General features: G+C 37.4%; 8 protein-coding genes, 1 long non-coding RNA gene and 1 pseudogene across 21 annotated transcripts in view; 6 read left to right on the top strand and 4 right to left on the bottom strand.

Annotated features, from left to right (window-relative positions):
• Positions 1–3,954, top strand: part of LOC105048195 (uncharacterized) — a 5,569-nt gene extending 1,615 nt beyond the window's left edge. The window contains exons 4-6 of the mRNA XM_010927418.4: positions 119–236; positions 367–425; positions 3,596–3,954. Coding sequence (XP_010925720.1) covers positions 119–236; positions 367–425; positions 3,596–3,674 — 256 coding nt within the window. The 3' untranslated portion in view covers positions 3,675–3,954. The remainder of the gene's footprint in view (positions 1–118; positions 237–366; positions 426–3,595) is intronic.
• Positions 3,955–32,089: 28,135 nt separating this feature from the next.
• LOC105048196 (uncharacterized) lies at positions 32,090–32,401 on the bottom strand. The gene has a single exon (XM_019851699.1). The coding sequence runs from the start codon at positions 32,399–32,401 to the stop codon at positions 32,090–32,092; it is 312 nt and encodes a 103-aa protein (XP_019707258.1).
• A 6,120-nt stretch (positions 32,402–38,521) lies between these two features.
• Positions 38,522–46,791, bottom strand: LOC105048197 (uncharacterized). The gene is made up of 5 exons (XM_010927420.3): positions 46,342–46,791; positions 46,060–46,218; positions 40,701–40,961; positions 39,757–40,443; positions 38,522–38,988 (listed from the first exon to the last, which is right to left on the bottom strand). The coding sequence occupies exons 1-5, from the start codon at positions 46,774–46,776 to the stop codon at positions 38,896–38,898; spliced, it is 1,635 nt and encodes a 544-aa protein (XP_010925722.2). The 5' UTR covers positions 46,777–46,791; the 3' UTR covers positions 38,522–38,895.
• Positions 43,338–43,823, top strand: LOC140859137 (uncharacterized; annotated as a pseudogene).
• A 9,665-nt stretch (positions 46,792–56,456) lies between the features above and the next one.
• Positions 56,457–57,105, top strand: LOC140859157 (uncharacterized). Its single transcript, XR_012142631.1, has 3 exons — positions 56,457–56,588; positions 56,719–56,813; positions 56,968–57,105. It is a non-coding gene; the product is annotated as an uncharacterized lncRNA (long non-coding RNA).
• A 1,742-nt stretch (positions 57,106–58,847) lies between these two features.
• LOC105048199 (long chain acyl-CoA synthetase 4) lies at positions 58,848–76,329 on the top strand. The gene is made up of 19 exons (XM_010927422.4): positions 58,848–59,295; positions 59,594–59,657; positions 59,743–59,832; positions 62,113–62,169; positions 62,454–62,502; positions 63,044–63,120; positions 64,794–64,833; positions 64,918–65,012; positions 70,368–70,535; positions 70,706–70,816; positions 70,888–70,975; positions 71,656–71,722; positions 72,086–72,161; positions 72,268–72,385; positions 72,760–73,005; positions 73,393–73,532; positions 75,352–75,534; positions 75,669–75,788; positions 76,003–76,329. The coding sequence occupies exons 1-19, from the start codon at positions 59,153–59,155 to the stop codon at positions 76,036–76,038; spliced, it is 1,968 nt and encodes a 655-aa protein (XP_010925724.1). The 5' UTR covers positions 58,848–59,152; the 3' UTR covers positions 76,039–76,329.
• A 2,231-nt stretch (positions 76,330–78,560) lies between these two features.
• Positions 78,561–86,547, top strand: LOC105048201 (plastidial pyruvate kinase 4, chloroplastic). 4 transcript variants are annotated; one of them, XM_029265492.2, is made up of 5 exons: positions 78,561–78,708; positions 80,537–80,630; positions 82,792–83,163; positions 83,328–84,974; positions 86,153–86,547. In XM_029265492.2, exons 2-5 carry the CDS (start codon positions 80,611–80,613, stop codon positions 86,277–86,279), a joined length of 2,166 nt encoding a protein of 721 aa, XP_029121325.1. In that variant the 5' UTR covers positions 78,561–78,708; positions 80,537–80,610; the 3' UTR covers positions 86,280–86,547. The 4 variants fall into 4 exon arrangements, with proteins under 4 accessions (XP_029121325.1, XP_010925726.1, XP_029121326.1 ...); XM_010927424.4 differs by having other exon boundaries at positions 82,703–83,163; XM_029265493.2 differs by having other exon boundaries at positions 78,650–78,819.
• A 1,600-nt stretch (positions 86,548–88,147) lies between these two features.
• LOC105048202 (cyclic nucleotide-gated ion channel 1) lies at positions 88,148–104,345 on the bottom strand. 5 transcript variants are annotated; one of them, XM_010927430.4, is made up of 9 exons: positions 103,980–104,345; positions 102,169–102,254; positions 101,697–101,847; positions 100,575–101,103; positions 98,365–98,577; positions 95,033–95,310; positions 91,801–91,912; positions 90,970–91,206; positions 88,148–89,049 (listed from the first exon to the last, which is right to left on the bottom strand). In XM_010927430.4, exons 3-9 carry the CDS (start codon positions 101,723–101,725, stop codon positions 88,351–88,353), a joined length of 2,097 nt encoding a protein of 698 aa, XP_010925732.1. In that variant the 5' UTR covers positions 101,726–101,847; positions 102,169–102,254; positions 103,980–104,345; the 3' UTR covers positions 88,148–88,350. The 5 variants fall into 5 exon arrangements, with proteins under 5 accessions (XP_010925732.1, XP_029121327.1, XP_010925731.1 ...); XM_029265494.2 differs by having other exon boundaries at positions 102,169–102,250; XM_010927429.4 differs by lacking the exon at positions 102,169–102,254.
• Positions 104,346–110,547: 6,202 nt separating this feature from the next.
• LOC105048203 (probable protein phosphatase 2C 52) lies at positions 110,548–127,000 on the top strand. 2 transcript variants are annotated; one of them, XR_012142507.1, is made up of 9 exons: positions 110,548–111,664; positions 117,603–117,730; positions 117,810–117,908; positions 118,027–118,185; positions 119,046–119,132; positions 119,608–119,699; positions 124,929–125,067; positions 125,460–125,534; positions 126,533–127,000. XR_012142507.1 is itself a non-coding variant. In XM_010927432.4 (8 exons), the coding sequence occupies exons 1-8, from the start codon at positions 111,390–111,392 to the stop codon at positions 126,701–126,703; spliced, it is 1,086 nt and encodes a 361-aa protein (XP_010925734.1). In that variant the 5' UTR covers positions 110,555–111,389; the 3' UTR covers positions 126,704–127,000. The 2 variants fall into 2 exon arrangements, 1 of the variants encoding a protein (XP_010925734.1); XM_010927432.4 differs by lacking the exon at positions 124,929–125,067 and having other exon boundaries at positions 110,555–111,664.
• Positions 127,001–128,435: 1,435 nt separating this feature from the next.
• LOC105048205 (uncharacterized) lies at positions 128,436–140,050 on the bottom strand. 5 transcript variants are annotated; one of them, XM_073260418.1, is made up of 8 exons: positions 139,857–140,050; positions 135,062–135,226; positions 134,870–134,975; positions 134,373–134,555; positions 132,595–132,760; positions 129,349–129,656; positions 128,950–129,038; positions 128,436–128,748 (listed from the first exon to the last, which is right to left on the bottom strand). In XM_073260418.1, the coding sequence occupies exons 1-8, from the start codon at positions 139,857–139,859 to the stop codon at positions 128,632–128,634; spliced, it is 1,137 nt and encodes a 378-aa protein (XP_073116519.1). In that variant the 5' UTR covers positions 139,860–140,050; the 3' UTR covers positions 128,436–128,631. The 5 variants fall into 5 exon arrangements, with proteins under 5 accessions (XP_073116519.1, XP_073116522.1, XP_073116518.1 ...); XM_073260421.1 differs by having other exon boundaries at positions 128,946–129,038; positions 129,349–129,671; positions 139,857–140,049; XM_073260417.1 differs by having other exon boundaries at positions 129,349–129,671; positions 139,857–140,049.
• Positions 140,051–144,179: the final 4,129 nt, after the last annotated feature.

The following is a 144,179-nucleotide window of genomic DNA, read 5'->3' as shown; positions in this document are numbered from 1 at the left end:
TCTTTTTCCTGGTGTTTTTCATTTCTGCTCTTTCTTCTCCTACTCTCAGTCTTCCTCCTTTCATCATGATTCAATTTTCTGAAAATCTCATATGGTAAATTGATGCTTAATGTGGCAGCACAGCCTTCCTGATTGGACCAGGACGACAGGTAAGAATGATGCTTGATCCAGTTCGTGTTTACGCAACAGTGATTTACATTGGATGTGTCATTCTAGCCCTTGTTTGTGCTCTTTGGGTAAGTATGATGCTACAAATTAACTAAAACATTATATCTTTATCCTTTAGCTGTTTCAGCAAAAGCATATGGACTGCAACTTAATGCATCCTCTGATTTTGTTTTCATTACTTATTGTTATGTTGTGCAGATTCATAACAAGTTGTTGGCACTTCTTGCAATTATAAGTGAAACTTGTGCTCTTATTTGGTAAGCCTGCTTTTCCCATCACGGTTTCTGTATATTACTTTAGTATCAATTTATTTGGATGCTGTGTCATCAATTTTACAAAGAGAATGTACAGAGACAGGAAAGAAGAATGTCAGATGTATAAGAAACTAAGCATTCCCATAGCCATTCGGGACTAAGCATTACCGATGGATGGAAAACTGTGGTCTATCTTAATAACAGGACATAGAATTTCTGTTGGATGTCAGATGATATTGCCATCATTGTTAACCATTAGTGATATATCATGATTACCCCTTCTCTCAACCCTTCCATCTTGCAAATCTTGTCGAGTCTAAAGAAAAAGGGACATAGGTTCAGTTCTTTTGGTTTTTAAAACAAGTCATTCTATAGAATATGTCAATTTTGTCTGATAAGTTATGGTTGTTGTATAGCTTTAGTGGTTTACCTAACCATGAGTTGTCTTGAAAAACATTTTTATGTGATTTTGTCTTCCAATAAATGTCGCTGGATCCTTATTTGGTTTTTTTTCAAGCTAACGAACTTAACATCACAGTCAGAACTCAGTTTCTCTCTTTATGTCATTGAATGGCATTGTTACCAAACCTAAGTATTTCCAAAGATGCTTGCTTGTTTTTCTATTCTAAGTTGCTTATATCATTATCCAGAGTCCTTGAAGCCAATGGCTTGCACCATAGATGGGAAATAATGAAGGAATCATCATTGAACTGCAGTCTACCACTCCCTGCAAGCAATTGAGGTGTTAATTGATCACTTTAAGATATACGATGCTCTTCATGAGCAAAGGGAGAAATTTGTTTAATTCATTGACAAGATCATAGAAAATGTTGTCTGAAGATCTAAACTTAGATAGGATTTTAGTTAGAATAGTTTTTTATCATCTTTGGCAAGAATGCTCAATTCTTATTGTATTTTTCGGGCTGTTATCCTGGAGTGACTTATTCAATATTAACAACTGTTCTGAAATTTGCTTATTGATGTGCTGTTTGATATTATACTTAAATTGTTATGAGTTATGGCCAGCTCATCAATTTATATTGAATACATGTTAAAAGTTTATCTGCAGATGCATAATATGATGACATCTGCACAACCGTCTAACCTAAAAAGTAAAAGAGCTATTGTTTCTACTATTTATTTAAATCTCCAAGACTCTTTCCTTACTGACATTGCATTAAGATTTCCAAGTATTTCGAGGTAAAACAAATATTCTTATGTTTTAGCAAGTGATACATCAAATGACTCACTTAATCTGACTCACTTAATCTAATAGAGAAAGCATCTATTAGAGTAATGATGATGGAATTAGCTAAACTTGTTTGTCAAAAAAGTGTAACACGTGGTCATCATTAAGTCAGTAGTCATGCACCTAAGACAGATACATGTGGACTGAGACATGCCTCCTAAAAGGCAGCGGACATATTTTAACTTAGGATAGAATCTTGTCAATAGGGGTTTGCCCCAACGGTAACGCCTCTTTGCTTGGCAACCAAACATTCTGTGTTCAAGTCTTGGGTGGTGCAATCCCAAGTATTTGTGCCAAGGTAATTATAGTGAAGGTAGGTCACCCTCCATTTCTCTGATATGTCTGTGTGTGAGAGAGAGAGAGAGAGAGAGAGAGAGAGAGTCTTGAATCATATTAAGCACTCACATAAGACTTCTAATTGCTAAAAAGAAGAAAAGGAAAAAAAAAATCTCATTTTCCTCTGTTAGGCCATCTTCTTTATTATATAAATTTGCTTCTTTATTGCTTTCCTCTCCGCAAGCTCATGATTTTCTTTGCCCAACATTGCTTGTTCTTCACTGCTAGAGATCTTTTTTATATGCTGCTGATAAATGATTAGCTTGGTGCCTTTGCATCTTTTGGGGATTGGGTGGCGGGGATTTGTTTTGTTTCTCATGACCTGGCAATATCTGATGATAGTATGATATTTGTGGTCTCGTCAAGGTTTTTGTCTTCAAGTTCTTCTTTTTGAACCTTCAGGTTGTCATCTTGGATGTTAGAACTACCACCTGCTTCCTAGGAATCCCAGGTTCATGCAGGATGTTCTTAACTACTGTACCTTTTAGAATCAAGTCATCAACATAAAGTTTTCTAATAATTTTTCACTGCAGAGCTCATTATCCAAGTCTTTTGTTTGCTGTTTGAGCCCTCAATATGTTTGGATGGATTTATTTTCCTCTTCACTGATGTGGAAGTTTTTTCTTCTAGAACATACTAAGAAGATAGCATTTGAGATTGCCTCTCATTGGAACATGAACTCCTGTTGGGTCATACTAGTAGATTGCATGTCATGCTAATCATCGTGTTGTTAACTTGTGGTACAAGTTCCTGCTGATCTGCTGAACTCTAAAGAAAAAGAACTCCCATATGGTGATGTTATCAGTTTAGATGACTACATCTAAACGGACTGCTAATGACTTGTGCTCTACTTTAGGTTTCTTTTGCTTTCAATGGTTTCATGGACAGGTTTAAAATAAACCTTTCTTGACCTCTCTAACAGTTACAATGATGTCTAGTGTGCTCAATATTGCTAATCAGCTTGGTGGTGCGCATGCATCTGAGTGTCAGATCTCTACATTATTCAAGTAGCGTAGGTTGCTTTGGTGGTGAGATGCCTCACTTGCATGGGTTCTGGCCCATGTCACAATAACTTTGACAGCAAGAGCACATCTTTATTCAAAAAGGGAAAACCCAAAGTTACATAAAGTTTTCACAGGTTTAAGTGCTTGTATTGTTTCTTGAGGAACTTGCCAGCTCTATGAGCTTAATTATGATGTTTGTTCACATGCATATGACCAGCTAGGCATGATAAAGCAACATAATGTATTGCTAATGACTGTCTAATTTAAGCATCATTTTAACAGAGTTGTTTAGCTTTTTCCCCCTGCCTGCCAGTTGTGTGGCACAGCAATTGAGATTATGAAACATCATTGTTAGAGTTTGGATTTGGTATTTGCTTTGATCATCTGTACAATCATAGTAAGACAAGCCATCAGGCATTGGCTGTTGTTCAGTAACTATGCCATATAATAATTTGCTCAATGAGAGATCTCTTCCTCATGCGGGGTATAGTCTGGATGTATTGAGTTATTTTCAAAGTTCAATTTTTGGATATATTGTTGGATGGATGTTCACCAGTTTGGGCACGTCATTGTGGCTTTTTCAGGTACAGCTTGTCTTATGTGCCATTTGCTCGGAGAATGGTCTCAGAATTGCTTATAAGTTGCTGTGACACTGAGATATAGGCTGATGCTGAGTCAGTGATGGTTGGCAACTCCTGTATTCTTATGATGGTAATACACATTCCTCTAATGATTGCTGATTATGGAAACCTTGAGTGACACCACATTTTCCTCCTGTTCTTTTTCCTTTTCATTTGTTGTGCATGAGAATGCCCGTTTGTCTTGTACCTTTTAGGGGGCTTTAGGAGATTCTTTTGAGGTTCCACAAGGGTGTTGACATCTCTCTCTCTCTCTCTGTGTGACATATTACAGTTTGATTTTAACTGATGATTGGTTTGTTTTCTTTTGGATTGTTATGGTTCACATTACATAGTGGCTAAGAGGCATCCGCATCTGCCTGCTTTTTACTGGTCTTCCTGATAATTGGGATAACATGGCAAGCTCTAGCCAATCAGCAACTAGTTTTGGAGTCTATTTTGAAAAATTGGAGAATCTTTGTTTTGGAAATAATTTGACAGTGCAATTGTCGGCAGCAGTTGATTGGGTCCGTCTGCCGTATAACCTGCATGCTGGTATTCGGGTTGTTGAATCACACCTCGTGCATTGGTGGGACCCACAAATATACAAATATATGGACTGCAGTAGGTGAAGTTGACCATTTAGTTGACCTCGAGTAGGAGAGCATGCAAATATTCGAGTGCACCTACCAAGCTAAGACGATTAGCAGCGAAGTAGGTCAAGCATGGGCTCGCGCCATCAGAAAATATTTTAGTAGCGCCTGCCTCTACCTTTCACTCTCTACGAAGCAGATACTAACATGACCGTTCAGTTACGTATTTTGATTTGGACAAGAGAGAGAGCTGGTAAATTCGATTCTTAATCAATTTATCATAAATAAATTTAAATTTAGGTTAAATAAATTTAAATTATAAATAGATCAATTTATTTAATCTATTTAATATTTAGATTAGATTTAAATTTTAGATATCTAATCTGTTTAATATTCAGATTGGATGGAGTCAGATAATTTATTTAATTTATTAAAGATATATTTAAAATTTATTTAATTTTTTTTGATCCATTTAATTTGATGTATTTAATTAATTTAATATTTAATAAATTTATTAAAAATTTATTTAATTTATTTTTGATCTATTTAATTTGATCTATTTAATACGTTTAGTCTGTTTAATCTAATTTGATCTGGTTAATAGACAGACTATAAACAGATTAATAGATTGGATCGAATTATCTGTTTAATTAATATGTTGAATTCAAATATAAATTTTTGATCTGTTTAAAAATATATCGGATTTAGATTGATAATTTTTTGATCTGATCCATATTGATTTGATTCGATCCGATTTAATTGCCGGCCCTTATAAGAGATTATGTGCTTCCAACATATCTTAAGCTGTCATTAAAGATATCTAACTATCGGCGAGAAATCTTCTACCATCCTAAAGACTACGTATCGTGTATGGTTAGCCTGCGTAATTAGGAGTTTGAATAATGCTTGACGTACCTCTTAGCGCACCCGGAATGAGAGCCGGACCGGACGTTTGTGTGCCATGCATGATGGTTTATGAAGGGCTCCATTGCTTTATTTTACTTCTAGCGGTTCGCAAAAATAGGGTCAGGTGTATTGAGGGTGGACAAAGCATTCTGGTATGGAGTAAGACCAAGTGGATTATGAATATTTGAACATTCCAAGAGGATCCCATCATCCCATGTGATGGACCATAGATCAATTGAGAGTGAAAGGAAAGGAAAATTCTTTGTACACTACATGTGGTATACAAAAAATGCACCATCTTATCTAATTGGACCACTTAGTCACCGCTTTCCAACATGTATTTAGGATCATTTGATTCACGAAAAAAAAAATTTTTTTTTCAAAAAATAATTCTTAAGAAATTACTTTCTGAGAAGTCATTTCATGAGAATAGGATTTTAGTATATTTGATTGACCATGAAAAAATAATTTATTGCAGATTAGCTTATTTTTGGTTGAGCATATATTTTTCTGAAAAAATTATATAAAATATCTATTATACCTATAGTAGATATAAAATCATATTTTTTTACTCCTAAATTTTATACAAATATTAATATTATATTAATATAAATATAAATATAATATTAATATATTACAATATATATTAGACTATAATAATTTATTGTGTTAATATAATACTAATATATATTAATATAATATTAATATTTTAATACAATAAATTTATTAATATAGATATAAATATAATATAATATTAATAAAAATATTATATTAGTATAAATATTTAAATAATATTAAAAATATAATAAATATAATAATATTAATATTATATTTATATAAATATTAAGATAATATTAATATAATATTATATCACTATTCAGTATTTATCCTAACCATCCATTGATATTTTGTAAAATTTTAGCCGTAGATCTAAAAAGATATTTTGAGAAAAAAAATAGTACAACTTTCTATCTCATGGGAAGTGTCAAAACCCACCTCCTTCATTGATTTTCATTTTTCATGAAATGTGGGAAGTGACTTCTTATGAAATTTTTTTTTTCACTTTTTCTTCTCTTAAAACTCCAACTAAACAAGAAGCCTTCTACTCACTTCTCAGAAAGTGTCTCTTCCTATCTCCACTTTTTGTCAACCACACGAGTCCTTAATGTATGCAGCTTCGCTTTTTCATTTGAAACTTTCAATAATGAAAATGTCCTTCTCATTCTAAAAAAATTATGATATTCTATGGTCAAATTATGACTTTCTATACGAAATGTCATAATTTTTTTACAGAATATCATAAAGAGGAAAGGATGTTTTCGTCATTGAAAAATTTATGAAATTTTTAAGTGATGAAAATATCCCTACCAAAATTATGATATTCTATAAGAAAAATTATGACATCCTTTGCAAGAAGTCATAATTTCACCGCAGGATATTATAATATCGCCACATGATGTTATAATTTTTTTCAAAAGGATAAAGATATTTTCGTCATTCAAAATTTTAAATAAAAAATGGAACTACGAGCATTAAATGTGCGTTGGAAAATGATGGTTATATCGCTTAATCAGACGGGATGATGTATTTTTTCTACATCGCATGCGGTATATAAAAAATTTCTCGGGAGTAAAAAAGTGAACTTGGTAGGCAAACTTATCACTGTCGACGATAGGGCTGAGCATAAGTCGGATTGGGTCAGGTTGAGAGAAAATTTTGATCAAACCAAACCGAATCAGGTTGAAGAAAATTCAATCCACTACCGACCGTTTATCATATATAAACCGTTTGAAACTGAAGTTAACGTTTTATAATGAGTTCGGATGGATTGTGTCGGTTTGGACTTCAATATTGATTTTAAATATCATAAACTAATACATCATTCAATTCATATAAAAATTAAGATATAATAATTTTATAATATTCATAAGTGAATACATAACATGTCATAATTACCAACTTTTAATTTTTTAATTAGTTTAAGTATTGAAAATACTATATCGATTGGTCGGCTTCAGTTTTATATAGGATAAAAATATAGAAATCGAAATCGATTGTAATTAATCAAATTTTTTATGAATCATAATCCGTTTCAAGTTCAATTTTATATGGGTTCAATTTTATACTGATCGAATTGGATGAATTTCTTTAAATTTTGATTATTTGCTCAGTCTTAGATGGGTTGCTTCTGCTATCTCCTGGGGCTGGCAAGCAGCATCCAAGGTGGATAAATACTTTATTATGAAAGAATGTACCACAAACAGTCTGAACCAAGACAGCAAACACAGAGTAGCTGCATGGAGAGGAAATTTCTGTCATCAAAGATCTCACCAAACATCAGGAAACTATGTATTGTCGAGCTAACTTCCAAAATCTACGTACATAGTTGTATTTTTTTTCCTCTTAAATTGCAGGGTTGGTGTGCTGAAAATGGAAGCTCGAGGGTGTTAGTTTTTAGCGTTGGAGGTTTGGAATTTGTTTTAGCGATTTGTGGCAGTTTGATGTCTTCATTTTTATGGTCGCTTTTCTCCATAGTTGTACTTTTTTTTTTTTAATAATTTCTATAGGGTTGAATCGTTGTATCTGGGCTTAAGAAGCTATGCGTACAGCGCCGTTTCACCTGCATATAAAAACAAGCAGCTGGTGGTGATGATACTTTGTAACTTCTGTTGCACTAATCATGGTTGTAGTGGACATATTTCTGCAATTTATTTCTTTAGTAGTAATTAGTAAACGCCAGACTTAGTAAAATAAAAAGAATAATAATATAGCTTAGTGATTATTGTCAGATTATATTTTGGACCCTGCATACCAAGGCAACCGTAATCTGACACGCTCAAAAGGACCATTCTATAAATACCCCGAAACAATCTATAAATTACTCCAACCTTCTGGATTAATTTATTTTAAATTTTGAAATCGTGTCTCTCCCGCGCCTATAAATGAAGAAGGTGATTGGTCTCTGGCTATCTCCTCACTGGCTTCTCCGCGGGCGCCAGAGAGCTCTGAGGAGAGAAAGGATCGGAGGAAAATAGAGGGGCAAGAAGAAGAGGGCGAGGAGATGCACCCATCGAGGAAGAGAGAGAAGGGAGGCGGCAGGCCGATCCAGAGACCGAGGAAGAGAGAGCGAATGATCTCGTCTTGCACCTCTCCTCGTTCCACCTTCCTCGCTCGCCACTCCAGCTTCAACTGGCTCTCTCTCTCTCTCTCCGTGTGTGTGTTTGTGTGTGTGACATCCGGATCCAGCTAACCAGAGAACGCTGGGAGTCTCCGATCATGGAGTTCTCTAGCAGAAATTCCACTGGATCCATGATCAGATTACTGATTTCGTTCCTATTAACTTAATTTCTAGCAGTGTATGATAATCTGTGTATCACAAAGTTTCTATTTTATGTTTTGATTTCAATCATATGTATCACGCCCCGAACTCAGGAGTTGGCCACGTGACACGGTCACATAAATCCTAAAACAACACCCTAAAGATCATGTAAGGCCTAAATAATTAACACTTCAAAATTTTAAATAATCAAATAAATATCAAATAAATCAACTGAATTACAACTTCAAATCAAAAGTAAACTTTGTTCAAAACAATTATTCAAATATTCATTGGTATCAAAAAATTTAAATTAACTGAACTATTAAAGGCTTCAGTTCTTATTTGCTCTCGTCTAAACCATCCAAACTAAGCATCCTGTGAGTCTGAAAAAAAATAAGAAGAAAATATGAGCTTCTCCAGCTCAATAAGAATCACTGTACATATACATTAAGTCAATAGATAAAATTAATATTTTTAAAACAATACAATTTTGTGAAGACTCATAGGTATATAATAATTCGAATATTGACATAAACATGTATTTAATAAATATGGATCATCACATATCATCAAGTGAAGTCTTCATTCATTCTTGAATTACATGTTATATGTTTCATCTTTTCACATTTTCGGTTTGACAATCTTTTATCCTTTTTGGCTTTGAACTAACCTAGACCATACCTCAATCTTTTTCCAATCCATTTTTTTTTCTTTCTTTTCATATAAGCCTTTCAAGACTGTCCCAAGATGAGCTCCTGGCCGGCTGTCCCACGTACGAAAGCCCGTGAGAGGCTGTCCCAGGCATAAGCTTCTGGCAGGCTGTCCCAGGCATGAGTTTCTGGCCGACTGATCCACCTATAAGTCAGTAGGGGCTGTCCCAAGTATAAGCTCCTGACAGACTGTCCCAGACATGAGCTCATGACCGGCTGATCCATATGTCGAGGCTAGTCCAAACCATATCTTTTTCATTTAATTATTAATTTCATCGAATTAATTTCAAATTATCGGATGATCAAATTGATAAGTCATATCTAAAAGGCTCGTACCATCAATCATAGAAATCTTTTTATAACATACTCATGTTTAAAAAGAATCATATAAGCCATATATCGGTGTCTCAAGTATAGAAAATTCATCGATCATAAATTCAGTAATGCAAAATCAACATTATAAAACTAACGAATAAATAACATATATGGTGATGATTATGTACAGGATTCTTACCTCGATCAATGAGAAATTAAACTCACAGCCTTACAGTCTGAATATCAAAACCCTACTCGTTGTCCTTCAGTTTGTTGGACTGTTCTCCTATCAAACAAATCAATTTAATCAAATTAATTTTTAAAAAAAAATCATATATTGAGGTTTATCAGAACCCTTACCTGTGTCCCAATTTTTTATTTTATTTTATTTAGAGAAGAGAAAAGAGATCTCTTCTCCTCTTCCCAACGATCAAAACAGGGGATCCAACCCCCATCCCGAACGCCTCCCCTTCCCACGGCCAGGGTAGGCCATCTCCGGCCACCCTCCTCGGCAACCTCGAGGTGACGAGGCTACCATCCCGGTGGCAGCCCCACTCGTTCTTGCTGCCGGCGACGGAAGGAGAGAAACAACACAAACAAGGGTGCCCTATTTGAGCCCGAATCGGCATCTTGCCGGCTTCCAAGCACGCCGATGGTCGGAAAGATCAATCCAAAAAGAAGGAAGAAGAAATATACCTTGTTCCGACGGTCAAAAATAGCTCCAACGACCCCTCTCTTCTGATCAACCGTTCACGGCTCTCTTTTGAAAATATCTCTCAAATTCCTTTAATTTTTTCGAAATTTTGTTGTAAGGTCCTAAGGGAGGAAAAGGGATCTTTATAGGAAAGGTCTTCTACCCTAGTCGGACTCTTCGAGTCCGATTTCATCGAAAATGGAGAGGAAGAAGACTCCGATTAGGAGTCTTCTTCCTTCTATTAATTTTTTATTCTTTTTTTTTCTCGTTGGGCCGTTAAGGGTTTACAGGCCCAAGAACCTGGGTTGTTACAATCTCCTCCCTTTAAAATAATTTCATTCTCAAAATTTGCATCCCTGAGTTTTCGAAGAGTTGTGGATACTTGACCTTCATTTTTGTCTCGAGTTCCCATGTAGCCTGTCTCTCACTATGATTGCTCCATTGGATCTTCATATAAAGAATATTTTGATGTTGTAACACCTGATCCTTCTTGTCAACAATCCATACTGGATATTCTTCATAAGTCAGATCCTTCTGAAGATGCAAAGGTTTATAACTCACCACATGACTTGGATTTGGAATATACTTTCTCAATATTGATACATGAAACACATTATGTACACTAGATAAAGCCGGTGGCAACGCTAACCGATATGCAACCTCTCCAATCCTGTCTAAAATTTTAAAAGAGCCAATATACTTTGAACTCAACTTACCACGAACTCTAAATCTCATGATACCTTTAGTGGGAGAAACTCTCAGAAAAACATGATCACCTACTTGAAATTTCAGCTCCCATCTTCTATTATTAGTATAACTCTTTTGCCTGCTCTGAGCTATACGAAGCAGTTCCTGGATCATGTGTACTTTTTTCACCGTCTGTTGCACTATTTCTGGTCCCAACAGTTTTCTTTCTCCCATCTCATCCTAACAAATGGATGATCTACACTTCCTTCCATATAATGCCTCGAAAGGAGCCATCTGAATGCTTGCTTGGTAACTATTATTATAAGCGAACTCAACCAACGATAAGTGATTATCCCATGCACTGCCCAAGTCCATGACACAAGCCCTTAACATATCCTCTAGGATCTATATGGTTTGTTTAGTTTGACGATGAAAAGTCGTACTGAAATTTAACTTGGTACCAAGGGCTTTATGAAGGCTCTTTCAAAACTGAGAAACAAATCTACTATCTTGATCTGACACAATAGTAACTGGTACTCCATGCAGTCGTACTATCTGCTCTATATACAAGCCTGCCAATTTTTCTAAGAAAAGACCAATTCGAAAGGGTAAGAAATGTGTTGATTTCGTCAATCGGTTAACAATTACCCATACAACATTATTATTCTGAAGTGTTTTAGGTAATATAGTTACAAAATTCATAGTAATATGCTCTCATTTCCACTGAGGAATAAGAAGAGACTGCAGTGGTCCTGCTGGTCTTTGATGTTCGGCTTTTACTTATTGACATACCAAATATTGGGCTACAAATTGTGCAATATCCCTTTTCATACCAGACCACCAAAAGTTTCTTTTCAAATCTTGATACATTTTTATTCTTTCAGGATGCATGGTGTAAGCCGAACAGTGAGCCTCCTCTAGGATCTCATCCCTTACTCCTGGAATCTTGGGAACATATAGTATGTTATCAAACCTCAATGATCCATCCTCATGTGTCCAAAATTCTATCTGTATACCAGATTTCACTGCTTCTACGACCTTTTGTAACTTCGAATCCTCCTTTTGAGCTGCCTTAATCTTTTCAATCAAAGTAGGCTATAGTACAAGATTTGCAAGTTAAACTTGAGGATCATGTAGTCGTATTTTAATTCCTGATTTCTCCAAAAGTAGGCTTTTGTGAGGTAATTAGAGCAGCCAATTCACCAAAGAATTTTTTACTTAGAGCATCGGCTACAACATTCGCCTTCTCGGGATGATAATTGATTGTCAAGTCATAGTCCTTCAATAGCTCCAACCACCTTCTTTGTCTCAAATTTAACTTCTTCTGAGTAAAGATATATTTTAAACTTTTATGATCCATGAAAATCTCGCAATGCTCTCCATATAAATAATGCCTCCATATTTTTAAAGTAAAAACCACAGCTGCTAATTCTAAGTCATGAGTAGGATAATTTCGCTCATATGACTTCAACTGTCGAGAGGCATAAGCTATCACCTTTCTCTTTTGCATTAGAATACAACCAAGATCCTTATGAGAAGCATTACTGTAGATAGTGAAACCTTCTGTTCCAGATGGAATAGTTAAAATCGGTGCAGTCACTAATCATCTTTTTAACTCTTGAAAGCTTTGCTCACATTCATCTATCCATTCAAACTTTACTTGTTTCTGTGTTAGACGAGATAGGGGCATAGCAATACAAGAGAAACCATTCACAAATCTTCGATAGTAGCCAGCCAATCCCAATAAGCTACGCACCTCTGATACATTAGTAGGTCGACTCCAGTCGACTACAGCCTCTACTTTCTTTGGATCAACTGAAACACCATCTTTGGAGATGACATGCCCGAGGAAAGTAACACAATTCAACCAAAATTCATATTTTTGTAATTTTACATATAGCTTCTTTCTACTCAGAGTTTGTAATACAATCCTCAAATGCTCTTCATACTTAAGTGAGCTTTTTGAGTAAATCCAAATATCATCAATAAATACAACTACAAATCAATCCAAGTATGATGCAAACACTCGATTCATAAGATCCATGAAGGCTGTCGGTGTATTGGTCAAACCAAAAGGCATGACCAAAAACTCATAATGCCCATATTTAGTTCAAAAGGCTATTTTTGATATATCTTCAGACTGTATCTTCAACTGATGGTAGCCAGAACGAAGAATAATTTTTGAGAAGACCTGTGTCCCTTGCAACTGATCAAACAAATCATCGATTCGTAGTAAAGGATATTTATTTCGTACTGTTATCTTATTTAATTCTCGATAGTCTATGCAAAGTCGAAGGCTACTGTCTTTCTTCTTCACAAAAAGTACTGGAGCTCCTCAAGGTGATACACTAGGTCTATTGAATTCTTTGTCCAACAACTCTTGTAATTGCTTTTGTAACTCCTTCAATTCTGCTGGAGCCATTCGATAAGAGGCTTTAGAAACTGGACTCGTACCAAGGATTAAGTCAATAGAAAACTTAATCTCTCGATCAGGAGGTAATTCAGGCAGGTCATCTGAAAAAATATTAGAAAATTCTTCCATAATAGAGATATCTTCTAACTTGAGTTTCTTATTCTGAGTATCTAATATAGTAGCAAGAAATCTTTCACATCTTTTCACCAAGAGCCTCTTAGCATGAATAACTAAGATAAAGAAGGGTTTATTACTCATAAAACTAAACTCTGACTGATCCAAAATTTGAAACCTTATTGTCTTTTTGAAGCAATCAACTGTAGCATGATATGCTGCTAACCAATCCATCTCCAGGATTAGATCAAAGTCCTTCATCTCTAAGACTAATAAGTCTGCTTTCATCTCCCTATCTTTAATACTCAGTATACAATCTTTGCAAATTGAATTAACCAAGATTACCTCTCCACTTGGCGTGCAGATACAAAGATCATTTTCTAAAGGTGCAGGAGACATCTCATTGGTCCTCTTAATAAAACTAGTTGCTATAAAAGAGTGGGTAGCTCCAGGGTCAAATAGAGCATAGACATCGTTGGATGCTATTTTAATCATACCTGTCAGATATTTACATAATATTCATTTATCATCCAAGGCTATATATCCATATATATCTAAGCATATAATATTTCATGATATATATATAAAAAAATTTAGGAGATCGATTCAGTACCTATCACCACTGAGTTAGAAGCATTAGCATCCTGTTGTGTAAGTGCATAGACTCGTCCTTGGATTCTTGGTTTTTATTGTTCCCCATCTTGTCTTTGTACATCTTGGGATGTCCGATTTGTGGGGGTATTCTAAAAATTTTGAGGCATCTGCTGTCTCTGTGATTCTTCTCCACTACAGTATACAATTACTTTATGACCATCTCATCCATATTTGTAACATTATCCTTCGGCCCATGTGCAATCTCGTTTAAGATGGGATCCTCTACATCTGTAACATATAATGCTCCCTTGAGATTGTACTTTACTTTCAGTGACAGTCTGGCTTAGTTTTGGGGTCTTTGGTTTGAAGGCTTTGATATTTTGACCTTGAGAATAAATTGCTCTATCCCTTTTCTTCATACTTTTCTCTCTTACTGCTTGAGCATCATTAAGTCTTTTTTCTATTATTAAGTATTTATTAACAACTTCTTTATAAGTGGGCAGCTCAAATACAATCACTAATTATTGGATTCTATCCCTTAGTCCATTCTCAAATTTTTTGGCTCGAACATTTTCCTCAGCTATCAATGCAGGAGCATATCTCGATAATTCTTCAAATTTGACGGCATATTGAGCAACTATCATATGACCCTGTATCAGTCGATCGAACTCTTGAAATTTCTGAAGTCGGATACTCTGAGAAAAATATTTCTCATAGAAGATCTTTCTAAATTCTTCCTATATAAAAGGTACATCATTTGGCCCCATCTTTTCAATTTTTATCTTCCACCAATCGGCTGCCCACCTTGTAACATAAAAGTAGCAAAAGTAACCTTATCCTCAGCAGGACATCTCAAAGCATAAAAAATTTTCTCTATTGCTTTCAGCCAGCTTTCAGCTTTCATAGGATCTGAGATCCCTGAGAATGCCGATGGTGCATAATTTTTAAAATCTAATAAATTGATTTGATATTCATACTGATTTTCAGCTCTTTATTGCTGCTGGGACTGTTGCTCTTGAAATATTTGTTGTATGATCTGCTGTTGTTGTCCCTGCTGCACCTCCAATATCCTCCTTATATCTTTCCTCGTAGAAATTTATTGTTAAACTAGTACTTGCATTAACTAAGCTGCAGTAACTTGTTCCTCAGATTGAATTTCAGGTTGTCCTGGAGTTTCTTCCCCGAGAGTGACCTCTGCAGACTCAGTAGGATATTCTTGTTGTGGTGCATTATCAATCGGTGATGGTGGAGTATTTTTTTGTTGCATAGCTGGCTCCCAAGTATTAGAGCCATCCGCAAATCGAGTAGGTCTCCGATTACGCCCACGCTCAGTCCCTCGTGCCATGTCAACCTACACAGTTTCACTTAGTTAGAAAAATTAAGAAAATATCTCATATTAGTTAATTTTCATCTAAAGATCTACCTATATACTCTCTCTCTGAAATGAATCTTAGGATTTCTAAACCTAGGCTCTGATACCACTCTGTCACGCCTCGAACCCAACATTTGAGTTGGCCACGTGACGCGGCCACACAAACCTTTGAGCAGCGCTCTAAGGATCTTGTAAGGCCTAAATAATTAACACTTCAAAATTTTAAATAACCAAATAAATTTTAAATAAATCAATCGAGTCACAACTTCAAATCAAAAGTAAACTTTGTTCAATACAATTTTTCAAATATTCATTGGTATTAGAGAATTTAAACTAACTAAACTACTAAAGGCTTCAGTTCTTATTTGCTCTCATCCAAACCATCCAAACTAAGCATTCTGTGAGTCTGCAAAAAAATAAGAAGAAAATATGAGCTTCTCTAGCTCAGTAAGAATCACTGCATATGTATATCAAGTCAATAGATAAAATTAATATTTTTAAAACTAAGACGCAAAAAAGAAGGGTAAAATTTTGATTCATGTGATAAGGTAGTTACCCTCGTTTGGCTGGAGGTTGGTGTTGACAGCGATCGCGTGAAGAGAAACCCTGGCCTTGGGCTGCCAGTCGTCAGGTTGCCCGATCCACGACTTCACATCCAATACCCCTGAAACCACCACCACCACCCCCACCACCAGCAACGGCTCGATTTACTTCGTCGCCATTGGAAAAATATAGGAAGGAGGTAAAAAAGAACGGGCGGGTGATGCTTACCGGTAGTGCAGGGAGCGTTTAGGTTGTTGACGTTGAATATTCCCCCGGCGGCCGAGTTGGAGGGCTTGTCGATCCGGCGGACCCCGATGTCCTCGTACTCCCAGGTCCCGCTCTTGTACCCTTCCTCCAAGAACAGCTCCACGTGTCTCGCGTCCAGTACCTGCATCGTTCCTGCATTTAAAATAAAATAGGGTCATCTCAGCCGTCCGCGACCATAGGGGAAGGCTCCTCCGAGACGTTCGATATCTGGGATCATATATATCTACGCGGCTGACCTCTCCTTGTTACAGGGAGAACAGTACTCAGTCTATCCGGGGGTGCTTTCGTAAATACACGTATTTCTTGGCTTTGTCTCGTACGTTCACAGGTGTTGAGGTTGCAGACGGCGCATCGGACGAGCTGTAGATCTGAAACGTCCATTGAGATCAAACGGTCCGGATAGGTGGTCCTTTTGAGATGGAAAAGGACACAGAGCGGGGATATGGTGTACCGGCGAGCCAAATGCCGGTTCTGACGTTGCTTAAGACGCATGTGCCGGAGGTCTGGATGGTACAACCCGGGTCCTCTTCAGGCTCGGGCAGCTTCTTGGGCAGCACAAGCTTCTCTGTCAGCAGCACAGACGGCGAGTCGAAGAAGAACGCGCCAATCCTCATCCAATCTAACAGTCCGTCAAAACGACGTCAATATTAACATCAACGGTAGAGAGAACGAGATTACAAGACGACGTTAAACAACGATTCACCGATGTGCTTCTCCTGTTGACGGAAGCAGTACGAGTGGCTGCGATCTGCAAATAAACGGATACGTGTCAGTTGGAAGGTTGGGATGTAGGAGAGATGGAAAATTTGGTTCGTTGGGTACCGAAAGCAGAGGTGTATAGCTGCTTCCAGGTAAAGGACACCTGTCGAGGAGGAGGGACCTCGAGGTCGCGGAGGAAGGCATACTTCCAAATACTGTCCTCCATGATCAGGCGGTGGAACCACCGATTGGCCATCCCGAGCCTCACCAGATCCATCCCCTCCAAGTACTTGGCCACCTCCGTCCAAATATCCACCTCGTACCTTATATTTTACCCCAGCAGAACAAAAGAGAAAATGGCAGATCAATTCATTCGCTTTTTTATCTATTTAATCGAAGACAATATTAACTCCTTCCACCCAGAAAAAATAAATGAAATAAAATAAAATAAAGCTAACGGCGATTTGCTAACGGCATTCCGCCGACATCCGCGTGGTTTTCAGTTCACACGAAGCTGATGACGAGGGCAATTTCGAGAGAGACCTGGGTTGGTTGAGTTTTATAATTTTTTGAATTTTGGGTTTCCCGCTGCCAGGGATGGAGGAAGGATATAGTAGTATACAGTGATCGACCACGACTTGCATAGATCAGAAGGCAAGGATTAATGAAGCGGATAAATCGAAGGCAGTGATCAGCCTACCAAGATAATGTGGCTCATAGACGGTCCAGATCTCTTTGTGTCAGACCATAAATGTCTTTGGAGCATAGATCTCCCGTGGTACATGTATGGCACTGCAGAGTGTGGTGCACCGTGGATGCCATCCACCGCAAGATGGATGGCCACGCACGAGGCTTTGTAAACGAAGGAATTAAAAACTCCACAAATGTGAAATGACAAAGACGAGAAGTTAAAATGATGTAAAAATATCAGAAATTTTATCAAAGTTTCCGGATCAGATCTTAAGCTCTAGAAATCTCTTTAGATCTACCTAAGCTAGGTTTGAGATGAGAAGAAAACATGCTCAAATTTAAAAAAATAAAAAATCGAAGCAAATTCTCCCTTATGAAAAGAAAAAGGACAGATCGGGAGGAAACTAAGTTCAGGAAGTCTCCATTTTCCAACTGGCATTTGTTCACGGATCTCAGATCATTCGTAGCAGGTGCTGCACTGATCCCGAACTGAGAATATTTCATGGCGATTTTCCTTTGGAAGAATTCGGATCACAAAACAGAAGCTGGAACAACTTGAATCGATTATATTTCCGTTCTCCAGATCTGATGTAGCTTTATACATACTGTAACGGCCCAGGTTCTTGGGCCCGTAAACCCTTGATGGCCCAACGAGAAAAAAAAAAAGAATGAAAAATTAATGGAAGGAAGAAGACTCCTAATCGGAGTCTTCTTCCTCTCCGTTTTCGATGAAATCGAACTCAAAGAGTCCGGCTAGGGTAGAAGACCTTCCCTATAAAGATCCCGTTCCCTCTCTTAGGACCTTACAACAAAATTTCGAAGAAATTAAAGGGATTTGAGAGATATTTTCAAAAGAAAGCCATGAGCGGTTGATCGGAAGAGAGGGGCCGTTGGAGCTGTTTTTGACCGTCGGAACAAGGTATGTTTCTTCTCCTTTCTTTTCAGATTGATCTTTCCGACCATCGACGTACTTGGAAGCCGGCAAGATGCCGGTTCGGACTCAAACAGGACACCCTTGTTTGTGTTGTTTCTCTCCTTCCATCGTCGGCAGCAAGGACGGGTGGGGCTGCCACCGGGATGGTAGCCTCGCCGCCATCGGGGTTGCCGAGGAAGGTGGCCGGAGATGGCCTACCCTGGTCGTGGGAAGGGGAGGCATTCGGGATGGGGGTCAGGTCCCCTATTTTGATCGTTGGAAGGAGGAGAAGAAATCTCTTCTCTCTTCTCTAAATAAAATAAAAAAAAATTGAGACACAGGTCAGGGTTCCGATAAACCTCAATATACCATTTTTTTTAAAAATTAATTTGATTAAATTGATTTATTTGATAGGAGAATAGTCCAACGAACAGGAGGACAATGAGTAAGGTTTTGATATTCAGACTGTAAGGCTGTGAGTTTGATTTCTCATTGATTGATGTAAGAATCCTGTATATGATCATCACCATATATGTTATTTGTTCGTTAGTTTTATAATGTTGATTTTGCATTACTGGATTTATGATCGATGAATTTTCTGTGCTTGAGACACCGATATATGGCTTATATGATTCTTTTTAAACATAAGCATGTTATGAAAAGATTTCTATGATTGATGGTATGAGCCTTATGGATATGACTTATCAATTTGATCATCCGATAATTTAAAATTAATTTGATAAAATTAATAATTAAATAAAAAAGATATAGTTTGGACTAGCCTCGACATATGGATCAGCTGGTCAGGAGCTCATGCCTGGGATAGTCCGTCAGGAGCTTATACCTAGGACAGCCCCCACTGGCTTATAGGTGGATCAGCCGGTCAGGAGCTTATGTCTGGGACAGTCCATCAGGAGCTTATACCTGGGACAGCCTCTCACGGACTTTCGTACGTGGGACAGCCGGTCAGGAGCTCATCCTGAGACAGTCTTGAAAGGCTTATATGAAAAGAAAGAAAAAAAAATTATATTGGAAAGAGATTGAGGTATGGTCTGTGTTAGTCCCAAGTCAAAAAGGATAAAAGATTGTCAAACCGAAGATGTGAAAAGATGAAATATATAACATGTAATTCAAGAATGAATGAAGACTTCACTTGATGATATGTGATGATCCATATTTATTAAATACATGTCAATATTCGAGTTATTATATACATATAAGCCTTCACAAAATTATATAGCATGAGGTGGTGTAAGCAAGGGCTTCAAGTGAGGTTCCAAGCGATGAGGAGCAGAGCAGTGGATGAAGAAGTGGTTTCCATAAGAATCTCCCAGCAGCTCATTTAGCTTCTTTTATCATTTTACATAGAACTGGCGTTCCTCGGTATGTGGTGCTCTTTTTAGGACGCGGCGTTCTCCGCCAAAAACTATAAGAAATCCATTTGGCGGAAATTTTGGGGTGAAGACATCGCCTGCCGCAGTGCTGAACATGATATGTTCGTTCCTCCTTTGCCTATTGTTTGTGATGTTTTAGTGCTGTAGACAGTAAGTAGATGCATCTGGCACTTTAAAACAGAGCAAGTAAATAAGAATTCCGAGTTCTCTCTCGCTCTCCTGAACAAAGTGACAGAAGTTCGCTACTTAACGGCCAAGCTTGAGATAAATTGTTTTAGGGACAGCGTAATGTTACAGATAGCCTCCATGCAACTTCGAAGATTTCTTGCAAAGTGTTGATGGGGCTGATAGATTGGAAATACGGCCATGTTCATCATAAAAACCACTCACTACAGCTTTTACAGTTTTTAAGTAGATTATTCTTCTAAGCATTTACTTCAAGATAGCCTCCATACAACTAGCTTTAAGCACGTATAAATATATAAAAAGAGTTATTTCATAGTTAACATCTGACAATTTATTATTATTATTTTCTAAATGATGAATGGTGTGAGGACTTTGTGTAGATGTGTTTAATTCTACAATCTACAATGGCCATGCACTATATAGATATTGCATATTTGTATAAGATCAAAGAATTCAACCAACATCTATCAACTAGCTTTCAGGATAAGATCTTTGGTTGTTATAAATAATATTAGAGTGAGCTCGGTTCATGACTCATGTGGGCTAAAAAATACTGCAACATAGGATCATTTAGATTGATTATAGGCTGATTATGATGTTCGTGATTGAATTTAGATAGTTAGTCTAGCAAAGATGTTATTGCTTAATAATAGAAGAAGTATGTGGGGATTTCTTGCGAATGTATATTTAGTCCCATAATAGTTATGCATTAGTTAAATCCAAAGTATTTATATAAAGCTAAAGAATTGAAGTAATTTTTTTTGGCTAATTTTGGATAAAAAATTTTAGATTGTTACAAATGGATTCATTAGGATTCCATAGGAGAGTTTGGATGCTTGGGGCAAATGCAAAGTGTTTTTGCTACCAATGAGAAATGAGAAACAACAAGATATTAGCATATTAAGAAAAGTCGGGACTAATATGTTGCCATTGTCTGCAAGGGCATATCAATTTTAGTATGCTCTAATTATTCGTTTCATAGAGCTTTTTTGTAACGTGATCAAACTTGGCTGGCACAAAATCAGGTAGTAGTTTAGGGATTGTCAAATATGGAAGAGTTCACAACTCCCATGATATGAAAAGAGGCATCTTGGTCATTAATAATTGGATGATGCTTTATACAACTTCATAAAAGATGGGCCCTACACCAAGTTGGAATATTATATAAGTTACTTTGAAGATCTATGTAAGCATATATTAAGTCTCACATTAACTATGCATTGGAGAGATTTTTGGTATTTATACAAAGGAATTTAAACAACACTTTCCAACCACCTTTTGAATGAGGTCTTGATTGTTAGAAATGGTATTAGAGATACACTTGGCCTATAGTTAATATGGACTAGAGGACATTGTATCATAAGCTTATTTTATGCCGACCACAGGCTAATTGCGAGAATCTTGGACTTCAATTGAGTAGTATATGAAGACTCATGCTAGCATACGTTTAATCCGATCTTGGGGATTTATATATAGTCGAGAAAACCTAAAAAATACATTGTATCTAGCCTTTTTCAATGAGATCGTGGATTGTGACTGCGATAATGTTCATAAAACATAAAGAGTAGCACACTAAATCTTGCATAGCGAAAAAATGATAAAACCCAATTTATCAATTGACTAATATGCAATTAGAATTTGCCTCATTGGATGAGAATCAACCAAGAAGTGCACAATTGATAGATTGGACTAGAGGGTGAAGGAGGAAGAGTGGGAGATGTTGGCGATTCTCTAGTTTTAATGATTTTTGAGATGCTATATAATGTATTTAGGTTGTTTGTAGTATTGATTTTGAGAATCAAAGAGTGGAGGGACCAAAAGTTGTCGGGTCCTTCATTCGTTCCCTCGTTTAATCTTCCCAGCCTAGTCTCAAAGCATGTCAGGCCTTCATGTCCCAACATCTACGCATCCTGTTCATGGCACCGCTTTCAGTAGATTTTCTTATGTATGGCGCCTACCTATGGTAATTAAGAAGGTCTAGCAATGTTTTCAGGCATATATACAATTGAGTTTCATGCAAAAAAAAAAAAAAAAGAAAAAAAAAAGAAAGAAAGCACTGAAGTGGTTTATAGTTCACATTTTTATGTGGCACACTTGATCACAAGGTCAATCCAAAGTGCAATAGTTTAACAATTAACCAGATGAGCGACTTTTTTCTTTCAGTAAGAGTTATGAATACTTAAAATATTAACCTAACATTTTAACCTATTCAATTCGATCATAGAATACATAAATAACACCTTGTATATGTTTATTCTAATCAATAATTGTTGGGGAAGTATCTCACTTCGTCAAATTCCTCTCAAAAAAAAAAAAAAAAAAACCCATAAATAACACAATTTTTTCGTAGATTTTTCACCCTACTCCTCATCAGTTCGCTTGGAGAGAGATCGCGGCATCAAATTCAAGTTGGAGCCGGCATTCTGTTCTCCCACGGAATTCATCAAGCTGACCAAACTGGTCCATGCCCATTCTGGATGGCAGTCCAAAAGCCCATCGTTATACCGCATCTATATGATGCCTATTCTATGACCAACCTTCATCCCGTTAGAGACATTGACTCCCTCCTATCATCTTCATCTCCTGACATCTGTTGCCTTCGCATGAGATTTTTCTCTCGTTCTTATCCTTGTGCTCATGATAAAGACGCCATAAAGCTTTGATATGCGTACCAAACGGAAAAGGAAGAAAAAATTTCGATTCAGACCAAATCTTTCACGATCAGCGGGAGAGAGGGACAATTCCGCGTTCTTATCCCTGAGACCGGAGATACCAACAACCATCTAACAGATGGAAAATTTATGTCCTGCATTGTGTGCACCATTAGTATGGCCGTGCACGCACCAATTACGGATATAAGTTCCTGATGAATGAAAGTATAGTAATGCATCTTGGTAATTGATGGCGTGTACAGCCACGCTTATCTGTGCACCATATCCAGGATATAATTCTCCAATGGATTAGTCCAAGTGGGCCAAATTTATTTGGACCGACGAGACATAAGTCAGCACGCGAGCTTTAAGACAATCAACAAAAAGAGATAGCATGGTAAAACATCACATTTCATCCCAAAATGGGACATTATTAAAATTGCTATCATCATTTTTCTTTTTTTTTCTTCTTTTTTAAAAATCCATAGCGATATCCTGTTCAATACAAAAAAAAAAAAAAAAAGAAAAAAGGAAAAAGAAAAAAGCAAATACCAGGGAAAAGGCTTGAGCCTTCAGGTTTATTCTCATGGTTGAGAGTTGGACGATCTATCTCATTAAGCTGCCTAGGTACATGGTGAAATGCGGGAACAAAACTGCACACAAAAACAAAATATAGAAGTACAGAGAAAAACATGGATGGACAAAACTTTTTCAATGAACAATTATGTTTGGGAGGGTTGTGATCCTCTCATGAAACATGGAACGCCAGCTATGGAAAAAGAATTTCAGGTAAGGGAATTAATGACGACTTGTAGTATTATCCTATTCGCCTATTGTTTGGCCACAAAAGAAGAGTAAGATGTACATGAAAATAGGTGAAAAGTGGAAATTATATAGCTCGGAGCGAAAATGCAAAAATCTTTTATGTCAATATCTTCTTGGAAGATGGGGGCGACTCATTTTGAGACTTTTACCGTTAAGCTATGAGAAGTCAAGAAAGGCTACTGTTTTAGTCTTTTATTAGCTGCGTTTTTGTTGTTATCCTATGCGCTTGACCGTTTCTTTTTATATTTCAAAGATAACGTTTGGTCTTTGAAAGCAATCTAGGAGAAAAAAATCCAATCCACGAGAGAAATATGTATGACATAGTATGATCAATGTGCAGTCCTTTAAATATCATATTTGTCACACATCCAATGTGTAGTACTCTTTTCACACGAAGGATGCATTTGGTCATTTGTACTTGAAAAATGTATGCAGTTTCGATTATACTGATGCATTTGCAACCGCAATTTCAGTACTTGGTTTAGTAGATTTCGTAGCTCTAGTAAAATAAAATCTCATATTTATTTATCTGTAAATGCATTTGATTGTACTCCGAAACAAATATTATTTATATCTCCACCAACGATGCCACTATCCTTGTTGGGACTTAAATCCATCATAAAAATGCCTCTAGCCTTGTCTTAGGGCAAATTAAGCCATAAAATAGAATATTGCAAAAAGGTCCCCGAAGGCAGTTTGACTTGCAAGATTTTAGTGAACTTACAGATTTTCAATTGCTGAAATAGGATCATATCTTACAATTGTAGTCCACTTGCAACCAGTAATAAGGATCTAAACACTATCTAAATAATTTACATCTATGATATGATTAAGGAGCTAATCAACTTAGGACTTTGTAGTCTACATCATTGTATTCAATGTGGGCATCACGGATATCTAAGAATAAAGTAATTAATTGCTAGGTTTTTGTGAGACCAGTTAGGCTTAATTTTTAGGATAGCTTGGTTCCTAGAGACAAATTTCCATGCTCTTCAATAGATGGTAGAGTGAAAGGGAGCTACCAAAGGTTCAAAATAAGCTATCCCCTAAGAATGTGAAAACATGCAGAGAAGTGATGTTGAACTAGGGATATTGTACAAATACTTTGTTTGTATTTTTTTTTTTTAATGGTCTAAAGTGTTTTTGAAAGTTTCTAGAAATAAAGAATCCCGTCTTGCCTGTCATTCATTTAGAAGGTTTATACCCTTGATAATGTAAGGCTTGTTATGAAAGATCTAAAATATACTTTAGTTACCACTTACATTGTTACTTGCATATATAACGACCGTGTTATACTATGAATCATCTTAATACATAATATTTTCTTTTATTGAGAGAAAGAAATAGTGGGAGACCATCCATACTATAATTATCTACATTCAACTACTTGGAATGCATCATCGGATATTTTGAACCAAAAGTCTTTGATTGCTAATTGAAGGAATGTAAGCATTGAAGATAAGCACCAATTCCCTAAGTATTTTTGAAGGTTGAAAGAGATTTGTAGGTGCTAAATTTGGCATAAAATTTGAGCCATTCATCAACTATTGCATATCCATTTATGATCAAAATAATATTATATTCATTGAGAAGTGGTAACATGATGGTGCTACATGGGTGGCATATTACCTGTTTTACACTAGCAACCAAAAATGTTGAGTCTGGCTAGGTGATCAAGGCACGTACCAGGCACAAAAAGAAATAATAAGGCCTACTAATTCAATCTACAATAGTTATTGCATCATACGCAGATAAGCTTATTGATTAGAAAATAACACATAAGCTATATATGTGGCAGGATATCTTGTCAAGGAGTTGCAAAAACTTGAAGATCTATAATGCACTCCTTAATGTGGGTTATGAAGTAGAACAATTGTATAGCTTATAAGTTATAACCAACTTTCAGATGGAACTTTGTTACAGCCGTATAATAATTAATAACCAGGCCTCAATTGTCATCATCTTCCTCTTGTACAGTTGTATACCGCTCCAATCCCTGTCCACAATCTAGGATCCATGAACCTTAGGATGGATTAGGTGGAGAGACTGATGCCAACTATTGGAGATGTCATAAGCACACACGGCAGCAAGCCGGGAGACCCAATGGCTGTACGTATGCGTGATTTGCGGTAGCTACGGTCCGTGGCGCTTCCTTAAAAGTACCCAGAGGCCGGAACTGGTACTAAACCTCACCTCCCCCATTTTTTATATTTTAAAGCAAGACCCAAGAGTAGGTGTTACTGGCAACAACAGCCAGAGTGAGTCCAACCACATGTATGAGCTCGGCCTCTCGCTTTCACGCCGCTCTTCCGATTACTAACACCAGCAACCAACCCTGGCGGGCCATGCTCCCCCTCCCTTGTGGTTCATCTTTTCTGACCGTCAAAAGCCTCGTGTTTGACAGTCTTTCTTTTCTTTTTTTTATAAAATGTACCTCTGGGGGACACCTTGAACCAACTCCTACACGCCTCTCATTATATATTTGTTTCCTTGCACAGAGGCGCTTGCCACATCTCTCTCTCTCTCTCTCTCTATACTCCATGGGCAACTTCTTACCTTGCTTGGCTCATGGAGCCAATAGACGTCCCATGAATTCTAAGGCCACCAAACAAAAGCTCAATTGTTTTGATGACCCCATGAAGTTGCTTCACAAGTGGAAGAAGGCTAAGAAGAGCAGGGGTCACACAACAAACACGAGTGACGCTGCTAAACCCGTCTCAGAGGATCATTTGGAGAAGGGTGATCAGAAGGGAGTCATCAGAGTAAAGGTTGTGCTGACAAAGGAGGAGGCAGCTCGGTTGCTATCTATGTGCATCCGAGGTGAAGAGAAGACATTGGTGCAGTTAATGAGCCAGCTCGAGAGTCGCCACGCAAGTGCGGGCACCCTCGGATCAAGCCACGGTGGGTGGAGACCGGTGCTTGAGAGCATTCCTGAGGATTGTTGAGATGATGCCATGAAGAGTATATACAGTTGTCCTGCTCATGTACAACCCGTTCGGTCTTTAGCTGTCTCTTCTTCTTTTCTTTTCTTTTTTCCTTCAGCAAAGTGGTGTTTAGCCATTGCTGGGGGCATAGCAGGGACATAAGTGAGAGAAAATGAGACGAGAGGAGTTGTACACATTCTAACCCATCTCATTGCACGTATATTAATCTCCCTGAACTTAATTCCTTGGAAGATAGTCTTCAAGGATTTATTCCCACCCTTGTAATATATGGAAATGATCATAGACTTTTACCTAACCTGATGGATCTTTTCTTTTTTGGTAGTTTATTTACATAAATGCTAAATCTCTCCTCTTATGAAACAAATTAGGCTTTCCACGAGTTTTGCTAGAAAAGAAAACAAATCGCCCTGTTAGTCTAATTCTTAATCAGCAACAACCACCATTCTTTGGCTTTAACAACGGATGCACATCCAATCCCTTTGGACCGTAGTCCATGGCTCCATGCAAGACATGATCCATAGATACCCATGTGCTTTCTCTCTCTCTCTCGTGGGGCAAGTGGGTTAGGCGAATCCAATGCATAGCAACTCTTACAAAATAATACAGGTCATAGGAGCACTAAGGACACGTAGTTATTTGCTTAATTAATTGTAGGGTTGACGCCGTGGAATTTCGTCTGCCGCAATAGACAACAAGAAAAAGGGCACTTCGTGGTTGGTGGGCACACATGTTAATAATTCTGCTAGCTGAACCATAGCATTAGCATGTGATGCTTCCGTTCCCCCTCCCCACAATTGGGATCTCGTGTGAACTATTGTAGTAGGCTGTTTTGACCCTCCAGTGTAGTAAAGATGCATGCTTACCGTCGCTGTATATATATTATAAAATGGTTACACTTGGTCCACAGGAACTTTAGGTCAAGGACTTTGCAAGGGAATCTCTTTAGGCTTTGGCGAGGTCTCGGTTGCTGATGGGGCACCAGATCCATTTCCTATGGACATTTCGCCTCTCTTACTTGCTTGAGTAATGATTGCATCTTCGTCACCTGATACATCATGGTTGGGCTTTTCTCTCTCAAGATGAATGCTGCTGGCCATGGGGAAATTATTAGGTTGGTGTACCGCGGACCTAGGAAATCCCTTTTCCCTTCCTGTTTTTTGACCTTTTATGTGTGATAGCAATAGGTGCTAGGATCCACCATGGATCCGGTTCACCGAATAACTTCTCCAAACAGTGATGAATACCTCTCAATAAAGCCATACTTTTACCAGGAGGAATGATATTTGTAGATGTGGTTCCCTCAGAAAAAAAAAAAAAAAAAAAAGGGGATGTACATTTGTATCGTAGAAGTCAATCACCATGGCCAGGAACGCTGAGACTCTTGATGATGGTTTAAAGCACATGATGGTTTTGGCAGTGATGGTGTAGTGACAATTTTCATTAAAAAGAAAGACCAGGATTAAGAAGTATAACAACGATGAATATGGTTTTGGCACGTAGTGTGAGGACTGCTCTAGGTCACATACCATGCATTGTTAAGTTGCAAACTTTTGCTCCCGGAAACAACAAAAGAAAGAGGCAAGAAAAACCTATAAGAATTATAGTGGAGAAATTATTTCCTTATATTAGATATATGATGTAGCTTTGCACGCCATCAGTTACAACCGCTTATTCTTATAGGATCTATTCATCAAGCGTAATCTCCTAATATGGTTACAAAAATGAGTGGCTGTGATCAATGGTGTGCACATCCACATGATGCATGCAGTATAACGAACAATTTTTTCGGCAGATAGTGATGTGTAATTAAGGACATGCTTGATTTTCTAACAATATATATTTTTTTAGTTGAGTCTAATAATATTTTTTATATATAATTATCAATTATTAAAAGTGGAAGTATGCCAAAAAAAAAAAAGGGCTAAGGATGGAAGACTTCAACAATATGTTTTTAAAGATGTCCATGGAGATTTCAAAAAGTTATTTTCATAGCTAGTTGTGAAAGATAAATTTTTTTTTTCTTCTTTTTTAAAAAAAATAAAAATTAGGAGAGCTTATCGATGTATGGTATGAATTAGTCCTAGACTACATGCCACAAAACTGACTTACATTAATCAATGGAAATGTGCCCCCATTCCCACTATTTTCCCTTCCCTAGTATTGGGGCTGGAGAGGGAGCTATTAACATTAATCAACATAAGCATGTAAAAAGGCAACATGAGGATATAAAATCCAAGCATGGATCCTCTATGGCGCATATGTTATAATATAGAGTATAATACACTAATTGATGGTTGTCATCGGCCATCAAAAAATATGTGCTGTATGTATCACACAACCTATATTTGTGCGCATTGTTTGATGATTATTCAATCTCTGATGGTGGTCATACATAGGTGCATCGGATTATACAATGCTCCATACATACTGTGGAGGATCCAAGCTCATAAAATCCTTCCTCCTATTCCACCATCTCCTGTGGAATAGAAAATGGCATAATATTCTATCATCAATGTTCTTCCAATTTTGATAGAAGCAAAAGCTCAATAACTTGAATATAAAGCTACAGCACATCAAAGAACCAGTACAGGGAAGTAGAAATTTCGTCTTTTCCTATATGATGCAAAAGCTTCATTCCCATTACCCATTCATCAAGAAAATGAAGAGGTACATGAAAACTGAGTTTTGAGTAAATTTCGCTTGAAAAGTGGAAAACGAGCCCTAAAGAGCCCGGCTTGGGTATTCAAGGAAAATTACAAGTATTAATTATATTAACTTCTCTTGTGCCAAGACAACTCTACCTCACAATGTTGTTACGATTGTCAACCATGAGAATCTTTATGATTACAATCATGTGCAGTGCGTACAGAGTCCCACGCTAACGCTAGCCACAGATTCTTCCAAGAAATGTTATAAGGAGCTTCTGAAGAATCCCTATAAACTTTTGTATAATTAAAATTAAAAAAATTGGACAGGGAAAAAAAAAAAAAAAAAAACACTGTAAACAGGATCATCTCTTGGAGACAAGCCCCTTCTATGTTCAATAAGGTGGGACCATGAGACATTGAGTGGTTGTATGAAAGGGTGCCAAAGTAGGTGGCATTTCCAATCCATTAAGAAATTCCACATGTAAATCCAACCATGCAGAAGGGAACGAGGTCCCTATCCTGTACCTAAAGGCAGAAGGTTAGGAGGTCTAAATCTCCTTAGTGGCTGACTATTAGCTACAAAGAAACTTGTTCCAAAGAAAGTCGGAACGCATCAAATGGGAGGCCCCCATGTACCTCCCTAACCATAAAGTTTAGGGCAAAAAGAGCCGAAAGCATGGTTGAAAGTGGTCCAATCACCTTCAAAAGCCCTTTGCATCTGGGACCAATTTCAACATAAAAAAGCATTGAACTTGGAAACTTAGTAAGGAATTTCTTGCCCAATTGGAGTAACCAATCCCTTAAACATCTCATGGTCCATCACTCCACCTACCACGTGAGAAGTTTAATGTATCTTAATGGGCAGAAAATAGCCAATACCTATAACCCTATCAGTATCCAACAGTTGAATGTGTCTCTTTTTCCAGGCTTCCTTTAAGATATATAGGCAGTTGAAATTTGGATTTGTGGACGAACGTTCTCTTGCTTTCTGAAGCACAGGCTACACTACATCAAAGTCCAAATTTACAACTTCTGATCGACAGGGTTTTGCAGCTGGCTTGAACATTCTAAATTAATATAGCTGTTATAACACAAAATTACTCCAGAATTGTATAGAAAAGGTTTTTGTGGGAGAAAAAGGTACAACGTTGCAGCATTTCTGCAGCTCACTTAAAACCAAGTATGACGGTCTATACTAGCTCTCGTTCTCAACAAACAAAAAAAAAAAAAAAGGTTTATACTAAAGCTGTAGCAGTACACAAGGTCATCCAAAATCCTTGATATTAGGCATTTTCAAAGCTTCCATCATATTTCTTGCATTTTTTATCATCTAGTAATTATTATATCTTATTGCAATGACCATTCTACCTTCTGATAATCCATGCCCTTGACCAATGATATCCAGTCATCTTATTATTATTCTCCCATTTCGGCTATACCCCAGTTTCGACTCCATTTTTCCGATGTCACTGTTCCAGACTATTTCCAAGTCATTATAGTAATGAAGCATTATATTGTTAGTGGCTATATGACTAGTTATTTGAAAAGTCAATATTAAAAATTAGAAAGACTCGTCAAAAAGGTAGTAGCTTTATAAATCATTGAAAAGTAGCACGTACAAACACTGGAATAGATACAGCCTAACTAGCATGGTATACTAGACGCATATTGACCAAATAACAATCCTAAATGGATTGCTGGTAGGCTTCTTTGGCATAAAACCACTACAAAAAATGGATAAATGTTTTAGGGGTTTTTCTATAGTACTCCAAAGGATAAAAACGTTTTTGAATAAAATCAAGATTTTGATCATTTAATCCAATATGAATGATCAAGATTAATTCATTTGTAACTGCCTATAACTAGTCCTGTGCAATAATTTTTTTAAAATCTAGGATTACTTCTATAGTAAGATGAGCAATGGAGGAGCATAATTTTATCAAAGTTAAAGGCCTCTTTTTGAATAATGTTCTCCCCTTTAAGTCAATCCTTAAATCTTTACCATGAAATTTGGAGGAGGAGGAGGAAGAGGAGGAGTGGGTTGAAGATGGAGAGCAGAGGGAGGAGGAAGAAGGATAAATTGAAGACATAGAAGAAGAGGAGGAGGAAGGACGAGTTAAAGATGGAGGAGGAGAAGCGATGGGTCAAATATTTTTAGAAAAAAAATTTAAAAAAAAATGATGATTGATTTCTTAATCTATTAAAAGAAATTACTCTATATGGATTATCAAATTTTTTTTTTAATAAAATAATAAAAAAAATATCATAGAAAAATCATATTTTAGAATAGTGTAACATCTTCCAGAACCTTGCAGTGGAAGTCTATCAGTTCCGGTTGGAAGCGTCCGAACAGCTTTAAAAAAAATAAAAGGATGTCACATCCGATGAAATATTCTACGGGATTTATCAGGAAGATCTGCACCATCCTACTTACCTATGGATATGTATTTTTGTGCCTGTTCAATTATGCGCGAGTCCATGTGACACGCAGCCCCAAGAAAATAGCCACCGAGGCATAATTGCGCGAGCATTTGCCAATTAAAAAAGAAGAGAAACAGTGTTAGCCGGAAAAATTTACATCTCACAACGCAAGGTGCTTATCATGCATACTAGAGATCAGAACCATATGCAAAAGGCTTAATTAGCATCTCGGACGCTAATTAATGATGAACAAAAGCAAGATAAATTGCAGTTACAAGTCCGAATCAGAGATCTCATCAGAGAAAAGATGAGCCACAGTTTTCCGTCTCACTCTTATCAGAGAATAGAAAACGAAAAAGATGTTGCAGCCACAAGACTATACATTCAGCGACCATGACATCAAAACATCAACATCTCCGGCCACTTCAATCATGGAGCTTCAAAAAACGAGAAAACCTAGCACTTACAAGTTTAATTAGACTAAGCAAAGTAGGAAGTCGACCAGATAGATCTCACGAGACTTGAAAATGAGACAACTACAACAGAAGAGAGAGCAGGAATCTCATTCACCCATATCAGAACTCTGGACCTCCGGGACCTCCATTATGCTCTCCAAAGAGGGTTTCCAACCTTGGGCTCTCCCAGCTCCCTCTCTCCTCCTCCTTTCCCTATCCATCTCCATCAACACATCCTCCAGCCTCTTCTCCTCCTCCTCCAGCTGAAGCATCAACCACTGGAGCTCCCCTCTTGTCAACAGGACCTTAACCTTCAAACCACCTTCCTTTCCACCACCCACACCACTTTCTCCTGCTCCTCTTGGTTTCACCTCTCCCTCATCTACCCTTGGCGAACAGGTCTCCATGCAGTTGCCCATGCCTCCTTGGCTCTAAGCGGAACTAGAGAGAAACTTCCTTGTGATATGGTTAGTGGTGTCTGCAAAAGGCCAACCATGGGGTGAGTCACGTGTGGCCCTAATATGGTAAGATTAGGATCAGTGAATGTTGGATTTTAATGGAAAGAATCTTGGGCCAGGGTTTTCCCATGCGGCCCCGAACAACCAGTCGACAAGTTTGAAGGGATCGAGGCCGTTAATCCACCCGGCACGACTAGGCCACCGGGGCACGCTCGACTTGAAACCGCGGCCCACAGAAAGATCCGCCGTCCAGAGCTTCCGCCGAAAATCTCGGGGATGATGGCGAAGTAAAAGGCCGGTGATGGCGTCTCTTAACCCTTCACTCTCGTTGAACCTTCGGCCATAGAAAGCGACGGCTACTACTTTTCTTCCTGCGGGCGCTCCTACAGGCTACAGGCTCTCACCAAGCTTCCCGGGCGCTCCTACAGCCTTGGAGAATTCCGCCACCCACTCCGCTTCAGCCAATAATTGGCATCCACGCGGCATGTATCACGTGCTACTCACACGCTAAGTTAGAACAGTAAAAAGATAAGAAAACGGATGTGAAATTCTAACGCTCAATTACGGCACATCACTATGCGGTTGCACCACCCCTCCCTCCTCCTCCTCCTTCTTCTTCTTTATTTTTGAGTTGTGAATTAGGAAGCAAAATGCCATTTAGAATTTATTACTGCAAGAAGGAAGTATTTACAAGAGGGGGGTGAAACCTATATACAAGAAGCTAAAGACAAGAAACAAACTAACAAGAGACCGAACTGCAAGATGATGCAAGAAGTCAAGATCCAGCAACCTCACAGGGCGACTAACTCTCTCTAAATCCAGGAGATCTCATCAACATTTCAAATAAGAATAGAGCATCTCGATTGGCCAGGCAAACTCTGCAATTTAGATCAAAGATTAGATGAACCTCCCGTAGAAGTAGTAATATGCAAAAACTTTAGCTCATTCCAGATTTTTGCATGACTTTTTTTGGTTTTGTCTGAACCCAGCTACTCCCAAAGCTCGAACGAACACAAAGATTTTTGAAACACCGATAACATCGAGCAACGCTTGTTAGTGGATGGTCTTCTGTTCCTTTCAATCCAGACATTCCAACACGTGCACTAACCGATTGATCCCAAGCTCGTCATGTCGATCCATGAATTCTCTTCTTCCTCCAGGTGGTCCTAAGAGCCTGAAAATTATTGGATCTACCTACCAGCTCGAGGCGAGTAAAAATGGTGATCCAAATGCCTGTTACAAAACGGTACCTTAAAAAAAAAGGAGAAATATTCTCCATATTTCCTCTGCAAAAAGAATAATCTTGGTTCAACAACCAACTTTTCTTTCTGAAGAAGCCCTATACTATGCAACTTATTTTTGACATCCAACTAGAGGAAGATCTTAATTTTCTCAGTTTTCCAAATTGATTTGTAGAAGCGGCATAACAGACCACCTTTATTTATTCCAAATTGATTTGGCCACTCTACTAAATTCCACTTTTATATAAAAATAAAATAAAGAAAGTGAGCATTGCTTTGGGAGGGTGGCGGCCGCCACAAGCATTCTGGCAAGCAAGTATTGTTCTTTCAATTATGGAAAGCAGCAGCATTTGGTAAACGGGGCGAAGGACTTCTGGTTCAGGAGATGGGCTGGAAATAGTCTACATTTTTATGAAGCGAAATCCAGATAAAAGTAGAAATAAGAAAAAAGAGGGGTATCCTTCGGTAGCAAAGTATGAGCATCCTATGCCGACAGGCCAAGGATGGCATAGGGAAGTTAGGCTAGAGATGTTCCAGATTCTGAGGGCAGCAGTCATTATAACTCATAATATAGTATTTAAGACCTCACCTGCTCTCACCATCTTAATTTAAAATTTTTTTCTTATGTTAAAGTTGAGTAATGTCCCTTTCCAACTAATGTTTCAACATGACGCTACCAAAAGTTCATTGTAGTAGAAGTTCACTACCCAGGACCTTCAAATGGATGGTTCCACTCTGACGCCTAGCCCTGTAGAACTCTTATTTTCCTCTTCGATCCTTTGATTTCTATAAAGCAGTGATGGCTATTTACACATAGGAACGTTCGCATGATCTATATCATCTCCAGAGATTGAAATTGAAGCAATCACCCATCTTAAAGCAATATATTTGTCCCACAATTAGGCATATACTCTGGGATTCTTCATCGATCCTAAAGCCTCCTTGTTTTTGGGATAAGCATGAGAGGGGAAAACAGTGCAAGGGCAACAGAAGCAAATGGGGGAAAAAAGTCTAAGAAAAATAATAGAATTGCTATTCAATAAGTAAAATAATAATAAACTACTATTATGAGATCTATGAAGTCCAAGAACAAAACAAATGGAGAAAGATTTACAAATTTTGGGGCCATATTGATCATCCCTTACTAATTTGACTTTCCGGCAGATACTAGTCAACTGTAGGCTACCTAATCACACTGTTAGTCATTTCCGCTAGCAGAACCCAGCACACTGTCATATTAGTGTATATCTATCAAGCATCTTAGCGTAACATCTAATATCCTGGTGCAGAAATTTGATCATACCAAAACCATCCCACCTAAACCGCAATGAATTGAAGAAGACAAGAAGCCATCCCCATGAAATACGAGTGGCTAAAAGACTAACATTTTATCTATGATGATGATGAACACAGGCTGCATGCTGAACTGGGTAAAGAGGAAGGCTATTGGGTGAATTAAAACTTAGAACAGAACCCAGAACTTATTGATATGTCCCTATCCGATCTAAGCTATTGGAGTACATCAACTGTATGACCAAACGCATTTTCACAGAGTTCTTTCACGTATTCACTGGTTTTTTTCCATTATATTAACAGAATCTAGACATGATGAAGCAAATTTTTCTATCAGTTCTCTCCTCAACAGAATCCAAGACCCATAAGTATCCTTGCCAGCCAAAACAAAGTTCAGATAGAAATGTTAGATATGGTGGTGAAAGCAAGGCAATAGGAAGCAATCGCAATAATTGTACAGCCATCTCAAATGGAGAGCTCCAGAATCCCGTCTATATCTATCAATAAACAAAGTAATAGAATAAACCATCCTCTATTCCCATTAAGGATATGAGAAGCCTGTAGCAATTCAGCAAATTTCACATAACACCATATTTGAGAGTCAAAGGCCTTGAGTTCCATAGATGGCGAAGTTTTAGGGTGGAATGTTAAACTTCAGCGTCCTGCAGGACTATCAACTCATTCCACTGATACAATTGGCAACCAAACAAAATCCATGTTGACTTTAACTCAGGGATAATGACTAGTGTTAGTGTAAACATATGGGGAGAAAAAAATGAAAAGCACTATCCAATAGGACGTAAGAGATTATACCAACATCACATTATTAGGTAGACGTTGAAAACCACCGAATAGGGATGAGGAATGGCGAGCAGAATTCAAACAGCATCAATGAAATTGGCATTTTGTGGTGCATCCTTATATTGCACAGAAGCAAAAAACAAGGTAGCATGTAGACGCAAGTCAAGGGAGAGCTAGAGAGAAGGAAAAAAAAAAAAAAGGAAATCATAGCTCGATCTTTATTCACCAACTAAAATTTATATAGGTAGATAAAATCTCATTTCAGGTCAATTCCCACGTCCCGTGGTCATGATGTACACCACTGATCCACCCTAATTAATTCACCAAGGGAATAATGTATTGACAAAATGGCAGAGACAACATGTCACCACTGCCATAAAAATAGTACAGTAAATAAATTCTGACAATTAGACAACGATATGGTCAATACTTGCTTTTCTGACGTCAATATAAGTTAAAGTGATGTAATCTTAGAGATTCAGCCATCTCGGGTCATGGTGAGTTGAAACATATGATCACACCAATATCATGATCTTAATGGCAATTGTGACTGCTCAACTATGATTGAATGATCCAAGCGGTTATAATCATGATGCAACATGCGAACCCCCTGCCAAGTGATTATCATATGATGGAGGTTGTCATTAGACAGTTGATCTAACCTCCATATTTCTTGATAATGATCGTCTCTCTCTCCCTACAAATAGAAAAAAAAAAAAAGAGATCAAATCTCATTCGCCTACTCTTACCACTCACTCTCTATACTCTTGTTCTTCTATTGTTTCTTGGATTCCGACTGACTTGAATATGAAAAGATACCCTATTGAAAAAATTCCGGCAAAAGGATTTCTTTTTAAAATTAACTTTGTTGCTGAGGAGCTCCAATATCTATATCTCTAGATCCCACCTTCCGTGCTGTGCTTTGGAACGAAACCGACCACATCACAACCTCAGGCATCTACCGACTTCGGATCCCAGCGATGATCAACAACCAAGTGAAATTACTAACTTGTCGTCCAAAAGAGTAGACTGATTTCCTAAAATGGCACAAGATATGGATTTCTCCAGACAAACTCCAAATGCAAGTGAAGCTGGGTAAGTCATGGCTTACGGATCTACCATGATCTCAGTTGTCTTCTTGGAATTAAAGTGAATATCGCCACCTGTAGACATACTTCAATCTAATAATCGTGTTGTATGTCAGTCATAACAAGAAATGGCGTAATAAATAATCATGACTGAAGAGTCAAGAAGTCGCATTTGCTTACGTGTCACCAGTGAGTAGTTCTGTTTTCCTGTAACATGCGGGAAAATAATTTCTCCAGAGAAGACACATGAAGTGGGTGGGTGGGTGGGCGGTTAGTGCTGGACCTGCAACGACTCAATAATGCTCGTACTGAAGGAATCGACAGGTATAACCTTGTTAATATACTGTTTCTATGTGCTTCCATGTGTTTGCCGTGCATTTATCTTCTCTCACTGTGGGGAAGCACCATATACACAAGCAAAGTTGAGGTACCAAGAAAACTGGGTGAATAGGGGAAATGGAACTACCACCAACACTGGATAATTGGGTGTCAATAAATCATAAACACCTCTCCCGCTGCATGCTTTCTTGCCTTCTCGCCCGCGTCTCAGACGAAGGGCATATGCGGCTAACTAGGAGCCTCAGCAGTGCAAGCGATGTACAGCCAGTTTAGTTAGCAGAATTATTGAAAAAATCTGGATCGAACCAAAGCTACTTCCTCAACACAAAATTGCAGGCACCTTCAACACAAAACCTTAGGAAGATAATTGCAACCATTGGGTCACTCAAGAGGAAATGCAGCCACATCAGAATGTGGCAGGTGACGCACATCCAGCCTTGTTAGCAGCATTCCAATGCATACCCAACACTAGGACCAAATTTAGAACGGTACCAAACGGGTATCAGAAACTGGAATCCCAACGTTTCTTAATATTTAATTGACAAATGACCCTAAAATAAAACCTGCTCCACTAGTGTTCTGTAAAAGATTGATCATAAAACATAGATGCTTGTTCTACCTGGTGGCCTTATGATCTCAGGTGCCCGTTCCTTTTCCGGGCCATATCACTAAAGAAATTCCCAAATTCCTTCTCACGCTTCCATGTCCTCAATCTCACTTGCATATACTTAATCAGTCCCTTATTGCTGGATTGTTTAAATAGACAAACCTAACATCCATCCAAAGGCAGACCCTGCTTGTTCCTGCAAACGACCAAAACATCTAAATTTATGAAGGTGTAATAGAGATGGACATCAGTTAGCGTAGGTAGATCCCAGGACCACACCAGGTAACCTTATGCCCAAATTTGGTTTTCAAACTAGCAGGATAAATTTTAGCAGTATCATAACCAATGACAACCACAAATGATTAATGTGTAGCATTGAAAGTTGTGAAGTTTATTCTTATGCAAGGTGTTAGATGCCATTGGGTTGACAGGGCGTTGCACAGTCGGCATGGGATGAATTGGAAAATGAACCAGGACAGGATGACATGCACCGTCCAGAGTGTCTGCTATATAGGGTGTCCCGTTCCACACAAATGGCCGTCCTATGGTATTCAAAACCTTGCTCAGTGGGCTTCTGTTTCTGCTGTGTGTGTGTGTGTGAAAGAGAGAGAGAGAGAGAGAGAGAGTGAGAGAGACGCAGCAACGATGTTATTGTCTGCTTGTTGGTCCCAATGAGCCCTTGAGATTATCATGACACGCAGAAATGAAGAAATTAATGCACAAGATCTCCAGCTTCAATTTGACCAAGAAAATTAAAATGTCACACATTCATATGGTAGAGAAACTACTAGCTTCTAAATATGATAAATGCCACTAGCTCATATCATAGTCCAGCAAAATATCATGAGCAGCGAAAATAATCCCTATGTCCATGTGCATGGCACTGAAGAAGCCCTTACAAAGGACCTGGTGAAGTTTGCCACAATATAGATCAACCACGCACATTCAAAGTTGGGGATCTGTAACTTAGGGTTAACTAGACAACATTGCTGATGCCCTTTCTCGAAGCCCAAATGGCCAAAATCAGATACAAAGCAGGTGCAGCAAGGACACATGGAAAAAGGATCTGAGGTATTATGAAAAAACTTATGATAGCCTTTGTTTCTTCTTCTTGGCTAGATTTTCAAAGACTCCTCGTATATCCTCTGATGTAACCGGCTTTGATGAGTCAAAAGATTCCTGCATGAGTAAAGAACAAGATGAAATCTAACAAAAAATCACTAGGCCACGGTTACTGGTAATGCCTTTATAGGATAATGAACAATCACACGTGTGGAAAGAAGGGAAAAAAAGGTCCACAAACCAAGAGTGAATTGATTAAACTATTACCTAAAGAAGACTACCCTAGCATTTGCAGACTTCTACTACTAGTTTGCCACTATATGTACTTTGTAATTTCACAATCTATTGCTCCATTGAAAACTTGGTGCTTCCATAAAATTGAAGTGTTCCAGGGTCAGATGCCACTGATTTTATATATATGCCCAAGAAACACTTAGAATGACATTCATTCCCAAAATCTGAAGGCAAATAATTAGATTTTATATTAGCCCACTGAACCAATATTATCTAAAACTGATAAACGAATGGCAAAAAATAAAAGTTGTGAGCATCCTTCCACAAACTTTATGGAGTTAGTAATTCAAAGTAAAAGAGCATGATGATTCTCCCAGACAGCTGCTCTTGAAAACTTAGCAGATTAAATCTGATGCCTTGATAAAGTGTTCTAAGCTCTCGAAACAATATTTCCAAATAAACAGGATAAGCAAGAAGAGAAAGCAGTAGAACTAAACCTTAAACAATGGACTGTGTTTTCATGCCACGTGATGCTTTGATCTTCCCCTATTAAGCTAGATACGACGTTTTGGGCCCAATAAAAAATAATAAATAAATGAATAAACAAATAAATGAACAAACAGATAAAGACCAGCAGCAAATAAGCCATACCAGGAAGGACTGGAACTCATTCTTCATATCAGCAATGCCACTTAGGATTTCTATTTTTTGAACATGATTGAGTGTATTGAGAAAATCTAGTTCCGCTCCTTCCTGCTGCTGCAACTTCTCATTCCTCTTCTGTTTTGCCATTTTCTCATATTCCTCAATTGAATCCTCCCTGTCGATCAGACAGTCAATACCTTTCCGAGCATAGAACTCACAACATGATCTACATCTGCAAAGAAGATCTCTCCATTTTTTAGAAAGAAACATGGGTTCTTTTTTCTCCGAGACAGCTGACATTGAATTTATATCCACTTCGAGTATGCATTTAGGTCTTGATTCTTTATTATTATCACATGTTTCAATCTTCTCCAAATTCAAATCTTTTACTGTACTTTCACCATGAAAGGAATTTTTCTCATTAGACACAGTTTCAGATTCTGAAACGGTGTTCGAACAATTCCCCAAATTCTCAGAAACAATAATGTTGTTTTCAATCTTCTTAGGATGTGTACTAGCTGAGGATCCATCTTCTGGCACATTTCCCTCACTGTTGCTTACTGGTGCCGTACTTTTTTGCTTCAAAGTAGCCCAAATACAAGCTGGATAAATTTTCAAGAATGAACAAGTGACTGCACATTCTTGGCAGATAAAATCCTCATATAAAGGTTCTCCTTCCTCATCTCTTGGTATCTGTGGCACAGACAAAAGTTTAAGCCGATAATACTAGACATACACAAAGAGGAACTTATTTTAAGGATTCACTAGAATGTGTTTTTTAAATGTTGTCTCGACCATGAGCATGAGGATAAAAAAATTTCACTCTCGCCATTGTGGTTCTAAGGACAAAAAATACCACAAAAACATGAACAGAATGAGACAGCTGCAAAAGTCCCTATAAAATGAGTCAGCCATATAAATACTCAAAATAAAGTATTAATCTAAACAACCTCATTGGAAGAATTGAGACCAAGGTGATTCTCGTGAAACCAGTCCTCACAGATGCAGCATTGTATCATTTCTACTTGCTCTTTAGCATCTGGATCAGGATAAGGGCGACCGCATGTGCAATAAGAACCTTTAAAGTTATGGTTGTAAGTGTTCTCTATGTTTTCAGAGTCTTTATCAGCAAAAAGCTTGCAGAAGAACTCTCCAAACTTTGAATTGCCACAATCACAACGAAACTTTCTCTTAGTCCAGAGCTCCACAACCTTATCCAAGTGAAAGCAATGAAATATTAATATCATTCATAGCAAAAGAAAAATTGCGTCCATAAGCAAAAGCAGGATTTGAGAATACATCTGCTTGTTCCAACAAAATAAGCAGAAGAATAAAAACAAGCATCACACAAATGGAGATAAATTAAAAAATTTACAAGATACAATTACTAAATATTGAGACCCTAAGACCATGCTTCATAATCCTCCACTAATGAACTAAATTCCCTTAGCATATAACAACCAAGATGTCCTAGAATGACCATAAAAATTAGGATTGATGTGCTTTCCCAATCAGCCATGTTTAGATTTTAAAACTTCATGCCTTCATGGAATTTGGTATAGGGAAAAAGAAACGAATTGAACAATGAAGTGTAAGTTATTGCTATCAGAGTTTGTGATAGATACAAGATATGCTTTTGGTCAGACAAGATGGATACAGGATATAAATGTATACTACACATGTAAAAAGATGGAGAACAGATTTGGCAATAGCATAACATGGGATTGCCTCTTACACGAGCAATTAATCAGCCTTATAATGTCAAAATGAGTAAAGTTTCATCATAGCTATTTACAGAAAAAAAGCTGCTTGATAAAATGAGAAAAAGGAAGGAGCAAAAGACAATATACAAGTGGTACCCATAGGAAGACTGCATCACAATTATAGGACCAAAACAGGCCAAGGATACTACTAGAGGTGAGTTCCCTTAAATAGCTTTCAGCCTGTCTTCTAGTCACCACTGGATGAAAACTTAATGCTTTAGAAAGCATATGCAATTTATAGGGCAAGGAGTCACTGATCAGCTGAAAGAAACTTTTTACAAGCATCCTTTTTTATCAGAAGTTGCTAGCAGATGGTTTCAAATACTCTACAAAATACAACGACACTCTTCCCTGCTAGATATTCATGGAAGCGTAAGTTCAAAATACTAATGAACAGATATGCAAACTGCCAAGGGTCCACAAAATACTCGAGGATCAAGAAAGAGATATTCTAATCCCACAGTAATGCTGTAATGCACGAAGGAAGGAAGAAGAGGTCAATAACATACTCTATGCAAAACACACAACTTATGCCTTCATCTATCATTTTGCTAAATCAAGCTGAGTTTAAGCTGCATAACAAGAAATAATAGATCTACAAAGTGACACGCATGAAAATGATTTAAGGTTTCAAATTCTTCAGCAGAAAATGGAAAAAGAAAGGAAAAGAAAAGAAACCAAAAAGGAAGACAAAAACAAATGGGAGTAAACTCTGTAAGGCTGCTTCTAGTTTCATAGGGTAACATTAATATGTGAGTACACATGACAGAAGTGTTGCTAACAAGGTGCATTCAGAGGTGAATTGTAAGGCATCACACTATTCAAAAACAAAAAGGGGGGGGGGGGGGGGGGGGGGGACTCAGCTTTAAAGAAGAAACATGGTGAGAGAAAAGTAAATTTTTCTCTTGTATCGCAGCGCACCTCAACTTAGATGCCCTCATTAAATGTGTTGATTAGCTGGAACTCATGAGTACCTTTTTTTTCCTTTCATATCTTCCGATATTGCTTGTAGGACTCCAGTGGTTCAGTGTTTCGTTTATTCATCTAGCTCTGTCCACCAAGCTCTAATTTGGTAACCCCCATTCAGGACTCACCCTTGCCTCCTTCCTCCTCCAGCCCCTCAGCTCGGTATGGCAGTGGCTGCCAACATGGCATGGACCCCAATCCACATTGTAAGCTAGCGTAGGGGTGTGCAGAAAACTGGTGAGAGAAAAGTAAATTTTTCTCTTGTATCGCAGCGCACCTCAACTTAGATGCCCTCATTAAATGTGTTGATTAGCTGGAACTCATGAGTACCTTTTTTTCTCCTTTCATATCTTCCGATATTGCTTGTAGGACTCCAGTGGTTCAGTGTTTCGTTTATTCATCTAGCTCTGTCCACCAAGCTCTAATTTGGTAATCCCCATTCAGGACTCACCCTTGCCTCCTTCCTCCTCCAGCCCCTCAGCTCAGTATGGCAGTGGCTGCCAACATGGTATGGACCCCAAGCCACATTGTAAGCTAGCATAGGGGTGTGCAGAAAACTGGCCGAATTGCAAACCCGACCTGAATCGCAATTTAGTGTCGATTTGAGAAAGACTTGAATCGCAAAAATTTGGCACCAAAGCATTAGCCTTGTTCCCTTCAGCAGTTCAGTGTTTCATTTTATTCATTGAGCCCTATCCATTGAGCACTAATCCAGTAACCCCCCTTGGCACTCATTCTCGTCTCTCTCCTTCAGCCCTTCAGCTCCGCACAGTGGTGGCCACCCAGGTGGTGTGGCTTTCAGTCGATGAGGTAAGCCAGTGCCCAATGATCCACAGCAGCAGCTGCACTGTGAGGTAACTCGGTGGGGTGGATGCCTTTGAAAAGATCCTTGGATCGGATGGCCTCTACCAAGGCTTCGGCATGTCAATCTCACATACACTTCCAATGCCATGTATTGGGCATCCCACTCCATCTCACAACATCTCATCTGGGGTGGGATATGTGCCCATGCCGGCAGTCTCCGCTGCCTCTCCGATAGAGGATGGCAGAGGAGGGTTGAGGTCAGATTATGGGGCGGTGGTAACAAGGCAGGGGGCACAATGGTGGTGGGGGAGCAGCAGCAATGGTGGTGATGCTATTGGACACAATCAAGATGAGAATGCAAGTGATGGATAGCAAGGATGGGGAGAGGGTGGCGATTGGACAGATAGTAACAAGAAGGGTGTTGAGGCATGCTATAAAGGGTTGGGGCTAAGGTGGGCTTCGATGTTTGCATCAGCGATGACCATCATTACTACCTGCGAGTTCTTGAAGTGGCTCTCAACCAAGGAGGGATCCATTTAAGAGGTATGGAAATGGAAAAAGGAAAGAGAAATGGTTTTTCTTTTTTTTTTTTTTCCATTTCTCTAATATATAAAATGTAATTTTTATGTTTAGACTTAGGCTACCATTGAGCCTAGCCCATTGAATATCAATCCAATAAACCAAAGTAAACCAAACCGAATTTCTCAGGTCAGTTTCAAGAGAATTCTATTGGTGGTTGGTTCAGTTTCAGTCTCAATTTTAGGAAACCGATTTGAGTCAATACGATTTCAAGTATATCTCCAAACCAACCCTGCCTGACCTTATGCACACCCTTAGCAATGATGGCATAGGCACAAGAAGATGGTTTTTTAGAAGCCCATGACTGGTTTTTCTTGTTGATATTATGAAAAGGAGAATGCTTTGGAAAGTAAACTAAAAAAGGTGAATATGGACATGGAGCTGTGCTTTCCCTTTCATAAATGTCACATCATCAAGTGATTTTCCAGCCATGGAAGCCCATCTAAAATGTTGAAGGTGCATGATACAAGGAGAATGACAAAAATGCCCTCAAAATCAAGAAATTAGTGTCCCTTGACCCATTATTTTTGTTTACGACTCACCATAAAAGCAATAATAACATATATATAACAAAATGCTAATTTGACCCATTAGATGTCATAAATCCCACTCCGACTATCTTCTACAGACGTGTTAGACTTACAAGCATGTATATGCAATTGCTAAAACATCCCAGTAAATTGCATGCTTCCACTTCTTGATGTGGGGTCCACATCACATGGGACACGCACACTGGCAGGTGGGCAGTGCGTTGATAATTGTTACATTTATACACATGTAGGTTCAATATTGTTGTCTTCTATACTAAAATGAAAACTCTTGATATATACCAATGCTTTAGAATAATTGATAGGATTCACTGGCCACCAATCCTGCCACCATGTTCCTGAATAATTTCAGACTTAATGGGGTACCACCATCATCAGATCAAATTAAGATGTTTGGTTGATCAATCACCTCCGGGAAGTATTATGGCAACTTGAGCAATCAGAGTTGCAGTTTATGGCTATCATTCAAAAACTAATGGCAGAATGTTCTTTGTGGTCTCTAACTTGATTGATGAAACTACAGCAAACATAAGGCTCTCATCACACGACACATATGTAGAATGTCCTTCACAATTTTACAAGGGCTTGGACATTCTATACTTGCACAAGTGTATTTCATAAGAAAATATCCAAACAAATAAATAAAATCCGCATGAAAGACATCGTTTGAATATTTAAGTGGATGAACACATTGATTCAATATCTAATCCAACGCAAGCCATTTGATGCTGCTTATTTTGCCACAAATATGATGGAAGTCCATGAAACCTTCATGCAAAGCTACTTAAAATGGACAAATTATTCATTAATTGCTCTACAGAAAGGTAGTAGAAGTGGAGAACGTTCTAAAGAAATCCTGTTGATGGTGTCTCTTTGTCATGAGATATGGAGGCAGCAAGTTTTATATTCCATAAAAGACCTTGCTACATAAAAATAGCTTATCAAAACAAATGCTTTGGTGCCTAGAATGACCATAAACACTTCAAACCAGAACGATATTCCACATCATTGACTTGGTAAGGTATCACAAAGAAAATGGACAAACCAATTAGAATTAAATTTGAGATGCTCTGCAAGCAAATTATGGTAAACTAATGACAATGGAGACTGGTATATTGTGAACTACACTAGAACACGATCTGCAAACTAGTAAGTTGAAAAGAGGAATAAAAATCCAAAGATATTCAGTGAGATTGAGAGTAACTGGTAGGATTTAGTGAGACAGTCTACAAACTAACAAAAAGGAGAAATCCCCAACCAACACATGTTCTCTCCAAAATTCTCGAAACTTCTAAAGAATAGAAAGTCCTGATGAGACTAGGAGAAACTTTTCACTTGCTAGTTGATAATAAGCATCCCGCTATAGCCTTGCAACATAAGGAAAATGCCTAGTTATGGGCAAACTTCATGCAAGAGATGACGGTGAATTCTTCTCACTAAGTTGTTGGGTGAATTGCCACTTTGCTTTTTTCTTCAGAGATGAAGAAGTACAAACGAATGATCCTCCACAGTGTAACCACATCAACCACAAAAATCAGTAAAGTTGCAGTCTTTGAACTAATTAATTGAAAACCCTTTGTCAAGGAATTCCATGAGAACAAGGGCAATGGATTGTGCAGCACGAACAGATAAGGGAGAATATCGTCTACCTCATGGCCATCGTGGCAGGAGAGGCTGCAGGCCGTGCAAACCCCTGCGTTGCCGGCTGGGACACAAGTCAAACAGGAGAAGATCGCTTGTCTCTTCAAGTACCCATTGGCGTAAGTGCATTCCTTGCCCTCGTCCCCTCCCAGAACTAAATCAGCTTCCTAGGGTTCCCGATAAACAGAGTAATGGAGATAAATCCAACAAGAAAAATAAAAAGACCCTAAAAAAAAAACGATTTGGTTAAACGAAAAGGAAAATGTAAAGACAATATGAAAGATTCGTACCAGCTCTTCTGCCTCGAGCCCCTCGATGTACTCGCCGATCGTCACCGTCTGCTCCGGCTCGTCCTCGAAGGCGTCGGCCATTTTTGCGATGTCAGATCTCTGACTGCAGCTTAGGGTTGGAAAGATTCGATGACGATGAGAAGAAAAGAGGAACCCTAGATGGCGTTCTCGAGGTTTTGAGGAAGATGGGGAGAGGGGGCGAAAGAAGAACAGAGATCGCTCACGATGGCGACGAACGGGGTTCGTTAGAAGTTTCGAGGGCACGGAAAGTATCTGGAATGGGGAATACGAGAGAGCGAGGCCACAGACAGGAAGGGGCCTTCCGGTGTGAGTCAGAGACCGGAAAAGCCAATGGAGCTCAAGAGAGGCTTCCACTTGATTTCCCGCCACGCCATTTGGTTTATGTAAGCATATATCAGCACGTGTGGTAGACATCCTCCCTTAACGTTTTTTTTTGGTGGACATCCTTCCTTACGTTTCAATGCTTGATCCGCCATGCATCTGCTCCTCGTCATGAATCCACCGTTTCCTGTGTTTATGCCAGTCTAGCCTACATTTATTGTGAATCACACTAAACCCCTTGCCATGGCTCTCTAGTACATGCATTTCAAATGAGAGGCAGTGAGAGATATGGTTTGTGATGGCTATCCTGGATAGCATTGGGTGATGTGGTGGGTTGATGTTAGAGGAAAAACTATAATTAGATGGTAGGATATGTACGTTGATTGTTTTACTCTCTCAATAATAATGAAAATAAATAAAGTTACGCTTCCCTGGATAAACTATAAATTGCATGTAGGATGCAAAATGATAATATAGAATTAGCACATACACGCTCTCCCTCTTTCTTACTCACTATTTTTATCTCTAAATTAGCAATGCTAGAAGCAACCTCTAAATAGTAAAGTTTGTGGTTCTTATTTATTAGTTACCGCCGTTTCCTATCTATATCATGCCATAGCTTGTTTTATTGTTTCTGTTTACTCTACATTGAATATCAAAATCCTCATTGGATGCCGATAGTTAACCACTTAGTCAAATACAAGCAAAAAATAGTATGTTAAGTTTATTTATCAATATTTTTAAAAAAAATTATATATATTTTCTCATGAAGAGTGGTGAAATATGTTTCTCTTCTCGCCTTGCTTCTTCACCTTTTTTTTTTAAATACTTGTCTCACTAATTCTTAAACGTCTGTTAAACAAGAGATGTAATCAACCTATAGATAGTTAAATAAGGGTTGGTTACCTAGGGATAAACTATCCACCTGGAGGGAGGAGGGAAAAAAAAAAATCCTAGAAAAGGAGTCCTCTTATCTATGGCCGAGGGGACGCGACGTAGACAGATCCGCGGATCGTAAAGCAGGCGAGAGTGCGAACTTGGGTGGGTTGGCCTGATAGCGTGTCCAAAGTCGGCGAGCGACACCCAACCGCTATCGGAGCCTTTCCTCCCACGCGCAGCTCGTGCGACAACAGGGGCGCCCGTGTGAAGCCAAACTTCCCGTTCATCCCATTTGGAGAAAAACCCTCGCCTTGACACCGCCCTGACATCAAGTCACCTGAAGCCCTCCGTTTCCCCTCGCTTTCCTTGGCCGTGACGAAGCCGCAGCTGGAATTGAGAGCAGAGATGGCCAGCAATCTCCGCCGTTTGCTGACGCCGTTGCGCGAGACCAGCGGACCAAGATCAGGGCTAGGACCATGGCTTCATGACGCTCTACCACCTTCGATCTATTCTGTCCAGAGGTGTCTCAGTTCGTCCGGTCCTCAGCAACCAAAAGAGGCATCCGGAGGCTCTGCTGCTCCACCGCCTCCTCCGAGAACGGAGGAGAAAGAGGAGACTGGAGCGAATCGGGAGGAAGAAGACACGAGCGAAGGAGATGGAGACGACGGCGTTCATGTAAATAAGCTGACGGGCGAGGTCGGCGGACCGAGTGGCCCGGAGCCCACGCGGTACGGCGACTGGGAGCGTGCCGGCCGGTGTTCCGACTTCTAATTCCGGAACCTTGGAAGAAGGTCAAAAAAAAAAAAAAAAAAAAAAAACCTTTTTGTCCTAAAATTTCCTGATGTTTATCTATGTGATATTTGTCCTTTTTTTTTTAAGCAAACATGTTATTCCAGTGCGTCCAGCTAGAATCATCCGTGGTTTGATCGGCTTCTAAAAGTCACTAACGATGTCGTTTTGGAAGATGGTATGAGTTGAGTCGGTTTTTAGATCGTCCAGATTTTTCATTTCCTCTTATTAATTGTCTGATGGATCCAATGGATTTTTAAGAGCTGTACCATTTTTTTTTTCCACCCATGTTCTTAAAATAGAGATACGTCAGCGGACCGATTTGATTCGTAGTCTAACAATTTGTGTACATGATAAGCTTTTATATGAATCTCCTGTTCTTAAGTAAACCTTAGGATTATTGTGAGGTGGAATGCTGGGAATCTGGTAATTCAATTTATTTTCCTTTCTATGAAGTAAAACAAAAAGTAAGGATCTAGGTGCTGACTGCACAAGGAAGACAAAGTATGTGGTAAATTATCTCCCTCATGAAATTGTTCTCTACTCTCTAGTGTATGCATGCATACCTTCATAAAAGCTAAATATGATTATGCTTTGGTTAACATTGGTACCCAATTTAAAGTGCATCCATCGTATGGTGTTTTTACATCTGATACAGTTAAATGTTTCAGAACAGAGACTTTCTTACGTCCGGTGTAACTTGATTAAATTGAGATTCTGTTTTCCAGAATGTAGACATATAGACTTCAAACGACATGACTGATAATTATAGTAGCAGATTATATTGCATTTTCTGAGTTGATGTGTATTAATGATGATAATATGTTTTTTACCATTGATGACCGGTACCCTTTTTTACCATTGCTTACTAAATCATATATGTCTCACAATGACTATGGATGACCATCCCTTTTTTATTCAATCTACTGCATCGACTATGAAAAATTTGAGCAGTGCAGAGGATTCATGTAGTATGGAGGCTAACATCAGTCAACACTAAAGAGGATCCACAAGGAAATGAAGCTCAGGATAAAAGGACTGGAAGAGTTCAAATTCCAACTAAAACCATTTTTCAAGTTCAAGATATCTTGTTGGATCTAATAGACAAATCAAAAGACAACAAAGATGCATTTTCTAGTCACATATTCAAGACAAATGAGCATGTCCATTGTCCAACCTTAAGCAGGGTTAGTAATGAAGACAGCTGGAACTGAAACTCGGAATCGATTTCAGCAGACCAATGGGTACCGGTCTCCGCAATTGTGGTGGTTTGAATGAGTTTTGGAGCTTTAGGTTACGCTGTACCTTTTGGAAGCCTTGTGTGTATGCATAGTTTGATAGTTTGAAAGCTTTCATTAATTGTCCAAAATTATATTGGAAAGCCAATATTGTTCAAAATTATATAGGAAAGTCAATACACAATCTTAGAATGATCGTAGCTTAATAGTCAGAATTTTATTCACCAAGATATGCATTTATGCACTTCTTTAAAAAATTGTGATCTTGTTTATTGTATCATATGCTTTGTAATGTAGATTTGCAAGATATTACTTTATTGAGAAAAATCTAAAATGATAATACGATGAAGCATATAAACAAATATACATTTTCCTTAATTTTCTACAATTCTGAATCTTATATGCTTGAAGATTGGCTCAAACTCACAAAGTTCAAGTTTAACATGCCAATGCTTCCTACAAGCTTGGTAATTTATAAGGAAGCTGAACTAAATAAAATATCCTTGAAATGTGACTTAAATATACTAGGTTCATCCCAAACTAGCTGAATTTGGTTAAATCCTATTGAAACTGCTGAACCATTGAAAAAAGCATAGTTTTAGTTTCTTTCTGCTGAAACGAATCAGTCTCAATCAAAAATTTGGGTTTTGTCCAAAACTTAAAAAACTTGGGAGATAGATTATAAGGAAACAAGGGCGTCTGATGTTGCTATCAATTATGTTGAATACCTAGACTTGGAGAATGTAGTGGGGATGGGTTTATCTTCATTGCAGTGCTGATGCTAGTGAGATGAGAATCTAGTGTGATGTTGCTATGTTGAATACCTAAACTTGAAGTCTAGTTGATTTCACTACCACTTTCACCTAGCACATCATAAGCATAGCATCTCTTCTCATGTCGTAATTTGGTTACAACAAGTGCTTTCGTGTTGTTTTTTTTTCCTTTTGGAGAAGGAAGAGGGGAAGGCGGGTGGGCTGTCCTTTCCTATTGTACCAATGCTTGTCTTCCTCCTGAAAAAACATGCTTCCTAGTTTACAATTTGTTTTTTGTGGGGTGGGGTGGGGTGGGGGGTGGGGGTGTGGATTCTCTGCTTTGTTTTTGCTGTTGAGAAACTCATGCAGTTCAGTCCTTGTTTTTGTTATACTTTCTGGTTTCATTCTAGATGGCTGTTCAGTCTTAGCAAAAAGGACATAGTCAGTTATGCAAATGTTTTGCACGTGGCTGATGCTTATAAATTACTAGTAGTTCTTTTACTTTCAGAAAAATCTCTGTGAGTGCTGCTGATGGATTGACAAAGTAACATTTCAGTTACTTGTTTTCCTTTTTATATGATCTATCCAATGCTTATTTTTTATCTCGCACTCCTCTTATCCTGGTCAGGTCCCTGTAGTTTCCATTTTGTGGTCATTTGGTTATAGATTCGTTGGCTCTTTTCCCCACATTTAATTGGTTTTAAAGAAAACAAATTCTTGTTGGTTCCCTTTTGGGTGCCATGGGTTTCTTTGGCTAGTGATCATCAAGCTGGCTTCTTTGGATCCATAAGACAATCTCCCACCCTCCCTCATGAGAATAATGACCTGTTCAGTTTTGTTGCTTCCCTTTCTTGTTTTCTTATTTTTCGATCTTATACTGATGTCTGAATATTTTAGAGCGGCAGCTAGGCCTTTTTTTTTTTTTTTTTTTTTTTTTTTTCAATTTCATAATTTACAATGTTGCTTCTTTGCTGGATGTAGGTTGGTGGTAATCCATCTTAAATAAAGTCAGATGAAGAACAATCTGGTTTACAGAGCTAAAGACACAGGGATTAGGCTATCAGTAATATGCTTTGATTTGTTCATGCTTTATTTTTTGCCAGCAATCTAGTCAAGCTGTCAGCAATACAAGCTTGAGCAGTTTTTTGTGGATAATTATAAGTAACAACAGTAAACATGAAGTATTGCTGCCATGAAATGATGAACACCACATTTATGCGAGACTTGCATTTTTGAAAGCAAGAGTTTATTTGTGACAGCTGCTCCTAAACGTAATCAGCCATGAGAATGTCCGGATTTACCATGGAAAACTTATGCTTCAAGATTCTAGCAGCATAAAAATATTTTTCATTGCAAAGATCTAGTGCACAGGAGTCATCCTTTCCGGGCGTTCACCTCGTTACAACGCTGTTCCATCATGGCTTGTCATCCCCGCATCCCATTCACAAGCTTGCAGTTATGTCTGCTCACTAAAGGCTGTTTGGTTGGGAGGAGTGGGGGTTTGAAATCGAAATGGATGATTTTCATTTCAACCGTTTGATTGAGAGGAGTTCTATTTCGATTTCAGGATGGAATGGAAATGGCTCAATTTATATAAAATTCAATCCCTACTCTTCTTTATGGATTCAAATTTTCATTCCAATTTCGATTCCGATTTTGATTCCAATCACGAATCAAATATTTTGAAGGATTTGATCAGATTTTAAGCTATTTTGATTTTTATTTTCATTTCAATTTCAGTTACAAACTAAACACCTCCTAACCTTTGATCCTCGCCGGCCTTCTTCCACCGCCCTGACGTAGTTAACGGTGGTCTCAACGGCAATCTTCACAGAGGCCCTCGGGATTTAGCCCAAAATTTACTGGGCATGCGGCGAAGTTGTCATAAAGGCCCATGCGAGAGTGGCGTTTGCGTGTAGCATGGTTGTCCTCAAATGCGAAAGCCGATCTAAACTCGTATTTGAAATTTACGAACAATGACAGTGGTTGAAATCTATAACGCTCAAACAATGATATAGCGATTGAAATCTGTAACGGGTTATAAAGAAAATGGTTGAAATCTCTAACATAAATCTATAGCACGGAATAATGACGGCATCGAAATGTTTAATGCTTGTCTTACAGATTCGAGGAGTAAATCTGGTCAGGGGCATGACGGAATGACAGCTATTGAATTCTGTAATGCCCGAACTATACAACGGGTAAAATTTGTTATGCTCGTCTTACGGGTTCGGGATAAATCCTGCTGTAAAAGGCGTTTCGTGAGATCTGCCTCAACCCAAAATTAGCGCGGCACTATATATTTATATATGAGGAAAACTGTACAAGTATCTTAAGATGACATTATTTAACTACTATTTTACAACCAACATATGGGTCGGTTGCTTATAAAATTATCTTAAATATTTGACAATCAATTATTTTAAATACTTGATAATCAATACAGATATTTTTGGCTTCCTATAATACTGACTTAAATATTTGACAACCAATTGTCTTAAATATCTAACCAATATCGTTCTAGCAATATTGCTTGCAACCAACTATGTACATTGTTCACATTGAGTGTCTACAAGATTGCCTATAATATTGTCTCAATCCTATTGGTCATGTGGCAAAAAATGCTAGCCAGGTGCCAGTTTGTGCTTAAATTGGATTTCAATAAATATAATATTTAAATATCTATAATGAAATTTCTAAACATAAAAACTGAAAACTTAAATATTTTCAAAATATTAGAAGAAAAAAAATCTAATATGATTAATTATCATAAATTTTTTCAACAGATCGACCTATATATATATATATATATATATATATATATATATATATATATATATATATATATATGTCACTCCCGATGTCGGAGCATAGAAGCACCACCACTTCTTCCAAAAACATCTCTCTTGCATCCCCCTCGTATTGCTACCTTGTTAATATATATATATATATATATATATGTCACTCCCGATGTCGGAGCATAGAAGCACCACCACTTCTTCCAAAAACATCTCTCTTGCATCCCCCTCATATTGCTACCTTGTTAACAAAAGCCATGGTTCACTTTTTGCTACTCCTAGCTCTTCTATCAATGGGTTTGACGATGGTCTTAGCTGACGGGTTGTGGGATGGCACAGACAACATTGGGTGAGTACATTCCCTTTCTGGTGGTGTTTACCACCACAAGAACAACCACAAACCTATCCTTTCTGAAATATGGTGGGTAAGGATGCTTTCCCCTTTTTAAAGGAGAACATTATATTTGTTTTGTTTTAATGGTTCTTTCTTTAAGCCGTTGGTTTCATAGTTCCATGGCTGTTGGTGTATACTTTTTATATATAAAAATAATGTCTCATATGTTTCAACATTTCAAGTGGCATGATTATGATAGACTTGCAACCACCTAGAAGTTAAAACAGAGTTCTTGTTGTATAACCAAAGAAAAAAAAAAAAAAAAATTTCCTTGTCCTGTTAGCTTAGTAACAGGCTATAAAGTTTTAGCAAGCGGTGGGTAGCTCAAAGCCAATAAATCATACTTCACTGGCATTCATAAATATATAAATTATTAAATAAATTAGAAAAAAATTTTGAAGATAGATTAAAATTATAGGTACATCCAGTAATTTTTAAAACCTACGATCACACCCTTAACATTTTAATCAATCCTACATTCTAACACATACCATTAAATAATCAGTTAAAGTTAACTTGATCACCTTACCACGTCATTATAAATTTTTGAAATGGTCAAAATAATCTTTAAAAAAAATAAAAAAATAAAGAAAGGAAATCCATCCTTCTATTAAATCTAATCTCCCAACTATTCCCTCCTCAAGCCCCTCGTGCTCTTCACCTTCCACCACCGCCCCCACGCCACCATTGCCCTACCCTCCACCCCTCTCCTCCTCCACGTCTGCTTCTTCAACTGATCCGACCACCGGCTGGACTGCTGCCACTCTCGTGTCACCTACCGCACCGTCTTCTACCTCCTCTCTTGAATGGCTCCTTCTCGTCTCCCTCTCCTCCTACCACCCCTTCTTTCTCATCTCAAACGCTACCACACCACAAATCGGTTGGGATCGTCGACTTCTCTAGCTGCAAACTGGCCCCCAGCCACCCATAAGTGGGTGCATCAAGACCATCCCACTGTCGGCAAGCACGCCATACTGCTAGTTAAGCAGGCTCTACTGTTGCATGTGCTGCTCCCAGATCTCCGCCACCACCGTCTGCATGCTTCGCAGATTGACGAAGTGGACGGTCACAATCCCATCGATGACCAGTGACCCCATCTCCACCGCCTGCACCCCATCAAAGGTCTCCATCTCCGCTCATACTGTCGTCTCCCCAACGTACCACGGCACCATACTCAGAACCACCGCCCTTATCGCCGTGCCATCTCCCTCTGCTGCTAGACAAGAGGGAAGCCATCATGTCGAGGAGGCGGTTGGTGCGGCCTTCCATCGGAGCTCAAGCTCTTCCTCCCCCGCCACCCCCTCCCTCTCGGCTGCAACTCTCACTGGCATCACCACCATGGTCTCTTTCGTCTCCCACCCTTGCACCCGTCTTGCCGCCACCACCTTTCTCTCCAAATTCATATCCTACCGCCCCGCCACTCCTTGCCCCACGGCCGACCCTCTCCTCCCCTCCAAGGCCTGCGAGCCTCTCCCACGCCGCCGCTGCATCTCCCCCCCCTCAGCGCCCCCCACCTTCCGTTTCCTCGATGGTCGAGAGGAATGTTACTCAGTAATGCCGAAGAAGAGAGTAATTTAATCATTTCACAAGTCCAAAATTTTTTCAGTAACTTTGTTATTTTTTAAAAGTATAAATATAAAATTTTCAAAATACTGAATGAAAATATAATAAATATAAATTTAAAAAAAAAATTATAATTTATTCTAAATTATTTCAGGAGCTGTTTTAGTCATTTGAGATCGTTCAAAAGCTCTTTCCAATCTAACACTTCTACATTATTTTTAAAAAAAATATTAAAACAAAAAACAAAACAAAGAGATCATTGCTTTTGTTAAATTTGAATCATGACTTTCAACTTATTGAAACTGAGGATTGGATTCGTCCACGTTGCTTGTGGTGGAGTTATTCCATATTTCTTGAATACAAGTATCTTTCCATGTAGGCTGTTTTCATATGTTAAGAAGAATATATATTTTTATGAGAAATATAGTGAAAGTTCGAATTGATTGCTTTAATTGCTTGTCCCAGGGTTGTCCTTGTGTTACCTATGATGCCAGCTGTCCTGAGTGGGTCCTTGGTATGGAGATACTCTATGTTTTATTTATATTACTGTCTGTTAAAGAAAATTTCGTTCTTGGAACTTCCAGCTAGCAGCATCACGTAAGTGGCTATCAAGTATTTCTTTGCCGTTTCAGACTATATTTTTCTCATGGAAAGATTGCCTTTAACATTCACCGTTCCATGTGGCTTTATAATCCAGTTAAAACTAATGTGTTGATATATATTGCTGTTTGCTCCAATTTATGATGTGAATGCTATCCAACTTGTGTTGGCTTGCAATGCCCATGGAGTCTACCTTGTTCCCTTGTATGGTAGTCTAGGTATGTGGTTACTCTAATCTCAATGGATTTGAAATGCAATTGAAGTTAACTAGAATTATGATCCGCAAGCATTCTCTTGGTTCTTGCACTTGGGCAAAATGTTGGTTTCAGTTTGTCCTCCTTGGCTGTGGAAGTTGAAGTTAAACTTGATCTTGATTTTCATTGAGTCATACCGTGCAAGGGGCCAAAGTGCTCTATAGGCTCAAAGTGCAAGGGGCCACTGGGTCGTGGAATGATAATAACTAATGGACAACGATGACTGTATAACTTGATGTGTTTGGCACGTAGCAACTACAATCGTACGTGTAGCATTTGGCAACTACAATAGTAAATTTAGGATGTGGCAACTAGCCAACTACAATGGTAAATTATGATTGAAAAGGGTGATGTAAATCCTTGGGATATGTGGTTCTGTTATTTTTATTTCCTCATCATTGAGCTCTCAGAAACCTTGATCTCATTGAGTCATTGAGATGATTCTGTTCCAGATATTGACATATGGGAATATAACTTCGACTCTTCCTTGTTGCCATTGCAAATCCCAAGCAAACAGGCTCTTGAGTCTGAGCATGGGGCTGAAGAGAACGGAATGAGTGGAGATTATCCAGCCCTCTTGAGAGTCCCAGAACCAAACAAATATTGGCGGGCCACCAAAGATCGCAAAAGCGAAGGAGGTCAGAATTCATAATTCACATTTAGTTGCTTATTACTTCATCTTTTTTTAATTAAGAACCATTCCCTTTTGCTGGCTGAGTGGTTTTCAAGCTCCTGGAACTTAACCTATATTGCTTATTGTATATAAAGCTGTTCACCGCGACCCGGTATCATTTGACATCGATCAGGATTTGCTTGCCCCAAAGTACGCGAAGTAGCGGCCCCTATCGCTCAAGTACTACCAGGTTAGTTGTAGCAAGAGGATGTGTACAATTCCCTGCTGTGTGCGATTTTTTGACCACTCGTGGTTCTTCCGAGACAAAAGAATCCGTGTCTTTTTCTTTTTTTTTTTGTCGGAGAAAAAAAATGAAGGAGCTCATCCATATTATAATTGCTCAGGTTCATATTTTTTGGAATGCCACGCCCTAATCGGTGGATGATGGTGGAAGCCTGTGATTGCCAAGCAGAAGGGTGTGACAATGGTGAAAGCGCGAAGTGGCGAGAACCTTGTGCCGTCCCTTCCATACGATTTATTTTGTAAAGCAGGTTTTTTTAATTGCGGAAAAACCCGACCCATTTGCTTGAATTATTAGGGACTCGTTTGATTCATGGAAGAGAAGAGGGAAAACTGTGGTCAATAAAAAAATATCTATATTTTATTAATTTTTTTAAAAAAAATCAAAAAATAGAATAATTTAAAGATTAAAAATTAAAATATTTTTTTTAAAATATTTTTAAATTATTATTATTATTATTATTATTAAGATAAATTATATAAATATAGTCTCATTTTTAATTTAATTTTATTTATAATTTTTTAATTTTAAAAAAAATCAAACTAGTATTTTAAATTTTTGAAATAATTCAACATAATCTTCCCGTTTACTTATTAAAAAATGATATTAATTTTTTATTTTAATAAATAAAAAATATTTTTTACCCATATCGAATGGATACGAGCAAGGAAGGGAATAGAGGGGGTGTGGGATCATGAAGGTGAGTATGGAGGGGAAGAATGGCGTCAAAGATCTTATAGATAGGATTAGATAAGAAAGAGAAGGGGTTAAGAGGGAAAAGAAGAAAGAGTACTCATGAGTGATTTTGGAGAAAAAAAAAGATAAAAAAAAATAAAGAAAAAAAAGACGAGATGAAATTTGATTCTTCTCTACTGCATTTGATGATTTTTTTTTTTTATTATAGCTCTTGCTTTCTTTTCAACAGGAAAAAGAAATGATCATAGGAGGTCGGGATGCGTGATACCTAGAGCCCACATTCTTTTTTTTTTATATTTTTTCTCTTATAAATACAAGCTTTTATTTAATTTTACAAAAATGAGGAAAAACATCTGGTCTCTTTTAATGTGAACAAATAAAATATTTTCTTCTTTCTACGGTTCGTATGTAGTTTAAATCTTTATTTTAGGAATGGGATGTCATAGCTTTGGCGTAGATCCGGGAGCGAAAGCCAGGGAGAAGGAAGGCTTAGATATTTTAAAATTCTGGTGTAGATTCGCGAATGAAAGCGAGGAAGTAGGAAGGAAAAATAAGACACATAAGGGAGGGAAAAACCTTAGAAGTACAGAAATTGCTTGATTTGAGGAGATGCTGTGCTGTTGATGGGTGAAAAATACAGCAGCCAGCAGTGTTCCTTTTTTTTTTTTCCCTCAAAAAGCAAAAAAAAATTCCTAGACCTTGTTTGAGGAGGCGCGCTACTAACGTGTCTCAATGGGATATTCAATACGAAAGAGAAGAAAAAATGAGAGAAGAAAAGAAAGAAGGAGGATTCATCGATAAGATGATTAAAGATGGAGAGAATCGTTATAGAGGATTTGGAAAAGATGAATGACAAGAAGAAGAAGAGGAGGATTATGAGGAAAAGGAGGATGAAGAAGGAGGGAGAAAAGAGTATTGAAAATGAAGAAGGAAAGCAAACGAGAGGAAGAAAAATGAAGGAGATGAGAATAAGGATAGTTTGATCATTTATAAAAATATAACATCATGTAATGATTATATAATGGTATTTCGTTGATGAAGTAAATAGTTGGAGTATATTAAAATATTTTAAAATTTTAAAAATTAATTTGATATTTTTTAAAATTAAAAAGACGTTAATGAAATCGATCTTGAATTCAACAGGTGTTTCAATAACTTACTTTTATTATTATTAATTAAAATTTTTTAATAAATTTATTAATTAGATCTTTGATCGTCCCTATGAGTTTTTTTTTTCCGGTGTCTAAGATTCTAACACCATCATCACGCGTCATTTAAAACCCTTAAATCCCTGGACTTCAGGGGGACCAACCCAGCCCCGTAGAAGAAGAAGACTGAGGCAAGACGAAGGGAAGCAGGGTAGGACAGAAGAGTCGAAGAAACTGAAGACCAGCAGCTCCCCCTGCTTTCCTTCATCCCGTCCATGGTAATGGAAAAAACCAACGGCCTTTTCCGCCAACAAGAAGGAGAAAAGCGGTGGGCATATCTCCACCACTGCGGTGCGTTACAAATCCGTGACTGCCTTCGCTTGTCTCTCCCTGAGTTAGTTTCGGGAATCAGGCGTGGAGAGTCGGAGAGAGTTCGTGTTGGAGATGAAGCACCTTGTGGAGGTGGAGAAGGGGCAGGAGGGCAGCGACGGCGGGCCCTCCGTCGGGCCCGCCTACCGAAGCGTCTTCGCCAAGGACGGCTTCCCACAGCGCATCCCCGGCTTGGAGAGCTGTTGGGATGTTTTCCGGTATGGTTCTCCTCCTCTCCTGCCGTTCGTTCTTGTTGAGATGAGAAGCCAGTCCTTTTCTTTTATTACTTTTTCTTTTTCGTATGCTTTCTGTTCGCTGAAACACAGCGATTTTAGATGATTTTCTCTTTTTTTTTTTGGAAAAAAAAAGTGTGAAACTAATTAGGAAAACAAGAAACCAGGATTTTAGCGTCCATATATATCTTGTTTCTTATCTATTTTTTTTTCCTTTTTGTCCCTTTTCTTGTATATGAAATTATTGATTATTGATGCTGACTTGTTTGTAATTGTGGTTCAGCATGTCTGTGGAGAGGAATCCCAAGAATCGAATGCTTGGGCGTCACGAGTTTGTTGATGGGAAGGTTAGTCTTCTTTATAAGTAATACCACCTATATAATTTCTTCACATTCAATTTGTTCACTTTTCTTTTTTATTTGTGGTTGGCAGGTGGGTAAATATGTCTGGCTGACTTACCAAGAAGTATATGACATTGTGATGAAAGTTGGGGCTTCCATTCTCTACTGTGGAGTTAAGCAGGTATTTTTTTTTCTGTGTATTTAACATTTTGTACTAAGATTGATAATTAGGTACGTGGCTCAAACAAGTTCTAGCAATGGGCAGGAAAGACTTTTCAATATACAAAGTTATGTATGTATTACCATGTTGAGAATTCTAAAAAATAAGCATGTGGTCCCTCCTGCATGGAATTTCCATTGAATTAGAAATCTACTATCATTTTTCCCCCTTATGAGCTTATTATTTCTAAGACATGAGTGACAGTACATCTGTAGGGAAAAAAATGAAGGAATAAGAAGTGAGGTTAGCATAGTATATAGGCTTCACGTTGCGTAGCTCATTTTTCCATAATCAGTTTAGGTCATATGTTCTCATACTGTGCTAAAAGTCCTTGTACCCAAGGATTCAAGTCCCACGGAACATCGAGATGGGGTACCATCCTATATGTCGAGATATGACCATCTTAATGTCTCAGTATCTTGATTGGCACATTTTGGGACATCCCCTATCCCAAGTGTAAGGATGGCGCAGGATGGTGGTGTGTCCCATTTCATAGGGAAAATGGGGCAACCCTATCCCATAGGATGTAGAACCTTGATTGTACCTTCCTTGTTATAGTTTTTACATGTGTTTGATATTGTAGGACTTGCTTGATGGAGATATATGCAACTACAAATTTATGATGTATATGAAGAGGTACTGGCACCTTGTGGATGTAAATTTATAAAATCTAATGAACTACTTTAGCTCTACTATATTTCTCTACTTGCTTAAAACTACCGGGCTATAACAGCTTGCTAAAGAAGTTTGTAGTTCTTTGATAATGTCTAACCAAACAGTGACATCTTCTGGTATGCTTCATTCTTTGGTTTTTCCTTAGAATAGTTTTCTGGTATGTATCAGTATAATTTCTTTCTTGTTATCATCAATGTTTAAGCGAGGAACACCTAGATTGTGCTTGAAGACTAACAAACATAAATAAATGGAACAAGTATAGGGATATAGTATGTAGAGATCTTGGAAAAAGAATTTCATATTTGTAAAATTTCTCTACAATGCTCATCAGAGAGTTTTTAGTTTTTTGCAAAAAGATGTGCATTAGAGAGTTTTCTAACAAAAAATTAAAGATTTATCCATGGTTATGATGTAAGAAAAGGATATAAAGGAGAAGGAGAACTACATCACGGGTAAAAGGACTACCATTTTGATCCCATAGATAGTGAAACTTTGGAAAGCCAGAAATGAGAAATAAATGAAAATCTGTTAAACCTGTATTATCCCTCTAGTCAGGTGATGGAAACAACAATTAGTTAATATATCAATACATAAGGTTGAGAAGTGATAGCATGGAAACAACCACTCCAAAAGCAGATATACACATATTGCCAGATGGTGCAAGATAAGATGTACCCAGCCTCCCCTCGAGCTTGCACTAGCTAAATTCTGATCTGTGCACCTATTAACACTGAGGACCATCAAACCACATTTAACACTGAGGACATAAAACCATAAAACTGCATTTCAAGTAATCAATATGGGTTGAGGAGGAAAAAAGCAACAGGCTTAGGTGCAAGAATCTCCCAGTAATTGAGCGAATTGAAGTTCTTGATAAGACAGCACTTGATTGATTTATCTTTTCGAAGCATTTGTTGCGATAAATTATTGCCCCAATTTCAGCAGCCAAAGATGTATGGAGCTAGGGCTATGCTAGAGAGGTTGGGAAGTTGGCCTTACATCATCTGCCTTCTAAGTCAGACTTTCAAAGGGACCACTCAATTTCAAGTTTTGAGGGCCAGCTCACAGACCTACAGCTATATTGAAACTATATTGTTTCTCAGACATGTATAAGATGATCACTAAATGTCACATCATGTTCTTGTAGCTTTTTTTTGTGAGTGGTTATTTTGAGTTTGGCTGGGTCTAATTCCTTTTGGGATGTTTAGTACGTAGTTAAGTTATTCCATTAGTTCTTTTAGTTTCAGAGCTTGCTTGAAAGAGCTTCCCCTTGATTAACTTTATGTAAAAAAAGCTGCAAAAGCAAATTACTATTATATTGGCCTTTGAAATTATATAAACTGAGTATGACTTTGTCTATGTGCTTCTCCCTTTTTTATTCACATTTTTTATTTTTTTGGTATGTTTGACAAAATTTTATTCATTGCGAAAATCTTTTTCTGTATTTCTTGTAAGACATTGTCTTTCATCTAAACTGTTTTGATAAATTAGCATTAGGAAATATTCTTATTACAAATAAGAATACTGTGAAAATCAGTGTTAATCATTACAGTTTGGCTGTTTCAGGGTGGTCGTTGTGGCATCTATGGCGCCAACTGTCCTGAGTGGGTCATCAGTATGGAGGTATTCTGCTTTTATTTTCTTGGTGATTGTTGTTTTAAAGCTAATGTCATTTATATTGATTCTTGAATATTTCAGCTAGCAATATCAAATAAGAGGCTTTAAAAATAATTTTGCACTTCTATAGACAAATTTTGTTTTCATGGAGTCCTGATTTTTTTGACATTCACTGTCAAGCATGCTCTATATAATATTTTTATGCAAGTTTAGATGCAGAAAAATTATTGCGTTGATGTGTGTAGCAATTTATTCCTGTTTTTCTTATGCATTTTGTACGACTTATGCAGGCTTGCAATGCTCATGGAATTTACTGTGTTCCCCTTTATGATACCCTTGGTATGCAGTTTTATTGTTCTTTATGGGTTTGAATGAGCATGTGAGTGCATTAGTGCTGATAACCACAACCATGGTGGGTATTGGGAAAGCACCGTCTCTTTCTCCTGAAGTTAAGCAGAATGCCCAGTACCATGCATCCTTTTGATTCAAGGGAGTTGAAATAAAAGTTGATATCGTTTTTAAATTGGGAAATGCTGCCTTTTATTTCCCCCATCTTTGTTTCTCTTACTTGAGTTTCCTTCACCCTTTCGCATTGTGACAAGGAGTTAGACCAACAGCTCATTATTATTCCTTCTTCTCTCCTGATTAGAAAGAAGAAAGAATCCTCCCATATCCTGACATACACTGTGTCGGCACACTCTAATCTTTCAAGGAAGCAGCCTGATGCTTGCCAGCAGCTAATGTGCTTATGATTCATTCAGATCCTTAGCTATGACTGTGGATGCAACTTACTTGGAAAATTTAATTTCCTTCAACTTTCTTCAAATAGATGTTGTGTATTAGATTCAACTTCACTTGTTATTTCTTTGTCTTGAGTCAGGTGCTGGTGCAATAGAATTCATTATACATCATGCTGAGATTCAGATTGCTTTTGTGGAAGAAAAGAAGATTGTGGAGGTATATTATCCTTTTCCCATGCCAGTGAACAAATTTGTTAGTTTTCTACTCATTTTATATAATTTATTATTCAGATATTTTAGAAGGTATTGGAAATACTTCATTACCCTCTAAGAACAACTTCTGAAAGTGAAATGCCGAGATTGTTATAAAATAAGTCGGTTTTGTATGATTAAAATCAATTTATGGATATATATCTTTTTAATTTTGCCAACCTGTAATGCAATTCAGCAGTTTGCTCATCTTTCTGTAAACTTGTCCTTGTGTGATCATTCACAGTTTTTAAAATTCTTTTCATCTTGAGCATGTCAAACCATGATATGGGCATGTATTGGTCATGGGTTGGTATGCATTTACTGCTAAACAGGCCTGTACATATCTACTTGTGGTTTGGCCATTATGGGATGGCCATATCAGTAGTGATTGCTGTGAGGTCAATTCAAGCTGGAACAGGCATTACCTACTGGTCGTATACTGCAGATTTTGAATCCTTTATACTCATATGTTTTCATGATTTCTTTCCTATATAACGCTTTCTTGGCTACCTGTTATCTCATATTTTGTTCTATATCTAAAAAAATTTGTTGCTTTTAAAGTTAAGGTCATTGTCTTGGACTGTCTCACTAATTTGAGTAGGAAAAGATAGAGCCGCATGCTAGCTTCAGTTCTCATTTAATCTAGCTGTCTTCCAGAGCAAACTGAAAATCCATGCCAAGCATATTTAATGTGCTAAATTTCAGTTAGAATCTGTGTATTTATTGGATCCTGCTCCGAGAGTACATGTTTGATATGTATCTGAATCAGATATGCATCACACTTGGAAACTTGCCAAACATTTTTTGCTCACAGCTTTTAGAAGTTGGTGAGACTCTTTGAGCAATGAATTCACCCCCATATAACAATGTTAAATGAGGTTTTGTTCTTTTCAGAGATTGGTAACAAATGTAGGTGGTAGAATAACTTTGCAAAATTTTATTTTTCATAACATCCTTTAGCTTATTGGAGGATCTGAGTGGGAAACAATTTTTCTGGAAGACCTTAACAATAATATCTTTTAATATTTTCTTCTATATTTATATTTACATAGATTTTTTTTACTTAAAAAAGAAATTTTCTTCATATCCTCGTGTCTTCTTCTTTTTTTATCTTATCAAGTCAAACACTTGGACATGTATCCAAATTCAAATCTCATGCTAGTGTCCGTGCAACATTGGTTAAAATCTGAGCATGTTGTTTTTCACAAGAAATGTATTAGCTCTTTGATGTGCGGTTAAGTGGTGGAGTAGTGAGACTGCTAAGTTTTTGTTTAGGAAACTCTTGATTTTTTTTTTGCTTAATCTATAGAATTGTTTAGTTTCAAGATTTTTATGTCCCTTATTTTCCACATTTTTAGCCAGATTAGAAAAATCATTCCACATTCTAGCAGTACATGTGTGAAGGATAGAGTGATGCTTTGAAGGTTGCTTTGGTGGGTTGTTATACATATTTACGCTTATTTCCCCTATTTCAGTTTAAAGCAGTTAAAAACGTGAATCAGCTGTTCTTGCATTTAATAGGAAAATTGCTTTCACATTGTTATTACCTGTCACAACAATATTGGTTTTATAGTGAGATATTTGCACACTTTTGGAATTTACTTATATACTTTGACCAACTTTTTGTGATTCTTTCAGCTGTTGAAAATCTTTCCCAATTCAGCCAAGCTCCTGAAAAGTAAGTATCATATGTTCCTCCCTTTAATTGCAGATCTATTTGTGCACCATTTATGTTGTCTTGATACTACCATTGGTTTTACAGCAATTGTAAGTTTTGGGAAAGTCACTCCTGAGCAGCAAGAAGAGGTTGAAAAGTTTGGTTTAACAATATATTCATGGGAGGAATTTTTGTTTGTGGTATGTCTATTGCTTTGACTCCTGAGATTTCTTGCGTAAAATAATTCGTCATGCTGACTATTTCTTGAACAAATAATTTGTGATAGCCTTCCATAGTTTGCACCGGTTACATATGTGCATCATTCTTGTTATCTGGAAATCTTGTTAAACACCAAGTTAATACATATAGACAATGTTGTCAAATCGGGATTCGACTCGTGAATCGTACATGCCTTAACTTGAATCGCGATTCGAATTGTGACTCGAATCGTAAGATTCAGTAACAAAAAGCACAATCAAAATGTATACCAAATTACCAATCTATTAATCAACGAATACTCAAAAAGTTGTCCAAAAAGTATAGATAAGTTTAAAATACTAAGTCCAAAACATAAATTAAAAATAAACATGAAGTATTACTAATTCACTATTCACTCAAAAAATTAAATAGAATCTTCAGTCATCATAATCATCCCCAAGGCTAATGTCGTCATCGCCATCGCCGCCGCTGTCGTCGTCATCATCATTACCTTCAAGCATAATCATCTCTTGATTCTCTTCTTCTTCCTTTTTTTCCTCATTACCTTCATCTTCTTCTATCACTTCAATATCTTCCTCAACAACCTTTTCTTTCCCTTTACCTTTACTATCAACATTTAAGTTTCTTGGTCCTACAAAAATATTTTAAGAATAAACAAAGTCAAATAAGAAAATAATGCAATAGTCTAAAAAATTAAGAACTAAAAAAAAGAATTAGAAAATAATTTGCATACCTCTCTTCCTTGTTCTGTTATTAGGTCCCTCATCAACATCAAAACATTCATTTACATCCAACCAAGACACATCATTCGGTAAGCATGGCTCTTCTTGCTCAGTTATCCACTCATCATCTGATTCCATATTTGATAAGTATATCGGATCATATGTCTCCCCCTTTTTGTCTTTTTTGTTGTCTCATCTCAAGTTGAATATTGTACTTGACAAACATCAAGGCATTCAATCTTTGTTGCTCCAAACATTTTTTTTTTGGAATGAATATGTTCAAATGTGCTCCAATTTCTTTCACATCCAGTGGCACTACAAGTAAGACTTAGTACTCGAATTGCTAGCCTTTGAAGTTTTTCGCACTGTTCTCCAAAATTCTCCTACCATAGAGCTAGACAAATAAAATAAGATAAATTAAATTTAAATTTGACAGGTAAAAATGAATTCATAAAATTAAAATTATAATTATCTAGTTATTTTTTATTTTTTATTGATACCGTCATGTCCATCCCAAATAAACCTTCGGCCTTCTTAAATTTTTCAAGTTGTGAATCAATGATGACTCTTGTCTCTATATCTGGATACAACTTCTCAATTGTCTTGAACAATCCAATTTTTACTTCAGCATCAGCATTAAAATTAGAATCATATTGAAACCTAAAGATCAAGAATCAAATAATAAATTTAAATTTAAAATAATAAAATTTACTAATGGAATAATGTAAATTAAAAAAAGTGTGACTTACTTGAGATTAAGATAATATGCTACTACATAGAGTGGTCTATGAAGTTGTAAATTTCAACGAATGTCAATTATCTCTCAAATCCGATCATACCTCTTCTTAACATTGTTGAAATTTTTGCCAATTTGTTCCTTTGCTTTATCCATTGCTTCGTAAATATAATCCATAGCCGGTTTTGCATCTCCATCAACAAGTGTCAACACTTTGACCAAAGAAATGACACACTTCAAACAATATTTTGTAGCTTTCTAAAATCTATTATCACTCAATACAATTTTTTGAACTTTTCTAGCCTCAAATTTGCATGTATAAGTACTCCTTGTCCATTCTTTTGAAGCAAATATAGCCCTTAAAGCAATCTTCCTGTCTAGTATGCTTCTCAAAGAGAGATAGAATGTTGCAAATCTAGTAACCGCTGGTCTTGTCAATTTCTTGTTCTTAGAATATGTTCTAAACAAATTAAGAACCCAAGTATGGCGGTAAATATAAACTGTAATTTGCCTTGCCTTGCCTTGCCAAGTGTATTAAAAAAAAATAGAATGTTTCCAATGTCACTAAGTATTAAATCTAAACAATGGGTTGCACATGGAGACCAAAAAAGATGCTTTCTCTTTTCTTCTAAGAGTCTACCCGCGCCAACATAAGCAGAGGCACTATCTGTCACCACTTGAACTATATTTTCCTCTCCAATCTCCTCTGCTAAGCTGTCAAGCAATTCAAACAATTTATTTGAATCCTTATTAACATTAGAGGTATCCAATGATTTGAGGAACACCGTCCCATTTGGACTATTCACAAGAAAATTAGTAATAGATCGACTTTTTCCATCAATCCAACCTCGGACATGATGGAACATCTCCTTTTTTTTCCACTCATCTTTATATTTTATCAAACATTCATTAACACTTTCTACCTCTTTCTTCAAGAAAGTAACTTTGACTTCATGATAAGAAGGGAGTTTCAATCCTCTCCCATACTCCCCAACAGATTTCATCATTTGAGCAAATAAAGGGCTTTTGACCAAATTGAATGCCAATGCATGTCCATATAAAAATCTACAAATATCTCGAACCACTGGTTCTCTTTTTTCTACCATTTCATTCATTGTCCGTTGTTTACATACATTTTTTCTTCCTTTCATCATAAATAAATCCATAGTTTCCTTCCTTATTTTTGCATTTGGCTCATCTACTTCAAAGCACTCAACATCATCATCCAAATTTTTTTCTATTTCTTTCTCCCCTAACAAATTTTTAAAAAAATTCTGAATTTCTTCAGAAACTTAAGTACTGGGAGAAATATTGTTCTGTGTACCCACAAGATGATTTTTCATTCTATTCACTCCCCAAAAACTCTTGTTATATACAAGATGTAATCGATTTTCATCGCCTCCTTTGCCATCATCAAATTTTTTACAATGATTCCAAGTGGGATCCACAGCTTTAGATTTTTTTCTAGGTGCCATTATTCGATAAAATAATAATACACAATTCCACTGTAAGTATGTAAATTAATTCCTGTTAAAAAAATAAAAATTATTAAAAAAATTGTCAAAAAAAATTTAATCTTACTGTTACTATTGTTTTTATTTTTTTATTTTTTTGGGTTAGGATTTAAGAGGATAAGTATTTATCTAAAGAAGGTGAGTCATTTTTAAGTGGTTGTTGCCTGCTGGTGGCAACGGAACCAGAACGGGACTAAGTCACCGACCTCTCCCAGTTCCCCTCTCGCCTCTCGATTTCGAAGCTTCGAGAGAAGTCCCACTTTAAAAAAAAAGGATGAGGACCACAGCCAGGGAAAGCTTCGGTTCGATCGGGAAAAAAAAACAGGCTTGCAGGCGGCATTGGCGAAAAGAAACAAAGGGTTTCGGGCGGCTTTGGGGAAGAGAAACAGGGGAGGGTTTCAGACGGCTTCGAGGAAGAGAAACAGGGGAGGGTTTCGGGCGGCTCGAAGAAGAGAAACAGGGGAGAAACAGAGGGATTGGGAAGTAGGCTTTGGTCTGATATTAAAAAAAAAGAAGCTTTGGATTTCGGGGGAGAAATAGAGAGATCAGGGAAGAAGAAGGCTTCGGTTTGATCAAAAAGAAAAAAAAGCTTTCGGAAGGAGAAACATAGAGGTCGAGGAAGAGAAATAAAGAAAGCAACGGAAAAGAGGAACCTACTGGATCTATGGCGAACTTGCGGCGATGCTTCGAAGGCTTCGAGGCTTCCTCTTCCCACGCGACCTCTTCCTCTTCTCGCCGTCGTCTTCGAAAGCTTGAAGCAGCCAGAGAAGAGTTCAAAGGTGAGAAATCTCTTTGATTTGCTCGTGCAAATCAATTTTGAAAGCAGATTTTGCCAAAATCTGATATCTATTTTGATTCCCTGGCTGTTCGGCTTCCAAAAATGGCGAGAAACTACCATCGGAACTTACCTTTTTCTGACTCGCCGATATCGGACGATTCCTCGAGTCGCACAATTCAGCCGACGGACTCGTGATTCAGGTGTGATTCTTCTTTTTTTTCGATTTTTCATTTCGGTTCGACTCGGCCACGCTGTGAATCGTTGCGAATCGTACGAGTCAACTCGCGACTCGTACGATTCTAACAACAGAACATATAGATATATTTCCATGGGAATCAAAATATTCCATGTTTGGCTTCATTAATGGCTCTAAACATTCTAAGATAGGTTTTGAAAACAATTATTCACAAGCTGTGTAAAAATCAAATGGGACCATTAGTATAGCAGCTCCTTGTATTGGCTCCAAATGTTTATCAGGTACATTGGTCGTTCATATGTTTGTTTTTTCGTTTTTTCCATCTTCAATGTGATAATAAGTTGATTTGAGCTTTGTCACACCATTTGATGACCTACTTTAGTCCATCATGACTTTCATAGAAGAATCTCAAGTTGACTGCACACATCTATTAATAAAACAAAATTAATGAAAGCAAAATTGCCATCATGGAAGTTATTTAACTGGATGCAGTGAGTAATTTAGGAACTGGTAAATGGCCTTTGCGTGCAACACTGAACTGTGGATGCTCAAAGTTAATGTAGACATATAAGAAGGAAGAGAGAGTCCTAGAAGGATGCTCAGATACTTCAGATTGCATGCTGTGGCCATGTTTGGTACATATCAGATATTAATATGCATCAAAAAAGAATATGGCTAGGAAACATGTTAGATTTTTTCCCCTCTTATACCCTATCTGTTTGTACTTGAAGAAAGGCTTTGGATACTTCACAAATATGTTTTGAGGATGACAAGGTGGGTGTTTTTTTGAAAAAATGATGAATGTGAACCTCTTAATGATGGACATGCTGGATGGTCAATTTTAGAATGTGATATTGATGACTTGATGTTACCTTATGGAGTATGGACTATGTTATTATGGCAACACATTACACTTTCTGGATGCTTTTTTAAATATCTACACAAAAGAAATGCATATTTTGTATTTCCAGAATCAGCCATTTGCGCCCTGCCTATTATCATATCCATGCTCATACAAATTCCCATTGTTTTGTGGGAGTCCTAGACATCTGACAACCAAACTTATTTCTCATCAGTTCTAATTTGGTGAGACGTAATGGTCAAGCTCAAACTTGGTAATATGCAGTTGAACACGTAAATTCTATCAGACAAGGCAATGCAGCCTCTTTAGCCTATTACAAGCTAACTTGTGAAAATTGTGGAAAGTTGTGTTCTTTTGGAAGATGATATTAACTAATAACATGGTATCTCTCTCTATCCATTGCTTCCTTTTTCTAAGTTGGCAGAAATGCACATAATCTTTTCAAATTTTAGTAAATTTGGCTTTTTAACTATTATCTGGAATATATTTTCTCACCTTGTAAATGGAATTTGTGCAATTTTCCTACAGGGAACAGATCAACAAGTTGATCTTCCAGTGCATGAAAAAACAGATATTTGTACAATAATGTACACCAGTGGAACAACTGGTGACCCTAAGGGTGTAATGATAACCAATGAAAGCATTATTACACTTATTGCTGGTGTGGATTGGCTGCTTCATTGTGTAAAACAACAGGTAATATCATGTTAATTATGTTGTAACTTCATTGCTCCATTACAGATGCCTCTGCAAATGAAACCTCAAAGCTTGTATCACAATTTTATGTATTTACTTTATTGCTTACCTATCATACTTTAATCTGTATCTCAAATTTATGTAACTTATCGTTCTTTAATTTGTTGCAGTTGCATGATAGTGATGTTTATCTATCATATCTGCCCTTGGCACATTCTTTTGATCGAGTGATTGAGGAGTTGTTTATTTTTCATGGGGCCTCAATTGGATTTTGGCGTGGGGTAAACCAATCAACTAGATTTTTTTTTTAATGAATAAAAATCATTACTGAATACTTATTATTCTTCTTCAGGATGTCAAATTATTAGTTGAAGATATTGGATTGCTCAAACCAACTATCTTTTGTGCTGTTCCACGTGTACTGGATCGAATCTATAGAGGTAGTATCTGAAATGGAAGTTTTTGAGTGGATTGCAACCCCTGCATGTTCTAGGCACCTGCATGTAGTTTTGTTGGTAAATGTTGATAGACTTTTAAATATGTCAACTATCTGTGAGAGTATGGTTTGCATAATCACTAAATTGTGGAAGGTTTATTTGTTCACGCTTATCTCTATTGTGCAAACTAGAAGTCAAGATAATTGAGTCTACTTGAAGTGTGAGAAGAAAGAGTACTGGTGATATAAGGTGCATATATGTACTTTACAAATTAATGTGATAGTGTCATAGATTTGTTCTAAATGCAAGGTGTAGTGCATACATGCTAATATACACAAAAACATGCGATAATGTTATAGTATGAAGTATTAGATACTTGTATTGGAGATAGTGGCATCTATATGCCTCTGGACTGGATGTTTCTCACTGAATCTTAATTTTCCATTATTTTCCAAAGAATTTGATGACAATTAAGATGAGGATGCCGTGATGTTTCTTATTGCAGCACAAGCATGACTCTTGCAGACAAATTATAGTTCATTTTTTTTCCTTTTTGACTGGTTGTTTTATCTTTGAGAATCTTTGTTTACCTGCAAGAGACCATTGACAGAGAACAACCTCTTTTTTTTTTTTTTCATTTTTCGTGCATAATGGAACTATATCTAACTTCTACTTATTTCCAGGTCTGCAAGATAAGATTTCTTCGGGCGGCTTTCTGAAGCAAGCTTTGTTCAATTTTGCTTACAAATAGTAAGTTCATGTATAATCGCTAATTTCTGAACCATGATCCATTTATCTCATGTTAGATCACTTCTTTTAGCTGCCATGGATTGTTTCTTCTTTTTATCTCCATTTAAATTCCACATGTGATACTTCCTAAATTTTGATGTTGAAACTTAGCTCCTTTTTAAGTTCCAAAAGTAGTATCATGTCATGAATCATTTATCTCCATCTTATTTAGATTCAGAAACTGACTTCTGGATTTTTCATACTGTCTATCTTTTCTTTCCCTTTTTTTATTTTTACGTTTTAAAGTGAGCTAATTCCATTTACCTATTAAATAGTTTATCAATGTTACTTCATCTATTTTAATACATGAGATGGAATTTGCAGCAAACTGCGGAACATGAAGAGGGGAAATAAACATGATGAGGCATCTCCAGTTTTTGATAAAATAGTTTTTAATCAGGTGGCTTGAGATATTTGTGAAGATATTAGTTGTATATTGTTTTCAAACTAGTGGCCCTTAATAGTTTTTGTATTACTTTATGAATTTGGATCTCTCATGCACTTAGGTGAAACAAGGGTTTGGTGGGAATGTACGACTTATCCTGTCTGGAGCAGCTCCTTTAGCTACCCATGTTGAAGCCTTTTTACGGGTGGTAACATGTGCGCATGTTATGCAGGGCTATGGTATGCAACTACGCATCTCTGATAAACTGCATACTCTTTTCAATTAATTTGTTTACCTAAACATTAAGGGGCATTACAAAAAACATTAAGTCCTGGATCAACTTACTGCAACTCCAGAAGTGGCTCATTGGTTTTCAATGACCAGTTAAGGTATCATAAAATGTTGTCGTAATGAACTTTGCTTGGGACCTACCCTCCTTTTCATGTGAAAAAAATGTTGTCCATCAGTGTTAATATGTTGTGTATACCTAAAAGATTGGGTCCTATTATCTCTTCTATGAAATGGCAGCCAGTAATTGTTCTATTTACACTTAATTTAGATATTTCTTTTTGGGTTCATCATAAACAGCTTATTATATTGGTTCTTATTTTAGGTCTGACAGAAACTTGTGCGGGAACATTTGTGTCACTACCAAATGACTTTGCAATGGTTGGAACTGTGGGTCCTCCTGTGCCAAATGTTGATGTGCGCCTTGAGTCTGTTCCTGAAATGGGATATGATGCCCTCTCAAGCATACCCCGTGGAGAAATCTGCATCAGGGGAAAAACCTTGTTCTCAGGATATTATAAAAGAGAAGATCTTACAAATGAAGTTATGATTGATGGGTGGTTTCATACAGGTTTGTTTATCGCATAGAAACCTGTCTTGTATACACAGACAATGAAACAAGCATGTAACTCAGTATGTGAAATCTCTCTAGATTAAGGTGATGATTTGCTTGTCACCTTTGGGCTTGGCTTGGTTAACATTGTTGAACATGACTCTTTTTTGCCTCATTTCTGTTTGAATAAGCATTCACTTAGATCTCACATGGTAAAGTTGGATGCCTGTTGGTTACTGTCAAAATCCTAACATGGAAACTTTAGCTTCTGGTGCCATTTAAATTGTACACATTTAGTTTCATGTTTGACACTTGTCAAAATTACATTTACTATTCTTGTGCAACCAATTTATTTGGAAGCCTTTTTTTTACTACTGATGCTTACAATGAGATAGTTGTATGCAGGGGATATTGGAGAATGGCAACCAGATGGAACCTTAAAAATTATTGATAGGAAGAAAAATATCTTTAAACTTTCGCAAGGAGAGTATGTTGCGGCTGAAAATCTGGAGAACATCTATGGTCTTGTTCCTGATATAGACTTTGTATGTCATGTGAACAAGTTCTTTAAGAAACAATCATTTATTATTTTCAATTTGCTGTGATATACTATGGTAGAATATATAGCTTAGTCTCTTGGTTGTCTTCTTGTGGTTATTTTTAATGTCTCTATATGTTCATAAGCTGACTGCCTTGTTGAGGACGTGGCATAAGGGAAAAGTTATTGACAGGATAAATTTGTGCAATTGATGATTGTTACAAAACAAGGCTAACCTTGTATTCCTTTAATTCAATTCACCTAATTGAACTTCTTAAAATCGGAGAATAGATTAAGATGCTTCTGATATTGGTTATTGAAGTCAATCTTTGCTTCCATAATATGTGGTGATCATTGCATGCAATGAATTGTTAGAGAAATTTTCTATCAGATAAATGTGCCTACTATATATGGTATTATATGTTTGGCACAAAACTAGGTCTTAAAGTTGATGCAAACATTGAGGCTGAGTGTTGCAAACAAGAGAAAGCAAAAATGGATATGCTGGATTAATAGGGACAGTTAAAATAATGAGTATATAGCAAGTGAAGTGAGGGTGCGAAAGTTGCTTGTGGAGTCGCCATGGGAAGCTTATCATTATAAAAAGGCCGGTCTAAGGATTCACGTAATGCACCTTTCTTGGTACATAATTACATATAATACAAAAATATGGAGCTGGGGAGCATGATCTAGTAAAAATAGTTCTATTGATGTTCTCTTTCTTTATGGGCCTTTTGGCTTCATAAATGCACTTCATTTTAATTATACATAATCATATGCTTGTTAAGAAGGTTTTCAATGTTGCATGACTGAGAAATTTCTTGTTATATGTTGTACAAGTATCGAGCATATGCAGGGCAGATGAGATGTCAGGATAGGAAACTTGTATTTTTCCCAAGAGTACTGTTTTGAATCATAAATGTACTAGTACGTTATTACTGCATAGACGTTGCCAGTCTCTCTCTTAGTCATGTTTGGGAAGTGAAACCAAACAGGTGTATATCTATCTAAAGGTGCAGCGTGAAGCATGTTTATAAGTAAATAAGGTTCATTTTATGCTAGGTTTCATGCCTGGCAAACGGCCAGGGCGTTCTGGTTATATGGTAGACATGGTTTTATTGTTGGGAAGGAATATAGATGCGAAAACCATAAAATTAAAACTTAAAATGATTGTTGAAGATGATATTCTCAGATTGTCATGCACAAGAGAGGCAAAGGGAGGCTTTTGATATGCCTTTGGGATTTAAATTTATGAGAAAGGAATGATATGAAAACATACGTAAATAGTGAAGAAATTCTATTCTGTAGAGCCAGCTCCAAACAGTTATGCCATATTCCTCGCAGTTATGTTTTCTTTCCTGCAAAATAGGTTTTAACCAGCCCCTTTGGCAGGATTTTCTGCTTAGAAGATTTTATTTGCTTGACAATTGTCTGCACTTATTCAGTAAAGCATGACTAAGCAAGAACTAAAGGGCCAGTCATTTTGTATTTGCAAGACGTGTTGTTAAAGATCTCTTTGTGAGTTTATGTACTTTATTGAAAATATTATTTTTCATAACCATTAGAAGGGGGCTTCTGAATCTATGACTTCCAAGGCCATCACTTAATTTTCTTGTTGCACTGAATGCTGAAGGATCTGCTGGCTGGTAGAATGATAATGTGATGCTGGCTTTAACTTTTTAATAGATTTAGCAACAAATAGTAAATTATAATTGCCCATAAGTACTGAATCAAAATAAATTGGAATAAATAACATATTTTCTACCTCATCATTGAGTTTTATGAGTTCTTTTATTAATTAACCAACATAATTGATTTTGTTTCAGATATGGATATATGGGAATAGCTTTGAGTCTTTCCTTGTTGCCATCATAAATCCCAATAAACAAGCTCTGGAGAATTGGGCTGGAGAAAATGGTATAAGTGAAGATTTTGCTGCCCTCTGTGAAAATCCCAAAGCTAAAGAATACATCCTTGGGGAACTTACAAAAATTGCCAATGCAAAGAAGGTAAACTTTCCTAACTCATATTTGATTTTCTTGGTTTTGCAATCATTATCCATTAACTGTCACTGTATGCTATCTGAATGATTTTTTGGCTCCCGGAATTTGATGTCATGTCCTGCTTTTTAATGTTCTGGCAGTTGAAAGGTTTTGAGTTCATAAAAGCTGTTCATCTTGACCCTGTACCATTTGACATGGAACGTGATCTGCTTACCCCAACCTACAAGAAGAAGCGGCCACAGTTGCTCAAGTACTACCAGGTTAGTCATCTTGTCTTCTCTTTAAACTTGATCTCCCTGGTGTGTGGAACTTTGCACTTGCTGATTGCTTCTATGACAGTTTGGTTGTGTTAAGCATCTTCAAGCTCTGTTAGAGAAAAAAGGAAAGGGGAAAAACCCTTGAATTGTTTGTTCCTCATATTCCAACCCTTTTTAATGTTGATTATGTTCTTGACGTGGTAATTGTTCTTTTCAGATGGTTATTAACAGCTTATACAAGAGCACCAAGTGACCAACTAGCTGATCAAACAGGAGTATATGATCAACAGATCTGCTGCTGCTGTCTCTTTTTGGTTCTAGAGTGTATATACTATCAGTTAGTTTATTAGTATTCCTGAACTTGTTTATTTCATATTTCTGAACAGTTGTTTATTAACCTACTTGTCCATGCTTTTGGATGAAAGCACCTTTTGAGGGTTTTGAAGATTATGTGCACGTTGATGATCTAAATAACTGTCCTTGGTGAACAAAATGTGATGAATTGCTGCTATTGAGAGTTCATGCTCATCCTTTTGTTGGATCATATTTCATCAGCTGTTCATCTAGGACATTTGTCTTTTACCTTTTATTTTATTGATAATTAGCAATACTGAAGACAAAACGTTTGAGTGACCAATGAATCATTTTACCCTGCGCTCGAAGCATGCTGCTAGAATTTAAGGACCAAAGCCAATCCTGGCTGTTCTGCACCTGAAACAGTGATGCCTAAAGTTTTACCAGAGTGCTGGACAGAGTTGCAGCAACATGCAATTAATTATTCATGCAAATTGACTGTATCATTTCTTATCATTCTTGTTCGTCACTTTGTCACCCTCGTTGTGATATTATTATCCCTCCTGATCTTTTTTTTGTATGATAGTTTATAAAATTTTGGGTCATTTATATAAAATATCAAGACAGTTGATACTGATGCAACTTTGGCCACCGTTATTACTGTTCATTTTTATTCTCGGCCTTTTGCTCGTAAGGTGTTCACTGTCCTAACCTTCTTAACCCATAGCTTTTGGGGTGATCATAGCTTTTTATTCATTGCTGTTTACTTTCACCCTTTTTACCCATCCAAATATTAAGTGCTCACCTTAAAGACGTTGCTCCTTTGCTGTTTATCACTTTCCTAGGAACTATGATGGGAGGAAACTTGGCTGAAATCAGGTGAGGAAGGAACGGGAACCTAGGTCATTGATTAGAACATTCAATGACTTTACCAATTCTACTAGTCGGCGCCCTTCTGTACTTATTTTTTCATTTTGTTCTTCGATTTTCGTTATGGGGGTAGTGGGGTAACACCGTAACACTTAATATCATGTGATCCACTTGGCTAATTTAAGAAAAATAAACGAAAAGCTATGATTACAACAAATTATGAACTTTAGCATGCATATAAATATCGAAGCTATCCAAAGGAATTATAAATCTCTCAAACTAAGTCCCATTTGTGAGATGAAATCACAAGATATTAGCTTGGGATTTACAAACAAAATACTTTAAAATTTGATTCCCTTGTGAAAGTCATTATGACCAGACTTCAAAGTTCAATCATTTCCTGGTCCTATAATGAGCATTGGGCCATTTACTTGGGATATTGACCCACGTGCTGAGCCCATAAAAAATATTTGTTAGCTCAAAAAGAAAAAAAAAAAAAGAAAAAGAAAAACCCTATACTATAGAGACTCATCAATTTAATTGCCCATACTTAGCTCTGTCTATTAATCGGGCTCCGTCTCTTTTGCTTGACTGTTTCCTTTGTGTTCTTCTACAATGTTATCGGTTTTTCTTGACTATTTTATAATTTATATTGCTCTCCTAACTAATTTAAAAGGAGTAATACGATCTTAACAGCAGGGACCCAAGATATTAGGTTTCAACTATGTTGTTGTTTTCCTTTTTTTTTCTGATTTTTTTTTAATTTTTTCTAATGCTACCACATTCTTTCCACCCGGTTTATCTTTTTTTTTTTTTTTTCTAACTCATTTTTTTATGGGTAAATACTATGAAAAAGTTAACTAATTTTTTTATCAACTAGTTTATATATATTCTCGTGCTTCTCTAGATGAATAATTTATTTTTCAATGAATAATGTTTATTTATAAAATTGAGAAAAAAATTATTTTGCTATCAAGTAATAAAATAATTTTTTTATTTTGTTCTTAAAATACGTCTAATCCTAATATTATGATATGTTGTTAGCATATTATATACAGTTTTTTCACAAAGGTTACAATGGAATAGACACGAAACATCTGTAAAATTAACAAATGAAAAATAATTAAGTTAATGGAAAATTATTCAATAGATGAATGTTAAATTTTACTTTGATGAAATTTAGGGAATCATTTTTGTCAAAAACATAACATTCAATGAATTATAAATTTTATTTTTTCAGTACGATGAAAAGTGCTGGTTAACATTTCTTGAAAAGCATTGAATTAATATTAACATAGAAATGATTTCCCATGTATTTTCTAGGATTAATTTTCTACAGTTCATCAAATCTGAAAGCATACCTAGCACATAAGTTGCAACTTTACACTAGTTTTCCGTGGTATTGAATCTTGATCTTGATTCATGGTTGAGGGAATGCATCCGATAACCAAATGCATCAAATCCACGAAACACGTTGCGAGCCATCGCGAGGCACCACCGCCCAGACGGCCCAGACCGTGAAATTCCCTCGGACGACGGCGTGTAGACCGTCCGATGGGTAGGATTCTCGCGCATGGACTGTCCAAGAGCCGTCAATACAAGACCGCTCCTTCGCCAATGACGTCCTCCAACGTGGCAAACTGGAACGTGAGGCCCATGCTTCCCGTTCATATATCCATCGAGATACCCAGTATTTTGACTATTTTCGTGGCTCCCAGGGGCGCAGCCGCCGTGGAGATTCTCCCTCATCCCATCATCGGTAATTGCTCTCCTCCTATCCCGATTGTTAGAATTATTAGTGTTTTCGAAATCTTCGCACCGGTCTCTGATGCTTGATTTGTCGGAAATCTTCGTTCGAAGAAGGCGATAGGTGAGCTCTTTCTTACCGAATCTTTGTGCCCTTCCGGTCTTCTTGATCTGATTAAACTTGGTAGTTCTACTGTAAGTTTTTACCGGGCACAATTTTCCCCTACTAAAGAAGAAAATTTTGTCTAATATCTCCATATGGAATCTCTGGGGACATTATGGTGGGAGAACCACCGGGTTTCTCATGACTGGGGAGTGGGGAGGTCGAGGATTTTTTTTTTTCCCCAGGTAATGATGTAAAACTTTGTTGGGAGCATAGTTTGAAAAAATTTTTGTGGACGAAGTTGGTTTCTGTGTAATAGGACTTTCTTTTAATGCGTTCCTGTGAGGAAAAATGTGAAGACCTTCTAAATTCTTCTTTGTACGCGTAGCGACCTTTCTGTCAATCGAGAATTCTTCTTTGTAACTATTGGATTTCCAGTTCATTTTTTTAATATTTTTTTTCAAGAAACCAGCAAACAGAATAAAACTGGTAGATTATAAAACTAAATTCTTAATTGCAATCGTACTACTGACCAATTAAAGACTTGTGGCCCAATTACGGTGCTACGAGGGCTCCATATTTGATCTTCTGTTAATAATTAGTTACGTGAAGAAAAGTAGAAGTCAGAGTTGATCTGGATGTGTGAATTATCCAGCAAAAACTCATTCTCAAGGTTTTAGTGCTTGAAATCTTTTTCATTACTTATTCAAATATTTTAAAGTTCCAAGGGACCAAGGGATTCATTACTTCGAAAGTAAAGGCCATAATTCACCAAATAAGCAAGTTTCAACTTGAGAAGGACTTCATAAGTTCTTTGATATCGATAAGTTGAATCACTTGAACTTGCTTAATCATATCTATAAACAACCTGGGACATTCTATTATTGCTCAAGAAGACTATAGACTAAATAAAATCCTGTTTTCTGGCTTAATAGCTTAAGTAATTTGAGGACTCGGACCAGCCATACATCGTAAGGTCTTTCTGAAATTACTCCTCTGAGAAAAAATTGAAAAGTGAATAGAATAAAAATTTGTAAGGCTACAGTTTTCTCATGTTCATGAGTACTTGAATCATGCGTGGAAAGGTGTGAGCATATTAACCATTCAAGTATCATGCATGCTAGTGATGCATTCTTTACCGCACCTGTAGAGCTGTTAATTCTCAAGTCATAGAATCTGAAGATACCATGCTCTATAATATGCGTCGATTAAAACTACAAAACTCATGAATGCTTTAATTTGCTCCATCTACTTTCTCATCTCATTAATCTTTTTCTCTCTCTACATGCAAACATATGCATATGCATGCCTGCATTTCTATGGATACATATGTAGATAGCACCATTGTCCTTTCATTTTGTATTTGATGACACAAAATGTGAAATGGATTGTGTATAACATTTCCTGATTACCTCATTAAATTAAAATGTGAAGCTATTTTACTTGCATAAGGTTTATGGTTGTCAATCTATTTGCAGATTTCTATAGTTATCATAAGTAGACAGTATGAATTTTTAACTGCACAGGTTCATCATCAGCAAAATACCTTTTATTTTATTTAAAATATAATCCTATTTCTGGTTTCCAGTTAACGTGATTGGGAAATGAGTACTCAATTTAGATACATTTTCTTTCTTAAATATGTTGGCTTCTAGTATAACTTGATCACCATACATGTCATTTCTTTTTGTATTATTCTTGTCTCTGTTGTTTCACTTGCATTGTTGATCTTTTCCAGGTCTTTTGACATGTTATTCGACGGAAGCCTCTAGATGAAGTTACCTGCAGTTTCATTCCACTCGATTTTCGGTCATGGATCCCTTCCAAATCATGTAATACTTCTATACATATCATGTTTGTCCAATAAGATGTGCTATAGTCAAGATGTATGTTTTACATTGTGATCTCATTTTTATAGAACTTCACCTTTTGATCTATCTTTTGAAAGCATTTTTTAAGTTATATCTTCTTACTGCTTGAAAGATGGGTTTTCGGTTCACTGATTTATACCGTGCTATCTAGTACACACTGCAAATCTATAGCAGCAGAGGGAGGATGCACCATGTTGACTCGCTCAAACCTTTTGACATTTTCAGCATCCAAAAAAATATATCTACCACAAACTAGGGTATTCAAGCTGCATGACTTATGTCGAAGATCCTTTTGCTTATATCCTTTTCTAATCTTTGACCTCTTTGATTTATGCTTTGAGACTTTGAGATAGGTCCTAGATCCCTTTTTGTGGCTATTTCTTGCATAGACTATGGGTATCCAATGAGCCCTTTTGTTAAGTTTCCTGTGTGAATCAACAATATAAGGCAACTTTGAAATCACCACATGGAAAATGTATATAGTTTCTGAAACCAAAATATGGTATATGATAAAACATCAATATTTAAATTTCTTCATTGCAGTTAGAGTTTTTTTTTCCATGTTTGATATCTGTAAAAATATTAAGATAACTATTTGATCAGACATTGAACTGCATACAAACTGGCATTTTAGGTAGCTTTTGTTTACACTTTTTGCCCTTTCCCATCCCCCCATCTTTTAGTAGATTTTCAAGTTGGAACGTGACTAGAATAGGAATCTCCTAGTTTAAGAATTCCAAGGCATCTCTATTTAGGAAAAGGTGTGCCCTGGGATTAATGTTTCTAACTTAGGACTCTTGGGGAATTCATGGGTTTTGTTTTAGGTAATCGGAAGTCTCCAGTGGAGATAAATACATCTGTAGAAATTTGTTTCAAGGACAAACTATTGTTACAATTTGTGCAACTCAACATGCTCATGAGAGGAAGAGAAGGCAGACTTTTTGATTATCTTAGTGTTTATCAATGCGAAACCTGATCATGGAAAATCAGATTTTCATATTTTTTTTTCTGTGCAGAAATTTTATGAGTATAATACCATATAGTCAATATTAGCTCTCTTACATGCATTGTGATTGCTGTAATGGTAAATAGTAGCCAACACCCAATAAATGATGCAATCACTTTGGTCTTTTTAATTAATATTATTACATCATGATAAGTGATTTATATTATTATAATTCATTATCCAAATGGTGTTATGTTGCTGTCTTACATTGTCAAAATGGCTGCTGGTAACTATCATAAAAGATCCATTTTTCACTTTTGCTTTAAAAAAATATTGTAAGGTTATATTAGACAGCTAGAGTGGTGATGAAATTTATAAATTTTCTGGCCATGTTTATTATATACGAACGATGACATTATAGGATTAAACTGCAATTGCTATAGTAACAAAAACATATTTTCCATGCCACAAGTGATTGACCACATTAGGACTGAAGACACAATCAGCACAAGCAAAAATCTTTACTCTTCCCCCTTCTTAGATATCCTCAATATTGATGACCAAGAATTAGCCTGATCTGAGGATTAGAATCATTAGTTGTATAGACTTGGACTAAACTCCACCCACTTGCATGACATGTACTGCATTCCCGAATGTACATAACAGGTAAACAACTATTGTGCATGATTGTGAGGCTTCATGATGCAAGAGCTTATGGCTCTACCATCCAGCATTCTTGCACACAAGCACAAACTCTTGAAAAAAGGATTGATGGGCAAGATGTACTTAGAGAAGATTTCTGGAAACTTTGAGAGGTGTGCTAGAAACTTACAAATTAAAAGAATTGGGACTCTTACTGAAGCTTTAGAGCCAGTACGTGCCGAAGGAACTTTTGTTATTTACACTCTAGTGGAACATTTTCTATCAGTTTTGTTGACCTGGTTGTTGAAAACCCCATGCGGCATTACATCTATAGGTATACTGTAGTTCTTTACCAGCTTTGTTAGTGTCATAGACAAATAGGCACGCTATTTACTTTAAAAGAACTCAGCATATGTGTAATGTTTTTTTATTTTCACTGTTTCAGGCAATATGTAAAGTTCATTTTGCAGATTTGACATCTTCTAAACCAAATGTACAGTTTTCTCCATCAACACTTAGAGTTCCTTTAAACAGTGCAGTTTCTGGACATTACCATATCCGAATTCAGGGGATATCAAAGGAACACCAAAGGGAGTATATTAAAGTTTTTGCCAAGCTACCAGAAAATGATGACTCTGAAAGCAACAGTAGAAAAACTTATGAAGATATGCTTGATGCTGTTACACAGAAATCGGAAAGTGATCTTAGGTCTGAGAAATCATCTTTAGGATCAACTGAATCAAGTTCTCATGCTGAAGAGGTCTCAAACTGTCTGTCCTTTCCTAGGCAAGAGCTTTCACAGTATCTGTTTGACTCTGACGTTTACCTTCACAAATTAAGGGCTGTGAACTTGCATGTGTTGGCATCAGAGCAATGGAATGCTTCTCATCTGAAAACATGCCACAGGTACGAATTGCTCTTCTTGTCATATTTCCTTGATGCTTCTGAGCTGTTTATTCCTGCAAGCCCCCTCCCTCTCCTCCCCCCCCCCACCCTCACCATCAGCCTTCCCTCCCTCCCTTCGTTCATGCATTCAGGTTTACATCATAAGCCTGGAATTTTCATGGCAGAACCTACTTGGCGAGTGCAACAAACTTGATTCATTATTTGGCATTACACTGCCTTGATGTAGACCAACTTAAAGAAGACCTTTGTTCGGTAGGTCTTTTGAATTTGAAATATGCAAATACCAATGTTCTTGCAAGCATTACAGCCAGTATTCAGCTGTTGGAAAACCTGAAACCTGATTCTTCTTACAAGAGAACATGGCCTATGGACATGAGAAATTATCTCACTCTCCAGGAGGGTGAAAAGGTAGTGGATTTAGGCATAAGTGCCATGAGGAAGAGGGCATCCATGCATGCAGCAGCACTATTTGGACATCTTCAAGAGAAGAAAAATGCCCATATAATGGTAACAGTTGGTAGAGAAGCGATCGCCAATGAAATGCTTCTTGGCGATCTTCTTAAAGCAGGAGCAAATATTATACGGATTAATTGCGCACATGATGATCCCAGTGTTTGGAGTGAGATCATCAGACTTGCAAAACACAGCTCACAGATGTTGGAAAAACCATGTCGAATTCTTATGGATTTAGCTGGACCTAAGCTGAGGACAGGACCGCTGAAGACTGGCCCAGACGTGATGAAAATATCTCCGAAAAGGACTGCTCAGGGTGATGTGATTTCCCCAGCTCAAGTTTGGTTATCTCGTACAGGATGTAGCCCTCCTCCTCACCTATCGCTGGATGCTACCCTGTTTGTAGATGGTGACCGATTTTTTAAGGAACTTGACGTCGGTGATGTCCTAAAATTTATTGATGTTAGAGGAAAACAGAGATCATTGACAATTTCTAAAAAATTTTCTGTTTTCAGCGGTTGTGGCTATGTTGCAGAGTCTTTGAAGACTGCTTATCTTGAATCAGGCACCAAATTATGCATTCAGAAGAAAAGGGGTAAGGTTTCTATTGGAGAAGTGGTGAACGTACCAGCCATTCAGCACTTTATTAGACTGAGGGTGGGAGATCTGCTAACTATTACTAGAGACCCCAGATTATATTTGGAAGAAATAGATGCTACAGCATATGGTGCTCCAAGGATAACATGCGATTCTGGTCGTCTTTTTGACTCTGTCAAGCCTGGGGACCCCATTGCATTTGATGATGGAAAGATTTGGGGAGTTGTCAAAGGAACAAGTATCAATGAGATTGTGGTTTCGATCACTCAAGCTAGTCCAAAGGGTTCAAAACTTGGTGCTGAGAAATCCATCAACATTCCCAAGAGTGACATGCATTTTGAAGGCCTTACTTCAAAAGATCTTGTAGATCTTGATTTTATTGCTACTAATGCTGATATGGTAGGCATTTCATTCCTTAGGAATGTGTGTGATATGGTTATTGTTCTGCAAGAAGTGGAGAAGCAAAATCTACAAGGGCTGGGAATTGTGATGAAAATAGAAACCCGTGATGCCTTTGAAAATCTACCTCTCTTGCTGCTTCAGGCAATGCAGTCCCCAAACCCCCTAGGTGTTATGATTGCTAGAGGAGATCTTGCAGTGGAGTGTGGATGGGATCAAATGGCCAGTATTCAGGAACAGATCTTATCCATCTGCAGTGCTGCACATGTGCCTGTTATTTGGGCAACCCAGGTTCTAGAATCGCTTGCAAAATCTGGCATTCCTGCTAGGTCAGAGATCACAGATGTGGCCAGTGGAATGAGGTAAAATAGAAAGATGATCTTTCATATATTGCAAGATACGTTGATTCCTTTTGACTTGTGGTTATGGTTTAGCAGTAAAAATACAATTTTTTCACAGTATGGTACAATGGTCTGAATTCTCAACTTATGTGAACTACCATGTATTGTAGTATCAAACTAAATGACATCATTTCAGTAGATAGAATTCATGTTAAGATCCTCTTGACAGGATTATTGCTCAGTGCACACTTCTCTCTCCCTGTGCATGCAGTTGCGATAGAATTTAATTTGTCGTATCTCCTTGAACTGTCCGGTTCAGGGTGTACCCAACTGAACCGACAAGGAACCGAAACAATTCCCCTTGTCAGCTTGGTAAGTTGGCCGAACTGGCTCTAATGGATTAATCAACCACCCAACCCCCTTTGTGGCTCTCGTGACTACTCAGAGCACACCCCACCAAGACGATGCTTGCCCTCTCCCCCTCCCTTGGCATCACAAGAAAGCATCCCCCACTCCCCCCCCCCCCAAAACCTCTCTTTCTAGGCCCTAATCCTACAGCCTAGTGTTTCATCTCCCTAACGACAGAGAGGGCTTTTGAGCCCTCTCTCTCTCTCTCCCTTCATCTCCCTTTCCCTTCCTCTTTAATTCTCTCTCTATCTCTTTTTCTCTCTCTCCTTCTCCCTCTTCCCTTCCTTTCCAGCTCTTCCTATGTTGGTACATCCTGGAATGGCCATGTGGAACTGGTCATTGACCGGTACCTCCTCCAGGTTCGGCAAATCTTGCTTGTTAATGAGGTTTCCTATCAATGCAAAATCAATGATGGAACATTTGTATTGAAATTTGAAAATACACCATTAAACAGGATGGATGACATCTAAATGTCTATACATGAAAAAAAAACAAATGTTTTTGCAGATATCCTACTGCTGCAATCAGCAGATAATGGGAAATTTAGTTGGCATGCTGGTTTGGATTACAACCAGTGTTGCATGAATCCTCGCCCCATAACCACCCGCACCTGCTTCTCTTTTCTATGATAAACATCTATGGCTAGATAACCATCCGCATCCAAAATCTAGTTCATGAGCAGAACTTTTTAGAATTATTGTTGTGCTTTGTTTATCAAGTGGCCGTTAGATTTGATTAAATTGGAATCGTATGATCACAGTAATGCTTGATAGATTCCGTTGAATATGCAGGGCAAGCTGCATTATGCTGAACAAGGGGAAATACATTGTAGAAGCTGTTGCAATGTTGAACTCTATTTTGCACAACTGTACTGCAAAGAAGAACGTGAAGACTTTACTGAAGCCACTTTTCCCATAAAGCTGCTAAATCAGTTACTTCGCCATTGTGCTTTTACACTGAACTATCTTGCAATCTGAATCTCCGAATGCCTCCATGATGGTGGCAGCTATTTTATATTTATGCAGTAAATTTTGGGTTCTGTTTAGAACTGTCTATATCAGTCTTGCATTAATGTATGTGTTTTATGCTTCATTATCTAAATCAACATGACTTGATTGTTGTATATGTAAACCATAATCTTGTTGCAGGGTTATGTATATAATTTCATGTCAGATGGTTTTGCGGCCGTGACAGATTCAAGAGATTACCAAGTTATAGCAAAAATCATAGACTTCTTAATGACGTGACTGAACTGGTGTCATGATAGATAAAGTTTGAGCTAATGCTTGTCAATTGGTGTTTGTAGGTGATGGTCATGTATGTGGTGGATCGAGGTTTTTGTTTAGATTGTTGCTCTTTTTGCACATGTGGGTCGATTCCTTTCCTTACTTTTCCTTGATAACTTATTTAGAGAGAAAAGAGTGTCGACGATCACAGGAAGCTTCCGTTTGTTTCCAATATATCCTAAATTTCATGGATGGTAGTGCCTTGACCTGTATGCACTGTAACAATCGGTTTATTAAGTTAGAGATCAACAATAATTCTTCAATTCCAAATATTTTACTTTTCTGTTTGCCCAAAGATTCCCCAAATTATTCCTGAATGATCAGATCTTTCACGAATCCCTGATGCGTCACAATTTTTTCGACTTATTCATTCTTGTTCATGAAATATTCGTGGGTTAGAGATGTCATCGGCTTTTGTGGTGATGTTACTGTTGCTGTGTCTTACAAAATCCAGATTCAAGACCGTGACAAGCTTTCCTTCTTCTTAGCTGGCATACTGACGTGCTGTTGCAGCTTATAAAGTGCAGGCACCATCATCCGCTCTAGTCAGCTTCAGGTGGCATTGAATTTTCAGGTGGTATGGTTATTATTTGCTACCGAAACGGGGGCAGAAAATGTAAGTTGTGGTATTGAAGGTATTGAGGTGGAGAAAGAGGAATCCAACAGAGCTGATAAGGTGAAGCGCAGGAGCAACTTAAATGCTATATATATCTTGCAATCCAATTATTTTTGGGGATGGGAGATGCCAACAAATTCTGAGTAGCCTCCCCTAACATAGCTTTTTCCCCTTTTGTGGTGCTTTGCTCTCCCTACGGATCCTCTAGAAGCTAGACTGCCGGATCCTCTAGAAACTAGACTGAGAGGCAAAAGAGGGGTGGGTGGCAGCAAGATGGTACTGACATAAACCTAATACTTTGCCTCATCGTAATATTGTGATTCTTTAGTTGCAGAGGAAGCTGAATGACTGCAATAAATACAGATGCCATTAACAGAGTTTGGTGATTGCCGCCGATCTTGTTCCTACTCCTAAGCTCCTTGGTCACAATCAAAAGGTCGGGTGTCATCACTATGTCTTTACCAAATAATAATGCAATGCAAAACTAAACTAACAGATGTTAAAAAAAAGCAACCACCGTACTCCACTGCCCGAACTGGATACCAAACAGAAGGAACTTGTTCCTACTCCTAAGCTCCTTGGTTAAGCTCATTGGTCACAATCAAAAGGCCAGGTGTCATCACTATGTCTTTACCAAATAATAATGCAATGCAAAACTAAACTAACAGATGTTAAAAAAGCAACCACCATGTTCCACTGCCCGGACTGGATACCAAACAGAAGGAACTGAATATGGAAAACAGGCATACTTTAATCCACCGATTAACTCTCCTCATGTACCTCATAATTTACAAATAGCATTAGTCTATATTCCTGTTCTGGGATCGTTGTCGCACAATTTGTACACAAACAATGTTGAAGCACAAAATGTATGGGCAGACTAATGCACGTTAAACAGCGGTGTCATGGGCCATAATGTTGAAAATTTAATGATACAAACCAAATCATGGTCATCTTGTTATGTACAACTTTTAATCCTTTCACGTTTACTTATGAACAATACAATCAAAGCACTTGTGATGGAATCAATGATTTTCAAGATAATGCATTATAGCAAAAATGTTGCACCATGTCGTAAAACTTTGCATTAATGCTCTTCAGCAGAAAAATCGGGCTCTGCTGGCTTCTGCAATAACATCACTGGAAGTCTTTCCTGCAACCGAGCCTTGCGTGTTCCACTTCGCCGCAAAGTCCGTAAGACAATCGCTGCAAATCTTGAAGCATATAATGTGGCACCAAGGCTTGGTGAATTTGCACCACTACTTGCCATTGCAGCCTGCAGCCTTTGCTCTTCTTCATGTAAAGAATCCTCGAGTTTCTTTCTGGAGTACCTGCGCCAAGCTGCTTGTATGAAACAAGAAGCCCATGTCCTCCACTGCGGTGAATAGAATCTGAACGTATGCTGGAGCTGCTTGCTGTGGAGCCTCCGGAACTGTGATGCAACAAACTTCAAGTCATCAGCCATTAGAGCAAAAGCTTCAACCTCAGACAATGTCCTCACTGTCCTTGTTGAGCTGGGGAGGCTAGAGGATGAGTGAGGGTCCAGAGCCCAGGTGAGCAGCTCTTCTCCACAGAAGTCCCCAGCCTTGAGAATATCTGAATTAAAGAAACCAGTTCTTCCACCATTTGTGGTCATACTCTCTAGCTTTCCTCGCATGATGAAGAGCATCTCAGTCACTGGATCCCCTTCGCGAACAATGCAGCTGTCTTCAGTGTATAAAACTGGTTTCAAACGGTCACACATAGCATCCATAAGTTGAGCATCCATCTGTTCAAACATTGGAACCTAACAGGAGGACGAAAAGATGAATGAAAACTTCACCACTTTTTACATACAAGGCATGCTTTCAAAATGATCAAGTTTTGACTGGGGTGAAAGAGAAATGCTATATATCTGGATGCCCCTCATGAAGAATGCTGAATGGTCTTTATGGAAATCAAATCTTTCGGTGCAAGGTACATAATAAATGAGACAACTTTAACAGTTCATAGATTTTACACCATCGACTGCCTGGAGGAGTCTTCTGCAAGCTGATGCTTATTTCCTTTGGTGGGCAAGTAAATGCACATAAAGGGCTTTTATTTTCATTTTTTGTTGAAACTTGGTGTGTAAGTATCTATTATCACTTCCTTAAAAGGATTTTGTTTGGAATAAGATATTCAAACATGGTAATTAAAAAGCATGTGAATAGCGATGACGTAATTACCTGGGAACTTAGATATTGATTTTGTGATTGAAAATTTGATCAATGATCTACATTTTTCCTAGATAAGTTTGTAGTAGAAAGCAGAGTTTTACTTACAAGTGCCGGCTGTCCCAATGCTCAAAAGATAATGCTAGCAGTCACAACTCACAAAGCAACTTTCTGGTATGCAAATTGAGCTTCCTAAAAGCTGCAGGGTCAGTATTTTCCTGTCCGTTACAATGAAAAATTCTAGAAATATGAAGTTATTACTTTATCAAGGATAGGACATTGATATCAAGGGTATATGATGATTGTCTGATAGAATAATATATTTTATTTTGCAAATGATCTTTTGCTTGGCTGATGTAATGAGTCCATCAATCCTTTCTGATTTTAATATTGGGTATTAATTACTTATGGAGGATTCATGCATACTACTGGATTCATGCTACTAGTCATCCTCTTGCAGAGGATAAATGAGATAAGCCATATCTTTGCAAAATCCAGCTGGTAGGTGCTAGCTTTATTTTCCAGCTTGACCATAAACTGATAACATCATTGATTAGATTTCCCTGCATGTTTTCCTTCATTCCACTCTATAAAGTTTAGTTCTCTCTCCTTCATTGGAAAATTGATGAACAAACGAGATGTCTGCATTTTTAGGATGGATATTGCATAGGGTATGGTAGATGAACGTTGTACTACTGTTGAGGGTGGTGACCACCGATGACACACATCCTACAAACATCCACTCACTGCATCTTCCTTTCTCCCAATTTTGGGCCATTGTAGAAGCTAGGCCAGTCAATGGACAGGCCTAATTTAATTGTCAGGTCGGTTGTAGAGCTTGGCCTCACAAACACTATAGCATGGGTCCATTTAGGTTGACCATAAGCCGATTGTGGTGTTTGTGATTGGATTTGAATGGATCTAGACTCTTAGCCTCGCAAAGACGTCAGAGCTCGAGCAGAGGGAGTATATAAAGACCCATACGAGCGCATATTTAGTCCCACATTGGTTATTCGCTGAGGAGAACTTGGGTACCTATACAAAACTAAGGAACCTAAATAATATCTTCCGACTAGCCTTTATGGATGAGGTCCTAAGTTGTGACAAATGTAGCTATAACTAAGTCACATAGTTTTACCATTTACATACATATGCATGCATCAAAAACATAACAAAAGAACACAATGGTGAATAAAGTAAGCTGAGTGTGATATCTCCCACAAGATGAAGTTTGAACTACTGATGTACTGTGTGCATCTCTTTTGGGTATTAGAACTACCTAAGAAGCTGTTACAACAATAAATGGCATTGTTATAGGAAGCTGCAACTTGTCTTTGCTCCTTTAGTCTTGTTAGCAAGAAACAGAATAAAAATGAATTTAGAGCAAAACAGTGAACACACCCTAAATGTCATCAAATACTTATTATGATTCCTTGGCAGAAATGTGGAGAATTAATGAATCTCACCGGAACACTAAAATGCAGCATAGATATCAGTGAAAAATGACCTACCCTCACGAGAAGTGACAAACAGAGATGACGCTTTATATCCCTTCGAAGGTCTTTAGGAAGGTTCCGGAGAAGACTCTCTTCATCAACCCCTCTTGTTTCTTGCCATCTGTACTGCTCGTGACGATGTATTCGCTCTCTCAGGCTCTCTGGAAGCAAGCGGTGAGACATCCACTGCTCTGTATCTCTCCTTCTCACCCTCATTTCTTCTATCCGCACGGTGGTGGACTGTAAATACGTCTGTAACAGGGACAAGCAATTTACTTGGCTTGCAACCAGGATAAATCTTGGTATACCTTGTTCTTTTATCAACAGCAAATATATAATTGCACAGCAATATGATCTGTAAGATAGTAAATCTCTATTAATGACCATAGGATATTTATTGCTATTTGACATTTGATGACACGAAGACTCCTTACATGAGATTTTATCCTTGAATTTTGTGAGGTGACACTTAAGGTGGAAACAATGGCATTTATTTGAAAGGGAATTATGCTCATAACTAATAAGATGCAAACATAGTGATATAGGCCAATCAGCAGGAAAATATGTTTTACCTTCTTGTGGAGACAGAACCGAAAAGCATTTTTGGTTAAAAATCTAAGGTTATCTTACAAGTACAGCATAACATATATATGGGAAAAAGTCCATCTCATGATTGATAGAATAGATTGGTCAGCACAAGAGAGTTGCAGTGGACAAATATAGTTCAGGACTGTCAGCATTCCAGTTTAACTGTTTACGTATTCAGCCCTTCATTAAGAATTGCAGCAGCCAACAGTAGTCTGAATATACATTATTCATACTTATTGTGATAGTACATTATATAACCTGCATATTGCCGATGAGAAGTGCAAACAGAACTAAACCAGAGATGGAGACAAAAACTGCAAATAGGATCTCCCAGGTGTAAGTACTGGTTTGCAGATTTTGGCCAAGAGAACTGCAAAGAAACCCAAATGTTAGGTCCAATCATCCAAAAGTAAAGCAATGAAATACAAATTTCACTTAGGATAAAGTATAGGCATTCTGTAAACAGTAATATAGACAGAAACAATAAAATGAAATTTCATTTATAGCAGAAGTCAAGATGAGCCATCTAATTGAGAATCCAAGGTGTTAGATATAACATAAAATATTATAAATGCCTAGAATCCAAAAAATTTTATGTTCTAGAGGTTGATTGTTAGTGCATTGCATGATTAATATTAGGATAGTACCAATCAAACAATCCAAGTATGCACACTGGGCACTATCAATTATGAATTCATGCTATTGATCATAATCTTTACATCTAAGAGCTCATATGAACCAATATTAAATGGGCTGGATGCTACTAAACTACCAATAAAATCAAACCAAAATCAGTGAGTTTTGCCCTTAAATTATTCATTTTATTAATATCCATGGGTTAAAACACCTCTAGAACAATTGAGCTTCAGTTTTTTAAGGTACTTCATTGGACATAAGCTTGATTTGTCAACCTTACTTCTTCTCATGAAGCCTCACTAACAGAAAATTAAATGAATATTTTTGGACTTGGTTTACTTTTAGGTGGGGTGACATGATCAGTGGTAAATGTCTTTAAAGTTATTAAAGAGGGCAGCAAGCACTGAATAATTTTGTACATATATGTGTGTAAAGAACTATGATACTTCATGTAATTGGGATCTAAGATCCTTGTCATTAAAAATTGGTGAGACATGAGAAACAACTGTGCACACATGGATGTACACATGCATACCCACAAACATGCACACACACAAATGAAAAAATAGACAACTCATCAAATTTAGGGCTTCTTCATCTCAAAAAAGATCTGCTTTGCAGTGGTGATGTGGCTTAGTGTAATACTTGGCTACCTATTGTTGTGACTTATTTCAACAATTTTTTTCCTTTTTCATCAAAACTGACCATCCTTACATCCTCTCGACAAAGGGACAGATCTCCCTTCATGGAATTTCGAATCACTTCTAATGAAAGCATTGTTTCCACTTTTTTAAAATTAGGAATGGTCTGATATGGATTTTGGAATACTCAAGTTCATGTAATCTCCATATGCAAACGTCATGGTTCTGAACAGGTTCAGCAGTACAGTATAGCTTTTCAGGGAACTCATAGCAATTAAAGTAAAAAACTTCTAATTCAACACTAGGACATGATTCAGAGTGCACTTGTTCTTGGTTATTGTTCCCATGATAGAGCCTAAAGACACAAGTCACACAGCACAGGTTTCCTCATCATTCTTTCGATATTACTTTCTAATAGACTGCTCTGACTTGCAATCATCAATGTCGAACTGAAAGAGTATTGATAAAGTTGGTAATTTGTTTGGGATATTGGGATTAAATAACAGATTGAAATAAAAAGAAGAGGTACCTCTTAAATATTTCCTTGGCCAGACTAACCATGTGCTAAGCCTACCATCTTATGAATTTATTATTACGGAAGATGATGTTAAAACTGCATGCAAATTATTTCTTGAACTTGACCAACGAAAGTAGAATCAATAATTCAAGCAGAAAGATGGAAGAAGAAAAGGGTAATGACAATAAAATTCTTCTTTCACAATCTTCCTGAATTGTGGAATATACTTGCTTGCCTTGAGGCTTTTGTTGGTTATTAACCATGAAAATTTCTCCAGCATTGAGCATCTATCCAAGTATGAAATAGTGCTTGCAATGAAAATATGGATACAATGATATGGCATCTATAATTGGCTATAGTTGCCGTTTGTATCATGAAAGACAAACATGCCAGCTAGGCATATTTCAACATTCTCCAAGTTCATTAGGGAAACTTTTCTTGCAATGTCCACCTGATCATCAACAAGGGCACGGCTTGATTGCTTGGGATTGCATCCCTTAGCATTGGGTATTTGGTGGGAAAAAGAATACCATACTATTTAATACCATGAAGGAAATTCTATTTGCAAGTTAAATAGGATAATTACTCTTCTTTTTGGCTATCAGGTTTACTGGGATTTTCAAGGCACATCATCTATGAGAGCTCTGTTGCAAATTTGGTCAATTTCTAGGAACAACTAATAGCATTTTGTATTCTTTATTCCACAATTGTCCTTGTAACCTTGGTTTCATAATACCTTGTTATCCCCCAACATCATTTTCTTTGACAAAAGCAATTACAACACAACCTGGCTGGATATATCTGGAACTATGCAAGATATTACTCTCTTAAATGATTCAACCTCAAGCATTTATTAGGCTTACAAAACTGTCATCCTTGGAACTTACAGAGTAACCGCTGATAGCTTATCATTTTGAACAAACTCTATTATAAAAATGTTATTTTCATGCACTAGATGACACTGTTTTTACTGTTTGACAGATTAATAATTACATCAGCTATTTCAAAATAATAGTTCAGATTCTGATTGTGTTCTGACCAATCTTTTCCTGCCAAAAGAAAGAAAAAGTTTCACTTGGTTTTAAAAGAGGCTCAGACTTATCTTTCTGAACTTGTTATAAAAGCACTAGATGTTGCTTCCTAAAGACCCAATTGTGCATATTATGTGCAGATACTTTTTCACCCATAGGCATCTTTTAATCAAAGAAAGAGCTTTCAGTCTTTTAAACCTCAAGATACAAAGCACCCAAAAGAAGAGTTGAATTTGAACATGTCACTCTTATATCTGATTTCCTTAAATCTTCTTATGTAACTGCATCCCCAATAAACATCTCTTTGACTGCACAGAAGATTAAAAAAGAAATCACCACAAAGAAGCCACAGACAGCATGGGATACTTATTCTGTTTTGCTGCCGAAATGCAGTAGAGGTATTCTCCAATAACAGAACAACTTTCCTAAAGTTCTCCACTTTACATGTACTCTAGGAATGGCACAAAATAACAGTGAGACACAAACAAATATTATTGAAAGAAATCATTTCTCTGAAACTTGATAGCATTTACATATGCTTACAGACAACATCTAAGACAAGAAAACTTAAAGAATTCATGTTATCATTATGGTAATAAAACATACAGCCTGAAAGTAGATAAGTTTTTTGATAGAAAAGAAAGATGATATTTCAATGGACAAACCTCAGGGTTTGAAGTCCCCACCAAAAGCAATAAAACAACTTCTCCAAGAAGTTCCTTGACTGGACAATATTTTGAAGAGCTAATAGATATATTCCAAAGTCAAAGACATCTGAACTTGAATCATTTAAAGGGCAAGCTACCGACAAGAAATCATTATTTCCTTTATGTTCTCCACCACAGTACAAAGAGTCAGGAGTGCATTTATTTTTGCTACAGGCATGTCTCCAGCATGTGTCTTGTCGTTCAATAGCGAGTAAATACCACAATGCTCCAAATACCTATGGAAATCAAGGCAAATGAGTCCAAATGACAATCTTACTTAGTGTCAACAAGAATTAGGCAGCTCTATAGAAGTTGCTAGCTGCATTATGTGTCACAGATGGCTGATAACCAAGCAAAATTTTATTTGCACTGCTTACATCCATGTAGTGCATCATGGGCATTGTTGAGCATGATTGCCATCAGATTGCCAACTACTAGAAATACATATTTAGATTGAGTGGTACATCATGTATCAGTACTGACCATATCACTAAAGAGATCTTTTTATTCCTTTACTTTGAAGCAAATAAAAGATGATGATTATGAGAGTACCATATCATTGGGCTTACAGAAAGGAAAACTTGAAATCTTATTTCTTACCCAGTAAGGAAGAATTAGTTAGGTTCAGTAAGTTATAGGTGGTGCATGTGGAAGGATTGGCTAGATAAAGTTATTTTCTCTGCTTCACTTTCTTTTCTATAAAGAAGATTATGTGGCTTCCTTGAGATTGTATTTTCACTCGATCTTCTTAGCTCCATTTACACATGGAAAGCATTGTTAAAAATGATTGCCGTAGTGTATCAACAACTAGAAAATGCATTTACGATGATTATGTGCAAAACAATGTTTTAAACACTCCTGACCAATTTCTTTAGAGGAACAGATTTTTCTTTCTTTTTTCCTTAAGCATATGTTTTAAAAGAAATGAGATGTGAAGCAAGGTTTGCTGAACTGGACTAAATCGAGCAGTACACCCCAAACCAGCTTGCCAGGAATGGGGACAGAACTGCTTGTTGGCTCAGATGCAGGTCCAAATTGGCCCAAACTGGTTCCACCTGGTTCCAGGCAATATTGACCTGTATTTGGCAGTTTGCCTACATCCTGAGCCCAAGACAACAAAAAGGGTCCCCCAAAAGGATTTGACCATGGAGAGGGAGAGAGTGCTCTAGGAGAAGATTTGGCTCCATTCTAGCATAATTCAAACAACGAAGAGGTAGGATCTCACTTCTTCTTTATTTTTTTGTTTTTCATGTCAAAAATGACCAAAAATTAGAAAAATACGGGAAAATCATGCCAAATTTTATAGTTTTTACTCTAATCTACACATCAGGACAAAAAGTTTTTTCCCCTTCTTTTCAATTTTGCCATGGAATTTTCAAAGAAAAAGTTAAAAATTAAAAATGCTACTCAAGAACAGAAATATTAGCATGCTTAGGGGGATGTCTACACTTGGTGTTTAAGTTCGCCTGAACAAATGCCTAAAATTGAATGCGCATGAAAAATAACCCAGTAAAAAAAACTTCTCATTGGGTGAACACACACACACACACACATACATATATAAAGTACCCCCAATGGGTAACTACAATAACATAAACTAGAACTTGATTTTCAAACTTTTTAAATTTAATACGATTTTTTAATTGAAAATATTTTAAATTAATTATTAATCATGAAAAATTAGTAGTGCATGGAGATAATTGGGCTATATTTTCTAGAGCACCTAGCATATAGATTATCAAAATTAATTAGTGATTTATAATTAAAAATTTACTGAGTAAACAAAAAAAAAAAAAAGGTACTTCGTTGAATATGCTTTTCCACATGTAGCCCCTCTTAGCCCTAGAAGTTAAAAAGATAGCTTCAATTCAATGTTTATATCCTTGGTCACACCACCATCAGAAGTGGTCCCTATCATCAACCAGGTCTTATGCAATAAGAACATCTTCAATTGTCACTCTGAGTGTTCTCAAATAAGAGTTAAGATGCTAGAAGAACATATTCTGGGGAAACAATTAATATTAGTTGTGACCATTTACATCAAAAATAAAGGCTCTGACCTCATCCTACAATATCTTCACACTACTAAGAGAGCACAGATGTACTGTCTAATTTGCATAAGCTTTTAGTCCTCTATGGACCTAATCCTTAAGATTATTTCCAATTATTACTTTATGGTACTTTCTCCTAGATTCATCAATCATGGTTAGAAAAAAAAAAAAAAAGACGAAGTACAACTTCTACCATTATAGCAATCAGATATTATAACAAGTTAACAACTGTAAAGAGCTCAAACTAAATGTCAAGACTGGTGATGCATGCTACAAATTGCAAATTTAATGATCTCTTTTTTGGTCAGTAGTTTAATAATCTCTTTGAAAAATATCTCATAAAAACAACCAAATGTCATTTTCTTCAAATATTTAATGAAGCCTTGTTAGTGCCTCAACACATGTTCTCCTCTACCATAACTAACAACCACTCCAGGAAATTTGTTGCATCCTTTCTCCAACAAAAAATCTTTTGCAAGGCTTTTGCAAATGTCCTCAATTAACTAAAGAATAGACTTGACAATTATCTTCCTAGCTAAGGCCCAATTATTCCTCCAATCATCATTTGCCCAAACCCATTTTCACCTTCATCCATAACTTCATAATGTGACATCTGAGATTGATGACATAAGGGTGCAATTATCTACACTAGCCTACACCAGAGTTACATACTAACATATAGCCCAATGGTAGTCCCCTTGTCATTCTTGCCAAAGCCAATTCACAGAGGCGGTATCACCTCAGTTGCCAGAATCAGAAGCAGATGCAGGTGCACAGAATAGGATATTTTTGAAACACTTGGTAAGAAAGCGGTCAAGAAACAAATGCAGGTTCAAGATTCTGGAAAGATTCCAAAGTGGATGCATTACCCTAGGTAGAAGATTCCAGCTACCAAGGCAGCACAGGGATTCGATAGGACAGGACCTATAAGAGGAATAAAAAAGTATGATCTAATCACGGCACTTATTTAACATATGCATACAATATGATTTCTTCTTCTGGTTGGGGGTGTGGGGGTGTTCTTGCATGCAGTGCAACTTCCAACATATAGATTACATTATAGTTTATTCATGGACTGCAGAAGACTTAAAAAATATTCACAAGTTAAACAAGCAAAGTGGCACTAAGGCAGGAATTGGTATAAGTAGAGATGTATACTTTCAAAAAAAAAAAAGAAAAGAAAAAATAAAATTGTATTTGATAGAATTACAAAAGAAAAGCCAGGATATGTGGGCTTACATGACTTGCAAGCATATAAAGTAAAAGGTTAAAAGCAGCCCCAGCCCATGCTGTTTCAGTAATTATGCCAGCAGATCTTGTAACTTCAAGATACAAAGGTATGATCCTAACAAGTCTTGGCACATACTGGCATATAACAATAAACATCAAAACATTTTTCGCATTCAGGAGCGCTGAGCCTTGCAGTTTGGGTATTACAATCAAGACAACCACCTGAGCACAAAAAACATGTAATTAATAATCATTAGCACCTTTCAAGGAAACAAACAGTATTCGCACCACAGCAAGATGAGTAATCCTAACTAGATTATGACATTTTAAGTCAGGGGTGGTGGTGGTTGGGGGGATGTTGAAGTGAATATCTATAAGCAAATTATGAATGTAATACACAAAAAGAAACAAATGAGATCACATGGACCAAAAAAGAAGTTTGAGAATCACAACAGGAACCAGACCAGAAAGTAGAAAGGACAAGTAAAAACACAATATACACATCAATCTAATAAAAAGCTACATGCAAGCAATCGAAGCTCCAAATTATTCCAGCCCTATAAATCAAATAAGTAAGTTGGCAGAGATGGCACGATTTTGAGGGGAAAAGAATTGTAGACATTGCTCAAACATTTCGGCATTGTTTTTCTGGCAAGTGTCAGCTGGGACTCATAGAATGACAGAAAATCAATATCAAAAATAAGCTCCTCCATAAAGAGCCTAATATAATCACTTCACTGTATGCACCTAACCATTCTAAGTCATATCCTTCCATTCATTGCATCTGCTTTAAAATATTATAAGAAAGAACAAGATATTGCTTTCTCAATCTAATGACCTGCAACCATTATTCTTATTCTTAACAAAGCAGAGAGTAAAGATATTCTGCTTTGACTCTTTCTTCTTTCATAAATATGCCTAATTTTCAAAAATACAAGTTGCAGACTGTTGTAACCAAACTTAGTAAACAGAAGAACATAAAAAGAACTCTTTATAGGATGCTTACGAGGACTTCTACAAGAAGACGGAATTCTAAAGTCAATAACTCCTTCATGTATGATTCATACATAGAGGACTCCTATATGGTGAAAGATTATCATTCTGGAGTCCCCACACTTCAAAAGGTAATCCAACAATCAGGCAACTTCAACTCATTGTGAGTGGAGGGGGTGACAGATTCTCAACAGTTGCAGTTTGTACACAATATGGAAACTTAAAAGCGAAAGAAGCTAAATATGCACAGTCACAATTTGTTTCTCAAAAGATAACCCTTTGCTTCAGATTCATAAGTTAGGGAATATGCAGAAAAGGTAGACAGGATAACAAAAGCACTTTTTCATGGAAGACTGTGATCTTTGGATCAGTCTCTGAAGCATGGCATTAGCTATACCGGCTTCCTGAATAGATCCATTAATGCACAGAATATTAGTGGTTTGATAAACAGTTCGATGATGGAACTATGGAAGGGTAAATATCAGAATTTGATACAATCTTGGACTTCTTTAACAAACTTGATATTGCAAAGAAATAATCTGACCATTTGGCAATTGCTCTAGTTGGATTTCACTTTGTTTAATAAATGGGAATAGTTAACAGAGATTTACTTTTGAGGTGGTGGTCAAGGACTCAAGATAATAGTGGATCAAGAACAACAAAAGTTATAAGCTTTAATGCCATCCTACTTTTCTTTCAAACAAGGAAAGAAATTGATTGATAACCCAACAATTTAATCGTAGAAAACTATGGTTGCATACTAACTTTCATAGATTTAGTTCAGAATCAAACTAAGGACATTTAGGAGTCACTGAAGACACTAAATTGGATATTTACAAATTACTACTCAAGGGGGATTGTCATCTTATGGGTGGGAAATGTAGCATCTAGAAAAATTTCATCACATATTACTATTTTGAAGCCATTTGGAAGATCAATTTAGTTTCATAATGAAGGTTCAGATGTATGCCCAACAATATTTCAGTACAAATTATGCTATTTTAAAGCAATAAAAAGTTTAACTTAGAATCAACTAAGAGCTGCTTACAATGAAATCATGTGTCACAACTTATGCAAAATATTAGTCTTTAATCTCAAAATATGTTAACCACACACCCAAAAAAAAAAAAAAAGGTACAAATTAATCAGATAGTAACCCGTAACTAAAAAGATTGGTTGCAATATATAGGAATACATAGAATAATACAGCAGAGTAAGTCTAGTACCTGAGGAAGGGGAAGCACAGCAAGAATATCAATTAGGAAATATGATGATATGTATCGTTTGGCTATTGCTGATGGATCTTCCACCAAGACACCCCTTCCAAATACTCTAGATGAAGGAGCAATAAACCCAGTTCGAAATTGAAAAATGATGTGAAGTATATAGAAAATATCTGTGAAGAAACGCAAGACGCTTGCTGTGATTTCCAACTTTCTATCCAATTCAAGGCAATTGTCCTGATTGATTACTGGGATGTAAAAGAACAACGGGTCAACAGACACTGCAATTACACAGGATATGACAAATACTTTGTTCCACCTTTGAAGAAATGGTCCTTGAGGATCAAGAATTTTCTTTCTAGACTTTATTTCCTCTGTAGATGAATTACTTAAAGACAGAGAGTGAAAAATGTTTCTAACCCATTCAAATCCTCTCTGAAAAGTCTTTGTTAACGAACCAAATGTTATCTGTTTTGTTCCTGAAAAAATCTTCTCTGAACTCAGGGATTGCTCTGAATTCCAGTCCTGAAACCTGCATATAGATAAGTCAGCACAACAACAGGCCCACTGCAAGCTAGGAAAAACATATGGCAAAGACTGAATGAATGTAACCACCATCAATGCATAATTATAAGAAAAATTATATATGTGTTACATTATCTGCATGTAAGCATATCCAACAGCAGCATGGAATATGGAAAAGTAGAGTACCATAAAATTAATAAAGCTTCACAATTCTCACAAAGGTGAGATTGCTGTTTAATAAGCAAAAGAATATCATGGCTGAAATAAACTTTCTCCAGATTGCAAAATTGACGTCTGGTGGTCCACCAAAAAACAAAAGGGATTTGAATTCCAGAAATTTCAGTTTGCAAAATTGATGTCTAGTGGTCCATCAATATAGACCCTAATGTCTTCAATGCTAATTGGAGGAATAAATCTCTGTAGTCTGCTATTTATGCTCTAAACACTAGCAACAAGCAATAGACCAGTTATTTCCCCATTAGCAAATGTGGGGTAGCTTATTTCTTGTGTTAATCAGTAGATAGGGTATCGAAATCCACAAGATAGCTGGGAGATGCAAGAGATGGACATGCATTGACACTAGTTGTGAAAAAGACTAACCTCACAAATTTCTCTTCCCGATGATTCATTACTTCAGTTTTTTATTGCAACGCACTGCCTGGTACAAAGACCAATCTTTAGGTCTTCAAATATGACAATGCTCCGTATTGTGGATGTTGTCTGATTGTCATCAGCAATCGCTCATATCAACCTTTAGAAAGGACAATTGAAAATTAGCAATGTCATAGACTTGCAATCCAGAAATATATAAATGCTACAAGCTCAACAGGATAGAGAATGTCAACATGGCCTGTATAAAGATTAAGTGTTGTGAAATCAACATGTAATGAAGTATAATTTTTCAGCTCTATGGATATTCAGTTTGACGTAATTATGCAACACTTTAATAGGCACCAAATTATGCAACAATTTAATGCATGAGTGTTGATAAACGAAAAGGAAGGAGGCCAGTATGACAGCTATGAATTATACATACAGCATGCAAACCATCATAAGAGCATGACAAACATACCATGTGGAAGCAGATATGAATTCTTGAATATCTATAAGCAGGCGTTGGTAGACCCTTTTCTTCCACACTGGGATCAGCGATTCTGACTTTACAAATATGTAAATTACCATTTATTCACCACAAGTTCAACAAGAATGGCTATACTCATTTAAAAAGAAAACAAAATCCACTCAAAATTCTAGTTCAAACAACTCAAATGGGGCAACAAGTCATAGCAAGCCACTTGGTTTAGGACTGTGCATAAGAGTGGAAAAACATGTTAAATTTTCTTTCACGTCAATAGTATTATTTCTGCCATCATCCAGCATCTATAGAACATGTTACCCATATAAAGCTTATGCAATTTCAAGGACAAGTCTCCATTTGCAAAAAAAAAAAGGGTGGAGGGGGGTTCATTTGCAGGACACTTCTTGATCTAAAAAGTCTTGCACTGTATGAGTTGCCATGGTAGTCTCCATCATTTGCAAAGCTGTCTTTTTTTAACTTCTTTGATCAGATAAGTCAATTTTTTTTGTAATGCCTATGTTCTATTTGGGTAAGTTATCTGAGTCCAAACTTAAATAATTCTCTCTAGGTTCTTGTGGGAAATTTTGTCACAAGAAACTATTAGGTGACTTGACAGGCCCATAAGCTGAAAAGAATTTTCTGCTAAATCACAAGACAATAGAACTTTGACACAAAATGGTGCCATTATAATACCTAAATATGTAGGAATAGGAAACATTCTAATCACTGAGGGTGAAAGAACCAAAAAGCTGAAGATGTACAAATGATATCATGCTGTGTTCTATGTGACGCATTTGAAAGTTGGAGCAATTGCACACCAAGCATGAAGCATCAAAATCTTTGAATTTGGAAAGCACCCAGGCATCCAACATGCTAAGTGATCCAGAATTTTTTCAAAATTACATGTTTCATCTTTGTTATTAGACTAGGTAATCAACATAGCAGTCAACACATTAAAATTTAGCTCCTTTGGTTACCCATTTTCTCTCTCACACCGATCAGTTTTGGCAAAGCAATGGAAACTAAATAGATAATTCTTATCTTGGATACTATTTGCAAGTCACATGTTCATTTTGGAATTGCCTTCATAATTTTCGTTTTTTAGTGAGCTAGTCTCTTCAGTATTGTTATGTGTTTCCTATAATTCCTTGATTAATATGTTCTTGTTGAGTAAAGCTATGGAAGTTTAAAAGGAAGCCTAATCAATCAATGCTTTAGGATTTTGACCAGAATTGGAAAGAAGCCATGCCATCAAGCAATCAAAACCATCAGAAATTTAAAGGGCAATTCAAGTCTCCGTACTCATTCACCTGTTCATCAGAGTCCATGGATTATCTGCTGAAGCAGGTATTTTGCCAGTGAGTAGAGCTAGCCATAGCTCAGAGACAATTTAGGAAAAAAAAAATCTAGAGAACCATAAGGACGGAGTGAACTCTGAACATAATCAATAGAGTTCCCTTTTTTTTTTGTAGGTATCAATAGACTTCACTTAAACCTCAAAATCCCAACTTTGGACCAGATTTCCTTAAATCTTGCTCCAAATCCTCTTTGCTCCATCAAACCGGCACAACATAAAGAAATAATTTATTCGCATCACTGTTCATATACCTTAAGAATAACCAGTAAAATTGTAAAACAAACAGAACAAGAAAAATACAAAAAAGAAATCGAAAGATAGACCGAAAAAGGAAAAGGAAAAAGATCGAATCTTTTCTTGTAATGCCCAAGAAAAGATCCCAAAAAGGTCGTAGATCGGGAGACGAAACCCTAGTACGGAAACCAGATGAAAGGGGAGACGAATATACCTGCTAACCCTCGCCCATCGAGGGAGAGACCAAGAGCAAGAAGTCTCGCAATCGCTCGCCGAAATGGAGGCGTTTACTACTTGCTTCTCTTCTCTTCTATTTATCTACGACTTTTTGGCCGGTCGTTATGGTCCCGTGAAAGACGAAGTGAAGCTTCGCTGAAGCTTCTCGGGGCGTGAACTCCTCGTCGTAGAGGCTGGAGAACGGACAGATTGGAAAGTCCAACGATACTTATGCCTGAGATGGGGCCCACACACTCACCGCCGCAGCGCCGCCGTCCACCGCCGTCAACGCCCAGCCGAGAGAGGAGAGCCGCACAGCTGGTGGATCCCGGATATGTTATCCGCAGCGGGTTATCTTGGCGGACTTGGAACGATCAACTTGTGCCACGGTAGCAAAAACTGGGATATTATTTTTAGCTTGGTGGAATCAATCATTTGATGCTTGACTTTTGTGAAGCTATTCACCTACCATTGCTAGCGTCGGAAAGCCTGCGGCGTCTACCGGTCATAATAATCATTCTTTAACGTATATCATTTTTTTTTTTTTTTTTACTGCCGTTTTAATATATTGCCCATGGTTAATTGTAGTCGATCATGGTAATTCTCATGGCAAAGTACTGCATCCTGGAGTTACTTCACAATGTTAATAGTTCCATGATAAATTATTGGGTCCCTTGAAAGCAGCTGTCGGGGCCTTGGCCTATAGCCATTATTATAAAGTTATAAATGCTTGGGTCGTGGGTGAGCATTGCACTTAATTCAGATGCCGTGCACGGGATGGCAAATCACAGGAGAACTGAGACTTGATTGATCATTTCTGTAGCATGGAACCTATGCTGACTCTAGGCGTACTGAATGGAACTACTAAAGACTTGTGAGGAATGTTGGACTGAACTGTTCTATTGAGTCCGTGATTTAAGATTAATTGTTATTATAATTTATAAAAGCATGATGTTTGAATCATTGTCGTATAAGGAATTGAAAGTAGTACGTCATGGTTCATTCAAACTTGAATTTTAGGATAATGTTAGAATTGGGATTATCATTTTTTTCTAATTTAAAAGGAGGCTGGTAGGAGACACCAGCTTTTTTTGAAGAGATCATAACGTCATGGCTATGCTCTGCTTCAAAATCACTAACTTCTTATCTTGTTTTTTAATTTTTTTATTAAAGTGGAAGCTTCATCAGCCTCCAGAATGGGAAAAACAGCATGAAGAATGGAAAATAGCAACCATACATATTTAGAGTAATAAGAAGAGCTAACAAAAGGTGGAATATGAACATAAAAATGGAAATCAATATTAGTATCAGATCAAAACAACCAATTAGCCAGTTGAGATGTCCTCCCTTTAAATTTTAATATGAAATATCCCTATATTTTAAAAAGCATTCATGATAACATCTATGGCTAAATTTAGACATGGTGATAATAATATTTCTCACTTATAATATTGTTATAGCCCAAAACCTATTTCAGCCCGCAAAAGTCCAAAACGAAAAAAAAAAAAAAAAAAAAAAAAAAAAAAAAAAAAAAAAAAAAAAAAAAAAAAACAGAGTAAAACCGGGAAGGAGTCTTCTTCTCCGGTGAGACCCAGGCACTTTAGGAGTCCTAGGACCCCTCGAAATCCTAGGACCCTCTATAAGAAGGTCTCCCCTCTCCTTAGAATCGATCCATCGGCCTCTTTTCCCTCTCTTTCTCTCCGTTTTTTTCGAAATAGAGCCGCGGACACCACTTTGTTTTCGCCGTGACTGCTCTCCGACGAAGTCCCCGGAGGTCAAGGTAAGCTTCCCTCATTTTCCTCCCTTCCTTCCTCTTTCCCCCGTGCGTTTGTGCGCGGTGGCCGGCGACGAGCGCCGTCGATTTTTGATCGGGAAAAGACTCTGTTTTTGGGCCCATTTTTCGTGAATTTTCGGCGCCGGCGATCAAAATTGACTGCCGGCCATGTTTCCTCCGTGACCGGAGGAGTGGCCCCGTCGGTCGCCGGCCTCCATCGTGGCGGCCGCGGCCCGAACGGTCGATCAAGGCCGGAGGACCCCGTTCCCTGTTCCGGCGCGGGAAGGGCTGAGAAGAAGAAGAAGAAAAAGGAGAAAAGGAAAAGAAAAAGAAGAAAAAGAAGAAAAAGAAAAAGAAGAAAAAGAAAAAAAAAAGAGAAGAAAAAAAAAAAGAAAGAGAAGGGGCGGAGAGAGAGAAACTCTCTCTCTCTCTAGATTTTAGGATTTATGGAATTAATTAATAAAAAATAAATAATTAAATAATTAAATATATATATATATATATATAAATAAATATAATTAGGGTATCCATGGATTAGTTCGAAAAACCTTGGAAGCTGTCGACGAATTGATCCTCGTGGAGACATTAGATTTTAATAATTTAGTTATTTTTAATTCGATGAAATTTTGATTTAAAATATGATATTTGACATATCAGGTTCAGAGAAGGATTTTCGAGATCCCTAGAATTTTTAGTTTGGACATTCTTTTGAGGTAAGTACTGTTTACTTTTACTGAATATATCTGATAAATTATGAATTAAATAAATTTATGCATGCTTGCGATTGTAATTATTTATTGAAATAATTGTTGAAAATTATTTATGATGAAAGTTAATTGTAGAAAATTATTTATGATTGAAGTTATTTGTGGAGTAATTATTATGATGATATATGATCTCAAAGAATGTTATAATTGATTTGACTCGAATATCAATTAATTTTATTATTCTTGAAAATAATATATGAATTGGAAGACAATATGAAATTGACAACCTGATTGTGTTGAGGACCCCGCCAATGGGGGCATATACGTTGGCAATTGACTGTCCTGAGGATTTATGTCGCCAGTGAGACCAGCGACATGTCGTCAGATAGACCAGCGATAAAACCGTCAATTAGACCAGCGGTTTCAAAGGACTTGGCTGCCAGATGATTCGCAGCCCACCGCAAGCAGATATGCGGTATTATGATCCTGCCACGGGGATAATGTGGTCATAGTCATGGTTGGTAAGAAGAATTTAAGAAATTGATGAATTTAAGAAGAAAAGCATAATTGAAAATTATGATGATTTGACTTTTATAAATGATTAACAGTATGAATATGATTTCATGAAATTACATATTGATTTGTTATGCATAGTATTATTTGCCTGATTTATTCAGTTAAAGGTATACATTGCTTACTGGGCTGTTTAGCTCATGATGAGTTTTATGTTTTTCTTACAGATCCAGAAAATTAGCATGATGCGGGATTTCGGTTGGGAGAGCGATTAGAGATGGAGTTAACTCATTGATTTAGGATTTTTTTCTCAGAATTGATTCAAGACTTTTAGTTTTGTTTTAGTGTTGACTCTGTCAGACAGTTACTTTCTTTTGAACACTAAGTTTTGATTTGTTATTTGAATTAAGGTTTGATTATTGAATAAAAAAAAATTTATTTAACTGTTTGTGAAGATATCATGATGAGATGCCTTGCATGCTTATGGAAAAAGTATTCTATAAGTATGCGGCGGTTGCCATGACCCTCGATTCAAATCTCGAGTCGGGGGCGTGACAAATATCTTTTAGAAGATAGTCTTGTGAAATTTATGAACTTGAAGGCATTCATATAATTACAAGAGAGCATAGGAATAAGGATGTAAAAATAATATAATTATTTTAAATCGGAAAAGGAAATAGTTAGACAAAAAATGTTATCTTCTATTACCGTAATAAGATGAAATTATAGTTTGCTTTTAAGAAATACATCCCAACACATCCATTGAATGAGAACTTGGAGATACGTAAAAAAGTATTTAGCTAAAAAATAGAAAGAAAAATCATTTTCATGACGAGATAGCATACACATTGGTTGAAAATATGTAGAAACATATCATCTCCACCTCACTCTATAGTGACCAATAATCAACCCTTCTTCAAATGAGAGTCCGAATTATCAAAATAAACTTTGTGTATTCTTAGAATAAAAGATCTAACATGACTAAAGTTATATGATCGAGAGTCTATCAAGGAGAGAGGAACCTAGCAACCTAAGGAATACTAAATACATTCATGGTGCATTCACTTCCTAATTAGGTTGAATGGACATGACGCCACCACTAAATAGTTTGATATCCATCAATCCAATTCACATTAGTGTTTGCACATTACCAAGTCTAATAGCCTCCTAAATTAGGTTAACATGGTCTTATGACTTCGCTTGGGATCTAGATATTTGGGCTTAACCTCAGCTGCAAAAGGAGAAGAGAATTTTGAAGAGGAAGGAGTGGTAACCAAACTAGTTTGACTTGTTACTTCCTTAGAGGGGTGTAAAAGCTTCAATCATCCAATAAACTGGGGGCTGTATTGACTGTTTGAGGATCACATACAATTGTCCTTATGTGTTTAGCAATTAAATTTGTTTCATTTGATAAGATGGAAGTGTTGAGGTTGGTCATGGTGAAGGTAAGGACTTGCAAATACTCAAATGGTAATGTTAGGGGGTACCATAGATCATGGAAGAACCTAAAAAGGTCAAGGATTTCTAAAACATAAACTGTAAATTCATCCGGCCTCAAAATATACAACAAAACCCAATGAGCAAAGAGAAGTTCTACAGTTACTAGGATCATTAATTAATATGCTGGTTGTGCTAAGGATACCTGGGTATCAATGATCAAGCAATATCAATGATCTAAAAAGTACCAAGAGCATAAGAATAAGCGAGGCACATCGCTCAGTGTATAGCTATAAAAGGAAATATACCAAGATGGAGCCTCAAATTTTCTGAAAAAAGCCACCATGGTATGATAGTCCTCAGGGCTAATAACGTCGGGTGTCAAAAGTATTGCGCTTTCGTGGCAACTCCAAAAAGAACCGCAGGGCAGGGTAAAAAACACTTGCCGATAATGAAAGGCACGCATGTGGAGAAAGAAAAAGGAACTATGAACTGAGGCAGATAACCTTTGATGTGTTACGAGACTTGTGCCAAGCATTTAAGTTACAAAGACATCTGTTAAAAATGTGCGTCACAAATATGCGACCATAATTATGTAATCAAAAAATGATTTGTTTTTTTTTTTTTTTTTTTGGGGTAACTATCAAGGTTAGAGATATCGGGACTTTTTCATGAAAACACATATAATGTGGTGGATGATGTTCTATAATCCGCAGGCATGCATCGCTATCGATCTCCTCTCTCTCTCTCTCTCTCTCTCTCTCTCTCTCTCTCTCTCTCGTATGGACTTAGCAAACGCCCTAATTTTTAATTAGGTGTATAAATTTAATATTTATTTATACGCTATCGATCTCTCCTCTCTCTATCTTTCGTATGGACTTAGCGGACATTTTAATTTTTAATTAGATATATAAATTTAATATTTATTTATATAATAATAAAAAAAATGATACACAGATATTAAAAATAATATTTGTATTGATATTTAAGATTATAGATTAATCATTTACAATTTCGTATCAAATTTTATTTTTTTATATTTTTTAAATAAAAAATAAAAATAAAAAATATAATAAAAAATAAAAAAATTATATGATAAAAAATAAAAAAAAATTAAATATATATCTATCTGTATCTATAGCTATATAATTTATATAATAATAATAAAATAATAAATAGATATTAGAAGTGATATTTCGTATTGGCACGTTAGATTATAGAATATTCTCATAATATACCATACATTTCAACAGTATTTTTTTTTTTTAACTTAGATTTCAATCGAAAACTTAAAATTTCAAAATAATTAGAAAAAAAAAACTTCAACCAGAATCAGATTAGTTTCAAACTCTTTGAGAAAATAAAATTTAAAATCCATCTTAGAGAATGCAGCAGGATATCAAGATCCTCCTCAAAGAGAACTTCAATCCTTTTCGGAGTTGTGATGATGATGTGCGGCTACTATACTAGAGCCCGTGCTTGACCAATCATGTCCATCCCTCCAACAATATGGGTGCAGTGTATGTTGAGAGAAGAGTTGAGGGGTCAGAAGTGCGCTGGTAGGCGAGCTCGTGAGTGAGAGTGAGGACGAGGGAGATGCCATGGGGTCCTCGACGAGGCGGTGGGGGATTGGGATGGTGAAGGCGACGATCTTCTTGCTGTCAATCTGGACAATGCCTAAAATATAGCCGATGATGATGTGGAGAATACAGTGGTGCTGGGTAGAGATGGGCCAATCATTAACCATATTCAAATAATAAAAAAAAATACAATCATGTATCCCAGTGAAGATTAAATAATCTGAAACAAAGTATTATATGCTAAGATTCTAAAATTATGCTCTATAATTCACTGTACCTATTATATTTTAAATATTATAAATTATTAATTTTTAAATAATTTAACTGTTTTAATTTATTTTGATCTAAACTGTTATTTTAAATATTTATAATTTATTTAATTAAATTATTATATTTATAGTTTAATCTACGTTGGAATCTATTATCATGGTGATTATTTTTTTATATTTACAAAACCAACAGGTCCGGACGGCCATCGGGCTAGTTTTCTTTAAAATGAATTTAAGACCCTGTGCCGTCCAGCTAAGAAGTCTATCATCGTATCGGCCAGCTGCAGGGAGATCCCATGCTATCTCGGTCGTTAAAATCGCGGGAGAGGATTGAGGACCTCTCCTTCAGGCTCGCTGGGCGCACTGAGAGCGAGCGTCTCCACGCTCGCCCTCCTGCCCTGTGCCAACGCCTCTTCGCTCACCGCCTTCCATCTCCCACGCTTGATTCCTCCTCCGGCCCTTCGTTCCTTTCCTCCTCTCTCTCTCCCTCTCTCGAAATACCCTTTCTACCTCAGCCGGATTTCGTCCGAAGCAACGACACCTGGAGAGGAGATACAAATCCCCTCTCCACTTAGGGCTTACGTGGCTTATACCCTCCTCGATTCCCACCGCCTTAGAATCTTCCTTTTCTCTTGCTCCCCTCTCAGAACCGCAGGATAACCCGAGCTTTTCTCCACGACCGCTTCTTTCTCCAATTCCGATCCCTGGGAGGATCTTTACGGTGTAGTTCTTAATTCGCCTTTCTTCGTTTTCTACATAAGGTTCCTTTGTCCGATTGGAATTAAGGAGGTTTTAACCGGCGGAAAGATAGAGTTTTTTTGGCTCAAGGGTTCTGGTTTTGTTTAAGGTCTCCTTCTTTTTGCGAAAAGATCCTTTCTTGACGTCCTTTGGTTCAGTTACAGTTTAGAATTTGGACGATCTGTGGAGATTTCAGTGTTGTCCGGGTAGGGATCATGACGAGAATCCCATGTCTTATTTAGCTTCTGAAGAAGTTCGATTCGGAGACGCTCAAAGCAGAATCTTTTCTTGTTCTACTAGATCAGTTGCCGAAAAGATTTGGCCTTTCTGACGGATTTTCTTTATCTAGTGTAATAGTCTGGCGTTGCAGGCCAGTATAAACCTACTTAGATGGTATGCATCATCAGCTTAAGGAATTTCGTCGTTCGGGCAACAAATCTGAGGGGTTTCTCTAACAGTAGGCAGGGGCGTCTGAAGATTTGGGGGGGCGATCTGGATGTGAAACTGGAGGTGAATTATCATCGAAATCACCGCAGGTTTAGGGCAATCACAAAGATGATGGTGGATTCGAGTGCAACGCCAGAACCACCTCGATCCATTATCAATGTGCTGCCCAAAAAGGAGCACGAGGATGATGGCAGTTATTCCAGCGGTGGATGGAAAAGGTAGAATCTTGTTGGTTTGTTGGTAATCAATTCTGAATCTGGCTCACTGCATGTTCCGACACTTGTTTGATGTGTCTCTACCGCTAGTTTATTCATAGGAAATCTGTTAAATTTACCTTACTATGTTATGTCAAAACGAATGGCATGCAGGCCTGCTTTGATTTTGACTAATGTCATGTTATCAGACCTGCTTGATGCTCTTCTACTTTCATTTGGTATCAGAAGTTTGCTCTCCATCATGTTATTTACAGAAGGATGGTCTATGTGTCATGTTCCAAACGGTTACTATGTTGGCTGATGCCCTTTTGGGCAATGAGATATCCTATACAGGCTTTACCTATCTCTGGTTAATTGCTAGTAGTTGTATGTTGCACAAGGTTTCTGGAGTCCAACAGAAGAATGTTAGAGACATGAGTAGAGATTGTTGTTTGACTTCTTGATAATTAGCTCATTGCTTGCTTTGCATGTGGCACCAACTAATGTTGGCTCATTGGAAAATTGTATGTGGCGGGTTCTGCACCCAGCAAATTTGTAAAAGCCGAAGTTGGTGCAACACCAGTTGGAAACATCAGCTGGGATAAGGTTTTGATGTTTGTTTCCTAACTGCATTTTGATGGTGATGCCATTACAATATCTCAAACATTTGGGAACGAACACATACACATGTTTATATCTGAAAGGTGGTTGGGCAACAATTAGATAAAATTACAATTACCATTACAAGAAGGTAATGTGATTTTGTTTCAATCATCTAACAATTTTTTTGATACGTTAATAGATGAGGAGATGGGAAGATAGTTTCTACAAAAAGAAAAAAAAAAGGAAGAAGAAGAGGAAAAGAAAAGGAGTTCGGCATGCATTATTTCACTTTTAGTTTTGATAGGCTAGAGACATGCATTGGTTGACCTTACAAAGTGTGATCAGAGATGGTAGGGAAGTAGGGGAGTATTGAATGCTCAAAGTAGTGCTAAGCCCCTGCAAATACCTTAATGAATGCTCAAAGTTGATCATTGAGTGATGGATATAAGCAAATGATCATGAGTGGTGGATCTAACTGTATTTGAGTTGCATAAAATATGCCAAGGAAAATTAAATGATAAGAAACTGGACTAACTGCTGGCATATTGCAACAAAAATGCTACAAAATTTGAAAGTCCATCTAGTTGTGATAGCATCTCAATTCACTGATACCCAAATGAGGAAGGAGCAAGGCAACATTGCATTGTTCTAGTACCTTTTTCATATCTTTCCAATTAACTTTTGTTTATAACAGATGACATTCATAATCAGGCGATAAAGAATCATATAGTTAAGCTGACCATTTAGTCCAGATAGGTTTTTCAACCAACGAAGTACTATCACGAACATGGGTGGTTGAAGTTATTGATAAATCTTTTTCTTTTTTGGGGGTTTGGTAAAGGAAGGTCATGCAACCATCGAATGGCCTTTCAGTATATCTGTCTGATAAATCAAAAATTAAAGTGGCATATTGGTCAGGTGGGGCAATCTCTTGCTGCAAATCAGGTCTCTGCCAATGTGCCTAGCTTGGCTGGCCCAGTTCACCTTTCTAGGGGGATCACTCTTGATGATGACCCAGAATAAGCTGCTTAACCCAAGTATACTCCATAGTTGCTCAAGGCACCAACCTTCCATGTTGACTAGATTCATTGCATGATTAGCCAAGGGCTTGAGCATGGAGGAGACAGCCTCTTTCATCCCTTGCTGCAAAAACAGCTCCTATGCAACAATCAAAAGGATCCTAAGAACCATTGGTATTTAATTTGACAAAACTCTTATGGAGGTGCTCCTCATTCAATCCTGACAGCCTCTTGCTTACCTTGCTGTCGGGGGTCATCTTCTTTATAGTCCTTTATGAATATGATCCTCTTCTTTGCCACATCTATTGCAGGAATTCTATTGTCATTAGTAAAAGCATCATTACGGTATTTCCCTAATATCCATAGTTCAGGGGGGAAGAATAAGAGGAACTTAGTTTGGATAGATGCTGCATAGTGTCAACAACCAACCACCATTGTTTCAGTCAAGAGTTATTAACTTGCTACAGTATTAGCAGATAGATGTTTTTCTAATCCTCCATAGTAGCACAGCATTCAAGAACAAGATGCTCACAACTTTCATTGCGAATATGCACATGGAACACACTATCTCAAAGGAAAGATGGATATGGTGCAAATACTTCTTTTCTGGAAGAGCTCTAGTGGCTTTCCAGATGAAGGTTTCACCTCTTGAACCTAGGAGCTACTTTGACTCTCCTATGCTTAGACCAACCCGGCTTATGGGTGGCATCTTCATGCTTCATGGGCAATCAGGTGGGGATACATTTAGTCTTCATAAATCAGGTTCAGTCATAAAATGATGTTGATAATCAGGCTATAAGGTCATATAATGTTTTATTATGCTTCTTGATATGTGTAATGGTACTATGAGAAAAAAAATATAATGTAACAATCATTATTTTTAAGTTTGGTGTTGTTTATAACTATTTTGCTTTCTTTAAACATGTGGTCTTTTTTTGGAAATGATTTAGTCTACTAATGACATAAGAAAATCTAATCAAGTTCCTCCTGTTATGAACGATATTCAGATGTAGATGTGCATATCGTCATAGTGAATGTGATGATAAATCAATGCTAAATTTGCATCAGTGATGGATAAACATATGCATATGCACACTGGATGACTAGGTTGACTTTATATGTCCACAAGTGCCTGGGGGCTGGGATTATATTTGAGGTCACGTTGGTTGACTCATGCTTAGTAGTTAGTATATTAGCCTAAACCTATGTTGGCCGTATCCACTCATTTCGTGCTTGAAATTGTGCCATACATGAAATTGTGCTGGAGATTCATGGAAAAATTTTTCTGGGCTTCAAAGTTCAACCTTGCAGTGACTGTAACTTTGGTTGACACACATATCTGGTTGTGAATATTGCACCTTTTTAATTGGGCTTATTCCATCTTTTTAGGAATGTGATGCATTTGGCAATCTAGATCTTCTAGAGTTATGGTAAACAAGTCATATCAGTCTCATATGAGCATGCTGCCAGTATAAACTTCCATATCATACTAAATTAAATTGATGGTAAAGAGGCATCAGATCAATGCATGATTTAAACCCATATGCGGCATTATATAGATGGATCACATCAGGTGTTTTCTCATATAGAAACAGACAAGCATGTAGGCACAGAACATCCACATGCACACATGCATACTTTATACATGTGCTCACATGCATGCATGCACACGCAAACAAGCGTGTGTGCACAGATGCACATGCAGGCACTTATAGACACATGCCCATGCACAAGCGGATACAAATATATTTGTTTGTGTATGAGAACTTGGAGCATTTTCTGCAAGGGCTTGCTGCAATGTAATAAATTTTGTATGAAAATTGTCTGATACATAGTATTTTTGTATTTTCTCAATTATAGACTTCATATGATATTAGGTTACCACATTCAGAAATGTTTGCCCTTGATTTTGTCATTAGGCTTGCATATTCTCCTTTGCTATTTGTCCTGTCTAGGGCCATGTCGTCTATCAAATCAAGCTTTTCCAAAATTTGATTTTTTGTGTTGCATCACTCTTACACCTCTTACAAGAAGTAATTCAAGGATTTGTTTCTATATGTGGGTCAATATGGTATAACATGCAAGGTTAATCTATATGGCATAGACATGACCTGCGTGATTTTGTGCATAAACTTGTAGTGGTTGCTCTTACACAGATGTTAACTGCATGTACCATATGGTACCCATACTGACCTTTAATCGAATTATGAAGCAAGTTGGTGGGCATAATGAGGCAGCTGGTAGTGAGGAACTGATTTTAAGCTCCTCAATATTTAAAATGCAGCAGTCCACTGAAGGGAATGAAAAACTTTCTGTACGATCTAGTGAGCTTAGAGCCTTCTTTCATGTGTTATGTGATAGTTTACATATTTAGACATGTGCAAACATGCAACTACATGATGCATATGTTTGGTATATCATCTTAAACTCAACAAAATTAATCACCCAGAGTTGGATTAAAAAACTGATGGTTCTGTTCAAGCTGCACCTGGATATACTAAGAGGCTGTTCAGGCTCAGTATGGTGTTGAGCTCAACTCTCAATCTTACACTTGTCTTCATAAGCTGGTTGGTGTTCAAGCTTTGTTCATTTATAAGATGAACCTTAAACTGTGATATGAGCTGGATTTACTTTAAATTGGCCAAGCCAGTCTTGGAGCCAAGCTTCAAGTTTATCCATGAATAATTCAGTTCGTTTGTGATTCAAATGTTAAAAATGAGTGGTATACGATTTGTCAAAGTCCATGAGCTGTTGGTAGTTGGACAGTCAACAGTATGAGTGATATTTTGGTGAGAGATAAGTGCTATTCAACATGCGGTTGATCTTAACTTGCTGTTTCCTCTGGTGAAAGGTTGGATTCTTGGCCATTTGAAGTGCACTTACGTTAGAGAATGGCAGCAAACATGACAAACTAGTCTCAACTAAGGTGGGGAAACTAGCTAGTGTCTACGACATCATCAAGCAGGAGAAAATGTTTGGCTTTGGCATTGGAACTAGGGATGACATTCTGCTTCTTGTTTTCTGCTCAATATTAAATCAAGCAAAAAATTCTGTATCTTTCTGGAAAATTCTGAGTTAACATGGTTATGGTAGACCTGTTCATGGCTTGGGTCAAGCTCGGGCCTGGTTTTGTCCAAAGGTCACCACAATTTATTTATGCTGGGGCCTGGCTCATCCTGAATGTTGCGCCTATCTTCCAAGCCCTAACTCAGCCCATTACTTTGGCTTTGAGCTTCAAGCCAGGTCTTTGGCTTCATGATTATTTTTTTTAATTTTTTAAAAATGCTAAAAAAATACTTAAAATGCTCTAAAAATGCTAAATATGAATAATAAAATGTTCCCAACAATTTTTTAAAAAAATTCTATTATCTTATTATTTTCACATATCAACAACAATTCTAAATTTAGTCTACAAATACATCAAAAAAAATATATATAACACACAAAAAAAAAAAAGTTCTGAGCCATGCTTGGGTAGGCTTCAATCTCCAAGGTTTTAGGCCCAGCAGACCTATTTTCCAAGCCTGACCCAGTCTAGGCCTAAAACCTTGGACCAAGCCGGCCTAGAAGGCTTTGAGCTTGAGCTGACTGAATGGACCATTGGGTCTGTGAACAAGTCTAGTTATAAGATCCTAAATCCACTTTATGGTGTTTCTTTTCCTCTGCAAGATCTCTAGACCATTAACTCCTAATAATACATTAACCAATAGATATCCTAGAAAGCTAGAACCTTATATTTCAGATCCTTTTCACCTTCTTTAATTCATTGTCCTAAATCTTTTTTTTTTTGACAGCAAAAAATTCTTCCCCAAAATCCTGTCCTTAGCCTCCCATTGGGTCATACATGAAACCCAAGCCTTAGGACATCACATCATCCTAGGTTCTAAGTTGCTCATGAAGGTCTTATTAGCAGCATTGGACATGGTGCCCAGGAAGGTGGAGTTCCTTGTTCTGAATTGCATTTCCTGTTTTCTCTTGTTTAAAGCATTTCTCCCTTTGAGCTGCACCATCATTCCTTGTATAGTATGAGCAATTTAGTCCAGTAACCTTTCACTTTATACTACCAATGTGTTCCTTCAGACCAGTCGAACCCCTATTCCTGTCCCTCCCTATGATTTTGCACAGATAAGTGAATTGACCTATTTTTGATTAATAAAAAGAAATTTAGTATATCATTCTTCCAATTGCCTCAAAGATCTGACTTAAATTGCTGGGATATGGCTTTTTAATCTTCTTTATGATTTCTGCTAGATGGAAAATCCTTATTGGTGCTTTTACATTAGTACATGTGAAATGCATAATTAATTTATGGCTTTATGGATTCCTTGGCTGACTAACAGTGAGGATGGAAAATTGAGTTATGGATATTCAAGCTTTAGGGGGAGGAGAGCAAGCATGGAGGACTTCTATGATGTAAAAATATCCAAGATCGATGGACAAACAGTTAGTCTCTTCGGGATATTTGATGGTCTGATTTCAAACAATCTTATTTGATTTTGTTGTTCAACGCATACATTTCATTTCATGTTGACAACTTGGCAACACAGGTCATGGTGGTTCACGTGCTGCTGAATATTTGAAGGAGCACTTATTTGAAAATCTTATGATGCATCCACAGTTCATGACAGACACGAACTTGGCTATTAGTATGTTTAGTTTTGTTAATATGCTTGTTTGGTAAGTCTTTGATGGTTTTATTTCTTGATAGTGAATTGTTTAATTAACTTTTCTATCTATTTGTTATATGTCTTCGACAAACTTCAGGTGAAACATGTCAACAAACTGATTCAGACTTTCTGAATGCTGAAAGGAATACCTTTAGAGATGATGGTTCTACAGCTTCAGCAGCAGTTTTGGTTGGCAACCACTTATATGTAGCAAATGTTGGAGATTCACGTGCTGTAATATCAAAGGCTGGCAAAGGTACTTGTTGATCTAAATCTTGTGCCTCCCCCCCTCCACTTCCCATTGAATGTGCATATATATATATATATATATATATATATATATATATATATTGCTTAGGAGACGCTAAATAGTTATTTTATTCAGTTGCATTGATAGGCTCTCTTGTTCTTATGTATATGGGTTGGCTTGCTTTCTTGGCATTATATTAATGTTGCTATATGGCTTGTTGATTGAGTTGCCTAATAGTCAACCACTAGTTGTATCATCTGTCATGTAAAAGATGTCTGCTTTAAGTAGTGTTTGTAATGTTTGTTGTTGTATGCAAAAATTTCCATGCATCATCGATCCCTCAGTTATCAATAGTGGCATCTCTGTGACGATGTATCGCATAATTATTAAATGTTAACAATCACTATTATAAGACTCATTGTGGAAAACATTCTGTATATTGTGTTTACAGGAGAAAAGCCTCATTTTTTATCCACCATAATTGTTGATTTTCTTTTTTGGGTAATGAAAATAAGTCTGTAGTTTAATAAGAGTATAAAACAAAATGAGAAAAAGTTTTCTTGTTGATGGAAGCACTTTAAGCTAGATATTAGTGGGGAAAAGGTATCTTAGTTTACGTTCTAATCCTACTTCTAAAGTTTCAAGACTTTCAGAACTGTATGTTCTTCTGTGCTTTGATGGGTTGTAGTCCTGCAAGCCTATGGATATACAGGTACTACACTATAATTGTCTCAGTATTCTTGAACATTCTGTCTGCATCAATTTCCTCTTTCTGATCTATATGTTCATAACTTTTTGGATCTTCTCTCCAGTTTTTGTTAGTCTTCCACTGCTACGAATGGTAATATCATTTCTCTTCCTGACAGCAATCCCTCTTTCTGATGACCATAAGCCAAACAGAAGTGATGAGCGCAAGAGAATTGAGAATGCTGGAGGTGTTGTTTTGTGGGCTGGTAAGTCTCCTTTTGTTCCATAAGATGCATATACCTTCCCATAATTCTGGTAGATTGGAATCTGCAGATTGGAGAAGAATCCATACTGCTGTGTTACATATATATTCAACAAAAAATATTTATAAGAAAATGCGCAAGAAGCTAGCAAACAAGAGGCTTGATTTAATTTTTTCCCTCTTCTCGTGAGGCTGCTTTGTTTGGTATGGTGACCTTTAGTTGCATATGCGTGGATTACTAGGTAACCAGGGATAATCCATGATCCATGTACTGAAAATCTCAGAGATAGTGAGACGTAAAATCGAGGTTGAAAAGTTAGCTCTTATCGAAAATTTGAAGAAGTGAGTAAGATTTTTTGTCCAAAACATCGGGTAGTTTATATATATGGTTATAGGTCATTACCCCTGTAACAAAAAGTTTGCAGGATGCCACATTAAAGGACCGGATATATTGAATGTTGGGCATTTTGATCTTGCAGGTACTTGGAGGGTTGGAGGCATCTTGGCAATGTCACGTGCTTTTGGCAACCGCCTATTGAAACAATATGTTGTGGCAGAGCCGGAGATTCAGGTCTCTTACTTAATTTTGGACCTTTAGCTGTAGGGTAGGCCACATGGATGTTAATGAATTTGTTGCAGTGTTCTATGCCAATTAAGAAGCACTTACATAGTTCATCAGTATTATATCTATTTCAACTTTCAAGTAGTAATTCCGTTCACACTGATCATGATGTTCTAAACATAACATGAACAGCCATATCGCCCTAAAGTGCGCCTAAACTGTTCAGTAAGAGGCATACCATACCTTACCAGGTCAGAACTGATATGAAACTCATATTTTGTTCAGGTCGGTACAAGCCCTATACCAACCCGTATTGACTCATATCAAGGCATACTAAGGTGCTCACCAACATGTACGGAGATAAAATGAGAAAAATGGCTCAAAAGTTGTTTTGGTATAGGGTGCATACCATACTGTACCAATTCATAACATACTAATATGGTACTCAATGTCGAGATGGGGATTCTCACATATGCATACATATATACGTACACATACATACAGACATATACATACAGGCATACAGAGACACATGCACATATACTTGCATATATACATACACATCTGTGAGAGCAATGAGGTTGTTGGTTCTAGCTTAAAATTAACTCAATTATCCTTGTTCAACCGGAGTACCATTTCCAGACATATCTGAGGGAAATTGGTATCTTTGAGCTTAGGGTACATATTTATTACGCCTTACCTTAGTTGATGTAGTGCCAAAAGGAAACAAACTATCTGATTTGAAATGCAGATGGACATAGGCGGCTATTGAAGCTGACTATGGAGAATCCTTGTTTATGAATTACATGAAGATCATGAGCTAGATCAATTTCATTGATTCATAACAAAATAGTTTCATATCTGTATCCATTAAAAATGTCTGATCCTTCTAATCCTCAGTTTTAATTGTTATGATTTTTGACCTTTGTAAGGCAGCTGTGACTTGAGTAATAATCAAAACATAATACAACTTAACTCAGTTAGAGATGCCAGTTTAGGCGGTTTCATCTCAACTGGCTACCTGATGTGACCCATCTTTTGGTTGGACTTGTTACTTATTATGATCATTATATCTAAGATTTATTAACTATTAGGATTTGCTAATATTCCATTGTAGTTGGAGTCAAATGTGTGATCAGATGGCGACATACTGATCAACTGATCAGTATTTAGTTGTTGAGGTGACTAGGTCCCAACCTAGTATATTCTAATAGTTTTTCCTTCTTCTCTATCTCCCTTCTTGGCCATCTACTTTAGACGCAATATCTAGTTAGTTTTTGAGTTTTGATTAGAAAAGTAGCAGAAGCACCTCCTTGTTACGTGATGAAATATCTAGAAAAGCTGGTTTGGAAGCGACTTCTGTTCCATTGGAAAATCTCTTGATGCTGATGTTAATCCTTAATAAGAAGGTAGTGAGTACTTGTTCAGGAGCTCTTCTGACCAAGGGATTGCATGTTGTTTCTCAAATAACTTGTGATGGCTAACTTTTTATTTTTTCTCACAATCCTTTTGTACCACATATAATGCTTAATTTGGAATTTACTTGGACTTATTGAAAGACATAATATCGTGTCTGGGATGGGATCAACTGAAATCTGGTCAAGTTGGCTCCTTCTTGGGCCTGATCATGAATAGCCAGTTAGACTTAGGTTTAGCATTAAGGTCTGAATTGGGCTTGGCCTTGCATCAACTGTTCTGAGTAGGATCCTGTTCGGTGTTGTTCTTAGTGCGGGGCCTGGACATCCTTACATGTAGAAAGCTATTTATTGATATGATGACATCTAAACGCAAGTTCTGGTATGTTGAAGACTCACATATCCTTTTAACTCTGCTTTGTCACTGAAGTCTTCCTTAACAGTAATTGCTCTAATATTGTGTGATTTTCAAATATTAAAATGAAATTTGGGGGTCGCATAAAAAGTAAATAAATAAGATTTGTAGGATAAACCTAACTGACATAATAAGGCTGCTCTTGATTAGATTAGCAGGTTACATGACTGCAAATGTGCAAATGTTTAATGTTAAAAGTTCTTCAAGATCAGATTTGTTGCGAATTCTTAGCTTTCTAGTAGTATCATTGATTGAGAAATACTCTAAATCACTACCTTAGCTTTAACATTCTATTTATGAGGTATGGACTCATAGATGTCTCTTCTTGACATGTTATATTTAGCATTTTTATTAATTACAAATCTGAGATTGTGTCCATACTCAGCAGCGAGGACCATTCGTATTGTGAACACTGAAAACAACTACAAAGTTTAGCAAAATCACCTAAAAGTTTCAATTGAACCTCTTTCAAACATGTTGCCTCTTTAATATAAGTTTAGACATCCTTCAGCATTTAAAAGTCCGAAAGAGGGTTTATGCTACCAATTTAAAGTGAAATTGACAGAGAAGATGTATAGAGAATGTGGACTACACATTAATTGTTTATTGTAAATAATGATATTGGATTTGGGCATGATGCACCTATACATTAACTCATGAAATGATGGTTATTCATCAAGGAGTCTCTGTTGATAGCTTATTGTCCTAGATCATCACCATTGAATTTATGTATTCCATCCCACCTTATTTTTAATATTGGATGGTACAGTAAAATCCAAATCAAGGAAAATTGCCCTGATTTGAATCTCATTTTATGTTAAATGTTTTAAGCGAAAATTTAGTGCAGGGGCAAAATGGTAATTTTAAATTTTTTTCAAAATTACTATTTTACAGCGGAATTATTAATTAATCTCATTAATTAATACTAATTAACCCTACACTAGGATTTAAATATGATACAACAGCATGCATTTAAATTTGAAATTCAAATTTGAATCAGTAAATGTTTTACAGTACTGTGTTCAGAACACATCACCTTTTGCGGGTAGTCGATCACCGCAATCTGACACCGTCGGGGGGCTCTGATCGTCACGTTGCAGCCACACAAATGTCTGGCCTCTGCGGATCGTCCACACGAAGCTCCCGTCTGATCAGCTCCTCACGAATGCTAGTTCGTGATTTCACCCTTTTGATGGCAGATGTTGATCGAACTCCTTCGATCGATGTGTGCCGACTTCTCGGACGCTCCGGATCGTCTGCACAGTTGCTTGAGAGGCTGATGGATCTTTCCCTGAAATTTGGTGGACTCACGACACTCGTGGCATACCAATCTCACTTCCCGAACCCTAGGTAGAAAATCTAGGGTACACACCAAAAACCCTGCGCCCAATTTTCTCTCTTTTCTTTCTTTTTCTCTCGGAAGATTTTGGACCTTCACCTTGCGCAGAAGCCTTCCTCACGCCTCAAAGTTTCTCTCCTAAAATTTCTACGCACGTCCCACCTTTCTCCTCTTTTTAAAACAACGTCGAACGTGTCTTATCCGCGTGAGAGGATAAAGACAAGAGGTTACACATTTGAATTCAAATCAAATTTGAATTCAAACGAAAACCAACTTATCCCTATCCTTTTGGGCGTGAGAAGAGAAGGGGCGTGGCTCTTTGTACATGAAAAATGTTTCACGAGAAACCTTTTCTCGTGTAAGTAATGTGGCGCACAAAATGGATAAGGATGAAAGGGCAAGTGATAAGTTATCCATTCAAATTCAAACATGCTTTGAATTTGAATGGCTAACTAATTATTTTATCCATCTATATGGCGCACAAATGAGGGCGTGGGGAAGGGTTTTGCGTGAGAAAAATTTCACGAGAAGTTTCTTCTCGTGAATTCAAATGGGTGCAAGGAAGTTGGGTGTCGCAGGGAATTTAAAACAAGGTGGTTTGATTCAAATTGAGCCAATCTAGTTTAAAATAGGTTAAGCACAATTAGACCAGATTAAACCCAACATAATTAGGCTTAATTAGGCTCAATAAAATCCTAATCAAATCAGGAATTAACTAAACCTAACCCCTGATCAAATCAGGGACTAAACCACCTTAGCGATTAGGTCAACATTTAACCTAATCGGGTCAATCCAAATTGAATCCAATTCAATTGGACTTGATCCAAAAATAATTACTCAATCAAATTGAGTTAATTAGTGATTAAATCACTAATTAAACCTCTCATAAATATTGAGTCCAAATCCGATGGGCAATCAGGCATCAGAGACCATCGATATGAAATCCTGATCAAGAGTTCAAATTTCAAATTCAAAATTTGAAATTCAAAATTTTGACCCCGGTACCCAAAATGTGTGGAACTCATGATTAGAGAATCCTAATTCTCAATCATAGAGTCCCAGATAGATAAGACTCATAATCAGCCATCAGATCAGAAAGGAACCTCTAATGTGTGTGACCCCGCAGGTTCGAACCTAAACCGGTAGCACAGGAACCAATTCCTGTACTAATCGAAGTGACCATCTAGCAATGGTACTCGACGACCGGATAGGTCGAATAATCGCAATCGCAACATTCAGAACCTACGTGAATATGGTTACCGTATAATTCATCCCTTTTGACCCCTGTGTTTAGGACGACTCAGGGTTAAACTGTCAACTCTGATGATATCATTCGAATCGTGCTCAACTCAATTAGTCCTGTGACTCCTCACTAGGACTACCCTGGCCAAGGTTTTGCTAAATTGAAACACGACTGTACACAGCTCCTAAACTGGAGTGGTCAATCCCATCTTGACACACGCACCGACAAGTCAAGTACTTGACTACACCCAGCAACCTTCCGTCACTGAATTAGAAATTCAGGTAGTCCAGTGCCTAAGTGCAGTGAGTTGCTTGCAAGTCACCGTGGCGGTCTCAGGTCGGAGGGACATTTATACCCATATCCCATCGGAGCAAATCTTGACAGCAGAAATAGCTCCGGAGTTGGTCACGTTCAGTGTAGATGTACCATTACATCTCACCTGTATGCCATACCAGTGTCTCCACACTCTTTGGTTACGAGGACAACCAACCCATATGGCACACAACGACCTATGCTCGATAAACGTTGTCGTCCTTGGTAACAACGTATCATTTGGTCGCGAACATGTTTAAGGACTAAGCGACAAATCCTCCTTTGTCGAGTCTAAATAGTCCTAAGGACTTCACCACAACACAGGAGTTCATTAGAAGATGAAACATTTGTGATGAAAAAATACCAAAATAACTTTTATTTATTTATAATTCATGTACTAATACAAAAAGGAGCACAACCGTCAACAGGTTGACGATTGGCTTTGGGACACTATTCCCAACAATGTTGCCCTTCACCATCCGTCAACAAATGCACACTGTCTTTATGTCTTCAGGTGCTCAGGTTGGGAGTGATGAGTTTCCTGCTAGACAGTTTGACTTCAGCAGTGATAGACTATTCGAAATATACCTATCTTGCTGCTGAATGCAAATCTTGCAATATGTCATTTTGGAGTCTGGAAGACCCTAGAAATGGTAGTAATACTGTTCTAGATACAATTTCTAAATTTTGATGTACTTCCAGTCGTATGCAAGTTAACAGGTTTTTGTCCTGTGCAAAAGAGAATTGCCTTTTCATGTAGACTTGGTAAAGAACATCTTGTGCCTGTCTTGTTCCTCATGCATTTCAGGTCATGTTTATGAATAGAATCAAGTTAGATATCTTGCATCTCGGTTGTAAATATTTTCCTGATTTTGCTATATTTAAAGTTCTACTTTCACAACAACTTAATAAGGTTCATCGTGATTTTGTTTCACTGTGGTATCATTTGTGAAGAATGATTAATCTCTGCCTATGGTATGCACTTGTTATGGTTATTGCAATATGCTCTAGACAACTGGTTTCATTTTAAGCATCTCTTTGGCAGGAACAAGATGTCAATGAAGAGTTGGAGTTGCTGGTTCTTGCAAGTGATGGATTGTGGGATGTAGTGCCAAATGAGGTTAGCTGTTTCTTTTGCTCTAGATCTGTTGTACTATAATATATGATAGAAGTGTAGTATGCAAAGAATATGCCTGGCTGATAATTGAATCATTCATCTATAACAATTTACAAAAGTGGTGTATCATCACCGATAGCAGCATGCTCCAAACTTATAATAAGCATATAATTAAAGGATTTGCCTTATTGAGATAAATAAACATATTTTAATGTTAGACGTATATGTATCCCATGATTTTGACCTATTGGCAGCATAAGTTGTGAGTAATCTCCTGCCTTTGAATTAAACAGTTCAAATTTACCACTGAGGGCCTGTTTGGATGTCCAGGCCCAAAATCCCATGGAATTTATGGGTTTGAACTAGTGCAACTAACGAAAAGAAGTATGGGCTCGGCTTATTATACCCAGGGGTCTTTGGAGTGGGCTGGCTCAAATCCCATTGGGAGAAAAAAAGTGTCCTCAACTTGGTATTGGGAATATAAGCCTAGCCCATACTTCTTTTCTCTAAATGCGCTAGTCCAAACTCATGAATTCCATGGGATTTTGAGCCTGAACATCTAAACAGGCCTTGAAGGTGTATCTTGCACTCTAATGTTTCCAAATCTAAGGTCCAAATCTATAGTTCATTAGGGATGTTTTCTAAATCATGTCTAAGATACTACCTGCTACCGGATCACTGAGTGTGGCCACTTTACCCCATATGAGAGTTTCAAGTTGAAGGTGATCCTTTGACCTTAATGTGTTTTACTGTCATGATTGAGGCTGCACTATCAAATTTCGCATCACTGTTTTTTCAAGAGCAAATTCTCTCTGAGTATAATATAATCCAAGTAATATAAATATGTTTTAATTAGGCATCATGACTTTTTGATCAAGCAGTCCAATTTTTGTTAAGGTTATGCATGTCCTGTTCATACTTTAGACATGATGGGCACGGTATTTACTTTGAGAAGTGTTTCATTTAAGTGGGCTGATTTTTTTCTTAATATGTTCAACAAGGATGCTGTTGCCCTCGCAAGAATGGAAGAACAACCAGAGGCGGCTGCTCGAAAGTTGACAGAGGCAGCCTTCTCTCGCGGCAGTGCAGACAACATCACATGTATTGTGGTGAGATTTCACCATGACAAAAGTGATGCGGATTCTTCTCTCACAGCTGGCGACAAAAGTTAATTTCAATGTTTCCATCACTTACTGGACCTATAGGCAGATGGTTGCAATCCTTAGGCAGATGCAGGGTATATTTCTGCTGTTAGTTTTGTAGGTTAGATAATAAATTTCTTTCTTTGGATACCTGTCAATAAAATTCCTTCGTTGGGGCATTAACTGTGACTGTGCTTTTTTCAATTTAATTTAAAATTCAGAGCAGCTCGTAACTTGGGTAGAGTTGTAATGCAAAGATTTACATGCTCGTATCAGACTTTGATGACAAAATGATGTGTTGTGCTAACAGATAACCTCTTTCTTGCACTAGAATCCCAAAAAGACAAATGTCTCGTATGTTTGGTAAATGTGCATCAAGATATTCTTGTCTACTTTCTTTAAAAATGAATTGCTTCTGGATCCTCTTGGATTTGATTGGTACTTTGCTGCCAAGTCGCTGCTGGACTTCCTAGATACCCAGTGGAGTACCGTGCTGCATCCGAATCATCTTGGTTTGAGATATGTAACCTTATAGAAGTGGGACTGTCTTACGTTTTATGATGTTCCCCTTCTTCCTTTAGTACCTATGCATGTTGTACTTGGTCTCTGGGTTAATGATCTTAGTGAATTTTGGTGGTTTTCTATCCTTGAAATCTGAAAAATAAAACAAGCAGGGAAGTTTTGTTTACCTGATGGGACTCCTCGTTTTATATCCTTAAAATCTGAAAAATAAAACAACCTGGAAAGTTTTATTTCAGCGGATGGTACTCGTTATATTGAAGCTCTTACCAATACATATGTATATATATAGTGCGTGCGCACGTGTAGAAGAATTGATATACATTAAGAGCATGCAACAGAACTCAATTGTTAATTATTACTGAAGGCCCCTAATGCTACTAACCAATTGTTTCAGAAGGTGATTAGTTGGTTGTAGATGTGGCAATTGTTCCGGCTATTTCACCTAAATAGAATGGATTTTACCCAGTCTATTTAAATCTTAAAACAGATGATTTTTTTTTTTTTTGGAAATCAAAACACCTTATTACCAGCACCGTTCTATATTCATCCCCAAAGACAGAGAAACGTCGAATTATACACAAACTTGTCACCCAAAAAACCCCAAATCCAGGTACAGCAAATGCCCAGACCCAAGCATATCCAAAAATTGGAGGACAGTAACTGAATATGCAAGAAGTTATATACACATGTGGAGATATGAAGTGCTGTCCATAATTAAATGGATAAAGCATCGAACCGCAGAGCGAACAATTGGGAAGCTGTGCTGCGATCACTGTAAATGGGAACAGCGACTGTAAAGAACCATTTCCATAAGTAGAAGACGTAGCAGGGAACAATATAACCATAAATTTGTTGACAGAGGCAAGTATGCAGGCCCTGAAAATAGTATCAGAAAAAAGAAACAAGGCTGCAACATAATAGGCGCACCATTCTTGGATGCTAACCAATTTATAAGGATCAAAGTAAGCTGAAAAACTTAAGACAGATGATTTCTAAATTAAATTTTCTAAGCAGATTCGGATCGATTGTAGCTAAATGGTATGCTTTACTCTAAATCTAATCTGATATAATTTTAATTTAAATCTTCCTTCTAAAGTTATAATTATTTTAGAATCTTTGATCTGATCCGTCTTATTGACCTGAACCAACCTGAGATGAATACAGCATAGATATGAATATAAATTTTTTATTACCGAGAAGCACAAAAATTGCCATCCTTATTTGAGTTTTCCAACAATAGTGAAGCAATAGATACTTTGATCTTCTCTCTCCTGTTATTCAGAACATTCACTGCAAAATTCGATAACACTGTTAGAAGACCAGGGACAGCCTTTTGCCATAAACATAGACATGATGATACAACCCATCAAGGCACACTGAAAATCATTCAACTTTAACATATCATACTTAGATATGGCCAAGCCTTCTACTTGAAATTAGTCTACCCTAGAAAGTGAAGTCGGCAAAATGGCAGGGTCAATTCGGTTCCATATTATTCTCTTCATCTGACTGAGAGCAGGGCCCAGTGATGGCATCAGCAAAGTATTCCTCAACTGAAAAGAAAAGATCAAGCATGGATAGCATCAGCATTCCCTTGAGTTAGGTGCCACTTTCTGAGAACAAGAAATAGCCTCTCAAAGATCTTTTTTCAGATACCACATTGACACCCTATGAAACTAGAAAACTGGCACAAGACAGATAGTCAAATTGCATGAAAAGGATGGAATCAAAAAGAAATGATAGGCTTAGCTTACCGATATCTTCTTGTCAGGAGAGTCAAGCAGGATGTCGGAGTCTGATGGCAGGAACGGTGAGCCAGTGTAGCTTCCCAGAGCCCCAAGATCTACAATAAATCATGGGACATAGATATTAACAGAAGCAGGGAAAATAGCGTGATTTTAAAAAACAGCTAGCAAGATAATCATATTTCTAGAACCAGAAGATCTCTTATAAGGTTGGCATTAGGCTCCAAGCATGCAGCCCACTGTTTTTGATATCTAAATTAATTTCAGCTGAACAACATATAGAGTTGCTCTCAGCACCCAAGCTCAAATGCATGCTCACACCAATTCACATTTTAGGCTACTGCGGTATTCATGCAGTGAAGGCCTATTGCTAAGGGTTTTTAAATTATATGAAAGCAGCAAGTTCACCTCCCAGATTTGTGAAATCTGCAGTTAGATCTGTAAGATTAAAACTCCAAAGTTGTCCTCCTGCTCTGAGGGAGTCCCTGGAGGATCCAACCTCACCATCTGGTCCTAGCTGCAACAATCCTGCATTTGCTACATCAGATGTGAAATTGGCGTCGAGTGTAGATGTGTCCATGCTCATCCCTGATAACTCAGATGGAGTGAAAGGAAAATGATTGCTCGATGCCACTGATGCAGGACCCACAGCAGTCTCTGAGACCGACAACATGGCACTACATGGAGGGGCAGCAGGAGCTGCTTCAGGTGCACCCCTGTCCACCGCAATGCTTCAACAAAATTACAAAGAAAAATTTATTCGAAATGCCAAACTATGCAAAAGATATATTGAAATGAAAAGACAACTATGATAAAACTTAAGTACAAATGAAATTAGAAAGATGACACTAAATTGAAATACCATCTTACAAAATTATAAGGGCCGTCAGAAGACCCTAAGTATTAGAAAAGAAAATGAGACCCTAAATCTGTTGTACTAGATGTGAATATAGACCTATAACAGACACGCTGATGACTGGGGCCAGGATGTTAGATCTAATGTACCTAGCCCATACATTACGAATTCACTTGACTAGAAGCTAGGCCAATTGGACCAAATTTTTCAGTAGAGTTTTTTATTGGCAAAAGTATGCAAATAGCCCCTCAACTTTTTTTAATTGCGCTCCAAAGCCCCTCAACTAAAAATGTTATATTTATGTCCCTTGACTCGTAATAAGTGGGCTACGAAGCCCTTCCATCAACTTTACCCATGAGTTTGCTGACATGGCTTTATTTTAATCTCTAAAATCATCCGAAAATAATATTTTAATATTTTTTAATATTTTTTTGGCAAATGCAAATAGCTCCTCCTTTATAATATTTTTTTTTCTTTCTTCCCTGGTTCACCTCCGCCTCCCTCTGCTTCTCTGCGCCGGCCCTCCCATCCGCCCGCGATCACCGCCCCTCCGCCCCCGACGCCGTCGGACCTCCACCTCCCTCTGCTTCTCTGCACAGGTCCCTCTATCCGCCCTCGATCTTCGCCCCTCCGCCCCCGACGCCATCACGGCCCCTCTTCAACACTCTCTGCCGCCATCTTCATTGGAGAGTGCCCCATGCTCACTGCTACTTCCTCATCATCATCAAAGTCCGAGTACAGAAGCGCATCATTTCTTCGGTGTCTTCATGCATCTCCTCGCCCCATGGCCATCGGAAATGTTGGTCTCATTGCTGCCCTGCATGTCCGGTGCTGGATTCATGGACATCAGACTCACAAATGGGGTGCCCGATGGGCTAAAGATTAAGCTCGTTTGATCCCCCGAGTGATCGAAAACCAAGAATCTCTTCTGAGAATCAGCAAATCCTGTCGGTCCACGGGTGTGGACGTAAGGCGAGATCCATGTTGGTGTCTTCGGTAGGATTCTCTGTGCTTGAAACACAGGGAAAGGAGGGGTAGCATTGCCATAGAAAGCACACCCAGAAGGGTTGAAGTAGGTAGGAAACATCATGGAATTGGTGTTCTGCGGCCCGACATGGGTTGCCGAAGACTACTCATGCAATTGAAACTACTAAATCGCCATGGTGAGTGCGGACAGTAGATCCATGGATCGACGTCCTTCCCCATCAACAAAAATCACCAAAGCAATCACCTTAAATACCAGTTTAAATAAATAACATCGCCAAACAATCATAAGGACAAATAAAACTGTATAGCCAAAAAAAAAACTTAATGGACTGACAAAAGCATGGATTACTAGGCGAAAATCAGCTAAAGATCGAATGTCCTATCCACAAGAATCTCTTCAAGTAACTGTAAAGATTCCAGCTTTATTTGATGAAGCAAAGGAGAGAACTGATCTATGTAACGGGCTTGAGGAGATGGTGGAAATACTCGATCTGGACCAAGATAGAGATTGGATTCTTAGCATCTTATGCTATTAGAGAAAGCTTAAAAACCTCAAGCTTTGATCTTTAAAACCCTAAAACCAACACCGACATCCCCCACAAACAGAGAGAGAGAGAGAGTTTGCACCCTCCTCTTCTTCTGATCTTTTACCTGGCAATCCTATAATAGTGGAAGCAAGCTATGATCCTAACGATTAAATGGTGGAGCCACCGCCCCTCCCCCCCCCAACGGCCCAGTGGTCTTCCCCGGCTCACGCCGCCGCCCCCCACCCCCCCTCCCGCGATCACGTCGCCCCCTCCTTCTTGCTTCTTCTTTCCGCAGACCCCCCACCCACCCATGCTCGTGCCACTCCACCCCACAGCCTTCCCTCCCCTATCCCAACCCCCCCCCCGACGCTCATGCCCCTGCCCCCATGCTCATGCCGCCGCCAACCTCCCCTCCCCCGCCCCAACTCATGGCTTCTTTACGCGCTCTCGTCCGCCGATGGCGGCCCGCGGCATCTTCATGGTCTTCTCCCCTCCCGGCCTTCGACGCAACACCCACCCCAAACGAAGGATCGTTTTTGGATAAAAAAAGTGGACGTATAAAAAAAATAAAGCCAGCGACCGATTAAAAAAAAAAATTAAAATATTATTTTCGGATAATTTTAGGAATTAAAATAAAACTACGTCAACAAACTAACGGACAGAGTTGACAGAAGAGCTTCGTAGCCCACATATTACGAGTTGAGGGCCTCAACTATAAGATTTTTAGTTAAGGGGCATCGGAGCACAATTTGAAAAACTTGAGGGGCTATTTGCATACTTTTGCCTTTTTTATTCTAAGGATAGACATATACCAGAAAAAATCTATAAATTTGTTTACAAGCTAAGCTACATACTTGAAAATGAAAAGTCAAGTGGCTGACTTCCATCTTCTTGCCTTTTAAAAGCTTAAGATGTAAGGGATAATGTCTTTTTGCTCTTTTAGAGGGGTCGTGATATGAACCCTTACAACCAAGTTGGAGGTGGGAAAATTGTGATTGCTTATGTTTTCCTATATAAAAAAAATGATTGCAATTCAAATAACAAATAAATATTTAAATAAACAAAATATCAAGGATACTAGAAGACTAATGTCCGAAGCTATATTATAGTACTAGATATTAGCAAGGGGACCTAGAGAGATTTTTAATACAAGCCAAACCCAGAAGATTCTTCCCATCCCAATTCTGAAGAGGTTTACCAAATTTATTGTATCATTATATAAATAAGCCGAGGCTGTAAAACATAATTCTATATTATCACAAGAAAATGAGAAAATGCACTTACTCATTGCCAGAATTCATATGAATTGGATGAAAACTGCCTGGAGCAGGAATTCCATTAACTACATGACAGCTGGACAGTCCACAACCTATAGGATCAACATGAGGCTGGCCAGTAGTTGTCATTGGCTGTTGCTGAGGAACTGGGTACCCCATAGGTAAATTATTAACTGCACTGCAAACAGGTTAGCATTAAATAAGAATGGTAACAGTGATAGGCTAACATATTTTTATATTAGGATGATTCAGAAAATAGCTTCGTAAATGCATAAACAAGAAATATACTTGTGTTTTTCAGGATAACTGGAAATGATAAGTTGGAAGCTATCATACTTTTGAAGTAACAATGTTGACTTTTTATCCTCAGAGGCAAACATTTTCATAAAGTTTTAATATAGTAAAAATAAAAAGAAACTGCCACATCGCAGTCTTCTCCAAGCTGATAGGAAAATAATCGAGTTGCTATGGTAACAGGAATAAGAATGCATTTTGTTGGGGAATTATGCAATCGAGTTGCTATAGTAATAGGAATATCAATGTGTGTGCATGAAGGTATACATGAAGTGATTTTCAAAGGGTAATATGCAATTGTATATGTAATGACCTAATCTAAAAAAACTAATCAAAAGGTATTAGTTGGATTCCTTAGTGCGGTATATGTCATATGGCCTATATGTGAACTAGGAAACGCTGCAGCACAAGCTCTCTAAGATTGACCACATGATGTCAACCATGATGTTTGTGATTGGAATTGGATCCTTAGCCTAGCGAGAATGCCAAGATTTAAATGGCAAAGGAGGCAACATACGTGAGGACACATATGGACCTGTATTTAATCCCACATTGATTGTGCATTGTGGAGATCTTAGATACTTATTTAGAGCTAAGGAACCAAAACAACACCTTTTAACTAGCCTTTTAGGGTGAGCTCCAGGATCATTGCAAATAATATTAGAGTGGACTTGGATCATAGTCCATGTGTGACTAGAGGATGCTGCAACATAGGTCCTTTTAGGGTTGACTACAGCTAATCCTAACGTTTATGATTGGATTTGACTAGATTCGAACCCTTAGCCTAGCGAAGATGCCAGGACTTAAATGAGAAATTATGTAAGGACCAATAAATCCAGAAAATAACACCTACTGGCTAGGTTTTTTGGGCGAGATTTTGAGTTGCTAAAATGACATCAAAATGAATCTAGCCGATAGCCCATGTGTGACTAGGGGACACCATAGCACAGTTCTTCTGGGACTGACCACAGGATGATTATGGTGTTTATGATTGAATTTTATTGGATCTAGACTCAACCTAGCGAGGAAGCTGGGAGTTAAATGAAGTACGTGACCACCTGTGTTAATGTGTATATAATCCCACATCAATCATACATTGTGGAGATTTTAGGTACTTATGCAAGAACAAGAAAATCTAAATAACACTTTCTAGCTAGCTTATTTGGATGAGGTCCTTGGTTGCTACAGTATATAAGCAAAAATCCAAAAAACAAATCAAAAAAGTCGATACTAACATACGATTAGGCTCTTATTATTATTATGAGAATGTAAAATCATAAAGTTGATGCAAATAAATAGGCAAAATATGCCAGATTGATCATGATTACATAATTTGTAATAAAACAATATCTTATGAAGTTCAATATTTTGCATATAAGAAAATTACCAAAATGAAAGATATTCAATTGATCACTTGGTAGATTGCAAATTCCATAGCAATCTTTGTAATTCATAGACACTATCATGCTCAAAAATATTAAGAGAAATTACCCTGCATAGGGTGAATCCCATTTTGTATTGGAACTAGTGGAACCTGAGGTGGCACAGGGTACTTCATCAGATGGTACTGGTGCTCCAATAAATGATTGAACAAGATGATCTGTTTTTTCAGTTTAAGCCTTATATAATAAGCTCTGAAAAACTCGGAGTTTTCTTCTTCCAGTTTCTGCCATACTGAAAAGATATGGGATTTCAGACCAAAACAAGATGCATATTGTACTGCCATGTTGAACCCATCCAAACACCCACAAATAAAATAAAATAAAAACTCCCTTAACTGTTTCGTCACTCATCAACCACCCATCTAACATGCATGTCCAACAAGCAGAGGGTGGTGATTAATCATAAACATAAAATTTCATTATACACATGCGCATGCATGCACACATGCACTTTCAAATGCTTGAAAATTGAGAAATTTAGATAGCATATAGTTGTTCAATCTTCGGGAACATCACAAGAATAAAATTTCCTAGTAAAAGACTTACCTAGTGTTGTAAAACCAGGTTCTATTCTTGCACGATTGGAGAGGGTCCGAACCACTTCCCCTCGATTCATATACAATTGCAAACAACGTTCTATCAAATTCTGAACCTGCAATAAAGAGATAGAGTAAGGAGGCAACCATGCAACAAAAAAAAAAAAAAAGGAGAACTGAAACTTATAACGGGCCATCTTACAAGTTCAATATCTTCACGAGAAACCTTTCTGTTATCATTGCTTGCAATGGATGGTGAACCTGAGTCCACTCCAGGAGCCTCCATAGTTGGAGGGTTTTGCTGGTTACCTTGCAATTCATGTGAAACTTGTGATGTTGGCTGTACTTCTGCTGTGCTTTGAGGATCCTGTAGAGATTGCCTTTCATTTATTATGAGGGAAAAAAAAATGCAGAAAGTAAAAGTAGAAAGATGAAAAAACAAAGCCATAACAAATCAAGAATAGTTATTGATTAGTGGTAAAATGCAGCACAGACCATGCAGTACTGTTTGTATGTGTGAAGTGAATTCATTGGAGAACAAATCAAACTTGTTCTCATTGTATAAGATGTATTTTAGAAAGAATAAAAATTGCCAGTGGCTTCAATCACTCTCTATTGAGATAGCACTGATCAGGCAAATCAAAATCTCCACTTATTCTGACAGTTGGTGAAGCAGTCCCGCCAGCAAAATCACACCAAAACGAGATATAGGTGTCTCTAGGAACTTCTAAAGTGGTAACTTGAATCATTATTTTACAAAATTATGGTGAACAAGTTGGTAGGCATGCCTTATTATTTCTTCAACATATCAGCTAGTCCATATGTGCATGTCCTATACAATATATAAGGTATAACATATGTGCATCAATATATATGGTATAACTTGCCTTCTCAAGCATCCATATGTTATATGAATAATGAGATCACAGATGTTCCACAAAAGGTTTAAAGTGACAGTAAGTAGCACACTGGCTGAATATACAAGTACCCCAGTGCCATGCATACCAGACCAGGCTCGTCCAATACAGAATGGCATAGACTAATATAGACTGTGAGAGCCCCCTTTGCATTTTCTTTGACCACTCAAGTTTCCTCCTTTTAACTGTGAAACTTCCCCATGATATTTTTAAGGTCTGTACGAGGAACAGGCATGTTCCCGATGCAAAAGCATCTCACATCATTAAGGACTCCAATTGCAATGACTATCAAACAAATGAACATTAAAACCTAGACTTTAGCTTTGAAGATAAAAAATGGCAGCGACAACCATCCATATTAACATCTGAACCAACAGCCTCTCAAAAGACACTACAAAGCTTTAATTGTTGATCTTCAATTAGTATCAGTGGATAATATGTGGTTGTATATTACATGGGTATATTCTTTTCTTGTTCCAATGGTATTCGCAAGAGTAAAGAATAAAACATTGTGGAAGCCATGGAGCTTCTTCCAAATATTAAGTTCTTGAATTCTGTTAATAAACAATATGATGTCAACAATTTCTTGCACAGACTTAGTCCTGGATAGACATATTACAAGTTCTGATGCAAAGGCAGGTACTGAGACTGAAGACTCTACCATAAGCTGATCTTTCTAATATTAGAAAACTGAAGGGCAGGGAACACATGGTTTAGATGCAGTTCCAATACCATATTTTAACCTGTTTGATCTTGTCATGATGCATTTGTGGCTCTATGGCATATACTATTATGTGCCTTTCTTATAAAATTTTGAGTGCTGAAACATGAATGCATGCATGGGAGTTGTTTATCAAGGTGATTCAGAAAAAAAGGAGCATTTTGCACATGGATCTGTGGCAATGTAAAGAGAGTAATAGGAAGGAATCCAATTTCTTACACATTTAGATGTTAAATGACACATAATTTACATTTATACTGTCCAGTTACTCTATCAATATGGTTTCTTAGTAGATATGGATGCACAACAGAAGTGAGAATTGCTAACTATATAAGTGCAAGACACATTTGCGCAAGCGGTAGTACAACCACCTCACCTGTAAGGCCTTCATTTTATTTCATCACACTAGTTTAGTTGAGATCATCGAGTACACCAACATAGAGATACTAAGCTATCTGTGATATTGCAGGACATTTTTCAGAGTATTAAATGCTCCAAATTGATTGTGTCTTTCTCCAAAGAAAGATAGTAAGGGGAAAGAAAGAAGTATCTGTATGAAAATTAAGTAGGCTGACTGATTGGTGGTTTGAACCAAAATTTATCATTCAACAAAACTGCAAGGATCCATGAAGGCGTATGTTTAGTTGCACATTGTTTATGCACTGGATAGATCTTGGACACTTATACAAGGCCAAAAAACCGAAATAACTCCTTTCAGCTAGCTTTTTTGGGTGAAGTCCTAGATTGTTGTAAATAGTATCAGAGCTGAACTGGCTTATTGTCAATGTAGACTACAGGACACTGCAGCACATGCCCATTTGGGTTAACTAAGGATTAATTATGGTATTTTTTATTGGGATTATAGTACTTGTGATTAGATTTAAATGGATTTATATCCTTAGCCTGGCAAGGATGCCAAGACTTAAATAGAGGAGTATGCAAGGACCTATGTGGCATGTGTTTAATTGCACATTGATTATACATTAGATATATCTTGGATAATTATACAAGGCTAAGAAACCTAAATAATGCCTTCCAACTAGCCTTTTTAGGTGAGGTCCTTGGTTATCTCTCGCATATGCAAAATAAATATGAGAAAATTAAAATCATCACATAGAATATATATTTAGAGTATCTCAATATAAATCAACAATGCCAATATACGATAAAAGTAGCATAGAACGTAAGATTAAACTAACAGTCTTTGAATAAGGAGCAAAAATTGTAATGTAATTTATAACTCAATAGTGAGATGTTTCTTTATTAGGCAGAAAATCTAAAGACTATCTAAATTACTGAACCCTTTGAACCATTTCCAATTGACCTGCTCTTTACCCAGCTCCTGCTCTTTGCCAGCTGGGTCAATCTTTCATCATCGAGCTTTGTGCAATAACCAATGACGGATTTCCCATATATTTATGTATTTTGTTCCTTGAAAACTATTATTTTGCAAGAAGTGCACTTCCATCAACTTGTTCTCATTACTTATACAGCTGAAAATATGCATGTACCTACATATAGGAAATCTTATGTGTATGACTATGCAAAGAATGCAATTTTTTGTGGACTAAAGAGGGGAAAAAAAATACTCTAGCAGTGTTGCAAATCAACATGAATGACACATTGTAGAAGTTCAATCAGTCTATCCAGGTCATGACTCATGATAGAAAACAGTATCAACAAAACTATGCTTAATGGTAAATAAGGACAAAATTATTCACAATTATTAAGGTTCAAGATTTAGAGAGGGTTTACTTCTAAACATTCATGAAGCTAAGAACATTACTAAGACCACTAATGCAATCAACAAATTAGTTCAACATTCATAGTCCTCCTTATGGTTGCTTCCCTAATCATTAATTTCCAATGTCCACATGCTCTGTAATTGCAGCAAGCTACATAGACTGGTATGAATTTCCATTTATCTCGTTCACTAGCATAACTGTCAGCATAATTAATACAACAAAAATCAAGGAGAGCAGAATAAATGGGCAGCTGAATGAACCGGAGATAATGAGAAAAAAATCACACAAAAATGCAGAAACATCTGCTATAACACATCTCATTCATAAAACATGATGTTGGGAAGGTAAAAATCTAACAATCTAATTTAGACACCACTATCCACACTTGAATACTGATGTGGTGATATATAAGCAAAATCAAGGGATTATACTCGCTTAATGTTTCACTGTTTTAATCCAAGAAAAAGGGACCTTGTTCACACCCCAGTTAGATTATTGAGTAATCCTAGTTCGATTAACAAATTTCAAATTTTCTCTTCTTCATTCTCAATACTTGTTAATTGATAAGGTGTCTCCTGGCAAAACCCCTGGCAGATGAAAAGAGAGTTGAGTTTTTCTAGTGATATGCCACATATTCTGAGAAACACACCGAGGTTTGTGATGGAGAAATTTCACCTTTATAAATTTACAGATCTACAGGCTAAAGGATGTAACACTTGGATAGATGGACAAGGCAACCTATGAAAAGAAGTACACCTCTGGACAATGTGTGGTGAATAATTAGTAGGGCTGGAAACATTTAAAGATCTACACAGACTAACGTACTCCCTTGAAGAAGATTACTACTGTATAAACAAGGATGAAATAGTGGTAGTCAATTATTAATCATGATAACAGTGTTGCTGGTTGAAGCACTTCAGCAAGCCCCCCATCTACATCTAAACAAGCTACTTAGCTCCAGGGGGGGAAAACAAAAGAAATCGAATCCCAGTTGCAAACTGGAACTATATTGTTTTCTTTAGTAGACACAAGAATGCTCCAAACCACAAAAGACCATTAAAAGTCGGCAAATTGGAGCATATAAAATAATTAAAATAGAAGCCATTTTTTACTCAATTAAGCGTTCCACTTCCACAAACTTTCATCGGATGTATTCTCTCCTTTAAAGCAAGGGCTTGTGAGATCCAAATCATCAGGTTCTGAATCCACCCAACTCTATAATCTTCTCAGAACCAAGAAAAAGAAAAGAACTTTAAATTGTTAAAAAAAAAAAAAAGAAAAAAGTCGACTAATCTCAACTCCATTATCGAGGGTCTTCTCATCTAGCCAAAAACAAAAATATACGAAGATCAAACACAAAGGAGAAAGAATAGGACAAAAAACAGGACACAAATGTCGGTTTAAAACAATATGCCATCTTACGCTTCATACGGAGCAACTCAATGGCATTCCCGCTTCCGATCATTCTTCCACCAAACCCAGTGATTCATACACCAAAAAGAACCCAGAAAACCCAAGATGACTACAACCGCAAAAAAAAAAAAAAAAAAAAAAAAGAAGAAGAAGAAGAAGAAGAAGAAAGATTTCTAAAGATCTTCTCGTATCTAAGCTTACCATGGAGTCGAGATAAGGAGTGCGGAGAAAAAGAGAAGATTTCTAGGGTTTCTTAGGGCCAAACTCCGCCCAGAGTCCACTCTCTTTCTCTCTCCAACCGTGGAGAAAGACCGGAAAGAGACGGACGAGAGAGAGAAAACGGGAAGAGAGGAAGGAGAAAAAGGTGAGGAAAAATGCCTTGCCATTTCGGTGAACCCGCTGGGATTTATATGCACGCCATTATTCTCTCTTTTTATAGCACGGTAAGAGGTTAGATTCCCTTTTTTTTCTTTTTTTTTTTTTCTTTTTCTAAAGAGGAGGTTACTTTGGTTTTGCGATAGCCGAGGTGATACCGGAAGTGGTATGGTGGTAGACTATTAGTAGAAAGTAGAATACGGCGCAGAGCTGGGCGGCTCGGCTCGGCTCGGCTCGGCTCACGAACTGGGGAACTTGGTCTGAGTCACGGGCACTGGGTGGGGGGGACCGCAGGCGAGTCGGAAGGGTGGTGGTGGCCATTAATAGCAGCCGCGGTTTCGGCGTGAACGATTGGAGGGGGAGACTCGTGCCGGCCGGCCACCTTGATCTTGGAATTATGCAAATTGAACGTCAGTGAGATCATAAACAGGAGGTCCAAAAAATTTAACAACAAAAACATAGATGATGTTTAAAATTTCTGACTAAAACCAGATAACTGTTTAGATCTCAACTCGTTGCAATCTTGGTGAAGTGCATCTTGGTCAAGTCACCAGTTGACTTGAATCAGTTATGAGTTTACATGCTCAGTAATCTTAGATGGGCTTAGAAGCGGAGAACTATCGAGGGAAACTAAGTGGGTTACAATGGATCTAGGACCAGAAGTAGATCAAAAATTAGTATATCTATATTCATATTTATTTTATTTAATATATATATATATATATATTAATTAAATATAAAAATTTATATCCATATTTATTTTAAATAGATACAGATACAAATTGGATATAGAAAAAATAGATATAAATACATATATAAATCGTATAATTAAACTTTATGGCTATAGATAAAAAATATTTCTAAATGGATAATAGCATATTAATGTGATCATTTATCCTTTTAGCACTCATAATTAAATAGGTTTTTAAATGGAATCAGATATTTGGATATGAATCTGATAATTATCCATCCATATCCATATTTATTTTTTATTGACAGATATTAATACAAATATGGATATTAATTGGATACTCAGATTCCATTCATATTCGGATAGTTTTGAATATGAAAATGAAGTTAGATGAATATTATCCAATCCATTTTCATCCTTAGATTTAATTACACTAACTCATTTGTAGCGAGATTGGATTGATTTTTTTCAAATTTTGGTATTGGATCGATTTGAGTTTTTTTTTAGCAAAATGGTGGAGATCACATCATAAACATGCCAATCTGGATCCGGCATTTGATAAAATTGATTAATATGTTGTACTTTGGTTCTTCAAAACCAAAGTTACATAAAATCTTGTAATCTAGGGTTCAAAGTTTTAACATGTCAAGAAATTGATAATTTTGATTAGTGATTAATGCAAAAATGAATTATGATCTTGATTTATTTTGACAAGAATAGAAAAATTCTAGAAAGAATCAACAAATTTCAAAATATCAATTGATTTATTGCATCAAGATTTTGATATTGGTAATTTTGATCAATTGTCAATGCTAAGATGAATTAACATCTTGATTTATGTTGGCAACTATGAAAAGTTCTAGAAAAGACCAACATACTTCAAAAAATCAGCCAATATATTGGTGTTTGTTGTGGATTTGTATCTCGATTGTTACATCCTCGGCTCCGATCAAGCTATGAGAAATTAACGCTTATCAAATCTTGAGTATGCAATGGATATGAAGATCGTTAGGCATGATCTACTGAGTCCGTGGTAGCTCTTACTCCCCAGTCCGATCCTGCTCTACCTTATCCTTAGATGACCTACTATAGCTCGTACATAGCCAACCAGTCTCAAATAATCTAGGGTCAATGCGTGCTCCACGATCTCCAGAACCTCGGCCACAGACGATCTACCATAGTTCGTTCGTTGCCGATCTAAGCTCCTTGACACCAGATCAATTTCTCTTTTAAAATTAAAAAAATTCAGATAAAATAAAATTCTTCCATGATCAAGTCTCCTATAAAAGAAAAATATCTTATTTGACTCAATCTGTGTGACAAATCTAGAAGATTATCAGAACTTCGAGATGGATACGACTCCAACTCCTCCTCATAAATAAAGGGCTTCGAGACCCTCAAGTAAGCTCTCGACTCTTTACTCTCTCCTCTCATTATTTTCTATTTTTTAACTTGAGAGTCGGAGGGTCTTCACCTGAGAACACCTTGGTGAGGACTTCTTTGCAAGTATTCGGATGGAGTTCAGCGGCAGCTCCACTTCGGCCATATCCACCTCAACGGCGATAAGGAAGAGCTATGCGCTCTCTAGAATGGCGACCTCTAATCTAAATTCGGAAGAGATCTGATACTTCAGCCTAAGAATCTTCAAGTCCTCGGAGGTGAGGACGAAGTTCACCCTAAACGGATCAAAGTTTGAAACTTCGGACCTATTTGAAGAAGAGGCAACATCAGACTCAGGATCTATACTTCTAGCTAACATCGTCACCCGAGCTCCAAGTAGACGGGGATGAACTAGATGCACTCATGATGGAGGGACAAAAAATTGACTTATAGGATGATGCGGCTGAGCAAATGAGGGGTGAAGATGGGGTCGACGGTAGCTTGGCTTCAACCGAACAGAATCTCCAAGAAAAGCAAAGTGGTGGAGTTCCTCCTCTGAATAGCAAAAGCAGTAAAACTAAAAGTTACAGTGGCCCCTATTTATAGAATGTCCGAACGACTCCGATCTATTATCGATTTACCTCCTTTGATCGATATTCGACAAATTACAATCTCTGATTGATCAAAATGTGGCTCCCGCGGATCCGATGATTCAACGGTCCAGATTCGAAAATGGTCTACCTTAAAATATCGATCTTCGACATGTGTCAATAGAGGATAACTCGACGAGATTAGCCTTGACCTCGGACTGATACTCTTTTCGGCCAGCTTATCGAAAGCTTGATCTTAAGAGTGGAGGGCATCTATTGTAGATCTATCTCGACCTCGATCGTCACATCCTCGGCTTCGATCGAGCTATGAAAGATTAATGCTTATCAGATCTTGAGTGTGCGACAATATGAAGATTACCAGACATGACTTACTGAGTCCGCACAGTTCTGTTCTCCAGTCCGATCCTGCTCTACCTCATCCTTAGACGACCTACTATAGCTCGTACATGATCGACCAATCTCAAACAATCTAGGGTCAACACATGTTCCATGATCTCCAAAACCTCGATCACGGACAATCTATCATAGTTCATCCGTTGCCGATCCAAGCTCCTTGACACCATATCCATTTTTTAAAAAAAATAAAAAAATACGGATAGAATGAAATTTCTCCATGATCGAGTCTCTTATAAAAAAAAATATCTTATCCGAATCAATCTATGCGACAAATCTGGAAGATTATCAGGACTCCGAGACGGATACGACTCCAACTCCTCTCCTCTAAATAAAGAGGTTTCGAGATCCTCAAAGTAAGCTCTCGACTCTCTATTGTCTCCTCTCATTATTCTCTATCTCCTAATTTGAGCGTCTGAGGATTTTCACCGGAGAATACCCCGATGAGACTTTTTGTAGGTATTCGGATAGAGTTTCAGCGGCGGCTCCACTTTGGTCACATCCACCTTGACGGCCGACCTTAGCAAGGAGATCAGGAGCAACAGTGTCCAATGTAGACAAACCCAGATTTAATTCAAAAAAGTTGATTGATTCCCGCAATTATTTTATCAAATATATGATAATAAAGAATAATATATTTAAATTAATCAAAAAACATCTCTTTCGAGATAAAAGGGGAGACCTATTTGTGTACAACCGTTCAAGTTCAATTATTTGATTAGGACGCAGCATTCAAGATTTAAGTCCAAAACCTCCGGTTATTAAAGCATGGAGGTTTGTTTTGATGACCGAAGGGAATGGAGAAGAAGGGTGTGAGTGAGGAATAAGCCCAAGCACATATTTAAATGTGTGCACACACTCAATGCTATTTGTCCCACGTCATAATAAACTCGAATGGGTCCGATGCCGATCTCAATCCGAAAGCCCCAATCGCTGTGGGATCAGAGTTTGGGTCATGTCTTTTGTCACAATCACCGCAAGGTGGCACGAAGTTATGAATAATGCTTGTTCAAAACTGGTGCAGTGTCTAGAATACCTCTGCAAAGGCCAAGCCTTTCTCTCTACATGAAGCCT

The sequence above is a fragment of the Elaeis guineensis genome, chromosome 7, assembly GCF_000442705.2.
Source record: "Elaeis guineensis isolate ETL-2024a chromosome 7, EG11, whole genome shotgun sequence".
Taxonomy (NCBI): Eukaryota; Viridiplantae; Streptophyta; class Magnoliopsida; order Arecales; family Arecaceae; genus Elaeis; species Elaeis guineensis.
This window is presented reverse-complemented; position numbering and strand designations above follow the sequence as displayed.

Bases quoted from the DNA above. Each gene is read 5' to 3' on its own strand.
- LOC105048196 (XM_019851699.1), bottom strand. From the start codon at position 32,401: ATGGGCAACTGCATGGAGACCTGTTCGCCAAGGGTAGATGAGGGAGAG.
- LOC105048197 (XM_010927420.3), bottom strand. From the start codon at position 46,776: ATGTCTACCACACGTGCTGATATATGCTTACATAAACCAAATGGCGTG. The intron at 40,962-46,059 runs GTAGACGATATT...CACTTGGATAAG, and splicing joins CCTGCCACGATGGCCATGAG to GTTGTGGAGCTCTGGACTAA. The intron at 38,989-39,756 runs GTATGGCTTATT...TTACTCATGCAG, and splicing joins ATGAGTTCCAGTCCTTCCTG to GAATCTTTTGACTCATCAAA.
- LOC105048199 (XM_010927422.4), top strand. From the start codon at position 59,153: ATGAAGCACCTTGTGGAGGTGGAGAAGGGGCAGGAGGGCAGCGACGGC. The intron at 72,162-72,267 runs GTGGCTTGAGAT...TCATGCACTTAG, and splicing joins ATAAAATAGTTTTTAATCAG to GTGAAACAAGGGTTTGGTGG. The intron at 75,789-76,002 runs GTTAGTCATCTT...TGTTCTTTTCAG, and splicing joins AGTTGCTCAAGTACTACCAG to ATGGTTATTAACAGCTTATA.
- LOC105048201 (XM_010927424.4), top strand. From the start codon at position 80,571: ATGAAGTTACCTGCAGTTTCATTCCACTCGATTTTCGGTCATGGATCC. The intron at 80,631-82,702 runs GTAATACTTCTA...TCACTGTTTCAG, and splicing joins ATGGATCCCTTCCAAATCAT to GCAATATGTAAAGTTCATTT. The intron at 83,164-83,327 runs GTACGAATTGCT...TTTTCATGGCAG, and splicing joins CATCTGAAAACATGCCACAG to AACCTACTTGGCGAGTGCAA.
- LOC105048202 (XM_010927430.4), bottom strand. From the start codon at position 101,725: ATGAATCATCGGGAAGAGAAATTTGTGAG. The intron at 98,578-100,574 runs GTACTAGACTTA...TTTTGTGCTCAG, and splicing joins CTGTGCTTCCCCTTCCTCAG to GTGGTTGTCTTGATTGTAAT. The intron at 91,207-91,800 runs GTTATATAATGT...TCCCTGTTACAG, and splicing joins TTCTCATCGGCAATATGCAG to ACGTATTTACAGTCCACCAC.
- LOC105048203 (XM_010927432.4), top strand. From the start codon at position 111,390: ATGGTATGCATCATCAGCTTAAGGAATTTCGTCGTTCGGGCAACAAAT. The intron at 118,186-119,045 runs GTACTTGTTGAT...TCTTCCTGACAG, and splicing joins AATATCAAAGGCTGGCAAAG to CAATCCCTCTTTCTGATGAC. The intron at 125,535-126,532 runs GTTAGCTGTTTC...ATGTTCAACAAG, and splicing joins GGGATGTAGTGCCAAATGAG to GATGCTGTTGCCCTCGCAAG.
- LOC105048205 (XM_073260417.1), bottom strand. The intron at 129,039-129,348 runs GTGAACTTGCTG...GATTTATTGTAG, and splicing joins AGATTTCACAAATCTGGGAG to ATCTTGGGGCTCTGGGAAGC. The intron at 128,749-128,949 runs GTAAGCTAAGCC...TTTTCTTTTCAG, and splicing joins CTCCTGACAAGAAGATATCG to TTGAGGAATACTTTGCTGAT.